Consider the following 144179-nt stretch of genomic DNA (forward strand, 5'->3'; position numbering starts at 1 on the left):
CCCTTCCTCCCTTTAATTTTTTGATAATTTATGATTTAATTGGTTTCCTCTCCTTGTTGTCTCCATAAAAATGCATATGCAAAAAGAGATATATATTATAGGTAAACATTAAAAAAATTATTGACACATTTTACCTTGTTTTTTCAGTAAAATTTAATTTAAGATGTTTGTCTATGACATTCCAGCCCATATATTAAAATGTAGTGATGATATCTGACTACTGGAGGGAGCTTGTAAACAAATGGATAGAAAGGATAATTAAGCAGCAGCACACTGACCCCTTCTTGTTCTGAAGAAGCTTGTAGTGATTAGTGGGGGAAACACGTCAATGTAATGACATCATTGCGCCTGTACCCAGTGTCCCCATGCCATCTTGCATAGCATGAAGTATCTGGCGGATTTCACAGACCTTACAACATCACCTATGGACTCTACCCAGTGGCATGACTGTTTCCATATTCAAGAGGTGCTTGAATGAGCAATCAGAAGGGATCCATATTAAGGAATTAAAGTGACTGTAAAGTCTTGTTTAAAAAAAAAACAAATGTGTTATACTTACCTACTCTATGCAGTTGGTTTTGCACAGAGAGCAGCCTGGAACCTCCTCTTCTCGGGTTCCTCTTTGCTGCTCCTGGCCCCTCCCTCCTATCGAGTGCCCCCACAGTTAGCTTCCTATGGGGGCACTGGAGCAGAGTCACAGCTCCGTGCGTCCATTCAGACACGGAGCCCTTACCTGGCCCCATCCCCTCTCTCCCTTGATTGGCTGACTGACTTTGAAGGACAGCTGCTGGAGCCAATGGCACTGCTGCTGTGTCTCAGCCATCAGAAGTAGTGTCCTGAATAGCTTAGACATTTGTGGACATTACTGAAGAGAGATGGGGGGGGGGGGGGGGTGCATAGAGGATGCATAGAATACATTAAGATAAAAAAACTTCTGCCTTTACAACTTCTTTAACCACTTGCTTACTGGGCCCTTAAACCCCCCTCAGTCCCAGACCAATTTTCAGCTTTCAGCGCTGATGCACTTTGAATGACAATTGCGCGGGCATACAACACTGTACCCAAATGAAATTTTTATCATTTTTTCCCCACAAATAGAGCTTTCTTTTGGTGGTATTTAATTACAGCTGGGAGTTTTATTTTTTGCTAAACAAACAAAAAAAATGCAAAAAAAAAATCAAAAAAAAATCATGTTTAATAGTTTGTTATAAAATTTTGCAAACAGGTCATTTTTCTCCTTCATTGAAGTGCGCTGATGAGCTGGCACTGATAGGCTGCACTGGTGGGCACTGATAGGCTGCATTGGTGGGCACTGATAGGCTGCATTGGTGGGCACTGATAGGCTGCACTGGTTGGCACTGATAGGCATAGTTAAGGCGGCACTAATAGGCACAGATAAGGCGGCACCGATGGGGACAGATAAGGCGGCACTGATGGGCAAAGATGGGCACAGATAAGATGGCACGGAGGGGTGGCACGGATGGGTGGCACTAAGGGGCACTGATAGGTACCACTGATAGATGGGACTGATGGGCACTGATAGGTGGTACTGATAGGTGGCTCTGATAGGTGGCACTGCTGGGCACTGATGGGCGGCACTGCTGGGCACTGATGGGCACTGGTAGATGACACTGATGGGCACGGATATGTGGCACTGGGGTGCAGCACCTTTGTTGAGGCAGATTGTGGGCACTGCTGGGTGGCACTGTGGGCACTGCTGGGTGGCACTGCTGGGTGGCACTGTGGGCACTGCTGGGTGGCACTGTGGGCACTGCTGGGTGGCACTATGGGCACTGCTGGGTGGCACTGACGGGGGGCACTTATTTTTTAATCATCTTTATTGATGAGGGGGCAGGTGGGCACTGGCAGGAGGGAGGTGGGCACTGGCAGGGCCGGCCATGATCGGGACTGATGTCCCGATCACGGCCGCCGGTGATAATAGCCGATTGCCGGCTCCGTTATATCACATGATCAGCTGTCATTGGCTGACAGCTGATCACGTGATAAGGGGTCGGGATCAACCCCTTGCTCTGATCGGTGATCAGGCGAGTCTCATAGACTCGCCGATCACAGAGCGCGCCGCGCACGCCCCTCAGGGGGCGCGCAGGCCGCTCGTGCACGGGACTACGTCAATAGACGTAGTCCCTGAAAAGGAGATCCGTGCTGTAGCCGTCATTCGGCTATAGCGCGGGTCTCAAGTGGTTAAGATACCAGAAAGCAGCCCACAGTGATTTTGACAGATCCATGAGAGACTGAAGACCTTCCTGAGCGGAAGAGCGAGCAGTAACATACATATTAGTCCTTATATTCTTTTTGAAGCTTATGTGACTTCTGCTACCAGTGTCTCTCTTTCTGCCTGCTGAAACTAGCTACCTAACATAGTGACACTGAACTACTCTGATGAACAGTGGCGACTGGTGCTCCATTTTTTTGGGGGGCGCAAACAAAGACCCAAATATGATCACTGATTGATTGCATTGCATTCAAAAAACATGCACCTGGGAATGGGTGGGTGGATGATGCAGGGTGTGTGCTAATGAGGTCGGCTGCTCAACTCCTTCCTGTGTCATGACCTAAAGTCTGATCAGGAAGAAAGACATTACAAATGGAAACGTCTGGAAAAATGGATTAAGTCAAGAAAAGTAAGTGATTGTAAATTTAATGGAAAGCTTTGATTTTTTTGCAAAAAGGGTACATGAATGCTATATTGGTGAATGGGGGAGCTGGAATTTAAAAAAAAAAAAAGTGTACAAAGGTGAACTTATTCTTTTACCACTTCAGCCCCAGAAGGATTTACTCCTTTAACCACTTCCCACCCGGCCAATGCACATATACGGCCGGGTGGGAGCCGTCTACTCCTGATAGGACGTTCAGGAACGTCCATCAGGAGGAGCGGGATCGCGCGCGCGCGTGCCCGTGCAGCGGCGCGATCCCGATGCGCCCGTGTCACCGGGACACGGCGCATCTCAGATCGGCAGGAGGGCTCTGTGATTGGCCCTCCTGATCACATGATGGCTGTGTCCAATCACGGCCGTCATGTGATGTAAACAAACAGCCGGTTGCTAGGCAATCGGCTCCTCCTCTCCTCACACAGAAGTCATCGCTGAGGAGAGGAGAGGAGAGCAGATTGCTGCAGCCGGCTGATGATCAGTGAGTATGAGCTGTTTTTTACAGCTTTTTACTCACTGATCTTCAGTCTAGTGTAAACACACAACACACCACACAGTGTAAACACAGTCCCCACATATGTCCCCATAACACACATGTCCCCAAAACATACATGTCCCCAAAAAATAAAAACACATGTCCCTAATAATAAAAACATGTCCCCCACATATGTCCCACTAAAATCACTTGTCCCAATGATTATGTGCACACATATGTACGTGATCACCTGCACACATATGTACATGATCATTTGCGTACATATGTCCGTGATCACACAAACCAATTATTATACACTTAACGGAATTTTTTTTACCAAAAACATGTAGCAGAATACATTTTGGCTTAAATTTATGACAAAATTTGATTTTATTGGATTTCTTTTAAAATAGAAAAAAGAAAATATTGTTTTTTTTCCAAATTTCCGCTTTTTTGCGCTTATATCGCAAAAAATAAAAAACGGAGTCGTGAATAAATACCACCAAAATAAAGCTCTATTTGTGCGAACAAAATGATAAAAATTTCATTTGGGTACAGTGTAGCATGACCGCGCAATTGTCACTGAAAGCGCTAGAACGATGAAAGCTGAAAATTGGGCTGGGAAGGAAGGGGGCGAAAGTGCCCTGTATTGTAGTGGTTAATGACCAGGCACCGTGTCGCTTTAACTGACAACATTTATGTATTTTTTTCCCACAAATAGAGCTTTCTTTTGGTGGTATTTGATCACAATTTTGAAAAAAAAACAATATGTTTGACTTTTTGCTATAATAAATATCCCCCAAAAAAATGTAAAAAAACAAATTTCTTCATGAGTTTAGGGCCAGACCAGGGGTCTCCAAACTTTCTAAACAGGGCCAGTTTACTGTCCCTCTGACCTTAGGGGGTCCAGACTGTGGCCATTGGGAGTAGAAAAGGTCCAGTCTTCAGTGGAAATAAACAATGTGCCATCTTTGTGTCAGTGGGAGGGATTGTGCCTTATCGTTGGTATGATAGGAAGGAATTGTGTCCCATCATTGATGTCTTTGGGCCCAATTGTTGGTGTCTTTGTGAAGAATTGTGCCCCATCATTGGTGTCACCGGGCCAAATTGTTGGTGTCATTGAGCAGAATTGTGCCCCATCATTGATGTGATTGGAAGGAATTGTGCACCATCGTTGGTGTCAGAGGGAGGGATTGTGCATTATTGTTTGTGTCATTTGGAGGAATTGTGTTCTATCATTGGTGTCATTGGGTCCAATTGTTGATGTCATTGGGAGGAATTGTGCCCTATCATTGATGTCATTGGGAGGAACTGTGCTCCTTCATTGATGTTGGTGGGTGGAGTTTTGCCCTATCATTGGTGTCATTGGGAGGAATTGTGTCCCATTGCTGCTGTAATTGGGAGAAGTTGTGCCCCTTCACTGGTCTCAGTGGGAGGGACTTATGCCCCATTGTTGGTATCAGTGGATGAAATAGTGCCTCAAGGGCCTGATTAAAGCAAGCAAAGGACCACATCTGGTCCCTGGGCCTCAGTTTGGAGACCATTGGTTTGGGCCAATCTGTATTTTTCTACATATTTCAAGGAAAAAAAAATCTCAATAAGTGTTTATTGATTTGTTTGCTCAAAAATTATAGCATCTACAAAATAGGGGATAGATTTATGGCATTTTAAATATTTATTTAATTTATTACCAGGCAGTAATGGCAGCGATCTGTGATTTTTAGTGGGATTGCGACATTGTGGTGGACAGATCGGACACTTTTGACACTTTTTTGGAACCACTGACATTTATACAGCGATCAGTGCCATAAATAGCCACTGATTACTGTTTAAATGTCACTGGCAGGGAAGGGGTTAACACTATTGGGGTGATCAAGGGGTTAAGTGTGTCCTAGAGAGATGTTTCTAACTGTATGGGGATGGGCTGCCTGGAAGAAGAGAGAGAATGCTGAACCTAATCACTAGGAGCACCAGATCTCTCTCCAACCCTGACAGGACGGGGATCTGTCCATTTATACTGACAGTTCCCACGTTCTGGCTCTCTGTGGAGCGATTTCGGTTGGCCGGCAGTAATCGCGCCCGCCAGCCACGCGCATTGTGAAAATTCAATAGAGAAGCTCTGATCTGCACGATATCAGTTAAAAAAAAGTAATAAACTCTCCTGACATACTTTTCCACACCTAAACCATAATGCATTAACTTTCATAAAGCTGAGTTTTCTATTCCCCAAGCCTTCACTGTTTTTAAGAAATCCACTAAGAAATGGCGCAGTGACGTAATTTGCACATGTACCTTTCTGCCCCAATTTACGGCATGCTCAGTGTGCCCTTCACAAAGGTGCCATGCCTATGTCTTTGGCACTCAGTGGCATCCATTTAAATCCCGCAAAAGCTCTAACTGCAGCTGGTATAAACATTGGGTCTTGTCGGAATTACCTCGCATGCATGAGATTACTGCCATACTTTTGCAGAAATACACATTGCACTGGGTCAGGATACCATGAGCTGACATGACGCAGGCTGCAGCCAGGGGACAGAAAATCAAACTAAGGAAAATTTACATTAAAAATGACATGAACAGGAGAATGGACATTGCGGTGTGTTTACATATGTCGATTGCAATTCTAAAAGCTGAGTTTACTTCCACTTTAAAGCAACCTGACAAATAGGAAAAAATATGAATAAAATGTCTTTTTGTGTTCCTTATTAACTATAAGTTCACCCTAGTCAGCCCTAATGAACTCTTCCTTCCCCTTCTCCCCTTAAATAAAGTAATAGGAAAAAAGCATGACAGGACCTCTTACATATGAGATCTGGGGTCAAAAAGACCTCATATCTCATATTTACACTAAAATGCAATAAAAAAAAGTCCCTTTAAATCCCCATACTCAAATTTTCTGCTGATTTTTTCCTTCAGATTTAGCAAAACCATGTAGTGCAAGGGCCTGCCTGATTGCATACAAATTGAAACTCCTAAGGTTTGACCTCATATTATATGGTTTTGGTAAATCTGAAGGAAAAAATCAGCAGAAAATCTGATAGTTTGTATGGGGCTTTAGAGCTATGGGTGACGTTTTGATGTCGCTTTCGCCCTGCAAACGTATGGAGCCAGGTGGGGGCCATCTTTCCCTCACTCAGCTCCATGCCACAGAGGGGACAGGATCTGATCACCCTCCACCGCTGCCGACGGCTCCTGTGAGCAGCGGAGGGTGCCAGAGCGCAGCGGGAGGGGGGCCCTCTTCCGCCACCGATAAAAGTGATGTTGCGCCGAATCTGCTGCTGAGACCACTTTTATCCGAAAGCCGCCCGTCCGCTGAAGAAGTGGATACTGGGATATTCAACAAAGATACAACTAAGGCTATTGCTAAAACGCGTCAGTTTATTGTTTTATTGTCACTCTGATGTACCAATAAATGACACTTCAAGGATTACAGTGTTGCTGGCTCTTCTTACTACTGTATCCAACTATATCCCACTTCAAACAGCCAAGGTATAACGATGGCGGGCGGTCGGCAAGTGGTTAAAGTGTTACTAAACCCACACTAGTAAAACCAGTCTGTACAGCATATGCAGTAAAACATGCTTGCTATTCTCACTGTGGAACTTAAAGGGTTAATCCTTTGCATTGTGTAAAAAGGCTGTTTGATCATCTCTTCTCTGATCCTCCCCTTCTTACACTGTCCCCAATCTATCTCCTGATAGTACAGAGCCTTGAGGGCATTCTGCACATGCTTAGTTTGGTGTGTATTGCTAGAGAGATTTTTTTTTCTGGTAGGGTTTCATGCAATCATCACAGGGCCAATCAGCACTCTCCAGACAGGGTCAGGAGACATGCCTTATAGGACAGTCTGGGGAGAATGAAAACTCCTCCTACAAGCTTTAACCAGTGCTCTGCTTGACACTAATAGAAGACTGCTAGATACTGCTGATGAGAAAAGGTATTTAGCCATTTATATTTACTAAAATAATTGCATTCCCATGTTCTGTGTACTGTGGGAGACCAGATATAGCGAATGCATGGTCCTGGGTTTAGTGACACTTTAACCGATTCAGCCCCGGAAGATTTTACCCCTTTTCTGACCAGAGCACTTTTTACGATTCGGCACTGCATCGCTTTAACTGAGAATTGCGTGGTCGTGCGAAGCTGCACCCAAACAAAATTGACGTCCTTTTTTCCCACAAATAGAGCTTTCTTTTGGTGGTATTTGATCACCTCTGCATTTTTTATTTTTTGCGATATAAACAAAAAAGAGCAACAATTCTGAAAAAAAACACATTCTTTTTTACTTTTTGCTATAATAAATATCCCCCCAAATTATCTAAAAAGTTTATTTTCCTCAGTTAAGGCCAATATGTATTCTTCTACATATTTTTGTTAAAAAAAAATCGCAATAAGCGTATAATGATTGGTTTGCACAAAAGTTATAATGTCTACAAAATAGGGATATATTTATAGCATATTTATTTATTTTACTAGTAATGCGATTTTTATTGTGACTGCGACATTATGGCGGACACATCGAACAATTTTGACACATTTTTGGGACCATTGGCATTAATACAGCGATCAATGCTATAAAAATGCATTGATCCCTGTAAAAATGTCACTGGCAGTGTAGGGGTTAACACTAGGGGTCGATCAAGGGGTTAATTGTGTTCCCTAGTGTGTGTTGTAACTGAAGGGGGGAGGGGTCTGACTGTTTACACACAAAGATCCCGGTTCTTGCTGTGTTACGGACAATCGCGGGAGCCCGGAGGTCATCAAGACCACTGGCCACACGCATTGGCTCCAGGGGTGAGCTGCGGGCACAAGCGCACCCCTCGTGGCCACCAGAGGGAGCGATGTAACATAACAGCAATTGGCGCAGCCGAACCATGTTGCCGCAGTACAACTGCGGCAGCTGGTCGGCAAGTGGTTAAATAATGACAACGTTATGCCAAATAAATAGACTCATGCCACAAATGCAAACAGAAGTGTGTACAGGCACAAGAGCTGAATTGGTTAAAATACAAAATGAAGTAGTTTACACATTGGACAAGCATTACAGACACAATGTATGAACAGAACAAAACAATTATAGATAATTTTCAATTGAAAAAAAAGGAGCGAATTTAGCTCCGGTCGCACCGATAGTCAGCTTTGAAGTCATGCTGAAATAGCCTGGGTTCAAAGCCGCACTGGTGTGAGCCAGGGCTTAATGTTTAATACATTGTTTCCACTAAAAGTTTCAAAATATATACTGTAACTCTGTACAGTTAACACAACTGTTTATATTTATCAGTTGAATTAATTTTTTTTGGTATTGGAGCAAAATGGATTATTCTACTATGTCAAATTCTCAATACAATAAACTATGTTATATTAGACAAACATAATGATGTACATTTAAACACATTTAATAACTATTATAGAGCTCCAGAAGGAAATTGTCTCCAGTACTGTTACCTATGCCATACATCACCTGTACACATATATCACATGTACACCATGCTTTTCCATTCTGTGCAAAACAAATCTTGTACCTGTGGCAGTGCGTCCATTAAGGGCGCACGGGTGCCGCTGCCTCTCTCCAGCCACCCCCTCTATGTATCAAGGATAGATTCATGCCTTGCAGCTGCCACCCACCATTCAGGCATCTGGCCCCTTTTCGGACGCCGGGCACCTGAATTCCAGTGGCAGGAGTGTGTTTTTGAAGCACTTGATTAGAGCCATAGGCTCTAATAGGCTTAAAAAAAGTTGGACTTGTGGTGCAGAGCATTGCGCTCAGGTCCACCCAGATCAATATTTGCTTTTCTAACACTGAATCGCCTTTCAGCCAATCAAGAGGAGTGGATCTAATACCCATCACCTGATTGGCTGAAGGCACAAGCGATCCCATTGGCCGCCTAGCAGAAAGCAAGAAGAGATGCATGAAGGACACAAGAGTCGCTGCCTGACCCATGCTACCTGTCCCACAGCTCGTCTCCGTGACTTGCTGCCTGACCCGCCATCACGATGGGGTAAGTGCTGGGCAGACAGCGAGCGGGTGTTGCAGTTGGCTGTATATGATGGGCACAGTTGGCTGTACATGATGGGCACAGTTGGCTGTATATGATGGACACAGTGGCTGTATATGATGGTTACAGTGGCTGTATATGATGGTTACAGTGGCTGCATATGATGGGACACAGTTGGCTGCATATGATGGGGCACAGTTGGCTGCATACAGGGCCAGACTGGCCTACCGGGATACAGAGGAAATATCCCGGTAGGCCACCTGCTCTGGGGCCGCTTTGAGTGGCGGCTGTGCTCCCCTTCCTCCATCTGTCCTCCGGCTCCTCCTCTTGAATGGCATGGAGCTGGGTCTGTGTGTCTAAGCCCTTGTACACAAGGTCGGACATTCCGACGGAAAATGTCCGATCGGACCGTGTTGTTGGATAATCCGACCATGTGTGGGCTCCATCAGACTGTTTCCGTCGGAATATCCGACCGACAAAGTTTTAGAGCTGGGCTATAAAATTTTCTGACAACATGATCCGATCAGACTTTGTCCGATCGTTTGTAAAGAATTCCGATCAGACAAAGTGCCACGCATGCTCAGATCAAATTCCTAGACCAAAGCTATTGGCTACTAGCCTGAATGTAGTCCCGTCGTATTGAAAAAACGTCATCACATTCAGAACGATCGGATTTTCCGACACCTTTGTCCGACCGTGTGTATGCAACACCGGTTTTGGACAAAATCCGTCGGACAAAATCCGATGGATTTTGTTGTCGGAATGTCCGACCGTGTATACAAGGGCTAAGGCAGCACTGTAACAAGGTCCTAAACCGACTTGTGTGATAGTCTTCTAGATGGAAAACTGATTGAATCAGTGTTTAGCCTATCACATGAGCTGGTCTAGGGGGGCGGGACTTTGTTACAGCGCTGCCTTACACACACAGACCCAGCTCCGTCCGTGCCATACATTGGTCATTGTGTGTGATCCAGGAAATGGCGAGGCTGCAATTGGTAGGCAGTAGGCACAGAGGCAGCAATGGCTGGCACACAGAGGCTGCAATGGTGGGCACACAGAGGCTGCAATGGCTGGCACACAGGGGCTGCAATAGCGGGCACACAGAGGCTGCAGTGGTGGGCAAACAGAGGCTGCAATTTTGGGCACACAGAGGCTGCAATGGCTGGCACACAGAGGCTACAATGGTAGACACACAGATGCTGCAATGGTGGGCACACAGAGGCTGCATTGGTGGGCATGGTAAAGCTGCATTGGTGGGCACAGTGATGCCACATTGATGGGCACAGCAAGGCTCCATTGATGGGCACAGCGGGGCTGCAATGATTGGCAAAGTGAGGCTGCATTGATGGACACCATAAAGCTGTATTTGATGGGCACCATAAAGCTGCATTTGATGGGTACAGTGAGGCTGAAATGATGGGCACAGTGAGGCTGCATTGATCTCTTGTACCATGTCTGCAGTCTCTGGCCATCTCTTGTACTATGTCTACAGTCTCTGACCATCTTTATTATGATGTCCTCAGTCTCTAAACATTTCCTGTTCCATGCCCGCTGCCTCTGACATCCACTGTATAATGTCTGCAGCCTCTGACATCTACTGTATCATGCTTGCAGCCTCTGACCATCTCTTCTATCATGTCCACAACGTCTGACCATCTCTTGTATCTTGTGCACAACCTCTGACCATCTCTTCTATCATGTCCACAACGTCTGACCATCTCTTGTATCTTGTGCACAACCTCTGACCATCTCTTGTATCCTGTCCTCAGTCTCTAGCCATCTCTTGTATCCTGTCCTCAGTCTCTGACCATCTCTTGTATCCTGTCCTCAGTCTCTAGCCATCTCTTGTATCATGTCCTCAGTCTCTAGCCATCTCTTCTATCATGTCCACAGTCTCTAGCCATCTCTTGTATCATGTCATCAGTCTCTAAGCATCTCTTGTACCATGTTCGCAAACTCTGACTGTCTGGAAAGGAGTCAAGAGTCAAGGGGGCACTGATATAAAAGGTTTCCCCCTTATCAGTAACCCCCCATGGAAACCAGGGTCCCTCCCACGTTCCTGGGGTGCCTCTGGATGATGGACCAATTTTACCACTTTTACTTGGAATTTTCTTATATATATATACACACACACACACACACACACACACACACACACACACACACACACACACACACACACACACACACACACACATATATATATATATATATATATATATATATATATATATATATTTTTTTTTTTTACACTCTTTAAATGAGCTTTAAAATGCATGGTTTTCCCTTTCACAAACAAGAAAATAATGACGTTATGATGGTTTTGATGGGCTGGTATAATAATGCTATGGGGCTGATATGACATTTTTTCCAGGGCTGGTTTTTATTCCCAGTCCAGCCCTGGCTGCAAATGATAGCCACAGTTGTTGTATATGATGAGCACAGTTGGCTGCATATGATGGGTACTGTGGCTGTATATGATGGGCAAAATGGCTGCATTTGCTGGGCACAGTTGGATGCATATCATAGGCACAGATGTCTGCATATGATGGGGCATAGTGGCTGCATATGATGGGGCACAATGGCTGCATATGATTTGGCACAATGGCTGCATAGGATGAGCACAGTGGCTGCATATGATGGGCACAGTGGCTGCATATGATGGGCACGGTGGCTGCATTTGCTTGGCAAATTTGGATGCATATCATAGGCACAGTTGGCTGCATATGATGCGGCACAGTGTCTGCATATGATGGGCACAGTTGGCTGTATATGATGAGCATAGTTGGCTACATATGAAGGGCACAGTGGCTGTATATGATGGGCACAGTTGGCTGCATATGATGGGCACAGTGAGGCTGCATTTTTTTTTCAGAATTTTTTCAGTTTGTTTGCGCCACCCCAAAAAATTTTGAGCACCAGCCGCCACTGGCATGTAAAGTAGATAATGCACCATTTTGCCAAAGATCTTAAAACAACACATCATTAGCAAATATGTCTTTCTTAGTGTATTATGATGTTTACGCTTTATCAGAACATGTTAACAAATGTTATTTGCTATACAGTGATGTACTAAACCATTTTTCCAGGTTGGGTATGATTCTATATGATGGAGCATCTTTTAATGCCTTACACATTTTGCAGTAGAATGTATTCCAGCCATCAGTTATTTTAGGGTTAAAAACATTCCTCCATCGGAAATAAGTTTGATATTTTTCATCGTCTTTGTCAAGTTCTAAAATGTAAGCAGCTAACTGTTGGGCACTGGAGAAGTCATCCACGTGAATGAAGGAATCTTGAGGAATGAAACGTTCATAGTTTTCACGAGAAGGCCCCATTACAATTGGCACTGCTCCTGAAAGAAAAGCATTGTTCCAAAGCTTTTCAGTAATATAATCAGTGCCTCTAGAGTTTTCAAAAGACAAGTAGAACTTGTATTTGGACAGAATTAAGGACTGGTTGGCTTTTGGTAATTTCATATGATATCTTCCATAAAGGTCAATTTCTATATGATGTTTAAGTTCTTCATAGTATTTAGACCTTTCATAATTTGGGTCCCAGTTGCTCACTACCCAAGCTACAAGCTTAGATTTTGCTGGTATACTGAAGAGTTCAGTCCCATCATGTCTCTCAATCCATCCATAAGGTGTAAAGATGTCGGAGTCTGCCCGGTAAGTCATTGTGAGGTTAATTATATTGTCCATCATGCTTAAATTTGGGCTATTGTTTGGGGACTCCAGATTAAACCAAACCCAGTACTGTTTTTCAGGTCTTGGACTTGGTGGCAACAATAACTCGGAGGCGCTCACTTCTCTGTGATGTATAACCACTGCATCTGCCAAATGATAAAAACTTTTATTGTCAGTAAATATGCATGGATCACCATGGAAAGCTAATGGACATTGGTTGAGCGTAAACCATTCCCCAAAAGGTCGGGACCACAGAAGAATGAGATGTTCCTTTTGTTTTTCTGTTTTGTATGAAGGTTGATTCGTTCTGAACTGTGGCTGAATATTATATCTGCAGTTCATGTTAAGCAGCACAACACAGACAAAAAACACAACAGCCTGTGTTGCAAATAAAAAACCCCATTGAAGAAAGCCTGATCGGGTCATTGTGAAATATACATCCAGGAAGAAACTAGGAAAAAAAGAAGAATACATTATTTAATAAAGCAATATTTTCTGTAGTGTTGCTGAAAATTAGGATAATTAGGAACATCTAAAGCACCAAAGGAGAGGGCTTACTTGTTTTGAACTTTAATTCTAATGAATAAATCTGTTGTATTTTACCTTTGTGAAGAGCCTATGAATGGGTACCAGACCCTTAGTATGCATCCTGGCAGGCTGGGAAAAGGGTGAGATGAGCAAGCCCCCCCCCCATCCTGAGAACCATACCAGACCACAAGCCCTCAACATGGGAGGGTTCCCTGCCCCAAAGCACCTTATCCTCATGTTGATGGGGACAAGAGCAAGGGTCTCTTCCCCACAACCCTGAGCAGTGGTTGTGGGGGCCTGCCTTATCAGAATCTGGAGGCCAACTTAAACAAGGGGCCCCCAGACCCCCCCCCCCATGTAAATGAGTATAGGTTACTACTCATTCACCAACAATAGTGTCAAAATAATTTAAACACAGAGAAAGTTTCTAACATTTCCTTTTAAAACAAACTGACAAACATGTACTCACCTGCTCTGTGCAGTGGTTTTGCACAGAGCAGCCCTGATCCTCCTCTTCTTGGGTCCCACACCGATGCTCCTGCCCCCTCACTACAGCCAAGTGCCCCCAGATCAAACAGCATAGATTGCATGAAGGCCTTTTGCCTTTAGAACCACTTTAAACACACAGTCTTATAGCAAGATTTTTGCTGAAGTAATGTATATGGTCTGGTAACAGGGTTTCTTTAAAACAAAACTTCAAGCAAACATCAAAACAAATTCAAAAATATTTTGGGGGATGTTTATCAATAAAATTGTTCCAATTGCATCTATTAACTGGAGTGAAACAGATTTGTCATGATGTAACTTTTCATGTAATAATTGTGCTGTATTGATTTGTGCTTGTTTTTCACATCCTCCAACCTGTTGCAATTTGTCTAAAGGATAAAAAAAAACGTGCGCACAGCATCATCAGGGAAACAGGAGCAAAAAAGTTTACAGTTTCTTTTTAGATTTGCACATCACTGATTTTTTGGCTTGATGTTTGTAGACTTTTATGTATGTGCATGCTCACTTTAGTGGGTGTTGTTATGTGTACACTTTTTCACACTAAGTACAAAATAATATTTTTGCAAAACTAGCATAGAACATGCAAGCATTCAGCCACAAAAGGTAGAATATGGACTGCGATTAAATTACACATATTTGCATGATGTGATAGAAAGCTCATCTGTGTTTATAAATATCCCCCTATGTGTAATTACTGTTTATCTGTCAAAAGATTATTTAATTCTGGTGAGTCAGCTTTGTGAATTACACATTGTGACATGAGGGACCATTAGCTCTAGTGGTAGATGCGTTTTCTAGTGATTCACTGTAGTCAGGAACTATATTTTAAGGGCCTGGTAGCACATTTTTATTAAAAGGCAGAATAAAAAGTCAGTAACATAATGGTTTCCCACACAGGGGTTCTTCTCCAGTAAATTCACAAACAAAAAAAATGCTAGTCCACCTGGCTCTCACTTTAGCAGACGCTCTTTATGCTGGTCACACAGACCACGGGATTCTTCAGTGTGGACGGCTTGACTCTAGTGCCCACAGCTCCGCTCTGGCCTTAGTTCTCAGGCCATTTACTGCCTCTTGCAGACACACACGTGCTCTGGCTGCCACCTGCAGCCTCTGACTCCTCGAGCCCTCCTGTCTCTCTTGGGTGGAGATGTTTCCACCTGGGAGCTATGAAGCATACCTTCATTATAAGGGCTGTGCTCATCTGAGCACACACCCTGCTGGTCATCTACAAAACCTGGACACAGGGTTGGCGATTCCGTCCACCCAAGAAACTATGGCATCTCCCAACTACAGAGCCCTATCCAGGTATACCAAAATCTGCAGAAAGCTGCAAAAGAAGTTTTCTCCACTCCACAGCTACACACAATAGCCCTGTACTGAGCCAAAGTGCATACCATGTGTCCTTTAAATCTCCAATTTCACAGTGACAGCATCTCATCCTGTCACAACAGGCAGACAGGTCATACACATAATTACAGATTAGGCAATTCATCTTTCTGGTTTAGAAACTCGGCTTTCCGTCATTGCTCTACTGCCACTCTCCAGGACAGAGGATCACCATCGCAAATTGATAGGGAGAAGGGTCTGGTGGGTTTGGGTGGTCTGCGGGGGGAGGCAATACTGAAATCTGGAAGGGGGCCCCATATAGCTGACCTCCCTACATAAATGAGTAAGGGTGTATAGTACTCTTGGTTGATCATTAACAAAAAAAAACTAAGGCCGCGTACACACGCGCGGACTGTTCGCCCAACTTTGTCCGTCCAACAGTTTCGGCAAACAGTCCGCTCAAACTTAGCATGGACGGACATGGCCACACACGACGGACGAACAGTTTGCTGAAACCGTGCGCGATGACGTGAACGGCACGTACGACGGGACGAAAAATACGACGTCCTATACACTGCATTATAGCTTTCGGCGTGAAAATCCTTTCTGAGCATGCGCGCAACTTTGTTTGACGAACAAGCCTACACACGGGCGGACTGTTCGCTCAAACAAGGTTTCAGCGGACAGTTTTTCGGAATTTCCGAAAAACCTTGTCCGTCCAACTGTCCGCTGAAACTGTCCGCTGAAAGCCCACACACGAGCGGACTGTCCGCCCAAACACTGTTCAGCGGACAAAGTTGGGCGAACAGTCCGCCCGTGTGTACGCGGCCTAAATGTAAGATAAACACATGTAGAGCCGGCTCCTGAAGAGCATGCGCTATATGTTTTGAAAGTCAATGTTACACCTGAACTTCAGTTTGGTTTGGGTATAATTGTTCCAAATTTGGACCTCAGCATCAGTCTGACTGGACAATAGGGTGTTCGGCCTGGCCATAGGGGGGCACTGTCTCTTCTGGCAGGCATGGAACCACAGTCTGGTTGGGTGCTTTAAGGTTACTTTCTCTCAAAGCCCACCCAGTGGGAGTGTCACTCTTGCTGTGCTTTCTGGGAGAGGGTACTTAAGATATGGATGTCACGTGGTTCAAGGTTCTGGTCCAGAAGTATGTTCTGACTCCATGGTCCTGGTCCTCCTGACCCGCCCCCAAGAAGGCTATGGCCTGGGGTGCGGATCCATCCAACGTTATGTCTCGGGGCTGGCTAGCCCGAGGCAAGGAAACTAAAGAAAGGATTCCAAGGTGGTCCGGTGCCGTCTCCGGTCGTGGAGAGGCCCAGCAACTTTGTAGCTATCCAGGGGAGGACGCTTCAGAAGAAGGCCACGTACGGGTTGGCTTCTTAGCAAGAGCCTGGTGAGGCTGAGGGACCTAAGTGAATCCAATCTCATGGGTATCGCCGAACCGGCTGAAAGATACTGGTACCAAACAAATGTTCTACAAATTCTAGTTTCCTACATGTTCTACAACAACGTCTGTGGTAGAGACTTGTTCCTGAGTTAAGCACCTTGTTGGCTGCTAGGCCTTGTGAGAGAGGGACTATCCAACTCGAGTGAACATCCAGTTGTGAATGGCTATTCTTTGAATATAGTCAAAGTAAGCAAGTCCTTCATTATTGACTTTGACACTAAGAGTACCTGAACTTTCCTCCTAACCCTCTGATCCTATTTTAAGAGACTGTTTGTTAACTACGTTTTTTCCAAATAAAAATCCCTTTATGCGGATCTGTCGTCAGTCTCTAAAGTCACTGGGTCATCTACCACGGAAAACCCCTAGACGTAAATCGAGGAGAAGAAGGTAACGGTAAGCCCAATCAAACCAGCAGCTCCTTCAGGGTTAGTGCTACACACATATCACACAGTTGACCCAGTCCTTTATTAAAAAACAAAACAAAACTAAAAACAAAAAGCACATGTCCCTCCGTGTAGATCCATAGTCAATGTCCCATGGTTTAAACAAAAGATACCAATGACTAAATGTGACCATGGCCATATTTGGTCAATGGCGTCACCTGTTGTTGGCAGAAAAAATTTGAAAAAAAAATCTGATAATTTTAATCACCCCTGCCAGTGATAAGTGTTTTGTCTCATCCATGTAAACTGATACGTTCTGCTGGAGAGCTGGAGAGCTTGTGCTCTTGAAAAATAACATTATATTTTAATCTAGTGATCCAACCAGAAATACTAGTACTGCAATATAATAAATATTTGCTTTTGGTTTTAACCACTTGCCGCCCGCCCTATTACAAATTGACGGCGGCAAAGTGGTTTCATAATCCTAACCGGACGTCATATGACGTGATTAGGATTATGAGCCGCTGCGCTCCCCCGGGGGCGCGCATCGCGGCGATCGTTGTTGCGGGGTGTCAGTCTGACACCCGGCAACTACGATCTCGGTAAAGAGTCTCCGACGGAGACTCTTTACCATGTGATCAGCCGTGTCCAATCACGGCTGATCACAGTGTAAATGGGAAGAGCCGGTGATCGGCTTTCCCTCACTCGCGTCTGTCAGACGCGAGTAGAGGAGAGCCGATCGGCTGCTCCTCTGACAGGGGGGGTCTGTGCTGATCGATTATCAGCACAGCCCCCCCGAGGATGCCCACACTGGACCACCAGGGACACCACTAGACCACCAGGGAAAAGGTAATAAAAATCCATAATCCTCCCTAGACCACCAGGGTGCCAGTCAGCACAATGGGTGCCAATCAGTGCCCATAATGGATGCCAATCAGTGGCCACAATGGGCATCACTGATTGGCATGCATTATTGTTTGGCACTGATTGGCATCCATTACTATAACACCGATGCCGCCTATGAGTGCCCACCTGTGCCGCCTATGAGTGCCCACCTGTGCCGCCTGAGTGCCCACCTGTGCAGCCTATGAGTGCCCACCTGTTCTGCCTATCCATGCCCACCTGTGCCGCCTATCTATGCCCACCTGTGCCGCCTATCCATGCCCACCTGTGCCGCCTATCCATGCCCATCTGTGCCGCCTATCCATGCCCATCTGTGCCGCCCATCCGTGCCGCCCATCTGTGGCAGCTATCAGTGCCAATTTGTGCCACCTATCAGTGTCCGTCCGTGTCGCCCATCCGTGTCGCCCATCCGTGTCGCCCATCAGTGCCGCCTATCAGTGCCACTTCATTGGTGCCACATTGGTGCCCATCAGTGCCACCTTATCAGTGCCCATCAGTGTAGCCCCATCAGTGCCCATCAGTGAAGGAGAAAACGTACTTATATACAAAGTTTTGAAACTGAAACAAAAAAAAACATTTTTTTTTTCAAAATTTTCGGTATTTTTTTATTTGTAGCGCAAAAAATAAAAACCGTAGAGGTGATCAAATACCACCAAAAGAAAGCTCTATTTGTGGGAAAAAAATGATAAAAATTTCATTTGGGTACAGTGTAGCATGACCGCGCAATTGTCATTCAAAGTGCGACAGCGCTGAAAGCTCAAAATTGGTCTGGGCAGGAAGGTGTTTAAGTGCCCTGTATTGAAGTGGTTAATACTACTTTAAAGTAAATGTACATTTTTATTGTTTCACTTTAAGTTTTTTTTGGATTGCTACATGGGCCCCCTATCAGTGCCCAGCTCCCTTTGCCCTTCGATTTACAATTGCTTGTCTATTAGCCTTCAATACGGAGAGAACTTTTTTTTTTTATTCACCTCCTATTGACTTCAGTGGGGTTTGCAATTAAGCTTGCAATTTGCAGATTCTTGGATGTTTTGGCCTGAAATTGAACCCAAGCTGATTCACTCATCACTACTTGAGAGAATGTGTGCTAACTCCTCATTGGCCAATCTCCAAAGTATGCATCCTAACCCCTCACTGATCTGAAAAGTTTGTAAATTAACTCCTTACTGTCTGGTTCCATAATTTGTACACAAACTCTTCACTGGACAGTGTCCAGAGTACATACGCTAACGCATCACTAGCCAGTCTATAGAGTTTGTACACTAATTCCTCACTGGCTAGTCTCCAGTGTATTTAAGCTAAAGTCTCACTAGCCAGTCTTCAGAATGTATACGCTAACTTCTCACTGGCCATTTTTCAAAGTTTGTCTCCAGTAGTGTATGGTAACTCCACAATACCCAACCTCTGGAGCACATACAGTTTGTACATTGACTTCTCACTAGCCTTTACAGTATATATGCTAATTCTTCACTGGCCACTCTCTGTAATATGGATTCTAAATGCTCACTGGCCAGTCCCCAAAGTTTGTTGTCTAACTCCTCTCTAACCAGTCTCCAGAATTCGTGCACTAACTTCTCACAGTCTCTAGATCAGTGTTTCTCAACATTTAGGCTGCAGTCCAGCAAGAGGTCATCTTGATGATGACCATCTTGATGAGGCGGGCATATTTCTTTGGATGCCTAAATCCTGGGAGATATGAGCTGCCATTTAGACACAGAAGTGCATAAATAGCACTTTCAGCATCATTTGGCAGTGTGGGTGTAAGACATAGACACAGCTCCACTTGAGAGAGAGAAAGTAAGAGTAGTGTTAGGGTAAAGTACTCTTGGTTAGTAAAGAGAGCACAGGTTTCCCTAACAGGACCTTCCTGTCTGCCAACTTAATAAGTTGCCTCATACTGCTATTTTGGCCATCTGCTGTCACCCCTGAGGACTCTGAGTTCGCTACAGCATTGATACCCTCACTATGGAAGTGCTCCTTGTGCATGCAGCAGCCTGAGAGTCTACATTGCATGGCTTGCATGAAGAAGTGCTTAATTGATAACACTACCTCTCTGTTTGAACAAGTGAAGTAAGTTAGTGTCAGGACTGGGCTCAGCCCTTCCTTCTCTGAGCTGGCTGCTCAGATAACAGCTAATTGCCAGCTTGTATCTCTCTCCACAGTTGGTAAGCTTTTGATGATATCCTACTCGTCAGTCCTGCCTACTTAAGCCGTCCAAGTACAGAGGAGCTCTGCCTTCGTCTTGGGCAACATCACAGAAACTATCTCCTGCGATGCTGTTCAAGACTTGCTTTGCTGACATCCCTTCTGGCTCCAGATTCCGCTTACTGTTCGACTACATTGATCCCTGACCCCTGGCTTGGCTTACTATCCGTTCTGGTTACTGAACTTTGGCTATGTTTTGACTAAGTTTGTTCATTTTACTTTTATTATTAAACAAGTGTGATTTAACTGTACTTCTGTCTCGGCCTGATTTCATGGTTTCTGACAGTTAGAAATCCACCTGTGTCATTGTGTAACCTGCTGTATTACAATAAATAATCTTTACTCACTCCAAGCATTTGTTAGGTATCGTAAACAATATTTTGACTCATAAGACTTTTGTATATATTGCATTCATAAACACAAAAACAATCAAGGATTTTAATTGCAATTTAATTCTAGTAGTCCAGACGTTTTTGGGTAGAAGTCACAAGTGGAACTTTGGAGTGGAGGTGGAGAGTGTTAATTTAGTCGACTAAAACGACTAAAACATTTTAGTCGACTAAATGAATACTATTTTAGTCGACTAAAATACGACTGAAACTAAAACAATTGAGAACTAAAATACAGCAAAGCCATTTTAGTCAAAAGACTAAAATGGGACTAAAACTAAAATGGCATTTTAGTCAAAAGACTAAGTAGGACTAAAACTAAGTTGAAATTTGACTGCAAAATTAACATTGGTCTGTAGTGCATGTTCATACATCTAACCCAAAAATACCATATGAGATATTTCACTCCAACAGTATATGAGTTTGTAAATTGTAGACAAATGTTAACTAATGCATTACAATTTAATTACACCCATTCGATTTTAGACGACTAAAATGTACTGGAGATTTTAGTAGACTAAAACGTAGGACATTTAGTCAACTAAAATGTACTGGAGATTTAGTCGACTAAATAGGACTAAAACTAATACAATTGCAGAAGACAAAAATGGGACAAAAACCAGAATGCCATTTTAGTCCTAAAACTTATGTCCTGTACACATGGTCAGACTTTCCGAAGGAAAATGTGCGATTGGATCATGTTATCGGAATATCGGATCATGCGTGGGCTCCATCTGACTTTTTCTGTCGGAACTTCCGACACACAAAGTTTGAGAACTAGATCTCAAATTTTCCGACAACAAAATCCAATCGCGTAAATTACGATCGTGTGTAGACAAGTCCGACGCACGTGCTCAGAATAAATTATGAGACGGAAGCGCTCGGTCTGGTAAAACTAGCGTTCGTAATGGATATAGCACATTTGTCACGCTGCAATGTTAAAATTTGTTTAATGCAGTGCATTCTCTTTTTCTTTATAATGCTAGAAGAATGAAGTTGTTTTGCTGCTCGTATCCACACAGACTTCTCACAAACTTCTTTATTATTTTTCATGATTTCATGAATAGAATATTTTTCTTCGTCAGATCTCCCGAATAATTATTTTAGTTTTATGTTTTAATATTTGTAAGTATTTTGTGTTTTTTTTTTTATTCAAGATCTCCATTTTTTGGGGTTATCTCCATAATTGTTTTGTGGGTTTTGTGTGTCAAGGTTCCACAACACCATTATTATCTTGTATTTTGAAACCTCAAGGAGGTTGGTTGGTTTTCCTTGTTAATTTCACATTGTATTTAGGAAATGTACAGTGGTGTGAAAAAGTGTTTGCCCCCTTCCTCATTTCCTGTTCCTTTGCATGTTTGTCACACTTAAGTGTTTCGGAACATCAAACCAATTTAAACAATAGTCAGGGACAACACAAGTAAACACAAAATGCAATTTGTAAATGAAGGTGTTTATTATTAAAGGTGAAAAAAAATCCAAACCATCATGGCCCTGTGTGAAAAAGTGATTGCCCCCTAAACCTAATAACTGGTTGGGCCACCCTTAGCAGCAACAACTGCAACCAAGCGTTTGCGATAACGTGCAATGAGGCTTTTACAGCGTCCTGGAGGAATTTTGGCCCACTCATCTTTGCAGAATTGTCCTAATTCAGTTACATTAGAGGGTTTTCGAGCATGAACGGCCTTTTTAAGGTCATGCCACAACATCTCAATAGGATTCAGGTCAGGACTTTGGCTAGGCCACTCCAAAGTCTTCATTTTGTTTTTCTTCAGCCATTCGGTGGTGGACTTGCTGGTGTGTTTAGGATCATTGTCCTGCTGCAGAACCCAAGTTCGTTTCAGCTTGAGTACACGAACAGATGGTCGGACATTCTCCTTCAGGATCTCTTGGTAGACAGCAGAATTCATAGTTCCTTTTATCACGGCAAGTCTTCCAGGTCCTGAAGCAGCAAAACAGCCCCAGACCATCACACTACCACCACCATATTTTACTGTTGGTATAATGTTCTATTTATGAAATGCAGTGTTCCTTCTACGCCAGATATACTTGGACACACACCTTCCAAAGAGTTCCACTTTTGTCTCATCGGTCCACAGAATGTTGTCCCAAAAGTCTTGGGGATCATCAAGATGTGTTGTGGAGAAATTGAGACGAGCTTTGATGTTCTTTTTGCTCAGCAGTGGTTTTCTCCTTGGAACTCTGCCATGCAGGCCATTTTTGCCCAGTCTTTTCCTGATGGTGGAGGCATGAACGCTGACCTTAACTGAGGCAAGTGAGGCCATCAGTTCCTTGGACGTTGTTGTGGGGTCTTTTGTGACCTCTTGGATGAGTCGTCGCTGCGCTCTTGGGGTAATTTTGGGCGGCCGGCCACTCCTGGCAAGGTTCACCACTGTTCCATGTCTTCGCCATTTGTGGATAATGGCTCTCACTGTGGTTCGCTGGATTCCCAAAGCTTTGGAAATGGCTTTATAACCCTTTCCAGACTGATAGATCTCAATTACTTTCTTTCTCAATTGTTCCTGAATTTCTTTGGGTCTCGGCATGATGTGTAGCTTTTAAGGATCTTCTGGTGGACCTTACTGTGTCAAGCAGCTCCTATTTAAGTGATGCCTTGATTGTGAACAGGTGTGGCAATAATCAGGCCTGGGTGTGGCTAGAGAAATTGAACTCAGGTGTGGACAACCACAGTTATAGTATGTTTTAACAAGGGGGGCAATCACTTTTTCACACAGGGCCATGATGGTTTGGATTTTTTTTCACCTTTAATAATAAACACCTTAATTTACAAATTACATTTTGTGTTTACTTGTGTTGTCCTTGACTATTGTTTAAATTGGTTTGATGTTCCGAAAACACTTAAGTATGACAAACATGCAAAGGAACAGGAAATGAGGAAGGGGGAAAACACTTTTTCACACCACTGTACCTGCCTACTCACAAATAAACTGTGCTTTTTGAAGTAAAACACATAGGCAAGTATATATAAATACACCTTTATTAGGGGGTCATAAGAAAATAAAGAGGAAGGCAACACTGGAGAAACTGCTGAAATTGGCAAAGCATTTGTACCCCAGGGCACACATCAACTATTTAAAGGCAAAATTGGTGGACTGAGGAGTCCATATATAAGGGAGTACAGTCTGGTCCAGAAGTCCAAGAGATCAGGAACAGCAACAGATGACATCTATGTCCCCAGGCTGTGGTCATATAACAGCCTGCATCTTTTGTCAGACCAGACTGAACCCAGGCCATCACACTCTTGTCTTCCTTAGACATTTCTTTCCAGGCTGTGGCTCTGCTGTAGTTGTGGCAGGAGGGTGATGGTCGACCTCCTACCACAGCCTCCTACTGGATGAAGTCTTCCTGTGTATGAAATGGGACATAGTTTTAGTTTTTTGTTCATCAATCACACAATTTTAAGCTCATGACTGTTGCAAATTGAATGTTAATAACTAATAACAGACTATCATTCTGAGCCCAGCATTTTTCATTCTTGTCCCAATCATTTTTGGTCACTACTGTCTATTGATATTTAAACCACTTAGTTAAATCAGAACTTACTGATCAATAATAACATCTAGTTAACATCATTAAATTTACGACAATAAATATGTTGAACAATGCTCTACCTGACTCAAGCTGGGCTCCTCCACATGTAGCTGGCTGGAAGGCCCAGGTTGGACATCGGAAGCCTCAGCTGGGGGGGAAGGAATCCTTGAAGGAAGACTGGAGAGTGCTGGCCTGGGTTCCCTCTGGTCTGCCAGAAAATGCAGTCTGTCTTATGCCGCGTACACACGATCGAATTGTCTGGCGTACTTAGTCCGACATACAATCCGGCGGATAATCCGGCGGACTTTCTACCGAACGGACTTGGCCACACACAGACACACAGAAAGTCCGACGTTCGCTTGCGCGATGACGTACGACCAACTGGGCCGGTCTGACATATTCCGATCATGTGTAGAGAATTTTGATCGGACCAAGTGCCACGCATGCTCAGATCAAATTCCTACATCAATGCTATTGGCTACTAGCCTGAATGTAGTCCCATCGTAACGAAATTACGTCATCACGTTCTGAAAGATCGGATTTTTCGGCAACTTTGTCCGACTGTGTGTATGCAACAGTTTCAGACAAGATCCGACGGACAAAATCCGATGGGCAAAATCCGACGGATTTGGTTGTGGAAATCTCTGACCGTGTGTACAGGGGCTAAATCCGCCGTACTAGCATACTGACGAACGTATTGTCCGCTGAAACCCAAGTCCGACGGGAAGATTGGAGTGCAAAAATACTTTCTTAGTCCGCCGGACTTCACGCTGGAAAAGCCCGCTGAAGCCCACACACGATCTAATTGTCCGCTGAAATGCGTTTCGGCGGACTAAGTATGCCGGACAATCTGATGGTGTGTACGCGGCATTAGTACCACAGCCTGGGAACATAAACGTCATCTGCAGCTCCTGATCTCAGGGAATTCTGGACCTTCTTGCGCTCCCTCAGATATGTACTCCTCAAGACACCAATTTTGGCCTTCAAATAGGTGATGTCTGCCGCGGGGATCATCGGTAGTGATGGACGAACTTCCGACGGGACGTTTTGCGAACGCGAACCGCGAACGCGGCCAAAAGTTTGCGAACCGCAAAGTTTGCGGCGGATCCCATTGACTTTAATGGCAGGCAAATCTTAAAAACCTCCAGGTCATATTTTCAGCCACAAAATACTTACTAGCTGTGCACACATAGTCCCACAACATGGACACTGACATAACAAAAGTATTAAGTGAATCTGGGATCGACAACGACAAGCATTTGTTTTTTTTATCTGTGAAATTTTGACAATTCAGGAGCGCATGAAGGCCATGGAGGAGAGGCAAGGTCAGGGCAGGCTATGAAGGGGGTGCAGGAGATGTTCAGTGCCACAGTCAGGGCAGCGCAGTCCTGTGCCAGTGTCCCAGTGTGCCAACCTGTGCTTGAGCCCCTCCCTCTGCCCTTACCCCCACCTATGCAGGGCTCCACTGCGGTGGTCTGGAGGTGCCAGTCCTGTACTGATCCTCAGCCATGGTGCTGGAACTGCCTGCTGATTGGCTTCTCTGCTGCTATCTCCCTCACTGTCTGAAACCAGCACCGTGATAGAGACTGAGCACTGACACCAGCACTGTGATAGAGACTAAACACTGACACCAGCACCATGATAGAGAGCACTGACACCAGCACAGAGAGAGCGAGGACTGACACCAGCACCATGATAGAGAGCACTGACACCAGCACCGAGATAGAGAGCACTGACACCAGCACCGTGATAGAGAGCACTGACACCAGCACCGAGATAGAGAGCACTGACACCACACCAGCACCACGACAGAGAGCATTGACACCAGCACCATGATAGAGAGCACTCAGACCACACCAGCATCGAGATAGAGAGCACTGAGACCACACCAGCACTGAGATAGAGAGCACTGAGACCACACCAGCACCCAGATAGAGAGAGAGCACTGACACCAGCAGTGAGATAGAGAGCACTGACACCACACCAGCACTGTGATAGAGAGCACTGACACCAGCACCGTGAAAGAGCACTGAGACCACACCAGCACCGAGATAGAGAGCACTGAGATCACACCAGCACCGAGATAGGAAGCACTGAGACCACACCAGCATCGAGATAGAGAGCACTGAGAACACACCAGCACCGAGATAGAGAGAGCACTGACACAAGCACCGAGATAGAGAGCACTGACAGCAGCACTGATACCAGCAACTCGCTGCGGGACCCAAAAATATGACACCGCTCAACCTCTTCAAACAGGAGGGTATGGGCATATAGTACAGTGTGCTTTTTTTGTACAAGGAAGTGAGCCAAAGGTAGAAAAAAGGTCCGTGTGCTCGATTAAATAAATTGTTTATAGAGTTATGCATATACATGGTTTACTGGTCACATGTGTTGAATTCCTCCGAGATCCATGCATTTTTATAAATGTGAGGTAGTCAACACTGTCGTGAAATAAGGCGAGTGTGCTTATCGGTCACGATCCCCCCTGCTTCGCTGAACATCCTTTCGGACAGGACACTTGACGAGGGGCAAGCCAACAGTATCATTGCAAATTGGGCAGGCTCTGGCCAGAGGTCAAGCCTGCCCACCCAGTAGTCCAGGGGTTCATCACTCCTCAGAGCGTCCACATCGGCCGTTAACCCGATGTAGTCGGACACCTGTTGGTCTAGGCATTCCCTGATGCTGGATCCGGATGAGACCTGTCGATGGGTCGGCTGAAAGAATCAGAAGTCACCAACACATCTTCAAACCGCCCTCTTCTTGCAGGCGCTGTTGGATTGGTACCCGCAACTCTTTCTCTGGGAGTGGGAATTCCTCCTCTGCCAGCGCACGCAAAAGCAGAATGCAGCATTTCTGGAAGCAAGGCCTGGAAGTGCTCCATTCTGACAGCCCTCTGTGACGGTGGTAACATTTCCGCCATTTTGTGTTTGTACCGGGGGTCTAAGTACGTTGCCACCCAGTACTGGTCCTTGACCCTTATGCTTTTTATACGGGGGTCCCTATTAAAACACTGGAGCATGAAGGCCCCCATTTGCACTAAACTGGAAGCAGTGTGGTGGCCTGGCCCCTGCTCATCATCCAGGATAATGTCGTCCTCCTCGTTCTCCTCTCCCCATCCACGCACAACAACAGGGATCCCAGAAAGGTTTAAAGCATGCTCTTCTTGCTCCTCCTCATCCGCCCTGGCACCATCCTCCCCTGACTCCTCTTCAGACATCTGTTATTGACTTGTCTCAGATAGAGTAGCCCCCCCTGGGAATTCATCCAGCATTGCGACTTCCTCATCTTCCTGCTCCTCCATGGCTTGATCAATGACACAATGCAATGCATGCTCCATAAAGAAGGCATAAGGTATGATGTCACTGATGGCGCCATGGCTGCGACTGACCAGTTTGGTGATCTTATCAAATGGCCGCAGAAGTCTGCATGCGTCTCGCATGAGCAGCCACTGGCGCGGTGAAAAAAAACAAGTTCCCCAGAACCTGTTCTGCCGCAGAGTTCATACAGGTAGTCGTTAACTGCACGTTTCTGCTGGAGCAGCCTATCAAGCATATAGAAGGTTGAGTTCCATCGCATCGGGCAATCGCAAATAAGATGTCTGACCGGCAGATTGTGTTGCTGCTGAATGTCAGCAAGGCGAGCCATGGCCGTGTAAGATCTTCTGAAATGGGCCGAGATTTTCCTTGCCTGCCGCAAGATGTCCTGGACCCCAGGGTATTTGACAACGAATCGCTGCACGACCAAGTTTAAGATGTGTGCCATGCATGGCACGTGCGTAATTTTGGCCTGTTTCAATGCGCTAAGAGGATTGGCACCATTGTCACACACCACTTTATCAACTGTCAAATTGAGCGGTGTTAGCCACTGATCTGCCTGTGAGCGCAAAGCTGAAAGGAGTGTCGGGCCAGTGTGGCTCTTGGCTTCCAGGCACAACAGAAGCAGCACGGCATGGCAACGTCTCACCTGGCATGATGAATAGGTTCTGGGGATCTTGGGCGGCGCAGCGGAAGAGACGCTAGCAGCGGAAAAGGATGAGTCAGCCCAGGAGGAGAGGGAGGAGGATGGAGTAGGAGGAGGAGAAGAAGAGGCAGGCCTACATGCAATCCGTGGTGGTAAAACCAAATCTACACTGGTGCCACGGGTTACATGCTTGACGGCCGTCAGAAGGTTCACCCAGTGGGCAGTAAAAGTGATATACCTTCCCTGCCTGTGTTTGCTAGACCACGTGTCTGTGGTCAGATGCATCTTGGCACCGACACTGTGTGCCAGAGATACATTCACTTGCCGCTGAACATGGCCATATAGCTCTGGGATGCCCTTCTGTGAGAAATACTTCCTTCCTGGGACCTTCCATTGTGATGTTCCAATGGCCACAAATTTTCAAAAGGCCTCCAAGTCCACCAGTTTATATGGCAGTAGTTGGCGGGCTATCAGTTATGACAAGCCAGCCGTTAAACGTTGGGCAAGAGGGTTATCCGGCGACATCATTTTTTTAAGCTTGAACATTTGGCCCACGGAAGCCTGCCTTTTTGCAGAAAAACGTGAGGATGGCATGATGGAAGGTGGAGTGGAGGACAATTCTGAGGAGAGAGGAGAAGGAGAAGTAGAAGACGAGGCTGGATGGTGAGAGCCTGGAGTGTGGCTTTGTGGGTTCTGTTGCTCCCACTGGGCTCGGTGATGGCAGCTCATGTGCCTTCTTAAGGCGGTCCTCCCTAGTGTTGGGCTTACTGCTACTTATAAATAAATAAATGGGGGGTGGGTTGCGCTATGGAACCTTAAGAGTGAATAAAAGTGTAAAGGTAAGAGCAGCCTCTATTGATTTCCACCCGGGGGTGGAAAGGTGCAGAAACAAAGGGAAATAATAGATGTGGCGCTATACCTATATGTGGGGGTTACCATTAGGTTGGTATATAAAATATGTGAAAAAAAGTGTGCTAAATGTGTTAGTCAATTTTCACATGTGTGAGAGTAATTCCTAACGTGCTGGTTAGTTTTGGGCAGAGATAATATATATTTACCAGCGTGCTGGTTCAAAAACCAAAATTATGAAAAAACAAAAAACAAAAATACAAAAAATATATAAAAAATATCCAAAAAATAATAAACACACAATGCACAACAGTTGCAATAGATCACGGTATGGCAAATCCTGTGACTTTCTTATGCTATACTTATCTCTATAGCAATATGCAATGCTAAAGTGCAGGTGCGAATAAATTCATATGAAACAGAAAGTTGGGACTAGGTGTGGTACCTGGTAAAATGACCGTGAGAAAAATATAATAAAGTGCCACAAAATAATAAAATATCACAGTGGTAGTATAAACTGGTATTAAGTCTGCTAGTGATGCTATATAAAAATTAATAAAATTAATATGAAACCTAAATACCATACACATAAAGCATAAATGTAATAAAATAATAAAATAATATAATGCAAAGGATTAGAAAAATAGAGATAGAAATATGCAAAAAACGTGCAAAAAATAGTGCAAAAGATGTGCAAAAAATGCAGGCAAATTGTAAACATTAGACGTGATGAAGCAAGTCTCTATTAGGTGGCGGAAAAATCCGCAGGTGCAAAAAGGAGGGGAGTGATGTTTTCCAATCGTGTTCTTCACATTCGGTGGCTTAAAAGGGTATTAAATTATTATGCTCTCACCGGAAGGAGGACCCCATCCGGGGTGGATCAACTTTCACAATATTAGCTATTGTGCGGCTCTCTGGCTTCCTTCAGCTGTAAAGGTTAGGGATCCCTCGTTCCTCCGTGAGTGCAATATGCCACGTTTATATAGAGTAGAGAAGAGGCACATCCATAGTGTGATACCGTTTTAAAAATTTGTTTATTGCAGCAAATAGGTGAAAAATACTCACAAACAAGTAGTTTAAAAGTGCGGTAGTGTGTACAGCTTTAAAATTCCCCGAGCGGGAATTTTAAAGCTGTACACACTACCGCACTTTTAAACTACTTGTTTGTGAGTATTTTTCACCTATTTGCTGCAATAAACAAATTTTTAAAACGGTATCACACTATGGATGTGCCTCTTCTCTACTCTATATAAACGTGGCATATTGCACTCACGGAGGAACGAGGGATCCCTAACCTTTACAGCTGAAGGAAGCCAGAGAGCCGCACAATAGCTAATATTGTGAAAGTTGATCCACCCCGGATGGGGTCCTCCTTCCGGTGAGAGCATAATAATTTAATACCCTTTTAAGCCACCGAATGTGAAGAACACGATTGGAAAACATCACTCCCCTCCTTTTTGCACCTGCGGATTTTTCCGCCACCTAATAGAGACTTGCTTCATCACGTCTAATGTTTACAATTTGCCTGCATTTTTTGCACATCTTTTGCACTATTTTTTGCACGTTTTTTGCATATTTCTATCTCTATTTTTCTAATCCTTTGCATTATATTATTTTATTATTTTATTACATTTATGCTTTATGTGTATGGTATTTAGGTTTCATATTAATTTTATTAATTTTTATATAGCATCACTAGCAGACTTAATACCAGTTTATACTACCACTGTGATATTTTATTATTTTGTGGCACTTTATTATATTTTTCTCACGGTCATTTTACCAGGTACCACACCTAGTCCCAACTTTCTGTTTCATATGAATTTATTCGCACCTGCACTTTAGCATTGCATATTGCTATAGAGATAAGTATAGCATAAGAAAGTCACAGGATTTGCCATACCGTGATCTATTGCAACTGTTGTGCATTGTGTGTTTATTATTTTTTGGATATTTTTTATATATTTTTTGTATTTTTGTTTTTTGTTTTTTCATAATTTTGGTTTTTGAACCAGCACGCTGGTAAATATATATTATCTCTGCCCAAAACTAACCAGCACGTTAGGAATTACTCTCACACATGTGAAAATTGACTAACACATTTAGCACACTTTTTTTCACATATTTTATATACCAACCTAATGGTAACCCCCACATATAGGTATAGAGCCACATCTATTATTTCCCTTTGTTACTGCTACTTATGCGTTGACTGCAAAGATTGCAGATGGCATCACTTTTGTTAAAAAAAGCCCACACTGCGGAGCCATGTGTCGGCATCCTGGGAGCGCCAGATGTGACCGTACATGGTTGATGCCTTGCTCCTGATACATTAGCGGTCTGCTTTGTCCCTCCTGTGCAATCTAAGTTCCGCCTGCTTCTCCTCCCTCTCTGCTGGTCCATATCTCCCTCTGAACTCCCCTCCTCTTCCTCTCTCGTGGGCACCCACGTGACATCACTAGACGCGTCATCATCTACGTCACCTTCCCCACTACTATAATTAGAGATCTCAGAGTAGGCAGCAACAGCGGGGACCAACCTCCTTGGGCTGATCTGGGTACTGTTGTCAGACTGCTGAGTGGTGGTTGTTGCTACCTCCTCTTCCTGATCCAATGCCAAGAATGGGTGCACATCGGAAATGTCTTGTGATGGATCGGAAAATAATTCCTGTGACTCAAGCGGAAGGTATATGGTGGTGGTGTTGGTGGTAGTGTCTTTGGGGGTGCACACAGCAGAGAGTGAAGAAGGTGCAGATCGAGAGGACGAGAAGGGTGCAGAAGAGTAAGGCTGAGTGAGCCACTCAACCAAGTCTGGTGCGTCCTTTGACGTAATCGCATGCACCTTCTGCAATTTGCCACTTTGGCTCAAGTCAGTTGCTCCTGCCCTACCCCTACCACCCCTGCGGAAAGGGCCTGCCTCTTCCTTTGCCTGTCATTTTTTAAATGACCCTGTGACAAAAGTCTCTAGAGAAGTGCAGTATGTATGTGGAAGAAGGTATATAACACCCCGCTTCAATCTGTCATTTTTGGGGGCCACTGGTCTATCACACCAGTTGTAATACTTTTTTTTAAATTGCGTTTTTCACTTTTTGTAGTATCGCTGCAGAACCGCTCAGCAGTCACAATGCTGCACAGTGGAAATGCACTATGCTATGCTTTCTATATGTGCAAGTATTTTATACGTGTATTACACCCCTATATACTGCACACCAAATATTACACCTATACCAGTCCTTAAAAGGACCTTTGTGGACCTAGTAGCTAGTGATTCGCAGACTGTCCCTCAGTCCCTACACTGAAAAAAGACAGCTACAGAATCGGTCAGTACTCAGCTCAGCAGTTAAGTATAATAGGCTTTCTATATTTGAAAGAAAGTAGATTATACGTGTACAACCCTATATACTGTACACCTATACCAGTCCTTAAAAGGACCTTTGTGGACCTAGTAGCTAGTGATTTGCAGACTGTCCCTCAGTCCCTACACTGATAAAAGACAGCTGCAGAATCTGTCAGCACTCAGCTCAGCAGTCAAGTAAAATAGGCTTTCTATATTTCAAAGAAAGTATATTCTATATAACCCTATATACTGTACACCTATACCAGTCCTTAAAAGGACTTTTGTGGACCTAATAGCTAGTGGTTTGTGTCACTACAGTCTGTCCCTGCTCCACACAGCAACCTCTCCATACACTGACAAAAGACAGAATGTAAAATGGCCACTAGATCAGGTCTATTTATAAGGTAGGGGGAATGTCCAATTGTCCATGTGCTGAAATGTCTCGATTGGCTGTCCTGTACCCCATGATGGATGTGTCATCATGGGTCAAAGTTCTTTCACAATGTAAACGTATATGTCCGCCGCGCGAACAGCGCCAGAAGTCCACCGGTTTGGCGAATCGCGAACACGCAAAATTCGCCACGAACCAACCACCGGGCGAACCGCAAGGCCATCCCTAATCATCGGCTTCACAAATGCAAGCAGTTTCTCCAGCGCTGCCTGCCTCTTTCTTAGCTTCTTATAAAATGGGTGGTTCACCTGCCACAGACAGGGCAGTTCCCTAAACAAATCAATGAATATGGGGATAAATTCCCTATCTTTGAATGGATCCATATTCTCTGCAAGACACAACACAAGACAAAGTCTATGTCAGGCTAAACTCTTCTAATCTTGTCCCAATATAAGCCTCAATCTAGAAGCAGTATAGGCCAGTGATGTACCAAGTTAAAATTGTACCTTCGTTAGAACGATCAGCGCTTCTGCTACTCCTTCCTCCGCTCATAGATCATACACACATTGCACGCGTGTTACGTTTTATATACACTGCACATGCGTGAAACCGTGCCCGCCTCGATGTTCTTTCTAGTCTATTCTCCGCCCCTTCTCTTTAGGCGCAGTGGGGAGAGCACATGGCAGAGACACAGCAGGATCATGCTAATTACAGCAACGAGGAGGACGAGGAAAGCCGGGAGCCAGAAACGTCCCGATCCCAGAGGAGATTTAAGGCCTCAAATATGTCCTTTGCAGAGATGTTGGAGATGGTGGACATATTGAAGAAGAACGACTATGATGGGAAATATGGACCTTACCCAGACCCAAATATGAGAAATCATGACTAAAGTGGTGAAGAGTCTGCAGAAGAATTTTGGGGTAGGATGATCCTAGAATCAACTGAGGAAGCACTGGTCAGACCTGAAACTGAGGGAGCACGATCAGTACAGAAAGATCAAGCGAGTTCTTCAAAAAAGTAAGTATTTGTCGTGTGTTCATATTATTATTATTACTTGCATACTGCTCCATGTGCTTTTCTTTGGTGTTGTACAGTTTAAAATGGCCACTTTCATGTTCATGGGTCCAATCAGTCGTAGGAAACATCATTCGTTCAGCCACTAAAATACGATGTTTTGTGAAGTTGCAGTTAACTACATTTGTTCAGGCCTATTTCTAGTCAAAGAAGTTTGTTGTCTAGATGGGTTTGTAACTAGAATGAAATGCAAACTTGATTCAGTGTAAAGGAGAGGACACTCTGCAGCTGTTTACACATCTGGACTCAGGAGCACTAGTGTGGGACACCATAACACCCTTTTTATTAGGGTGCCCCACAGATGTGCTCCAGCGGATACTATAGGGGTGTCTCCATCTGTGAAACTTGCACAAAACAAGTATTCCAGCTTTAGAAAGTGTAAAAAATAATGTTTTCAGCTTTGAACTCTGCCAAAAAATACAATTGTATGACACTTCCAAGCAATGTTTCATATTCCTATTTCTGCACTCAAATATCGCTGTGCTAAGTATTCTTTTTTTACATTCTCATAGGGGAGAGAAGACTCGGGACGTCTGAGGACACCAGGGACCCCACACCTCCCAAAGAAGGGGAAATACGAACACCAGAAGCAGAGGAGGAGGAAGGAGAGGTTGTTGAAACTGGCGAAATTGTCACCACAACAGGTGAATGTCTGAGACCACAGCTTCAGGTAATAGATGTATGCCTGCATTTTTATAATACATGGTGTGTTTTTTTGTTTATTTTTAGGTGATGTGGATGTTGTTGAAGAAGAATGTAATTTTACCAGTGAAAGTGCCCAGATCCTCATCGAGGAGATAATGGGGTGCAATGGCGATTTAGAGAATCTCAAGAAAAACATCAATGATGTTCAACAAAAAAGAACATCATTGAAGTTTTAGGGAGAATCTAAAACACACAAAACTAGCTAGCATCGATTTGAGATTTTAAAATCCAGTTTTAATTTTTTTGAAAAGCCAAATTTGGAAGATGCACACAGTGTGTCAACATGTGCTATCTCCCATCATGGGGGATCAATGTATGCGTTTTGTGGGTGCAACCCCTTCTTCGATACTAAAGTGGCTGAGATGAAGGGGTTGCACCCCCAAAATACGTACATTGACCCCGTATGATGGGAGATAGCACATGTTGACATTAGGCATGTGATCAGGAGGAAAACTCCCAGTTTGAATAACAATTTGTGTGCATCTTCCAAATTTGGCTTTTACAGGGTTGACAACCCATCTGATGAAGGCAATATCAACACAGTTTTGACATACTCATGTCTGATATTGCCTTCACTTTTCAAAGTTGAACTTTGTTAGTTCCTGAGTTGTATATGTTTTATTATGCTTTGAAACATGCCTGTTTTAACAAAAATGGCTAGTTATATTAATGTTACCAAAAATAATGTTATATACACCAAATATGTTAGTTTGTTGAAAAACCCTTTTATAAACGCACACGTGAATGTGCTTTGAGTAAAAAGTTTTATTATCATCAACAATGTGTGGCTTCTTCTTTCAATGCTCAAAAGCAGTTTTTGTAGTAAAGCTGGTGTTTTCTGGGACAATGGGGGTTATTTACTAAAGGCAACTCCACTTTGAGCTACAAGTGCACTGCAAAAGTGCGGTTGATACTGCATTTGTAGTGCAAAGTGGATTTGCCTTTAGTAAATAACACCCACGGTGCTTTTTAATTTGCCCCAATCACACCATTTTCATGATTCCACGCATTTCTGTCATGGTGCTGAAAATGTTGAATATTTTTATCAGTAATGCACTACATACATTAACAACAAAAACAAGGTGTGTGTGTGTTGCAGACCCACAACATAATAATAATTTTATCTGAAGAAGAGACTGTCACCTCATGTCTCAAAGAAATTTGGTTTGCACTGTTAAAGAAAAAGGCACAAAAAAACAAAAAAAAACCTAGGCGACAGCTAAAAGAAACCCAATCAGTAAATGAAAACAAATATTATTCCAGTTTCAAATATACATTTATTTAAAAAATGTCTTTCAGACATTGTCTGGCATATCAATGCCCCCCCTACCAGCAAAGTACTCCATGTATCTGCTTCTGACCTCATGGGCGCTTTGGGGGGGCAAGCCAGGACGACCAACTTCAAGTGCCGTCAGGTTTGACAGTTCTGGAAAGTCAGCCTCAGGCCCAACTGAGGCCACATAGTTTGGTGAATTTTTTCTTAGAAAATTGTGCAGAATGCAGCAGGCAAGCACAATATGGTTCAGTTTATATTCCGCCATGTGGATCGGTGTCAAAAATAGGTGGAACCGGCTGGCCATTATCCCAAAAGTGTTCTCCACCACTCTTCTGGCTCTGGCCAGCCAGTAATTGAAAACCATCTGGTCCGGGGTGAGGGTCCTCATAGGGAATGGCCTCATAACATGGTCCCCCAGCGCAAAGGCTTCATCCTTGACGAAAACGAAGGGGAGTCCTTCCACATTGTCTTCTGGAGGTGGCAAGCCCAAGCTGTCATTCTGGAGATGCCAGTAGAACTCCGTCTGGGTGATCACTCTACCATCCGACATCTGGCCATTTTTCCCCACGTCCACATAGAGGAACTCATAAGTAGCTGACACCACCGCCAACATCACTATACTATTATACCCCTTGTAAGTATAATAGTATGACCCCAAGTTTGGGGGTGGGACGATGTGGAACTGTTTCCCATCAATTGCACCTCCCCAATTGGGAAAGTCCCAACGGGTGGCAAAGTGGGAGGCCACAGTCTGCCATTCCTGTGGCGTTGAAAGAAACCGTGGAGTCAAATAAGAAAAAAAAATAGTCATTTTGTACATAAACATTGCAAGCAGATTAGACACAAACATTTTTGGCCAATATACGTATAACATTTATTGAAATTAGTATTTAAAGACAAAAGTGTAAGGTCCTCTTATCAGAGTCCTCACCCCATCTGATGGCCTATTGCATAAATTTCGAGGGGGGGGGGGGGGTAGATGTTTTGGACAGGTAACCTTCTCCACTTCAATGAGAGCTGAATGCATAAATAATGTGTGTTAACTTTGGCCAACCCCTCCTTACTTACACTATTGGCAGCCCACTAGACAGGTAAGAAGTGTCATAATAAAATAAAATAAAAATAATAGGAGAAACAAACTTTAAATAGTACCATTTGAAAGTATTCAGGCAGGCCCTTGCATTACAGGCTTTGGGAGCAGGTAGGTATAGTGTGTATGGGTTGCCAAAGTCAGAAGATTGCTATCAGCTGACTTAGCGTTTGGGGTGAGGAAGGGTTCCAAATGAGTCTGGGCCACCAAAAAAAAAGCCTCTGGCACTCTGCGTGTATTTAAGGACACGCATAACATTTGTGCACATTTTAGGGGGTGTTTAGGGGAAAGCACTACTATGGAGCTGACAAAATACATTGCTAAGAGACTAGGCTATAGGTGTATATGGGCTCAGGTGAACATGCTGGGGAGGTTAGTGAAGGCAAATATGCATGAAGGACAAACATGGAACTTTAAAAGCTTCCAGCATGCATGAGGACAAAGGGGAACAAACTTATTATAGCATATTACAATACATTAGCAAACATTAAATACATAGAATGTGTTGTTAAAGGAGAAAACTTACCTTAATATAGTCCTTCTGCAGGACCTGAATAATGGCAAAACAGGTCTCTAGAATAATGATCCTCAGAGCCTGGGGGGAGATGCCTGTGGAGAACTTGAGGTCTGTAGGCTTCTCCCAGTCGCCAAGTACCGCAACGTGACGATTAGCCTCTGCTCCGGAGTGATGGCTTGCCACATGCAGGTATCCTGCCTGCTGATATAAGGGGACAGCAAAGCTAACAGATGGTGAAAAACGGTTTCTGCCATCTGGAGATAATTCCTGAAATCATCAGGATTATTCTCCCAGATCTCACAAAGCAAAGGCATGTGGGAGAATTGGTCACGCTGGAGCAACCAATTTTTCATTCATGAACTCCTCCCCACCCTGTTCATGGACTGGGCTTGTGTCAAAGCTAGAAGCCCAACACCAAGCCCCTGCACGGCACAAACTCTATGATGAGTACATCCACGCAACATGGCTTAAAAACGGTCGGCTGGTCAGAACGGACTAACAGAAAGCACTGAAAAACAGCGAGGCCTGAAAGAACGAACAGAAAATCAGCAATGAGCAGACAAGAATGCACTGAATATCAAATACGGTACAATAAATAGCACGCACTGACAAACAAATGCAAACTGACTACACGTACTGAAAAGCAGATACGAACCCACAAGCCCAAACTGAAGAGCAGTAACTATCTGAAGCACAAGTCTGAAAAGCAAACCAAACTTCTACTAACACGTGATAAACACGAGATCAGCAGAAGGAGCCCAAAGGGTGGCGCACGTGGTGCTGAACTTCCCTTTTATAGTCCCGTCGTACGTGTTGTACGTCACCGCGTTCTTGGCGATCGGAAATTCAACTTTGTGTGACCGTATGTATGCAAGACAAGTTTGAGCCAACATCCGTCGGATAAAATCCAAGGGATTTTGTTGTCGGAATGTCCGATCGTGTGTACAGGGCATTAGACTAAAACAAAATCGTAATTTGCTGCCAGAATTAACACTGTATACCACTAACAAAAACTTTCTAAGAACTTTGAGTCAATAAAAGTGGAATAGTGACAAAGGCGAAATTAGTCATTCTTTCACCTGGGACAAAGATGATTATATATATATATATATATATATATATATATATATTTGTCCTTTCCAAATTTTGGTAATAGTGACTCACTGCACATGTAGTGTGAAGGTCTACACAATCACAGTGTAGAAGAGGTTTGAATGAGGTGATTTCAAGCCTCACTTACATAGCAAATTAGGAGAGGCATTGGCGGAAATAGAGATATAAAATATCTGGAAACTTTGAAGCTTTGACGGACCCAACTGGGATGGGGGCTTTTGGAGGGGACTGCAGGGTAGCTTCTTGCCTACTGACAATGAGCCCTGGCTTTTGAGGGGCTCTATTCTTCGTGAATTGTGTGCCTGGTGGTTTTGCTTTGAATTTGGGTCTCCCCAAAATGCACAGACTCTGGGAACCAAGGATACAGATTTGGGGTCTCTCTGCCCAAACCAGCAATGATTGCTTCCTCCCTCCCAGACTCAGAGACTCAGAATAGATGTTAATATAATCAGCTCAAAACAACCTGATGCTGTGGTCTCCTGCTATAATCTGTTTATTGTATTTCTTTCATCGTATAATTCCACATTGTGTGCCTTCTAGGTGTGAATTCCCATTGTTAATGGAGTCACCTATTGTTTATGTCAGTTTGCTTATCCTCTTGGAGATGTGACTAGTATTGTGTCCACTTTACCTCGTTACCGTTCTATTATGGGATGTTTATGTGTTTTTTTTTATGTTAGCTGTACTGATGATTAGATTGCTGTTTAAAGTTTCAATTGTTTAGAATAATGTGATCAAGCTCTTATGATTTTGTGTGTTATAAATTCTGTTTGAGTTTACAATAAAGTGAGTTTCAGTTTGCACCTAAGCTAGTGTAGTGTAAAAGGCGGCTCTCTAATTAGGAAAATTAGACAGTTGCCTAAGGCCTCTTGTCTGTCTAATTTGCCTGACAATGGGAGAGACGTCAGAATCGGAAAGGATTGCGCTGCCAACGGATGGGCGGGATTGATCTCGAACACTGGGACTCTGCAGTCTGCTAACACCCTCCCCCGCCATCTTCTTATCTCTTTTACGGGCTCGGGCTGTACGGGGTGAGTCACTGGCCCCCATGCCACTATAACTCCTGTAAAAAAAAGCCTCACCAGTGACACAGACAAGGGAGGTGAACAGGGTCAGCCTGTCCTGTACAGGTCCGAGGATGCTGGAATCGGCACACACATCGCCCACGGAAAATGCTCTGTCTTCTATACATCCTGCAGATAGGTGTGCTGGAGCACTGACAGGTGAGCGTGGCCAGCAGAGGCAAAATCCTCTCACTGCTCGCTTCGGAGATCAATGAGCTGTAGAGTTGACTGCTCGGTGAAGCCCCGCCCCCGCATGTGTTGGGGATTCACCCCAGCAATGCAGAGGCTGCTGCGAGTGCCAGTAGGCTGATGAGTTCGGGGATTGGGGTGAGTCCAATGACATGGACGATCTGTTTTTCTGCACACTGATACATGACCCCTCTGTTCATCACCCAGCAAACCACTCCTCTTCCATGTGACCCGCTCCTCTCCCGCCTCTCTCCCACTCCCCCTCTTCATCCCCATCCCTCTCTCTCTCTCCCCCTTCCACTCCTCTCTGTCTCCCCCCCTTCCACCCCTCCCCCCACTCCGCCCCTCTCCCTCCTCCCCTCTCTCCCCCCTTCCGATCCTCTCCCTCCTCCCCTCTCTCCCCCTCTTCATCCCCCTCCCCCTTTCTCTCCCCCCTATACCCCTCTCCCTCCTCCCCTCTCTCCTCCCTTCTGCCCCTCTCCCTCCTCCCCTCTCTCCCCCTTCCGCCCCTCTCCCTCCTCCCCTCTCTCCCTCTCTTCATCCCCCTCCCTCTCTATCTCCCCCTTCCACCCCTCTCTCCCCCCTTCCACCCCTCTCCCCCCTCCCCTCCCCTCTTCATCCCCGCCCTCTCTCTTTCTCTTTCTCTCCCCCTTCCACCCCTCTCCCTCCTCCCCTCTCTCCCCCTTCCCACCCCTCTCCCTCCTCCACTTTCTCCCCCTCTTTATCACCCTCCCTCTCATTCTCTCTCTCTCCCCCATTCCACCCCTCTCCCTCCTCCCCTCTCTCCCCCTTCCACCCCTCTCCCTCCTCCCCTCTCTCCCTCTCTTCACCCCCCTCTCTCCCCCCTCCCCCCTCTTCCGTCCCTCTCTCCCTCCTCCCCTCTCTCCCCCCTTCCGCCCCTCTCCCTCCTAACCTCTCTCCCCCTCTTCATCCCCCTCCCTCTCTATCTCCCCCTTCCACCCCTCTCCCCTCTCCCCCCCCCTTCCACCCCTCCCCCCTCCCCTCCCCTCTTCATCCCCCTCCCTCTCTCTTTCTCTCTCTCTCCCCCTTCCACCCCTCTCCCCCCTGCCCTCTCTCCCCCTTCCACCCCTCTCCTCCTCCACTTTCTCCCCCTCTTTATCACCCTCCCTCTCATTCTCTCTCTCTCCCCCATTCCACCCCTCTCCCTCCTCCCCTCTCTCCCCCTTCCACCCCTCTCCCTCCTCCCCTCTCTCCCCCTCCCCCCTCTTCCGTCCCTCTCTCCCTCCTCCCCTCCTCTCCTCTCTCTACCCCCTCTCAACTCCTCTCTCCCAGCTCTCTCTCCTCTTCCCCCTTCTCTTTCTCTCTCCTCTCTCTCCCCCTTCCACCTCTCTCCCTCCTCCCATCTCTCCCCCCTTCCGCCCCTCTCCCTCCTCCCCTCTTTCCTCCTTTCTCTCTCCCCCACCCTCTGTCCCTCCTCTCTTCTCTCTCCTTCCTCTCCTCTCTCCTTCCTCTCCTCTCTCCCTCCTCTCCTCTCTCCCCTCTCCTCTCCCTCTCTTCTCTCTCTCTTCTCTCTCCTCTCTCTCTCCTCTCCCTCCTCTCTCCCCCCTCTCTCTCCCCCTCTCTCTCCCCATCTCTCTTCCCCCTCTTCATCCTCATCCCTCTCACCCCTCTCCCCCTCTCCTCTCTTTCTCCCCCTCCTTCCCCCCTCTTCTCTTTCCCCCTCATCCCTCCCCCCTCCCTTTGTCCCCATCTTTCTCCCTCTCTATCTTCTCTCTTCCCCCTTTCTCTCCTTTCTTCCCCCTCTCTTCTCCCTTTCTCCCCCTTTCTTCTCCCTTTCTCCCCCTTTCTTTCTCTCTCTCTCTCTCCAATCTTTCCCCCTCTGTCCCCATCTCTCTTCCCCCTCTCTCCCCATCTCTCTTCCCCCCTCTCTTCACCCTCCTCCTCTCTCACCCTCATCCCTCTCTCCCACTCTCCTATCTCCCCCTCTCCTCTCTACCCCTTCTCCTCTCTTTCTCCATCTCTTCCCCCTTCTCTCTTCCCCCCTCTCTCTCCCCCCCCTCTCTCCCCCCTCTCTCTTCCCCTCTCTCTCTTCCCCCCTCTCTCTTCCCCCTCTTCATCCTCATTCCTCTCACTCCCGCCCACTCTTCTCTTCCCCCCTCCTCTCTTTCCTTCCTATTTTCCCTCCTCCTCTCTGTCCCCCCTCTTTCCCTCCTCCTCTCTGGCCCCCCTTCCCCCTCCTCTCTGTCCCCATCTCTCACCCCCTCCTCTCTCTCCCCATCTCTCTCCCTCTCTATTTTCTCTCCCCTCTCTTCTCCCTCTTCATCCTCATCCCTCTCTCTCCCCTCCCACCCCTCTCTGTCCCCTCTCTCTCATCTCTCTCCTCTCTCCCCCTCCTCTCTTCCCCCCTTCTCCTCTCTTCGCCACTCCTCCTCTCTCCCCCCTCCTCTCTCTCTCTCTCTCTCTCTCCAATCTTTCCCTCTCTGCCCCCTCTCTCTTCCCCCTCCTCCTCTCTCCCCCTCATCCCTCTCTCCCTCTCTCCTCTCTTTCCCCATCTCTCTCCCCCTCTCTCTTCCCCCTATCTCTCTCCCCCTCTCTCTTCCCCCTATCTCTCTTCCCCTTTCTCTCTCTCTCACTCCCCTCCCACTCCCCCCTTTCCCCCTCCTCTCTGTCCCCCCTCTTCCCCCCTCCTCTCTGTCCCCATCTCTCTCCCCCTCCTCTCTCTCCCCTCTCTCCTTGCCTCTGTCCCCCTCTCCCTCCTCTCTGTCCCCCCTCCCTCTCCTCTCTCTTCCCCCTCTCCCCCTCCTCTCTACCCCCTCCTCTCTTTCCCCCCTCCTCCTCTCTTTTTCCCCTCCTCCTCTCTTCCCCCCCTCCTCCTCTCTTTTGCCTTGTCCTGCTCTCTTCCCCCCCATCCTCTCTTTCCCCCCTCCTCCTCTCTTTCCCCCCTCTCTCAGCCTCTATCTTCTCTCCTATGCCCTTTCTCTCCCATCTCCCCCTCTCTTCTCTCTCTCCCCCCCTCTCTTCTCTCTCTCTCCCCCCTCTCTTCTCTCTTCTCCCCCCTCTCTTCCCTTTCTCTCCACTCCTCCCTCTCTTTGTCTTTTGCTCCCCTTTTCTCTCTCTTTCTTTCTCTGTCTCTCTCTGTCTGTCTCTGTCTCTCTCTCTTGGTCTCTCTCTGTCTCTGTGTGTGTGTCTCTCTCTCTCTCTCTGTCTCTCTCCGTGTGTCTCTCTCTCTGTCTCTTTCACTGTCTTTCTCTCGCTCTCTGTCTCTCTCACTGTCTCTCTCTGTCTCTCTCTCTCTCTCTCTCTCTCTCTCTGTCTCAATTCAAATTCAAATTCAAATAAGCCTTATTGGCAGGACCAAATGCATGTTAGCATTGCCAAAGCAGTTGAGTTTGTATAGGAAAAAGGGAGAAGGGTAATGGGTAATATAAAGGGGAATGAGCATAAGTCTCTGTAAAGGATTTTTAAGTCCTCAGTCTTTCATGTCCCTCTCAGTCTGTAACATGCTGTCACATATTGGGCAGCTATCGTCACCGTCCGTTTGCTCCTCTTCTCCCAGTAGAAATTGGAGTTTCCTCTTCTCTTCTATAGAAGTGAAGTCCGGGATGAATGTTGAAAATCTCTGGAAGTGAGTGTCCCTCACTGATGAGTACTTTGGGCAATGTAGCAGGAAGTGGTCCTCATCCTCTAGGACCCTCTGGTCACATTGCTGGCACAGTCTACTCTGCCTGGGCTTGTAGGTCTGTCTGTGCCATCCTAATTGGATTTCCAGGCTGTGGGCGCTCAGTCTGTACAGGCTCAGGGTCTGTCTGTCTTTGGGGTCTTGTAGCACCTCCAGGTACGGGGCCAGTGTGTAGTCTCTCTGCAATGACTGGCAAACAGTTCGATTTTTGGAGTTTGTTATTTAGTTTCTCCATTCTCCAACATATTTTTCTTTGGAGTCATTTGTTATGTTTTTTATTTGAGATTTTGTCAGGCCGCATTTTTGAGAGTTTGGGATAGACAAAGTGATGAGTTGTTGCAGGCCACATGGTTTGGACTGGTCCTTACTGTTTAGTAAGGCTTTATGGTGGTATGAGTTGGGACTACTGTTTTGTAGGTGGTCCCAATATGATAGCACCCTATTCTGTACTGCAAGAAGTAAGGGAAATCTGCCCAACTCCCACTGGCAAGCACTGTTGGAGGTGCTCCGATGGACTTGAAGGAGGTGTTTGCAGAATTCCAGATGGAATATTTCTGTTGGGCTGGGGTCCCATTTAGATTGGTCTGGGTAGGAGACAGGACTAGGGATGGGCGAACGGTTCGCCCGGCGGTCGTTTCACGGCGAATTTCGGCTGTTCGCCGTCCGCGCGATCGGCGGACTATTGCCGCCGTTCACCCGGCGGACTTCCGTGTTTACTGTGTAAAAGAACTTTGACCTATGATGACACATCCATCATGGGGTACAGGACAGCCAATTGAGACATTACAGCACATGGACACTTGGACATTCCCCCTAACTTATAAATAGACCCGATCCGGCGGCCATTTTACATTCTTTCTTCTGTCACTATAGGGAGAGGTTGCTGTGTGGAGCAGGGAGAGACTTCAGTGACTCAAATCGCTAGCTATTAGGTCCACAAAAGTTATTTTAAGGACTGGTATCATGGTATAGGTGTTAGGTGTAGTTCAGGATATAGGTTTGAGGCACTGCTGTGCTAGTGATTGTTGCAGCAGCCTGTCTTTTTTGTCAGTGTAGAGAGAGGGACACACAGATCCCAGAGGCAGCGGGGACCGTCCTTATTGCACAGCGCGACTCGCGCATGCGCAGTAGGGAACCGGGAAATGAAGCCGAAAGGCTCCATTTCCTGATTCCCATACCCAAGATGGCGGCGGCAGGACCCCAGAGACGATCTAGAGATCGGCTTCGGGTGCCGACATCGCGGGCGCGCTGGACAGGTAAGTGTCACTATTTTAAAAGTCAGCAGCTGCAGTATTTGTAGCTGCTGGCTTTTAAAAAAAAAAAAACGCGGAGTCCATGCGGACTCCCGCTTTAAGGACTGGTATAGGTCCACAATATATAGGGTTGAGGTGCACTACTGCTGACTGCTGCCCTTCTGCTGCAGTAGTCCTTTATCAGTATAGGGACTGAGGTACAGTCTGCTAATCATTCACAACCTACTAGTTCCAGAAAGGTCCTTATAAGGACTGGTAAGGTATAGGGTACTACAGTACATAGGGTTGAGTGAGGTACAGTCTGCTATTCCTTAAGGACTGGTATAGGTCCACAATATATAGGGTTGAGGTGCACTACTGCTGACTGCTGCCCTTCTGCTGCAGTAGTCCTTTATCAGTATAGGGACTGAGGTACAGTCTGCTAATCATTCACAACCTACTAGTTCCACAAAGGTCCTTATAAGGACTGGTAAGGTATAGCGTACTACAGTACATAGGGTTGAGTGAGGTACAGTCTGCTATTCCTTAAGGACTGGTATAGGTCCACAATATATAGGGTTGAGGTGCACTACTGCGGACTGCTGCCCTTCTGCTGCAGTAGTCCTTTATCAGTATAGGGACTGAGGTACAGTCTGCTAATCATTCACAACTAGGGATGAGCCGAACACCTCCCGGTTTGGTTCGCACCAGAACTTTCGAACGGACCCCAAATTCGTACGAACTTTAGAACCCCATTGAAGTCTATGGGACTCGAACGTTCGAAACGAAAAGTGCTAATTTTAACGGCTAATATGCAAGATACTGTCCTAAAAAGGGTTTGGGGACCTGGCTCCTTCCCCAGGGGACATGGGTCAATGCCTAAAATGTTTTTAAAAATTGACGTTTTGGCGGGAGCAGTGAAAAAAAAAAGTGAAATATTCCTTTAAATGTGGTGCCTGGGGGGTGTCTGTAGTATGCCTGTGAAGTGCCATGTGTTTCCCATGTTTAGAACAGTCCCTGCACAAAATGACATTAAATGGAAATAACATAATTTAAAACTGCTTGTGGTTTTAATGTTATATCTGGTTCCTGCAATATGGTTGAAAATCATTGAGAAAAATGGCATGGGTAGCCCTCCCTGCCCATTACCAGCCCCTTTGGGTCTTGTACGCATATTAAGGGGAACCCAGTACCCATATTAAAAAAAGGAAATGCGTGTGGCCCCCAGGCCCTATATACTCAGAACAGCAGTATACAGGCGGTGCAAACAAGACAGGGACTGTGTAGGTTTGTTGTGTTAAGTTGAATCTGTTTGTAATTTTCAACTGGTACATTTTTAAAGTGTAGCTCCAGTCAAAAAAACTATTTTTAAGCTTTTTGGAAAACATAGGGAAGGGTTATCACCCCTGTATAATTTGTTTTGTCGTACATCTTTTTTCATCTCACTTGCTGTTGTCTCCTTCCATTTGCAAGTAGGAGATGTTTGTAAGTTGGATGTTTGAAAGTAGGGGCCTGCCCTATATGCTCTGCAGAAATGGCGGAACAAGGTGTTGGTTTTGCCACAACATTGTAAGCCCTGAAAGTGACTCTTGGTGGGCGCTGGAGCGCCCTGCTGTGAATGATTATATCAAGAATTGTAATTACATGCCATTGTTGAACAGTGGTAGAAAAATTAACCTTTGGTTGTGGTGCTGGTGCCACAACACTGTAAGTCCTCACAGTTATTCTGGGTGGGCACAGGAACGGGCCCTCCTGTGAAATATTATATCAAGAATTGTAATTACATGTCCCTGTTAAACAGGGGCAGAAAAATTGGGCCTTAGGCACTGGTGCTGGTGCCACCACACTGCAACCTCTCCCATATACTCTTGTTTTATTGCAGGAATTAGCCCTGCTGCAAAGCATTGCATCAAACATTGTAATTAAACGCCCCTGTTAAACAGGGGCAGAAAAATTGGGCCTTAGGCACTGGTGCTGGTGCCACGACACTGAAACCTCTCCCATATACTCTTGTTTTATTGCAGGAATTAGCCCTGCTGCAAAGCATTGCATCAAAAATTGTAATTAAACGCCCCTGTTAAACAGGGGCAGAAAAATTGGGCTGATGGCATCACCCAGAACCAGAAATGTTCTTCCAACATATCAGCGGAGGAGGAAGAGGATAGACAATCAACATAACAGGACAGTCACTCAGCATCAGCATAGGCAGTCTTGAAGGGATGTGATATTTCAAAAAAAATTATTCGGTTACATCAGCTTTAGGTGCTTGGTAGCTGTGGGTGATCCAAGACTGATTCATCTTGATGAAGGTCAGTCGATCAACTGATTCGGTGGACAGGCGCACCCTGTGATCGGTAACAAAGCCACCAGCAGCACTGAAGGTGCGTTCCGAAAGAACGCTGGATGCAGGACAGGCCAGTAGCTCAATTGCATACTGTGCAAGCTCTGGCCAGTGATCCATCCTCAAGACCCAGTAAGCCAGAGGATTTTCGGTGGGAAAGGTGTCCAAGTCTGACCTTGCCCCTAGGTATTCCTGCACCATGTAAATCAGACGCTGGCGATGGTTGCTGGAACCGATCATACCTTGGGGCTGCGGACTAAAAAATTGTCTGAAAGCATCAGTCAGACGGCCACCTTCTCCACCGCTCCTTCTGACTGATGCCTCAGCAACACGTTGTCTAGGACTAGGAGTTTGTAACCTCCCAGTCTCTGGGAACGCGTTGCACAGACCTTTCTGCAAGGCCTCCCAGAGATGTGTCATCCTCTGCTCCCTCTGCAATGGCAAGATAAGGCCGGCAACCTTACCCTTGTACCGTGTATCAAGGAGAGTGGCCAGCCAGTAATGGTCCCTCTCCTTGATCCGAAGAATACGAGGATCCTTCCGCAGGCTTTGCAGGATCAGGGAGGCCATGCAGCGTAGGTTAGCTGAGGCATTCGGTCCGGAGTCCTCTGGGTCACTAAGGGCAACATGATCCACAGCTACCTCCTCCCAGCCACGTACAAGTCCATGGGTTTCTTGGGACTGTAAATCATCCCTACAAGACTGCTGCTGCTGATGCTGAGTGCCAGCCTCCACCTCCATGCTGACACAATCATCCTCCTCCTCCTCTTCCTCCTCCTCATCCTCTTCCTGTGTGATGGGTGGCACAGCAGGAACACTGTCTGGATAAAGGGGGCCTTGAGAAGCAAGGAAGTCCTCCTCTTCCTGCCTCTGTTCTGCCTCAAGTGCCCTGTCCATTATTCCACGCAGCGTATGCTCCAAGAGGTGGACAAGAGGTACAGTATCACTGATGCATGCACTGTCACTGCTCACCATCCTTGTGGCCTCCTCAAACGGTGACAGGACAGTGCATGTATCCCTGATCATGCCCCACTGGCATGGAGAGAAAAAAACGAGCTCCCCTGACCCTGTCCTGGTGCCGTAGTCGCACAGGTACTCATTGAGGAGGAAGTGGCTGAGCGAGGAGGAAGTGGCTGAGAAGGAGGAAGTGGCTGAGCATGGAGGAAGAGGGAGCGTGCTAGACGTGCTCCGAGCTCTGGCAGTGACTTGGGCTGGACTTTTTTGAAATAGCTGCTGCTGCTGCTACCGCCACTGCTGCTATCATCGATACCACCGCTGCCGCTACCGCTACCGCTATCAACACTGGCGCTATCGCTACCAACACTACCGCTGCTGTAGTATAGTGGTACCATCACCGTACCATCACCGTACCATCACCGTACCATCACTATACCATCACCGTACCAGTATCATCATTACTACCACCACCGCCATTGCCGCTACCGCTGCTGCCGCTGCCGCTGTTCCGTCGCTGCTGGCCGGCTCCCGCCGGTTCCCGCCGGCTCCCGCCGCCCCCTGACGGCTTCCGTTGGCCCTCGTCAGTGTTGGTGTTGATGTTTCTCGGATGCGGTGGCAGAGGTGTCTGAGGGATCCTTTGGAGGTCCTGTGGGGATTCGGCAGAGAGCACATGGAGTGAGGACGCTGGACTTCGGGCGGGCGGTGAGTGAAGGCTGCCTGATCTGTCGGGCTTGTTAACTATGCTGGTGTGGATGGCCTCGATGTACTTTAGATGTGGATAAGGACTTGAGCAACTGGTGAGACAGGCTCCTGCTGCTGATTTAGATGCCTCCAGATAGCACTTTCAACTCAGTAAATCTATCAGAGAACTATTTGCTATTTGGTGAAGTTGACTTCTTCATGTGGCCGACAAAGTTATGACAAAGTTATGAATACTATATTGACTGTTATCTTAGATATCACAGGCATCGCAGGCATCGCAGGCATCACAGATTTAATGCCATCAGTAACATCTATAAACTAATTCTGCAATTGACATCAGTATCCAGGAGAATACTAATATTGCTAATACTATTATTTTAGTTTAGTTTCTATTGTGAACAGAGAAATGCTGGCATTGTTGAACCGATGCGATTTGAACTACTGATACTAAATGTAGACTCACCAGCAATGCAAAACTGCAAATATTATGCAATCATTGCTATTTTGACTATTAACTATTGATATCGCTTAATGGTTAACAACGTTTAATCGCAGATATCGCCTAAATGTTAGTATCACTTGACTGTTGATATCGCTTAATTGTTAAACTGCAGACATCGCTCAACTATTACAGCTACTGCTTAATTATTATCATTAACCAGCTGTTGACATTTTGTAACTGAAGATCTGGTTGACGTGATGAAATCCACTAATATGGTTCAACTGTTGACAGGGTTCAAAAGCTGGCATTGTTCAAAATCGCTCAGTTACTGAAAACGCTCAAATCCTGAAATCGCTTAATTGCTGAAATCATCCATTTGCTGAAATCGCTCATTTGCTGAAATCGCTCATTTGCTGAAATCGCTCATTTGCTAAAATCGCTCATTTGCTAAAATCGCTCATTTGCTGAAACTGCTCAATTGCTGAAAGTGCTCAATTGCTGAAAGTGCTCAGTTGCTGAAACTGCACAATTGCTGAAAATGCTCAATTGCTGAAACTGCTCAATTGGTGAAACTGCTCAATTGCTGAAACTGCTCAATCGCTGAAACTGCTCAATCGCTGAAACTGCTCAATCGCTGAAACTGCTCAATTGCTGGAATTGCTCAAGTGTTGAGATCGCTCAACTGCCGAAATTGCATAATTGCGGAAATCGCTCAGTTGCTGAAATTGATTGATTGCTGAAACTGCTCTATTGCTGAAAATGCTCTATTGCTGAAAATGCATTAATGCTGAAATCGCTCTATTGCTGAACTCGCCTAATTGCTGAATTCGCCCAATTGCTGAACTTGCCCAATTGCTGAAACTCGCCCAACTGTTGAATTTGCCCAATTGTTGAACTCGTTCAATTGTTGAACCCGCTAACTTGTTGAACCCGCTCACTTGTTGAACTCGCTCAATGTTGAACTCGTTCATTTGTTGAACTCGCTCACCTGTTGAATTCGCTCAATTGCTGAAATCGCTCAATTGCTGAAATTGTTCAGCCGATGAAATCATTCAACTGATGGAACAGTTCAACTGATGAAATCGCTCTATTGTGGGAGTCGCTTAATTGTTAAAACTGCTTAAACTTTTGAAATCGCATGACTATAGACACTGTTTAACTGCCGAAATTTCTCAAATCTTGTCACTGTTCAAATGTTGAAATTGTTTAATTACTGATATCGTTCAATTATTGAAACTGTCTGGCTATTGACAGTGTTTGACTGTCGACGGTGTTCATCTACTGACTGGGTCCAGCTGTTGACAGTTTTCTATATTAGATAATATCTGCTGCTGGTGTCCAACTGCTGTTGGTGCTTAACTGTTGATAGTATTCAACTGCTATCATTGCTAAACTGCAGATATTATTCGATTGCTGGCGGTGCTTGACCACTGACGGTGTTTGTCCACTGGCGGTGGTCGGCCGCTGACAGTGTTTGACTGCTGACAGTGTTTGCTGAGAGGGTCTAACTGCTGACAGTGTCGACCTGCTGTTGGTGCTCAATTGCTGTCGGTGTCCAACTGCTGAAAGTGTTCAACTATTGGCAACGCACAATCATTGATAGTGCCTAATTGATGACAGCGTTTAACTGCCGATAATGTTCTATTGCTGACGGTGCACAATTACTGACGGTATTCAGCGGGTGACGGTGCTCAACTGCTGATGGTGACCAATTGCTGATATATTTCTGAAATTTAGACACTACTAATTTTTCATTGGTGCTAAATTGCTAATGTCGCTAAAATTGCTGATATTATTAATATCTTAGAAAATAAGAATGTCATAGATTCAGCTGTTATTGCTGAAACTATTGACTTTCATGTTTTGACAATAGAAGTGATCATAAGTTATTAACATTGGGAGGATTGCACTCAATAACAATAGCTATACCAGAAGGTAGACTGCGTGGATAAGCTGTCTTTGAAAAGGACTCTAAAGTAGTGACCACTGGGAATACCTAATGGGACGGAGGAAGAGGAGAGGAGAGTATAACACAGTATGTAAACCGGCGAGTCCGGTTGTGTGCAATAAGGGTACAATAGGTAATATTTCTAAACACCCACTAATAGTCTCCTCTAACGCTCAGCAAGGGATAGCAGAGTTTTTTCCAGTAGGTGGCCGGACACGATCACGTACATCGAAGACAACAATAGATAGTAGCAGGGGAACATTGGCCTCTGCTGCTATGCAGGATACACATATACAATCATTACAAGCAGAAAAAACTATATTAACACCAGTAGTATCAATAATAAAACCATCAGTGTCATCTGTAATACCGTTGGGCTCCTTAGGCATTGGGGCAGTAAAAAACGCACAGATAGCAAAAATGGATAGTGCAGAGGCCATAAAAAACATGAGGGAATCGGCTTTGGAGTTACAAGAACCGATTGGATCTGTAGAATCCGTAGATATTAACGAAGTGTCTAATACCTCAGATATAGGCGTATTAGATATGCATATGAATGTGGGAGGACCCGAGGGTGGCCCTCAATATTCAACCCCATCCCCCCCGTTGTTAGGGGGATATAACCCAGTGAATATAATGGATAGTGAGAATATAGATGGGAATCCAAAAGGTGATACGATGAGTGAAGAGTTGGGATCAGAAGTAGGGGATGTACGGACTTATTTAAGAGCATTGCCCACTCGCCATGAAATGGAAGCTTTTATTCAGCGTCTAGAACATGGTTTCCACAAGGAGATTCAATCTGTGCATAAAGAATTACAGGCAACTGGGAAGAAAATAACAGAAGTTGAACGTTCTGTAGATATATTGGTGGATCGTGTACAATCACAGGAACAGCGCATAGATGCCCAAGAGCCCCATATTCATACACTATTCCAATTATGGGAGGACCAAGACAACCGTAATAGAAGAAATAATATTAGGATCAGGGGTTTGCCAGAATCAGTTAGAAATGAGGAGCTTGGTATAACAGTTAACCAAATTTTTACCTCATTGTTGGGAAAACCCGAGGAATCAAATTTGGAACTGGATAGAGTACATCGGACAGTGGGACCACGTAAATTAGACCCAGATAAACCAAGAGATATAATATGTCGAATACATTTCTATAAGGATAAGGAGGAGATTATGAGAAGGGCAAGAGAGAGGGGACGAATTAATGTTAATGGAGCAAATATACAATTGTTACAAGATCTTTGCCAATTTACTCTGGAGAAGAGGAAAGCGTTAAGGCCTTTACTAAAAATGTTGCAAGATCGTAACATTGTATATAGATGGAATTTCCCTTTTCAGCTACAAATCAAGAAAGATGGCAGGTGGCTAAATCTACGTGATCCCTCAGATATTCCTGCAATACAATCTACCCTAGGTTTACACGATCTTCCATTAATAACGTGGCCCAAGACTTATACACAGTTTAGAAGATCGCAACCTCGGGAGGACAATAGAAACATTCATTCTGAAAATCTATAATTCAATCAGGCAGAGTAAACCAGCTGATGATCCCAAATGTAATTGGAGTAGTAGGCATTGAATTTAATAATGAATTAAGAATTGTTATTTTTTTTTTTTTTTTTCGGACTATTATTATTATGTTGGTTGTGGATGCCCATTGTCACTGCATAGAGCCATCCTCAATGCTCATTAACTTTTTTCCCTCATAGGAATCACCGTCCCTCGGGTAGGGTTTGGTGTTTTTTTTGGGATAGATTCCTTACTGGGTGGGTTTTTTTTTTTTTTTCTATAAGTTCTCTTTTTCTTTTTTTTTTTTTTTTTTTTTTTTTTTTCGGGGTAAATAGTTAACGTTTCCCTAGGTAACTTGGGAATCGGGGAGAAGGAGCTTCTCCAATTTTAGAGAGCACAACTCGGTAATTACTGCGCCGGGGTGTGTTTTTTTTTTTTTTTTTTTCCTCGTTCCCTCTCTCCCCTCTTTCTTTTTCCCCTTTTTCTTTCGTGTTCTTTGAGTCCCCTGATAATTTGTTATGGCAGCGATTTTCTCCTCACCAGTGACATTGAAATTATGTACCTACAATATTAAAGGTCTTAATAATAAATCAAAAAGAGGTCAGATTCTATATAGTTTATATAAAGCTAAGGTAGATATTATACTTTTTCAAGAGACCCATTTCCGAAGTGATAATATTCCAGTGTGTTCTCGTAAACAATACTCGCAGTGGTTCCATAGCACTATGTCGAGCTCAAAATCAAGAGGGGTCTCTATTGCTTTGCATAAGCACCTACCAGTTCAGAATTTGGAATATAGAGCTGATTTAGATGGAAGATATCTGTTTCTTAAAATTAGATTGTGGGATAAAATCTTCACAATTGCAAACTTTTATATTCCAAATTATGATCAAACTAAGACAATTGTGAATTATCTTGGCCTCTTAGCAGACTTTGCAGAAGGTACGGTTATTGTGGGAGGAGATTTTAACCTAGCTTTGGACCCTTCACTAGACACGTCAGCTCAACGATCAAATATTTCACATGCTCGTCTGAGGGCACTTAAAAACAAACTATACGAACATAGGTTGATGGATCTCTGGCGGACCCTTAACCCTAAAGATCGTAACTACACATATTTTTCTTTAGCACATAAAACATATAGCAGAATAGATTTTTTCTTAACTGGTCCTAAAATATTGGAATGGAACCCGTCTATAGATATCGGTTCATTCATTTGGTCCGACCATTCACCAGTATTTCTAACAATAGCACCCCCCCAGATTCAGGGTACTAATTGGTCGTGGCGTTTGAATGATACACTTATGCAAGATCAAAACTGTTATAAAGCAATTGCAGAGGCGATTGATAATTTTATCTCCGACCATGAACAGGATGAAACTGCTCTACCCTTGAAATGGGAGGCCTTAAAGGCAGTAATACGAGGGGTATTTATTCAACATGGTTCCCGTCTTAAAAAAGAAAAATCTAAAATTATCGAAAATACGTTATTAAAACTTCATTCTTTAGAAACTCGACATAAAGCCCATCATTCTCCAGATATATCAGCCGATATCTTCTCCACAAGGATTTCTTTGTTACAACTATTCAAATCATCTCAGAACTCATACCGACAAAGACGGGTAGTGGGTAGATATAGATTTGAGAATAAGTGTGGGAAAATGTTGGCTGATATGTTACACCCACGTCAATCACAGACTTTTATACCAAGTATAAAAAAATCATCAGGAGAACTGACATCGGATCCACGTGAGCTCCAACAAACCTTTAGGGAATATTTCTCAGGCCTCTATAATCTAACTCCATCATCATTTGTGGAGGATAAGGGAGCTGGAGACGATATTATTGGGGAATATGTGCGGGAAAACGCTATTCCGACAATAGATAATGTTACTAGGGAATCTTTGGATTCTCCATTTTCGCTCGAGGAACTATTAGAAGTAATTGCTAATACTCCAACAAATAAGAGCCCAGGTCCCGACGGGTTTACATCAAAATTCTATAAGACGTTTAAAGAGCATATAGCCCCGTTTATGCTTCAAGTGTTTAATTCTATTTCTTCTATGAACCAATTTCCAATACAGACCTTGGAATCTCATATTACTTTGATCCCCAAACCAGAAAAGGATTTAACAGTTTGCTCTAGTTATCGACCTATATCATTGATTGGGATAGATTTGAAGATATATGCTAAACTGATTGCACTCCGTCTTCAACCACTCCTCCCAAGCTTAATACATACGGACCAGGTAGGATTCGTTCAGAATAGAGAAGCACGCGATAACACGATCAAAACTTTTCTGTTGATGAACTATGCACAAAGGGCTAAAATTCCAGTATGCCTTCTTTCAGTTGATGCAGAAAAGGCATTTGATCGGGTGGGATGGCCTTTTCTTAAACACTCTTTAATGCAAATAGGATTGGGGTCGAATATATTGCATAAGATTATGGCACTTTATACTAAACCGGCAGCCAGAATAAAAATTAATGGTTCATTGACAACAAGTTTTAATATACAAAATGGTACCCGCCAGGGATGCCCGTTATCCCCTTTACTTTATGTTATAGTAATGGAATATTTAGCGACGGCTATTAGACAGAACCCCTCTATTTCTGGTGTACAGATAAAACAGAGGGAAATAAAAATGGCTTTGTTTGCTGATGATTTACTACTTTATATCACTAATCCACACATTGCAATTCCCTCTGTGTTAGCTGAATTCCAGCGGTTTGGAAAATTGAGCAATTTTAAAGTAAATGTATCAAAATCAGAAATTCTCAACGTGTCGCTCATACCCGAACAGGTTGCAAGGTTGAGAGCCAATTTTATGTTTAGGATTTGCCCTGTAGCTGTAAAATATTTAGGTGTTAAAATCACCCCGGACTCAAAGTATTTATACTCAATGAACTATGTTCCTCTTCTGCAACGTACCCTACAAGATCTAAAAAAATATGATGTTAAGCAATATTCATGGTTTGGGAGGATTAATATATTGAAAATGGATATAATACCGCGGTTTCTGTATTTTTTTCAAACTATCCCAATTAGTGTCCCTCGATCATTTTTCTCCACTCTGCAATCGGCTTTTACAAAATTTATTTGGGGACATAAAAAACCAAGATTACAAAAGAAATTATTATCATTACCTAAAACAAAAGGAGGTGCGGGTGCACCTGATTTATATTATTATTATGTTTCGGCTGTTTTGACTAGACTGGTGGACTGGTTTTATTGCTCGGAAACCAAACAATGGGTAAAAATAGAACAAGGGTTAAATCAACTGGATTTAAAGGTGTTACCATGGTTAGATCTGTCTGATAGCAATTTAAATCAGGAGTTGAAAGAGTCTATGCCCTCCCTCACATCCCATGTGCTGAATATATGGGGAAAAACAGCTATAAAATTGGAACTTTCCTCCTATGAAGGACCTATGACACCTCTATTTGGCAACCCTTTCTTTCCACCGGCATTAAATAGGACAAGTTTTCTTATATGGAATAGGGAATCCCATTATAGATTGAGCAATATTCTAAGCCAGGGGACAATTCCGTCTTTATTAAATCTATTCTCTACACAGCGACCATCACCTATGCAAATGTTGGAGTTTTGGCAGTTGCGGTCATTTTGGTATACAATTCATTCAAATAAGTCTCTGGGTAGAGATTTAACAGAACTTGAAACCCTCTTGACACAAGATCAGAAACCAAAGCATGTTATATCAATACTGTATAAGATGTTTATCATTAAAAATCACCCGGAGCCCCCAGAATATATAAACAAATGGGTTAATGAGATCAGCGCTCAGATTACGGTTGGGGAATGGGAGAAGGCATTTAGTTTCACTCACTGTTTATCACCGTCGATTAAAGCACAAGAGACGAATTATAAATTGCTCTCAAGATGGTATTGGAGCCCAGTGACACTCCATCGTATATACCCAGAAAAATCAGATATATGTTGGCGGTGCCATAGAGACAAGGGTACATTGCTCCACATCTGGTGGGAATGCCCCCTAATTTTCAGATTTTGGGAAAAGCTTATGCAATTATATAACAATCACTGGGGAGGTAATTCCAAATACACCACAAGTCACCCTTCTCTCTATGTTACCAAGAACATATAAAAACGTTAAAAAGAATCTTCTGGGATACTGGTTGACGGCGGCAAGAACTGTGATACCGCGGCACTGGCGATCATCCCAATCCCCTACGATAAACGAATGGGCTTTAGAAATGGATAACATAGAGAGAATAGAGATACTCTTAGCTCAAGAATTAGATACATATGAAAGGTGTCTCTCGGTCTGGACTCCTTGGAGTCAGCATAGGAAATTGGTAAAGGACTGAGGAATTAGGAGGGAAGAGGGGGGAGGGAGGGACTTGTGGAGGAGAGAGGAGTGAGAAGTGGAGGAGGGGGAGAAACCAGATATATATTCTTCCCCTTTTCCTCCTTATTGTTTTTTTTTTTTTTTTTTTTTTTTTTTTTTCTCTTTGGAGGGAGGGAGGGAGGGAGGGAGGGAAGAGGAAATAAAATAATAAATGTGATTATTATATATGCAAGCAATATATATTCATATGTATGAAATTGCTTAATTATGTATAATGCTTTATAATAATTGAAAATAAAAACAGAATTGGAAACAGGTACTCATTGATGACCCTTTGCTGCGTGTGCAGCCGCTGCAGCATGGCCAACGTTGAGTTCCACCTGGTGGGCATGTCACATATAAGGCGGTTCTTGGGCAGGTTCAACTCCTTTTGGAGCTCAGCCAGCCGAGCACAGGCATTAAATGATCGGCGGAAATGCACACAGACTTTCCTGGCCTGCTTCAGGACATCCTGTAAGCCGGGGTACCTGCACAAGAACCGCTGCACCACCAGGTTAAGGACGTGAGCTACACAGGGCACCTGGGTCAGTTGTCCTTGTCGGAGAGTGGAGAGGAGGTTGATGCCATTGTCGCAAACCACCATTCCTGGCTTAAGCTGGCGTGGCGTCAACCACCTCTCGGCCTGCCCCTGCAGAGCTGCCAAAACATCCGCCCCAGTGTGGCTCCTGTCCCCCAAACAAACCAGCGCAAGCATGGCATGGCATCGTTTTGCCTGCGTACTTGCGTAGCCCCTGGAACGCCTACGGAGCACCGCTGGTTCTAAGGACAGAGCACTGGAAGAGGCCATGGAGGAAGAAGAAGAGAAGGGGGTGGAGGAGAGAGGTGTGTCACAACCAATAGTAGCATTTTGGAGGCGTGGTGGCGGAACAACCTCCAACACTACTGCACCTTGTCCTGCATCCTTCCCAGCTGCCAGAAGAGTGACCCAATGGGCCGTGAAAGACAGGTAACGTCCCTGTCCATGCCTGCTGGACCATGAGTCAGCGGTAATATGCACCTTACCACTGACCGCCCTGTCCAGCGAGGCAAGGACATTGCCTTCCACATGTCGGTAGAGAGCCGGAATCGCCTTCCGTGAGAAAAAGTGGCGTTTGGGGACCTGCCACTGAGGAACCGCACATTGTACAAACTCACGGAAGGGGGCCGAGTCTACCAACTGAAAAGGCAGCAGTTGAAGTGCTAGCAATTTAGCCAAGCTAGCATTCAACCGCTGGGCATGTGGATGGCTGGGAGTGAACTTCTTTCGCCGGTCCAGCAGCTGGGGCAGGGACATTTGCCTGCTATAATCGGACGTGGGTGTACTGCTAGCAGAGTGCCCGGAAGCACTTGGCTGTGACACACCTAATTCTACACCTTCATTCCTCTCAGAGCAGGTTTCAGAGAGGACTGAAGGTCTAGTGGGGTTGGAGATGCCAGCTGATGAGGAGCAAGGAGAGGTCCGCTTTTTTCTTTGGTGTGGGTCTTTGAGGTACGCTTGCCAACGAGCTGCATGGCAGGTCAACATATGTCTGGTCAAGCATGTGGTGCCCAAGCGGGTGATGTTTTGGCCACGCGAGATACGCTTGAGACATATGTTGCAAATAGCAGAGGTGCGATCTGATGCACTCGTCTGAAAAAAGGCCCACACCAAAGAACTTTTAGAATAACGCGCAGAGGCAGCGCCCTGCACAGGCGGAGCTCTGCGGTGTGATTCAGTCGGTGTGCTGCCCCTAAGCTGGCCCCCGGAGGGCATCCTACCTCGTTGGACATGTGCCTCCTCCTCCTCCTCTCTCTTACCAGGCACCCACGTGGAGTCAGTGCCCTCATCATCCCCTCCCTCTTCATCGCTGTAGCAAACCTGGCAATATGCTGCAGCTTGTGGAACATGAGTGCCAGATTGCTGTCCTTCTTGAGCATCCCCTCTCTCTGCATTCACGCTACTGCCTTCCTCTAGCTGAGTGTCATTATCAGAGGCTACAAAACACTGGGCATCCTCCTGGAGCATGTACCCAACACTGTGCTCAAAGAGTTCAGGAGACTCCTCAGGAGGAGGTGGTGGGTCTAGGGAAGGAGTCACTGATGATGACATTGAGACGAGGGAAGACAATGCTTTGGCAGCTGCTTTGCTAGTACCCTGAGACTGGGTGAGAGAGGATGAGGAGGATGAAGAGGGCTTGGTCATCCACTCTACCAAGTCATTGGCATGTTGCGGTTCAACATGTCCAGCTGCCGAAAAGAAGGACAAGCGTGTCCCATGTCCACGTGCTGATGACAATGCACCGCATCCACGACCAGCACTGTTGTCTCTAGACACAGAGCCTGCTTGCCCTCTTTTATCGGCTTGCGCCTGTCTGCCTCTCCTTGCTGGCCTTCCAGACATGGTAACAGCAATTGGGTAGTGTATATTGTGCTGGAGGCACACACAACTTCCAATAACTCCTGCAGATGGCTCAAATAGAGAAGAGCTATGTAGGTGGATATAGCAGTGTATACTGGGTTCAGAGCATGCTGTAAAATGAGGTAATTTCAAGCCTCACCTCCTCAGCCAGCTTCTCGGCTCATTTCTTCTTTCTGGCATAGAGATGGATAGGCCTTGAAAAGAAACTGAAAAATTGGAGCGAAAAAATTGGCCTTTTGCCATTTTTTTTAAAAGCCATTTTTTGTTTTTTCACAGAAAAGTTGGGGAAAAAAACAAAGAATTGTGGAATATGTTTTTTTTAAATGATAAATAATAAAGCTATGAAATGATATTCAAACTATATGACATGAAGACCTTAATGAAAGATTTATGATTAGGGATGAGCTTCGTGTTCGAGTCGAACATATGTTCGACTCGAACATCGGCTGTTCGCCCGTTCGCCGAATTCCGAACGTTATGGGACGTTCGCGCCAAATTCGTGTGGCGCTCACGGGCCACAATGCACTGCGATGGCGCAGTGCATTGCTGGCTCATGATTGGCCAAGCATGCACTGTGACCCCGCATGCTTGGCCAATCACAGTGCCGGCAGCGAGGAGAGCCATGATCGGCCACAGGCAGGATGCCTGTGGCCAATCATAGCTCAGGGTGTGTAGTACACGCCCCACACTATATAAGGCCCCCAGCGCGGCGGCCTTGTGTAGTGTGTTGGCGTCTGAAGCAGTTAGTGGGTGTTCTGTGTACCTTCAACACAGTATACACCGATCGTTATTGGCCGATTTTTCGTTCTTGCTCTTCTGTAGTGGTTGTTGTCTGCGTGCCCTGACCGCAGTATACACCGCTATATTCACCTATATAGCTAGCGATATATCTATCTTTTATAATAGAGCTTGCAGTCAGTGTTAGGAGCTTGTGCATGCTGTCTGCGTGGTCTGAACCCAGTACACACCGCTATATCCACCTATATAGCAAACTATCTTGCTCGTTTTAAATAGAGCTTGCAGTCAGCGGTAGGAGCTTGTGCGTGCTGTCTGCGTGATCTGAACCCAGTACACACCGCTATATCCACCTATATAGCAAACTATCTTGCTCGTTTTAAATAGAGCTTGCAGTCAGCGGTAGGAGCTTGTTACAGTCATGGTTGCCTTAATAAAGGCCCGCCTAACTGGGCTGTTTCTTTTCCTTGTGACGTCTCCCCTTCTAATCTGCCATGGAGGTAAGGATTGAATAAAGCAATTATAGTCTGGTGCGGATAAGGAGGGGCACCTCTGGGAAAGAAGTGAATTATTAAAGGCCTGCATTTGGGGTCTCTTTTGTAGCGGTGGTGCCACTCCTAATTTGGTACAGAGGTGAGGCTTGGAATCTCCTCTCAAAGCACTGCATCTAGGGTTCCCACCTTTTCTTCTAACCAAATCAAACCGAACACTTTAGCATTCATTTTTTGTAGAATACAATATAGGATTCTAAAAGACCCGGGACACCTTTGGCTGCCACAAGGGGAATAGTAATGCTGCACATGTAGTGTGCTATGGTGAACAGTGGGTGTGGCCTAATTGAATTAACAATTAGAGGCTTAAAGGGGGATGGTTAAATAAAACAAAAGCATTCTTGTACCCATTAAAAAATGCTTCAATTAATAAAACACATTCAGATCCCACTCAGATGTATCATAATGAATTGCAAAGTCTGGTGAAAATGGGATGGGACAAAAATGTCTTGAACAAAAAAGAAAATAATTATCTGGTACCTAGTTTTAATAGAGTTCCTGTTATTTATACGCTCCCGAAAGTACATAAAGATAGTAAAAATCCACCTCCACGTCCTATCGTGAACAGTATAGGTTCTGTTACATCAAGATTGGGCCAGTATTTGGACACCTTTTTAGAAGCAAGTGTTGCAACTACTAAGCACTTGTACACACGGTCAGATATTCTGACAACCAAATCCGTTGGATTTTGTCCGACGGATTTTGTCCGAAACTGTTGCATACACACGGTCGGACAAAGTCGTCAGAAAATCTGATCGTTCAGAACGTGATGATGTTATTTCGTTACGATGGGACTACGTTCAGGCTAGTAGCCAATAGCTTTGGTCTAGGAATTTGATCTGAGCCTGCGTGGCACTTTGTCCGATCGGAATTCTCTACACACAATCGGACAAAGTCCAATCGGATCATGTTGTCAGAAAATTTTATAGCCCAGCTGGAAAACTTGGTCCGTTGGATATTCCAACGGAAACAGTCCGATGGAGCCCACACACAGTCGGATTATCTGACAACATGGTCCTATCGGACATTGTCCATCGGAATATCCGACCGTGTGTACAAGGGCTAAGGCCTATTTAAAGGACACTAAGAATGCATTGCAGATAATCAATGCAATTAAATTAGTAGACAAATCTGATTTTTTTTGGTGACATCATGATCATGATGATGATGCTCTGCTAGCAATAAATTGGGCTTTGAGTAAGCAAGAAGATTTACCTTATGAACAGAAAGTTTTTTTGGGACAGGCCTTAAAGATCTGCCTGTCCCATAATTACTACTGGTATAACGAACAATTTTATTCCCAATGGGTGCTAAATTTGTCCTAGCTTGGAGAATATTTTTATGGGAGAATGGGAGGACAAATCAGTTCTTGCTATTAAGAGAGAGAGGCTGTTATTTTACAAACAATATATTGATGGCCTATTCTTTATATGGGAAGGAAGTGAAGACTCATTGCATGAATTTATGGGAGAATTAATACCAACCGGAATAACATCAAACTAGAGTATGAGTTTAGGAAAGAATAGATTCACTCTCTGGATGTAAACTTCAAAAGGCAAGGTGATGTCCTAACCACTATGGTTTACTTCAAGCCCACAGATAGGAACAGCTATCTTCCTATAAATAGTGGATGTCATCCACAGTGGTTAACCACTTTCAGACCGGACCATTTTGCTGGCTTAAGACCAGAGCACTTTTTGCGATTCGGCACTGCGTTGTCTTAACTGACAATTGCGCGGTCGTGCAACATGGCTCCCAAACAAAATTGATGTCCTTTTTTTCCCACAAATAGAGCTTTCTTTTGGTGGTATTTGATCACCTCTGCGGTTTTTATTTTTTGTGCTATAAACAAAAAAAGAGTGACAATTTTGAAAAAAACACAATATTTTTTACTTTTTGCTATAATAAATATCCCCCAAACATATAAAAAAAATGTTTTCCTCAGTTTAGGCCAATACCTATTCTTCTACATATTTTTGGTTAAAAAAAAATGCAATAAGCGATTATTGATTAGTTTGCGCAAAAGTTATAGCGTTTACAATATAGGGGATAGTTTTATGGCATTTTTATCAATATTTTTTTTTTATTGTGACTGGGACATTATGGCGGACACATCGGACATTTTTGACACATTTTTGGGACCATTGTCATTTATACAGCAATCAGTGCTATACAAGTGCACTGATTCCTGTGTAAATGACACCGGCAGTGAAGGGGTTAACCAGGAGGTGGCAGTTTAGGGGTTAAGTGTGTCCTAGGGGCGTGTTTCTAACTGTGGGGGGCGTGGCTGTGTTTTACAGATCACTGATCTCTGCTCCAATCACAGGGAGCAGAGATCAGTGTCACTTGTTGCTAGGAGATGCTGTTTACATTGGCATCTCCCCGTTCTTCCTCCCTGTGAGTCGATCATGGGTATCCCCGCGGCGATTGAGTCCACGGGACCCTCGATCAGACTCACGGAGGCCCCAACTGTCGCGTTTGCACACCGCCGCCGGCGCGATGGCACGATGGCAAATTCAAAGGGAAGTACCTGTACGCCCATTTGCCAGTCCGTGCCATTCTGCTGACGTATATCATCGTGCGCCGGTCGGGAAGCGGTTAAAGAAGCGGTTAAAGAATATACCGAAAGGCCAAATTTTACGTGCTAGGCGAAATTGTACTACGGACTCCGATTTTTACGAACAATCTGAGATTATAAAAAATAGGTTTCTACAAAAAGGTTATACCACACATCGATTGGATGAAATAATACAGGAGGTGGGAAGGGCCCCAAGACAGTCTTGACTTATGGATAAGGAACATCAGGATAACTCAAGACAGGACTGGGGGTTCATTTCCAACATTCATGGCCAGTATAAAGAGATCAAGAGTATTTTCAGGCGTCATTGGCATGTCCTGTGTATAGATAAAGTATTAACTAATTCACTTCCACCAAAACCTTCGTTTATATACAGGAAAGCACCTAATTTTGGGGACAAAATAATTAAAAGAGTGCTTGATACACCCAGTAGACCAACCATGTTTTGGGATCAAGCAGGTTTTTATTCCTGCAGGAGGTGTAACACTTGTTTACAGGTGAATAATCCAGTTAGAGGACTTAGCGAGTTTACCTCTACTGGAAATAATCAATCATTTAAAATCTCTGAGTTTATAACATGTAACACTACACGTGTAGTTTACGTATTACTATGTCCATGCAATCTGATGTACGTGGGGCATACTAAAAACTCTAAAAAAGCTTAGATCAGAACATTTGTATAATATATCAATAGGTTTCAAATATCACAGTGTCTCTCTACATTTTAAAAAATACCATAATCAAGACCCTACAGGTCACAAATTCTGGAGTGCAGAATGTATTCAATCCAATTGCAGGGGATCCAATTTAGTTAGTGAAATATCCAAACATGAAACTTGGATATTTCTTATGAACAGATTGACCCTGAATGGTATGAACGTCAAATTAGACGTGAATTGCTTTATAAGCGATTATTAAGATAGATGGAGAAGGGTTAATCAGATGAGGTGTATTTTGTTTATATTATCCCTATTGGATGATTTGGTTATCATTCTACCCATCTGATTACTTCTAATAATTTATCATGCTCCCTATTTTTATTAAGCAATTTGCTATCAACTCGTAGTGTCTATTATCCACTACTGTAGTTATCTGATATGTGTTATGATTTGCATTGGGTCTATTACATTATGTGTCTTGGGAATATTTTTTACATTTGATTATTTTATTCAGATATATTTTTAGGTTTATTACCTCCATATAGTGATTATTTTATTTTATATATATATATATATATATATATATATTTTTTTTTTTTTTTTATTGCTAGATTATTTGCCAGATTAGTATCATTCTGTCCTTATAGAGTGCTAATATTGCAGTCTTAATATTTGATAATTATATTTTTCTATTTTTAAAATATATTTTTTATACATGCTGTAATGTCATATTATTTTAAAATTTTAATAGGATGAAGATGTTAATAAAAATGTGGCACTGATATGGGAACACATTAATTAGTAATTCTCTGCATGTAATAATGCTGATGGAACAATAGTCCCATTTCTATGTCAGTCTGCGTGGCCGACGCTTAGCTTGCCTCGGAGTGCACGCTGTGCTGGTGTGTGTGTAGTGGCACTGGGTGTCAGATCGCAGTCTGTTTGTGTCTACATTCTTTCTTTCTGGAGAGCAATGTCCGGATTGAATTTACAATGCCGCGTGACACCACAGGTTATATAAATTGGCCAGTTATGTAGTGAAGCCACAGCCTCAGATGATGTCTCTTGATGACGAAACGCATCAGTAGTGGCTTAACGACATTCAGGAAGCAACCACAGCACGCCGCTCAGAGACACAGAGCCTGCTACCACTGGAAAGACATCAGATTGTGGTAGGAGACACAGTGCCATCCTTGCTGTGGGTTGCAAGCGGAATCTTGTTTGGTGCCATGTGTGTTTATATGTGATACCTTGTAAGTGCAAGTCCTAAAGGGGGGTGTATTATGAATTATAATAAATCGTTTTTACTGGATTACACTATGGACGTTGTTTTTCTCTTTTCCATGTGATTTGAAATGAGCCTGCCATAGTGAGACCTACACCCTATGATGCGGTTCAAACTGGGGACATTGGATATCAAGATATAAATATATAAGAGGGCCAGTATGGTGGCCCGTAATTATGGGAGGAGCCCGGAGAGTATTTAACCAGACCTCCCACATCGCTCAGTGTCGGTTCCAACAGCCGCACCGAACCCTATCACATCACCAACCCAAACGGGTCGAATCTTTCACCGACCATTCTACCAGGGCTCGTATCCAGCCCGGTTTCTACTAGTCACTTCACAAAGTTTCAGCAGTACTTTCTTTCACTTTTTCTAATCTATTTTACGCATGCTCATTTACAAATTCCTCCACCAAAATCACTCAGTCACACACGGTCAATCCTACATAGTCATTTTCTTACCTTTCTTTCTCCATCTAATCCGCATTCTTGCAATCGCTGCAAGTCTTTCTGCATTTGGCTCATAAAACGGCTATCGTCTCAAGTAGCAACACGGCTACTCATACGTTTTCTCTATCCCTTTTCCCCCTTTTTTAAGTCAGTAAGGTTGCCAACTGGTCCATCCTGCAACAGGCTGGGACCATCCTTTTCAGGTAAAAAAACGAAAAAAAAAAACGAAAGAGGAACTTGTCTAGGGTTTGCATTTCTTCACCAGGGGGTCAGCTATGGCCCCGAAACAGCTCTTGCAATCCTCCTTTATTATTACTTCCATGTCACCCCACTATAGGTTCTTGGTCAAACCCAGTCCTCGACCCCAACAGAGACTTCAGCACTAGGGCTTTGAGGCAGGTTTCCCCATTGTTTCCTTTCTCTCACACACACTTTCATGACATATTTAACTTAACATACATAATTTGATTGGTTCCGAGGCGTTAGCAACTGTCACATACTTCTATGCATCTCACTCTGTCTTCGGAGCACAAGCCTTCACCACGCAGACAAGGTCGCCTAATCCCCTTTCTTGCTGGCAGTGCAAGCATTTAGCAGACCGAACACACGTCAATTTGCTACAGATCGCAACATTCCTACTTAGCACACCAGACTTTGGCTAGTCTGTGCCGAGCACAGATGGACACCCGAGCTATCGGTTACCTAGCCAGTCACCTCCTGGCTTACCTCGGTTGTCACGCATTCTTTTGAGTTTTCTAAAATAACACTCAACAGCGCTCGATCGCAAACCAACTGTCACTATGACTGTCACTCCTTGTCCTTTCCTGTTCTTCCTACTACCTGCTATCTATCTTCTCAAAATATTTCTGTCCCCTTCTGTATCCCCAATCTTTCCTTAAAACATATGCATTTCCCCTCTTATTTTTAGCGGACACCATGTCACTGGCCAGCAGCGATGTCCCTACCCCTGTTCCGTCATCACCCGGGGCGGGCTCAGTAAACGACAACATGCAGTCCTACAGAGCCTGGACCATCCCAAAACTCACAGCAGAGCTGCGACGTAAGGATGTTCCCTACCCGGCCACAGCGAGGAAAGCTGAACTTTTTAAGCTACTATTCCCATTGTCTCCGCCAGCCTCACCAGACACTCAGGCGTCCCTACAGTCAATTGCTTCAGCAGTTATTCAGCTGCACTCCTTAGTGTCTTCACTCTCAACAACAGTCTCCGATGTTCAGACAAGAGTGGAGTCTCTGGAGGTACGACAAGTGGTCCCCTTACCACCTACACCCGCCACTGCCACCCCCATGCCGATGCTTTCAGGTATGCCCCAGTGCAGCACCACCGTCTTCCCTGCACATCTCATCCCAGCTGGCATAAGGAAGGACATCCTAGATGGCTGGGATGTCAATTTGGCATCCCTCCTTATTTCAGTACATGACGCAGTGGAAAACAAAGCCTAATCATGGGGAGACATCTCCGTCGTCCTGAAAGTAAAAGACCTGAGGCTCGCACGCAAACTCACAGTCACTGAGTTCGTGCTCGCCTTCGGCATGTTCAGAGACATAATATGCTCCCTCAACCCCAACAGGAGGGAAGAACTAGATCTGTATTTACACACGGTGACGGATCTAGGCTATAGGTATGGCGGCAGTGCGTTTTACGACTACCACTGCTCCTTTTCAGCCAAAGCAGCTGCTAGGCTCAGCCAGTTCCAGGTGGCTATCGACTGGAGCACAGTCGATACAGAACTATTCTGTCGCCATTTCACTGGTCTACGCTCCCCACTATGCACTAACTGCCAATCGGCCACCCACACAGCTAGCTGGTGTTCGGAAAACGAGGGCAGATGCCCCCCGTACTTCTCCCCCTTCTCAAATATAGCTCAGAGTTCAGGAGCAACTACACAGCGCTCCCAAGAGGACAAGTTAGGACGACCCATTAAAGCACTAGGAGGGGCACAAATTTGCAACAACTTCAACTTCGGGGGTTGCAATTTCCCTCAATGCAGACTCCTTCATATCTGCCTCGCTTGCCACCGAGCTCACCCCAGACACACCTGCGGGATCAAAAAACCCAACCCCACATGACTGAGCCGCATACACATCAGATGGCTGCATTTCTACCTTCTTTCACACCCGTCACCCTCACTGGCAGCCTTCCTAGTGCAAGGGTTTACCATAGGCTTTCACACAGGGTTTATTACACTTCCAGACTAGGGATGAGCCGAACACCCCCCTGTTCGGTTCGCACCAGAACCTGCGAACAGACCTAAACTTCGTGTGAACTTTAGAACCCTATTAAAGTCTATGGGACTCGAACGTTCACAATCTAAAGTGCTCATTTTAAAGGGTAATATGCAGGTTACTGTCCTAAAAAGTGTTTGGGGACCCGGGTCCTGCCCCAGGGGACATGGATCAATGCAAAAAAAAGTTTTAAAAACGGCCGTTTTTTCAGGAGCAGTGATTTTAATAATGATTAAAGTGAAACAATAAAAGTGTAATATTCCTTTAAATTTCGTAGCTGGGGGGTATCTATAGTATGCCTGTGAAGGGGCGCATGTTTCTGGTGCTTAGAACTGTCGCTGCACAAAGTGTCATTTGTGCAGGAAAAAAAGTCTTTTAAAATCACTTGCGGCTAAATTGTTGGGTCTCCGTAATACAGAGAACACTCAATGAGTGTTCTCTGTATTAGCCGACAATTCATTCATTCATTGATTAAAAAAAAAAAAAAAAAAAAGCGTGGGGGTTCCCCTAAATTCAAATACCAGGCCCTTCAGGTCTGACATGGATATTAAGGGGAACCCCGTGTCAAATTAAAAAAAAAAATTGACGTGGGGGTCCCCCCAAATATCCATACCAGACCCTTCAGGTCTGATATGGATATTAAGGGGAACCCCGCATCAAATTTTTTAAAAAAATTGACGTGGGGGTCCCCCTAAATATCCATACCAGACCCTTTATCCGAGCACGCAACCTGGCAGGCCGCAGGAAAAGAGGGGGGGACGAGAGAGCGGCCCCCCCTCCCTCCTGAACCGTACCAGGCCACATACCCTCAACATTGGGAGGATGCTTTGGGGGTCTGTGACCCCTCAAAGCACCTTGTCCCCATGTTGATAAGGACAAGGGCCTCATCCTCACAACCCTGGCCGTTGGTTGTGAGGGTCTGCGGGCGGGGGGCTTATCAGAATCTGGAAGCCCCCTTTAACAAGGGGACCCCCAGATCCCGCCCCCCCCCTGTTTGAAATGGTAAGGGGGTACAAAAGTACCCCTACCATTTTACAAAGAAAGTGTCAAAATGGTTAAATAAGACAAACACACTTTTGAAAAATTCCTTTATTAAAAATAAAAAAAATTAAAAAAAAATTCCAGCGGTGCTAATCCACTCTTGCTATCCAGCGACGGGTCTCCGGGGTCCAGCGATGGATGATCATATCCAGCGACGGGGATCTCTCAGTCCAGCGCTGTCCATACATCCGTCTTCTGTCTCCTCTCTGGAGACACTGCAGAGAGCCGAGCGCTGACATTTCTTATAATGGGAGGGCGGGGCCACCCGTCACCTGACCCCGCCCCTCTGACGCAGGAGAGGGAAGCCAGGGGTTCCCCAGTGACGTGTGGGTGACCCCGCCCCCTCTGATGTAACGGAAACCTGCGTTACATGGGAGGGGGCGGGGTCACCCACACATCACTGGGGAACCCCTGGCTTCCCTCTCCTGCGTCAGAGGGGCGGGGTCAGGTGACGGGTGGCCCCGCCCTCCCAATATAAGAAATGTCAGCGCTCGGCTCTCTGCAGTGTCTCCGGAGAGGAGACAGAAGACGGATGTATGGACAGCGCTGGACTGAGAGATTCCCCCGTCGCTGGATATGATCATCCATCGCTGGACCCCGGAGACCCGTCGCTGGATAGCAAGAGTGGATTAGCACCGCTGGAATTTTTTTTTTATTTTTTTTTTTTTTAATAAAGGAATTTTTCAAAAGTGTGTTTGTGTTATTTAACCATTTTGACACTTTCTTTGTGAAATGGTAGGGGTACTTTTGTACCCCCTTACCATTTCAAACAGGGGGGGGGGGCAGGATCTGGGGGTCCCCTTGTTAAAGGGGGCTTCCAGATTCTGATAAGCCCCCCGCCCGCAGACCCTCACAACCAACGGCCAGGGTTGTGAGGATGAGGCCCTTGTCCTTATCAACATGGGGACAAGGTGCTTTGAGGGGTCACAGACCCCCAAAGCATCCTCCCAATGTTGAGGGTATGTGGCCTGGTACGGTTCAGGAGGGAGGGGGGGCCGCTCTCTCGTCCCCCCCTCTTTTCCTGTGGCCTGCCAGGTTGCGTGCTCGGATAAAGGGTCTGGTATGGATATTTAGGGGGACCCCCACATCAATTTTTTTTTAAATTTGATGCGGGGTTCCCCTTAATATCCATATCAGACCTGAAGGGTCTGGTATGGATATTTGGGGGGACCCCCACGTCAATTTTTTTTTTTAATTTGACACGGGGTTCCCCTTAATATCCATGTCAGACCTGACGGGCCTGGTATTTGAATTTAGGGGAACCCCCACGCTATTTATTTTTTTTTTTTTTTAATCAATGAATGAATGAATTGTCGGCTAATACAGAGAACACTCATTGAGTGTTCTCTGTATTACGGAGACCCGACAATTTAGCCGCAAGTGATTTTAAAAGACTTTTTTCCTGCACAAATGACACTTTGTGCAGAGACAGTTCTAAGCACCAGAAACATGCGCCCCTTCACAGGCATACTATAGATACCCCCCAGCTACGAAATTTAAAGGAATATTACACTTTTATTGTTTCACTTTAATCATTATTAAAATCACTGCTCCTGAAAAAACGGCCGTTTTTAAAACTTTTTTTTGCATTGATCCATGTCCCCTGGGGCAGGACCCGGGTCCCCAAACACTTTTTAGGACAGTAACCTGCATATTATCCTTTAAAATGAGCACTTTAGATTTCTCCCATAGACTTGTATAGGGTGTTCCGGCTTTTCGAATTTGCTGCGAACACCCCAAATTGTTCACTGTTCGCTGAACAGGCGAACAGGCAATGTTCGAGTAGAACATGAGTTCGACTCGAACTCGAAGCTCATCCCTATTCCAGACACTACCCATGAATGCAGAAATCTACTGTCAGCAGCCACAGACGAGGAAGCGATCAGCACCTTGCTGCAAAATGAACTTGACCGAGGGTACATGATCGGCCTCTTCTTACACACACCTTTCTCTGTTTGGAGAGTCAGCCCTGTCGGCCTCGTTAAGGGCAAGTTTTCTAATAAACGTAGTTTAGTCTATGATTTGTCCGCGCCTCATTTTTCTCACATACCCAGTTTAAATTCCCTCATACCCTCAGAGGAATTCTCCCTTAAGTATTCTTCAGTAGACCTTGCCATCCAAACCATCCTCAGCATAGGAGCTGGCGCCTGGCTATCCAAGGCAGACATCACGGACGATTTTAAGTTACTACCGATTCAACCATGCCTATGGCGATGGCACGGAGTCAAATGGAAGGGTCAGTACTATTTCGCCACAAAGTTAACTTTCGGCTCCAAAAGCAGTCCGTGGCTCTTCGACACATTCGCCCAGTGCCTGTCCTGGATTCTTTCACACCACGCATCCTGTCAGAAAGTGATCCACTACTTGGATGACTTTCTGTTTATTGAGAAACCTGGCGAAACCCCAGTAGATCTAAATAGCCTTAGGGAGGTTTTTTCCAAACTCAATATACCCATAGCAGAGAAGAAGGTGGAAGGCCCCGCACAACGCATCACCTTCTTGGGTATCATTCTCGACACTCAAGCCCTGCAGGCTAGCTTACCTCTCGACAAATTAACCCGCATCAGGGTGGTCATTCATACATTTACAGTTACCCAAGGGTGCACTAAAAGGCAACTTCAGTTGTTGCTCGGGATGCTTAACTTTGCGGTAAGGATCATCCCCCAGGGTCGATCTTTCGTCTCCCGTCTCTTGGTTTTTCTTTCTCAAGTCCAAGACCCCGACCATATCTTCAGTTTAGACCGAGCAGCGATAGCCGATCTCAACATGTGGGATGATTTCCTAGCAAATTGGAACGGCATCTCGATGTTTATCCCATCAGCATCTCCCTCTTCACCCCAGATAATCACAGATGCCTGCCTCCACAGGCTTTGTGGCAATTTTTGGCCATCACTGGTTCGCAGGCCCATGGCCGCCAGAACTTCTTTCAATCCCTGGTTTCAGTCTATCCTCCTCGTTATTCGAGCTATATCCTATAGTGGCTGCAGCGCAAATCTGGGGCAGTAGCTGGGCAGGACAAACAGTTACTGTCGCTACAGACAATCAAGCTCCAGCCAGCATCATAAACAAAGGCCGCTCCAAGTCATTGGCCATAATGTCCTTCCTACGCAGGCTGGTACAATTGTCCCTTCAGCTCCAGTTTAATCTCCTCTGCATCCACATGCCAGGCAAATGTAATACCTCAGCCGACGCTCTGTCCCGCCTTAATTTTGCATCCTTCTTTTCACAGGAACCTGGAGCTGACCCGACCATGTCCACTATCCCACACTGGTCTCAGCTAACACTGCATTGAATCCATACCTGCACAACGCTACCAAGCTCATTAATCTTTCATTGTCTCATAATACGCTGAAGGCCTATCGTGCTGCCTGGAAAATGTATGACAGATTTCTAGCGGCTTTCCCCAGGGCAGTCCCAGGAAATCTCCACCATATCCTCGCTTTCATTTCATACTGCCACATGCAGATGGCTTTGTCTCACAATACTATCAGACTCTATCTGGCTGGCATCCAACACTTCATTTCTTTGCAAGATCCCACCAAACCATCCTTATTCACCACTCACGCGGTCAAGACAATCCTGCGCGGTATTCTCAAACAACAGCCACAATTCAGCAGCAAACGCCTTCCTGTGACCGGCGCCACTTTCCGTGAAATATCGCTCATCCTCTCTCACTCCCCTTTTGGCCTCTTTCCCAGCCTTGTCATTCGAGCAGCCATTTACCTAGCTTTCTACGGCTTTTTATGCCCCAGCGAATTTACAGTCACCTGCTTCCGCTGTAAGACGTTATGCAGACGGCACCTCATTCTCCACCAAACCTTCTTCATCCTACATCTAGAGGTGTCTAAAACACAACAGGTGGGCGCAGGGATGGACATTGAGCTTTTTAAAACCTTCAATACCTGGTGCCCCGTGGCCGTCTTGGACCAACTACTAGCGCACTTACCTGATCCTTCACCTGACAGCCCGTTATTACCATTTCCAGTTAGACCCCTAAGCAGCAATCAGTTTATCAGTCACGTCAAGGTCCACGGCACGGCGGATGTGTGACGAGAGGGCATAGCGTCCGCCTGGGGGGAGGGGCCGCTAGCGCTAAGCACACCGCTCCGACGAACAGGAAGCAGGACATGGCGTGGAGCGGGGAGGTGAGAGATCCCAGCCCAGCCATGCGAGAACCCACGGGGTGGTAGTTCGGAGCGGTGTTGCAGTATTCCATGGTCCCCGGAACAGAGCTCTTTCTGGCCCTTACAGCTCTTCGATCGACCCCCCCCCCCCCGTTCCCCCGTACAGCTGATCTCTCCGCTCAAGCATCAGAACCTCGGAGACATACGGAGGTGTTTCTATGCCCAGAATCAGTAGGAACCAGCAGGAGACACAGCAATGAAAAGGACGGTAACTGTATTCATACCATAATGACTTGGCTGTGCAATATATATGTATAAAGAGGAAAGAATCAACGTGAATATGGAGATAGTATATGCTGGTGAAAGCAGTCTTGCATATATATATGGTTGAAGTTTCTGATGTTAGGTGTGTACTCATGTGGCTGGATGTCCCCGCTGAGTAGATTTGAACTTGAAGTGTCCTAGAGGGAAGTTTTTGTATGCACGATAAACCATAAACAGGACTGTAGTCTTATCACATAGGCCGATGTCGAACGCTGTTGGGTATATTTGAGTCGGGAACTCAGAAAGCACCTTCCTAAAACAGTGGTAGATCCGGTGGGTAGCTACATTATTATCCACGTAAAATAAACTGAACAATATATTACAGGCTATCTCAACTGCTTACGACAACTGTATATGTGAAACAATATGCTGGAAAAGTCGCATAGCACTAAAAATCATGGGGATAAACACATATTGATATGCCTCTGAGGGCTCATTTTTATTCGGTTGACATTGTACCTCCTAAGAGAAGTGTCTCCACCTGTAAGCAGCATTGATTTATACAGATTAGAACACGGATATAATGGAGTGAGATAGAAAATGCATTTCTCCCTGCTTTCTTTCTTTCCCTGGCATGCATGGAATTGATCAGACAAGTCAATCTGATTTAAAGAAGCCTAGAAGAAGAAGATATGATAAGGATGAATAAATTATAACGGGATGGTATTCGTTACTATACATCCTTAGGCCTAAACGCATAGCTGGATATATCTGGAGTAGGAAATTTAAAGGGACAGCCATAGGATACTGATAGATCGGTGGGATAGATATGTATTGTATCCGCAGCGGACAAACTGAACAATACAAGACAGACTATCTCAATAGTTATGACACTGTGCATAATCAACAGTACGGGGAAAAGTCGCATGAGCTGATTTCGTGAGTGGTCCTCAGATCAATGCATATTGTCCCCCGGACTTTGTGTACATTATCTTTTTTGTCCTTTTTTTGCTAGTTTTCTCGTTTTTTTTTGCTTTATATTTTTTTCCTTCCTCTCCTTTGTGTGGTGAATGTTTGAATTGGCCTGGAGGCCAATTTCTACAGCCGATCCATTAGTTTTCCTCGTTCTAGGCCTGGTACATTAAGATGGTATGGTGTTAACGACACACGATAACATATTAGCGTGAGACTGCGCTCCCCAGAGTTACACAGGTCTCCGCCTAGGGGAGGGGTGGCATACCCAGAGGCTGTCCACTGTCTGAGCAAAACATCCCCCCAGGATATGTATTTTCACCAATAAGAGGGGGCAACAACTTGGGGAAGTTGGCAGTGTAAAATAACGGGGTGCAGTATTAACCTACCGAGAGAGAAAGCCAGCTGCGAGGGATCCCCGAGCAGCTAGCCAGGGGAACATAGGTATATAGTGGGAGGAAGGCGGATAACCCCTAAGCAAAATTGGGAAGCAAAGAGAGAAGCAGGATTAATTAGCCACACAAGGCGAATCGCAGGAGGAAACGACCTTAATGAGGATACAGGATCAAAGGGAAAGAGTTATTGGGGTGCTCGGTTCCATATAAGTTTGAAATAGATCGAAAATGAGTAAATCAGCGAATAAAATGGCGAAAAGTGGAGCTTCACGAAATTTAAAAGATAAGAGTCACGATACGACCATTCAACAATATATGACACAAGGAGCAAGTCCCAAAGAATCGGGATCGGATAAAAGGCAATCTGCCATTTTAGACCACAAGAAGGGATCTGGCAAACACAAGGGTGGAGGCGTACAGCTAGACAGCGAGGACACAACAACACATAGTGAGTGGGAGAGTAGCAAAATGGAAGAATTAAGGACAGAAGATCTTCCCCCCTCGAAAGGAGAAATGGCAGAGATGCTTCTAAAATTAGAGAATGCAATTAAAACAGATATTAGGGGACTTCGAGAAGATTTAGGTGGACTATTGGAGAGAGTAGAAGCTACAGAAAATCGTATTGACCTCCAAGCCTTAGAGTTAAACAAAGTCTCAGATCAACTAAAAATATTACAACAAACACAAAGGAATATGCTCTATAAACTGGAAGACCAGGAGAACAGAAGCAGAAGGCAAAACTTGAAGTTTCGCTTGATACCGGAAACAAAAGGTGAAGATTTAAGATCAATACTAAATAGCATTTTATCCCCCTGCTGGGGAAATGAGACCGGAGCCCCCCTAAGGATCGATAGAATCCACAGAATCGGTAAAGCAAGACCGGCAGATATGGACAGACCGAGAGATATAATAGTGCGGTTCACATTTTTTGAGGATAGGGAGGCAATATGGAAAAAGTTAAGGGGAAAAACCCCACTTGTATATGAAGGTAGAGAAATACAGATATTTCCGGACATTGCACCCGAGACGCTTCTAAGGAAAAAACTTCTGAAACCTCTGTTAGTTGAACTGCATGCCCAGAATATTAAATACAGATGGGGTTTTCCTGCTTGCTTAATAGGAAATAAGGATGGTAAATCGGCAAAGTTAAGTTTCCCGGAAGATCTGGAAGATTTCTGCGAGAAAATGGGAGTACGTCCGCCAGCACTTCCGGGCTGGCAAGACAAAATAATTGGCTCATTGTAAGGGGGGGGGGGGGGGGTGGGGGAGGGGGAGGGTTGGGGCGGGCAGTCAGGGTGGGGGGGTGGGAGGTGAGGGTGGGGGGAGGTGGGAAGGTGTAAGGCTGGGGAAGGGAAGCAAAGTGGAAAGAGGGGTTAGGGAGGAAAGAGAAAGAAAGATAGTGTGGACCACCCAAGTAAATATGATAAAAATTGCTCGTGTAGGGCTGGGGAGATTTAGGACAAACAGATGGGCAACAGTAAAACAGAAGGTTTGAAATTCATGTCCTATAATGTTAAGGGCATGAATACCCCAACAAAACGTCATAAGATTTTAGCTGAGCTGAAACGGTACGAGGCCGACGTTGTATCTCTCCAGGAGACTCATATCTCCCTCGCATCAAACATAAGGTTGTACTCCAGTAACTACCCGGTCTGGTACTATAGTGATACCATATCGGCTAGAAGTAGAGGGGTAGCGATAGGGTTTTCTAAAAACACAAGATTTCAATTAAGTGAAAAAATGTGTGATGCAGAGGGAAGATATTTGTTTCTAAAGGGTACATTAGAGGAACTGGAATGCACTTTAGTAAATTTATATGCCCCCAATAGCAACCCAATCAGTTTTTTAAATAAGACATTAAATAAACTTATGAATTTTAAAACAGGATATGTAATTATGATGGGAGATATCAACTTCGGCCTCAATCCGGAAGTAGATAGTTCATCGGAGGTAAAGAAGGGGAGAAGCTCTGCACATAAAAACATACTACAAAAGCTGTACAACAATCAATTAGTAGATATATGGCGAGCAAAGAATCCTCTGGTACGCGACTATTCCTTTTATTCCACAGCCCATGGGACGTATTCACGGATCGACTATATTTTTATAGACCATGGGCTGTTGGAATATGTGACGGACACGGGGATAGAAGTTATGACCCTCTCGGATCACGCTCCGGTAAAACTATGCCTGAATATTTCAAGGATAGGGAGGAAAACCTCTACATGGCGGTTGAACGAAGAGTTGCTGCTTGGGGAGGAGGATAGAATAAAAATAGCGAGCGAGATCGAACAATATTTTATACACAACGATACAGAGGGAATTAAAAGCTGTACGCTGTGGGATGCACATAAGGCCTACATAAGGGGAATACTGATATACATGGGATCTAAAAAGAAAAAAATGAGAGCTGAAAAAATTAACAACTTAATGAGAGAGATACACCAATTGGAACAAGACCATAAAAAAAGTAGAGCACAAAAAGATCTGGTATTTAAAAAGTTATTAACGGCAAGGATGGAGCTGAAGGATCTTTTAGACCAAGAAGCTAGGATGGTGTTTAAAGGGTTGGCCAAGGAACAGTATTTATGGGGGGACAAATCAAGTAAGTTCCTAGCGAGAATGTTAAAAAAGAGAAAAGGGAGAAATTTCATTGGGGCAATTAAGAATAAAAAAGGAAAAATGTTTTATACCACCAAAGATATAGCAGAAATCTTCAGATCATACTTTGAGGGGATATTTTCAGATAGTAAGATAGGTGCAAAAAACGGAGAGAAAGAGAAGAAGATTAGGGAATTTCTGGGGAAAACTATATTAACTAAAATCACCCCTATTGAAAGGGAGATGCTCGAAAGGCCAGTCTCGGAAGAAGAAATAGTTAAAGCACTATTAAAATCAGCTGCAGGAAAATCCCCGGGACCAGATGGTTTTACAACATTTTATTACAAAACATTTAGAGAGGCCCTTGCCCCCCAAATGTGCCGGTATATGAATGGTTTGGGAGAAGAGTATGAAATGAGTAGGGAAGATCTAACGGCAACAATTACACTAATTCAGAAAGAAGGCAAAGATCCCATACAGTGTACTAGCTATAGGCCGATCTCGTTGTTAAACGCAGATACAAAACTTTATGCTAAAGTACTTGCTGAGCGAATGAAGGACTTAATGACAACACTGGTTCACCCAGATCAGACAGGATTTATAGGTGGTCGGGAGGGAAAGGATAACGGAATAAAGACACTCCTCCTGCTCCAGAAGATGAGACGGGGTGGAACCCCCAGTCTGCTTCTGTCGCTGGACGCACAGAAAGCCTTCGATAGAGTAGACTGGGGGTTTATGTTTAAGACAATGGAGAAGATGGGAGTAGGACCAAAGATGATACAGAGGGTGAAGGTATTGTACGACCATCCAAAGACACGTATAAAAGTTAACGGGTGTGAATCGGAGCCTTTTGAGATGGAGAGGGGTACAAGGCAGGGTTGCCCGCTTTCACCCCTCCTATTTGTGCTCTCATTAGAACCACTTTTAGCAGCAATAAGGGGAGACCCTGGAATAGAGGGGGTGAAAGTGGGAAAAGTTGAATACAAATATTCCGCTTTTGGGGACGATATATTATTGTATTTACACAATCCTAACACATCTATGCCAGCATTATTAAATTTACTAGACCAATATGGGGAGGTGTCAAATTTTAAAATAAATAGGTTAAAAACGGAGATAATGAATATCAATATCAACAAGCGAGAGGCACAAAGTATGCAACAGAAGTGGAAATTCCCGTGGAGGAGTGAACTTAAATACTTAGGGATAAAACTAGCAAAAACAGAGAGAAAAATGTACCGCTGTAACTACATCCCGTTATTAGATGAGATACAGGCAGAATGTAAAAGGTGTAGTTATAGACCACTATCGTGGATGGGGAGAATAAACTCATTAAAGATGATAATATTCCCTAAGATCTTATATAGGTTTCAGATGCTCCCAATACCCTTGCCCAATGTTTACTTGTCAAAATTAAAAACCATCCTAATGAAATTTGTGTGGAAAAACAAAAAAGCTAGGGTGGCCTGGACGACACTTCGACAACCAAAGAACAGGGGTGGAGTGGCAATGCCAGACGTACAGATTTACTATGAAGCAGTTGTAGTGTCTAGAGTGAGTGAATGGAATATAAGGGATAACACGGAGAAAAGGTGGGTGAGACTGGAACACGAATTATGTAGAACAAAATTGGATAAGCAAATTTGGAATCCCCCACAGGAGAGAAGTATATTTTTGGAAGGGAATAACATTACACGAAACACGTTGAGGATCTGGGATAAGATATATAGGAAATTTAATGGGAAATACAATTCACCACTGATAGCATTAAAGCACGATAATTTCTTTTTACCAGGGTGTCAGGAGATAGGAGGAAATTGGGTTAAGGAAGAGGTAAAATTAAAGGATGTAATGAAAGGGGAGGGGATAGCACCATATCACGAGTTGGCACAAAAAAAAGAGATGATGATAATTGATGAGTGGAGGTACGCACAGCTTTCGAGCTTTATTAAAAAGCTCCCCTCACAGATTAGAACAGCGGAAGATTTAACTCCTTTGGAACAGCTATGTACTTTAAAGATGTCAAAGAAAATAGTTTCGAGATGGTATAGAACGCTGTTGGAGGGAGTAGAGCTGGGGGTACCTGCGTAGATCAAAAAATGGGAGAGGGAACTAGGAACACAACCAGATAACACAATATTAAGGAAAATATATAAACTAGTGCATAGCTCAGCGGTAGATGCTAGAACGGCGGAAATTAGTTTTAAATGTATGACGAGATGGTACTACACCCCAGAGAGGAAAAGCAAATTTCAGCGGGATGGTGCCAGGGAATGTTGGCGGGGTTGTAGAGAGCTGAGCACGATGACACATTTGTGGTGGAGTTGCCCAAAAATAAAATCGTACTGGAACCAAATCCTAGCTTTCATTAAAGAGATTACAAACAAAGAGGTGGAAGTGGATCCATGGGTAGTGTTATTCCATGGGACAAGAACTGGACTTAGACAATACAAGGAATCGGTGATTCCCCATCTGTTGAATGCAGGTAAAAAATTAATACCGAAAAAATGGCAAGAGAAGGAGGCACCGTCAATGTGGGAATGGGTGGATTTGGTAGAAAAGACCTATAAGATGGAGTGTTTGAGAGGCAGCCTGGAAGAGCGGAGCAGTACACCAATTATAGAGAAATGGAAGTGTTGGGTAGATTTTAGGAAGAAATGGCTCATATCAGAGGGGTTGAAGAAGCCCTAAAATAGGTGCAGACAAGATACAACAAGGTACAAACTAGATAAAAATTAAAAGCCCCCACAGGAAAAATAGGATAAGGTGGTCCACAGATAGGAAGGAAGGGGGGGGGGTTCGAGGCAAGAAGGGGGATAAAAATGGGAGTGTGATACCGAGAGGGATGATATGGTTATTATGTAGAGTTGTAGCCTGGTATTAATACTCTCAAAAAAAATGATGTGACTGCATGGGAGGGACGCTGAGCTGCAAGCTGAGGTGGTCCCATGGTTATTAAATTGATTTCACTGAGTGGAAAAAAAAAAAAGAAAAGATCCTCCTACGCAATTTAGGCCTTGACCCCACTCGTTTTTCAGGAAATTCTTTCCGCATCGGAGCAGCATCAGCAGCCGCACGCAACGGAGTTCCGGAACACGTTATCAGAAAGTTGGGCAGGTGGAAATCCGCCTGCTTCGCTCGGTACATTCCCGATCCACAGTCCGAAATGTCTCGAGCCTTCTGCAGCCTTGCCCTCTAATGTCTTGTCTTGCCATAATAAACTATTTCCTCCCTAAAGCAAGTCTTTTGCACCCTTCTCTTAGCATACCGCCCAGCAGGACAGGACTCACCGTCCAGCTCACCTGGGCTTACCTTACAGCAGACCAGGGCACACTTCAGGTCTATTTCATGTTGTTAGTCATGTGGCGTGTTTATGTTTTCTTCCATATCTTTTGAGGACGGAGGGCTTTGACCATAAATAAAAGGGCCAGTATGGTGGCCCGTAATTATGGAAGGAGCCCGGAGGGTATTTAACCAGACCTCCCACATTGCTCAGTGTCGGTTCCAGTGCGCGGTACCCTCCCACCCATTCCCCTTCTCACAGTACTTCTCAAAACACGTTTCTCTACAGAAACATCCATTACTTTCTCTAGGTATGCGCCCTTCTCTTAGCATACCGCCCAGCAGGACAGGACTCACCGCCCAGCTCACCTGGGCTTACCTTACAGCAGACCAGGGCACACTTCAGGTCTATTTCATGTTGTTAGTCATGTGGCGTGTTTATGTTTTCTTCCATATCTTTTGAGGACGGAGGGCTTTGACCATAAATTATCTTTTCTGCACATATCTAGCTTAGATCTGATAAGAGTTTAATACATAGGGGGATGTGAGTACCCCCCTGCTTCGTCACGTTTGGTTGTGTTGGTGACAGCTTATCATCCCGCAAGCAGGATCTGATCTTATCCCGGATATTTTCACGGATATTTGACTGCAATAGATTATGGACTTTTCTTTGCACTACCTTTATCTCTGCTTATTATTAGTTTTATTCTGATATTTTTATATCAAACATAGCGCTGCCAATATTTGTATATATTGACTCTTTGTATGACCTGTTTTAGGTTCTATCCTAGCAGCTTGAGCCATCACTAGGCTATAGGATACCCTTATTAAGGTATTTTTTTAAATTTTGCCTAATCCACAAGCGCTTGCATAAGAGGAATTAGGCGTTTTTTCCTACTTATTTTTTCTATAATTAATAAAACAAATCTCACTGTAAAAATATGAGCTTGGCCTACCTTAAAACTGGACAGTGTCAGTCAGTAAAGCAATGGACAGTGTCGGTAGTGCAGTGGATGGTATGTGGACAGTGTCAGTAGGGCAGAGGATGGTGTCAATAGGGCAGAGGTTGGTGTCAGTGGGGCAATGGAAGGTATCAGTACAGCAGTGGATGTTGTCATTAGGGCAATGGACAGTGTCAGTAAAGCAGTGGACATGTCAGTAAGGCAAAGGTTGGTGTCAGTAGGGCAGTGGATGGTGTCAGTCAGTAAGGCAGGTGACGGTGTCAGTAGAGCAGAGGTTGTTGTCAGTAGGACAGTGGATGGTGTCCGTAGTTTTTTTATTTATCTCTTTTTTTACAAATTTAGATTTTACAATAATTTTTTACAATTTTACAAGATTGTTTTTAACATCATTATTTATATTACTTTTTTTAGGAGGCCCTTTGGGGAGCTTTGGTGAAATATCAGTGGTCTAAACAGACCCCTGATGTCTCAATTTTGAGATAAGGGGAATGAGTACAGAGATTACCCAGTCCCTTTCTCTGCAGTCTCAGCTGTACTGGACAGTGAAAGAATGGAAAGTACTGAGTGGCTTCCTGTTCATTCACAAACTGAAGTATAGTAAACACAGTTTACGAAATGGACACAGGAGTAATAGGTACCATTCACTGTGTTCATTAAGAGAAAGAAGGGGCCAGTAAATGATATGTTTACCAGCCCTTTTTCCCAATCTCCACCCTGAAACATTCCCTCACAGCAGCTAGCAGGAGAGGAGGGTGGTGGGGGTGACATTTACTAGAGCCGTGCTGCTGTATTTTCCTCCTGCAGCTGCTGAATGATGGCGGGATGGAGAGTACAAGAAGTTTCAGCTACTGCAGGAGGAAAATACAGGCGTTCAATTGTAGTATGGAATGACAGGGAGGTCGAATGAGCCCCCCTGGAGCATGGAGCGGTGGCGCTCATCTCAATGCAGCACATACACCCCGCTATCAGGGAATTCCTGTAAGACGTTTGACTAATAAGTATGCGCATGCCCACACTAATCCTCTCAGAAGGGAACACGGGAGTGCGCATGGGCGCAGGAATGTGCGCCCACGCATAGCCCGCACAAGGTATCTTGGCGCTAGATGGACTATTTAAGGAAGACTCTGTGTTTTAATGCTGACTGGTCTTCAGCTGCTCCCTGAGTCCTGTGTACTTCCAATGTGTTTCCCTGGTTGCTGAACCGGTTTACTTGGATTCTGTTATCTTGCTCTTCCTCCTTACCCGGCTTGTTCCTGACTTTGGCTCTTTTCCTAATTCTGTACCTCGCTGCCCGCATGTTGAGGACCCTAGCTTTCCTGCAACCATGCTCCTGCCTGCATGCTCCTGCCTGCTGTTCCTGGTTTCCCGGCTCATCCAAGTGCCTGCCCAGCTGTCTGCGATTACAGTCCTGCGACCTGCTGTGAGTTCCTGCTGCAAGCCTGCCGGAAGCTCAACCCTGTCAAATGTCCCAGTTCTGCAGTACAAGCAGAGTGCTTCCTTAAGCGCAGCTGAACTATGGTGCACGGCTACTGCTCCTGATCTGATAGTTCTTCTGTCTTCCTGGGCATCACATCTCCTGCTGCAAGTTCCTGGGCCTACATCTACAGGCACTCATGTTCCTCCTGTGCCTCAGCTCCCTCTGTTTTACTCTCAGCGGGACCTGGGTTGGAAATACAAAAGAGGCCGACCTCGTAATTTCAGTCTCCCTTCAGGTACATAACACCCACCTGCCCCACGCCTAGATTTGGCCCTGCATAATAATATGCTAATTTTATGCAAATGTAATATTTTTTTGGCAATATGTAGTATGTTTTCTATAAGCTGCCTACGGTATTTGACATTCTGATGTCAGTCTCAAAGAGCAGCTTTTATGCCCCACACAAAGGGCACAAGTGGCTAGGGAGCATATTCTTAAGAAAAGGGTAATAAAAAAAGTAATAAAGTCAGGTTGTGTGCCTCTAGCTTCAGAGGCAATCTGTCACTACTGCTGTCACGGTTCTTGGATGTTACATTATTTAGTGTTTGCTTGGTAAACTGAGCTATTGTCAAATAAGTCCCCTATTTGCAGTACATCAAACGTGGTAAAAGTGTGTGCAAAAAACAAACAGGAATGAGTCTGTACTGAGAATGCTTCACTGATAAATGTATTACTTTATATTTTTAAATTTTTTCAAATTAATGTAACTTTAGTAATAAGTTAAAGTTTCATTCCACTAAAAACAAAAAAAATTTCCCTACTGAGTGGGTTGAATAAACCACTTCAGCCCCAAAGGATTTTACCCCCTTCCTGATCCGAGCAGTTTTTGTGATTCGGCACTGTGCCTTTTTAACTGACAATTGCGCGGTCGTGCAAAGTTGTACTCAAACACTCCCACAAATAGAGCTTTCTTTTGGTGGTATTTGATTGCCTCTGCGGTTTTTATTTGTTGTGCTATAAACAAAAAAAAAGCGTCAATTTTGAAAAAAACACAATATCCCCCAAAAATATATATAAAAAACGATTTTTTTCCTCAGTTTAGGCCAATATGTATTCTTCTACATATTTAAGCATATATTGTATGGTTTGCACAAAATTTATAGCGTCTACAAAATAAGGGATAGTTTTATGGCATTTTTATTTTTATTTAATTTATCATTAGTAATGGAGGTGATCTGCGATTTTTATCGGGACTGTGACATTATGGCAGGCACATCGGACATTTTTTACACTATTTTGGGACCATTGTCATTTATACAGCTATGAAAATGCATCGATTACTGTGTAAATGACACTGGCAGTGAAGGGATTAACCACTAGGGGGCAGTGAAGGGGTTAAGTGTGTCCTAGGAAGTGATTCTAACTGTTAGGGGGCTGGGCTTTAATACACAGAACAGTGATCACTGCTCTTGATGACAGAAAGCTGTGATCTCTGTCCTGTCACTAGGCATAATGGGGAAAATGCTTTTGTTTACAAAAGCATCTCCCCGTCCTTCCTCTCCGTGACATGATCACGGGCACCCGGTGGACATTGAGTCCGCGGGACTGGCGGTCACGGAGACTGCGGCGCGCGCACCTGCGCCACCGCTTCTTAAAGGGGATGTACCTGTGCGCGCTTTTGCCTACCAGCGCCATTCTGCTGACGTACATCGGTGTGCGCTGGTCAGCAAGTGGTTAACCCCTAACTTCTTATGTCTTGGATACTAGAACAATGAGATCTCCCTACTATAATTATCCATTCTGATCCTGCCCACATGAGTATTTTTGAGTGTTCCTGACCATCTTTGCACATACCAGTATTGTATGCAGCATTCTACACGCTAGAAAATAAGTAAAAAATACAGCATGGAGAGTGGAAACCCATCATAATCTCCAAAGCAGGTTGTTCCTGCTGGGTCATTCAGTGAACATGGCTTCTGTACAGTAATGGCTTGTGCTGTCTCTTTATTTATATCACATAAAACATGGTGTCAGAAATATGTGAATCCATGCTCTTTCTACACATTTGTTGTGGAGAGCCTGCTAGCCTTGGTGTGAGAGTTCTTAGAACTGATTGAGTATTTTCAGCAAGGAAAAGTGCATCATGGCAGCTAACAGCATTCCACTGCCTGAGGCAATGAGGGTGAAAGAGAGGACCGGAGCGGGACGGACCGCAGGGATGGATAGAGGAGGGCCGGGCATGACCGTGTGTCTAGTGACACACGAAGGGGTGGGATTTAGAAGGGAGAGGCGGGGCCGAAAGAAGGGGAGCGGCCAGTTAAAAGAAGGGGGCGGAGCCGGGAACGGGCAGTGCGGAAGGAGGAAGACACGAGGAGGCAGTTTTTTCACTGCTCCTCGTTTTTCATCCCGAACATGGCCGACGTGGAGGCGCTGCTGGAGAGGCTGCGGGCGGCGGCATCATCGCGGGGACCGGACTGGCTGCACCAGCAGGTGGCGGCGGCGCTGGACGGGTCCGTGGAGCGGGAGGAACGGCCAGGAGGCGCGGACGGCGGCGGAATGGCGGCACGTGGGCGGATTTCCCGGCCGCCGACAAGGTACTCGCCTGGGACTGTGGGGGGGCCTGCTAGACTATTCAGGAGTCCGCGGGGGGAGCACTCCCTCCCGCCTGCTAAGAGGAGCCAGCCACTACATCCGGAGGGGTCTGGGCGGCCTGCAGGCCGCGGACATGCGGGAGGGGGCGGGGCCACGGAGTTTCATGGCGGGCCTTTGCCAGGCCCGAGCGGGACCTTATCACCGGGGGTTTTGGATGCTGCAGCCCTGCAGGGGCCGGGGGGGGCTTCCAGAAGGAGGGTCAGGCGCCCTACGGATGCCGGAAGGGTGGCCGTCAGCAAGGGGACGTCCGCGGGGGTGTCTCCCCCGGCCGCTCTGCACGTAGCGGGGGGGGCGGACGGCAGGACCCCCCGCACGGCTCGTGTACATGGACGCACGGCTGCGGATATCCGAAGCGGGACCGGAGTTACCCCGCCAGCAGCCCTGCGGGAGACGAGGGGGGCGGGCAAACGGGCTCCTCATGGCGCGGCCAGGAAGGGTGCTTTTGCGGCCAGGGGTCCACCATTGACGATCCCCCCGGCAGCCCTGCACGGGTCGCGGGGGGTTGACGGAAGGAGCAGCGTTGGGCCAGCCGCTGGGGGCCGAGCGGGCGGGGGTAGGGCCAGTCCGGAGGGGGGGCAGAGACTGTCAGGTGAACAGGGGCGGGCATCACGGAGCAGGAGCGGTGCCCGGAACGGCCCGCCTGCCAGCAGAGCCGAGAGACGGCCGGTCCCGCTGGACAGCGGGGGGGCAGCCGCCAGTCAACGAGGGGCGTGGAGCAGCCCGCCTTCCAGGGGCCCCTCGCCAGGGGGGTCGCCGTGTGCGGAGGACTTGGCCGGTGCGAGCAGATCGGAGGGGGAGCTGTCGGAGGAGGAGGAGGTGCCCAGTCGACCGATCACGTCCAGGGAGGTCCGAACAGCGGCTGTGGGGAGTCCGCCCAGTCAGCCCGGTAAGTCGACCGACAATGTTGTTTTCACTGCTGCTTTACGGGGTTTGTTGGATTCTGTGTCGGTGGGGGGGGGAATGACGGGGTCTCCCGCGCCGCCGCTGGCGACCTCTGCCCAGCCGCGGGGCGGGAGTGTGCCCGACGAGGTGGCGCGGGGCCAGCTGCAGGACCTGTTGGAGGGTTTGCGGGTTCTGGTGGGCCGTTTTGCTGGTAACCCGGTTCTGGATCCCGTGGTGGGGCGGGGTGTCGACTGCGGGGAACAGGCCGGCGGTGCGACTCCTGGGGTCGCCGACGGGGTGCTCAGTGGGGGGTCGGGGGCGATACCCGTGGGCGGTCAAGTGCCGGAGGTTTCGGATAAGGTGAGTACGGCGGATTCGCCGAGCACGGAGAAGACGGCGAGGTCGGACATTGTGAGGATCGCAGATGCGGCTCGGTGCGAGGTATATGTATGCTTCGAGGGACCATTGGGGGCGCATTTAAAACAGGAGGTGAGGGAAAAAATCTGGAAGGGGGAGTATGTGGAGATTTTCTCCCTTTTGCCCCTGGAGAAGTTCAACCTGGATAGGGTTAAGCCTGATGATACGAAGAAGGAGGATGAAGAGAAGCGTCGGTACCGTTTAATCCCGCGCACGTTTGCCAACTGGCTACAAGCGTTCGCCATTTTGGCAAGTGTCATCGGGGAAAAGAGCCCCGAACACTGTTCGGCCCTATTTTGTTACATGGACGCGGTTGGGGAGGCCCATAGGGTTTATGGTGGCACGGCGTGGCTTCGCTACGACGAGCAGTTCCGTCAACGCAGGGCGGTGCGACCTGCCTTGCGTTGGGACCACAAGGACATTAGCCTCTGGATGAGGCTCATGGCGTCGGCAAGGACCCCTGATCGGCCATTTCAAGGGGGGGCCGGGAGTAGCCACTCTTCGGGACTGTCGGCCGGAAAAAAATGGGGAGTGTGTTGGCAGTTCAACGAGGGCTCCTGCAAGTTTGGTGGTGCCTGCAAGTTCAAACACGAGTGTTCGGGCTGCGGGGGAGGACATGCACTCGCGCGGTGTTTTAAGAAGGGAAAACGTGCCGGAGAGCCTTCGCACAAGAGGGCTGACGCCGGTGATGTGGGAAAGGATGGTTCCTTTCCTAAATAGGTACCCGGATAGGGCGGCAGCGGGGTTGCTCTACGCCGGTTTTCGGCATGGGTTTAAGATCCCGTGTGCGTTATCGGTGGTGCCCCCGCTGGCGAGGAATTTGAAGTCGGCTTTGGAACACCCGGCGGTGGTTTCTGAGAAGCTGGCGAAGGAGGTGGCCTTGGGTCGGATGGCGGGGCCTTTTACGACGAGGCCGTTAGCCGAGTTGGTGGTGTCGCCGTTGGGGGTGGTTCCCAAAAAGGAGCCTCACAAATTTCGGTTGATTCACCACTTGTCATTCCCGAAGGGGGGGTCGGTGAATGACTTCATTGACCCGGAGGCTTGTACAGTGTCGTATACGTCGTTTGATGCGGCGGTCCGCTGGGTGAGGCGATACGGTCGTGGGGCGTTGATGGCGAAGTCCGACGTGGAATCTGCGTTTCGACTGTTGCCGGTTCACCCGGATAGTTTTTATTTGCTGGGTTGTTGTTGGCAGGAACGGTTTTATGTAGATAGATGTTTGCCGATGGGTTGTTCCATTTCCTGCGCGATGTTTGAGGCGTTTAGCTCCTTTTTAGAGTGGGTGGTTCGGGACGTGGCTGGTGTTGACTCCGTCATCCACTACTTGGATGATTTTCTCTGTGTGGGCCCTCCTTCTTCCAATGTGTGTGCGATTCTGCTGTCCACGTTGCAGCACATTGCGGAGAGATTTCGGGTGCCTTTGGCTGCTGACAAGACGGAGGGCCCGCGTACAGAGCTGAGCTTCTTGGGCATAGTGATCGACTCCGTGGCGATGGAGTGCCGATTGCCGGAGGGGAAGCTCAGGGACTTGCAGAGGGAAATTCGGGAGATTCACGGTTGTAAGAAGGTTCGGTTGCGTGCGTTGCAATCATTGTTGGGGAAATTGAATTTTGCGTGTAGGATCATTCCCATGGGGAGGATATTTTGTCGCAGGCTGTCGGCGGCCACGGCCGGGGTGCGGTCGCCTACACACTTTATCAGATTGACTAGGGAGCACAGGGAAGACTTTTTGGTGTGGTATCGATTCCTGACCGAGTACAATGGCAGGTCCGTGTGGATGTCGGGCCCGGTGAGTAACTTCGACGTGGAGTTGGTTACTGACGCCGCGGGATCCACAGGCTACGGAGCGTTCTTTCAAGGTCACTGGAGCGCGGAGCCGTGGCCGCGATCTTGGGTGGAGGCGGGTTTCCTTAGGAATTTGGTGCTGCTGGAACTTTTTCCGGTGGTGCTGGCCTTGGAACTGTGGGGGCAGGCTTGCAGGAACTTGAAATTGCGGCTCAATTGCGATAATATGGGGGTTGTGCAGGTGATCAACAGCATGTCGGCGTCTTCACAACCCGTCATACGGCTGATGCGGCAGTTGGTGTTGCGCTGCTTGCAGTTGAACATTTTGCTTTATGCTGTGCATATCCTGGGGGTTGATAATGCCCTGGCTGATTCTTTGTCTCGGTTCCAGTGGGACAGGTTCAGGACTCTGGCGCCGGACGCGATGGAGGAGGGAGTTCCCTGCCCGGGCTGGATTTGGGAGTTGGCATTGGAATCGCCGCAGGATGGATCCGGCGGTCCTTAAGTGCGGCCACATGGTCGGCTTATACTAAGGTATGGTTGGAATGGCTGGCTTTGGTCCGGGAGGCGGAGGTCGGGGCTGGGGAGCGTGAGATGAGGCTTTTGGTGTTGTATTGGGTGACCAGGAACATGGAGGAGGGGAAGTCGGTTTCCTCCATAAAAAGGAAATTGACAGGGTTGGCGTTTTGGTTCAAGCTGCGGGGGATGGCGCACAATTGGGATCGGTGTGTTCATCGCGCTTTGAAGGGTTGTTGTTTTTGGCGGCTTTTTCGCTGGCGTTCTTTGGGGCTTTCAGGATCGGGGAATTGGTGAGCCCTTCCAAGGCGGTCGGGGGTGGTTTGTTGGCGCAGGATGTAGCAGTGCTCGACGATACCGTATCGGTGCTGTTGAGGAGGTCAAAAACGGACCAACGAGGTGTGGGGGTTCGTCTGTCATTGCATGCGTTGCCGGGCTGTGTGGCATGCCCTGTTCGGGCGGTGGGTAGCTTTGTTCGGGAAAGGCCGGCAGGGGGTGGTCCTTTATTGGTTCATGCGGATGGGTCTTTCTTGTCCAAATACCAGTTTGTGGCGGTACTGCGAAAATGCTTGCAAGGGTTGGGTTTGGATAGTGCAGCGTACGCTTCCCACTCCTTCCGTATCGGGGCGGCCACGGAGGCCGCCAGACGCGGGTTGGATGAAGCGGACGTGCGGAGGCTGGGGAGGTGGGAATCCAGACGATTCCGTGCTTATGTTAGACCGCAGTATGTTTGTGAATAAATTAAAAAAAAAAAAAAAAAAAAAAAAAAAAAAAACAAAGGGGGGTTTTTTGTACAGTGGGTGGTGAGTGATTGCTATGTTCTGTTCTGTTGTTTCAGATGGAGGGCCTCCGCGCCTCGTCTGGATCCTGGGGCATTCCTATGTGTGCTGGGGGGCCAGGAGAGGGGATGCCAGACCAGGTGGGAGACAGTTGGGGATCTCTGGGCGGGAGGCGACCATCCGGTGGCTGGGTAGGCCGGGTATGATGTGGGGCGGGGTGGTCCCAGAAGTGGAAAGATATGTTGGTTTGGATGGGCCGCCGGATGTGTTGGTCGTGCATGCAGGAGGTAACGACCTGGGTGTTCGTACGGTCAGGGACCTGATCGCGGATATCAAGGCGGACCTGGTATACCTGCGCACAGCTTTCCCGGACACGTTGCTGCTGTGGTCAGACATGGTGGCGCGGACAACTTGGCGCATGGCCCGGTCTGTGTACAGACTCAACAAGGCTTGGATTAGAATCAATAAGGTGGTCGGGAGGTTTTTGGCAAAAGAAGGGGGGATGGTGATTCGCCATAGGGACTTAGAGGTCAATGTTGGCCTTTATTTAAGGAAGGATGGGGTCCATCTTACGGATGTGGGCATTGATCTTTGGTCGTTGGGGCTTCAGGAGGGCATTCAGGCGGCCCTGCGGGTGTGGAGGTGCCATCAAGGATGAGGTTTCACCCTTTCAGGCTGTGGCGGTAGTTATTTATTGGTCAGTGACGGTAGCAGTTATAGAGGTGGAAAAAGTGGGTGGGGGGCTCGTCGGTAGATGGCCCCTCCGGTGTGTACATCAAACGTTTTGATGAATACTGGTGTTGTTGCACTGCGGGAACGGTGGTTGTCTCCGAGCGGGACAGCTGGAGGCCTATGAGGTTATGGAGAAAGTCCCGCAGTGCCCCCCCTGGGTGTATATATAGATATATACGAATATATATTTATAGGTATATGGGAAGAAGGAGTTTAGCTCCATCACTGACCAATCAATCTGGTAAAACATGTTGTTTCTTGGTTATATGTGTTTATAGGTTATTTAAGGGTATTTATTATTAAAGTAATTTGGAGTTTTATTTTGGTTGTTTTTAATAAAGGCTGTTGTGGCCAGTTTACTCCACGAGAACTGTGTGGTCTATTATTAAGGGAAAAGGGGTAGGAGTAAAGGGGCTATTTCAGCTGAGTGTATATCTGGGCTACACGGGTCATGGAGATGTCAGCAGTAACTTGGACAATTTTAGGGCTGAGTTTGAGGACTACTCCCTAGCCACAGGGTTAAATGAGAAGCCTGCAGCAGTGTAAGCAGCCACACTGAGGAGGGTGATGAGCAATGAATGCCTTCATGTTTACAACCATAATCTGAACCTCACAAAGGAGCAAAAGAGTGACACCAAATCAATTCTGGATGTATTAGAAACTTTCTTCAGGCCCTCTAAAAATGTCAAATATGAAAGATATATATTTGGCTGCTGTAAGCAAGAAGCTTGTTTATCCATAGTTGCCAACAGTCCAGATTTTCCCGGGACAATCCCGATTTTGGGACCCTCGTCCCGCTCAGAGGCTGTCCCGATTCGGGATTTTGCCTTTTGTCCACGGAAATCGGGAATGTTTTGGCTCTGCAGCAGTTGACCTGGTTCCTGGCTCCAACAAAATGGCTGCTGGCGCCGCCACGAGAGCTCTTTCCCCTTGTGTTGAGTGGAGAGGGGAGGGGGCTCAATTCATGCAGCCAATGAATCAGCTTCTCTCTTCACAATTCTCCAGCCGGGGTTAGCTGCAGGGATCGGCTCCTCCCCTCTCCACTGAACATCAGGAACGAGAGGAGACATTCAGTGATCCCAGCGGCTCCATCTCCAACGTCGCCACCAACTCAGACACCAAGCAGCCCCTAGAGCTGTCAGTGCCAATGACAGCAGGGGACCTGAGGCACAAGGATCGGCACCAGACTGGGACCCCCACTGGATGACAGCAGCAGCTCAGGGACTGGCAACCTCGCAGGGGGGAGCTCTGCAACCCGACAAGAGCAGGCAAAGTCTGAACGGTCTGCTTCTACTACTGCAGAACGGAGGAGGCAGTGCCAACGTCACTGGGGACAGCAAGAAGCAGCAGCACAAGCCCAGCAATAGCCAGCAGGTGCACCAGCAACAGCAACATCCTCTGCAGAAGGGATGGGACAAACTATGACTAGAGGAGAAGGAGGCCAAGAAAATGAGCAAGAACATAGATCAGGTACTGGAGGAGCAGAAGAGGGAGTACAAGCAGACCCATAGACTGCTCAGTGTTCCTGCTAAGTAAGTGCCTCTCCTTCCATTTCTATACTTACACTGCCTGCCTGCTTTATGTTGTCCTTTTATGGTTGGTCTGCATCCTGGGCATGCCTCCGGTGCCAACTGCAAGAGGATCCCCCCACCCATAGTGGGCAGCCGGGGCAAGGAGTGCATGAAGAAGCAGGTACCACCCTCACCAATGTCTACATGTATTATATATATATATATATATATATATATATATATATATATATATATATATTCTGGGCTTCTCTCCTGCCAAGGACACTAGCTGTATGTGCACAGAGGACCCTACACATATCTATGTATACTTCCATTCAGTCCTGTCCAGCTTTTGGCAGATTTTGGGCCGGCGCTCATCTTGGATCATTTATCATTTTTCAGACATGGGGGTTGGCATGCAGAATGTGATCGCCCATGTATATTGCCACTTCACACAGACAGGGGGTCATCACCTACCAACATGGCTTTGGAGTGTGCCAGGAAACTGTAAGAGCTGGAGGATGCCCACCCCAAGACAACATGCCAACTCCATGCAGCTTCTTTGCCCAGATTCAAACCAAGTGAGGGAAGTGCCAACCACTAACCTACTGTTCTCCCTATATGACTGTATATACTGACAGTATTATCTGAAAGTTGGGTTTCAAATGTTTTGACAGGGGCGGTGCTTGCTATAGGTGCCATTTTCACTAGATACGCCTCTGGAGACAGTACACATGCAGCTGCAGCCAACCCTCCCTTTCACCCGTGGGGACACTCCGCTGGGGACACTGATGTAAGAGGTACTCCACTGGGGACACTGATATAAGAGGCAATCCGCTGGGGTCACTGATGTAAGAAATGTATACATTTTTTTTACTATGTGGGCAACTATGTGAAGCAATAGATGTCACACGGCTAAGAGAAAAAGCTGCAAGCTGTGAGTATGGCTCTCTGAGAGATGAACTTATTTGTGATAAATTAGTTTTGGGTATCACCAGTGAAAGCACACGCCGCCACCTATTGAGAAAACATGATTTAGATCTACAAACAGCAATTGAGATATGTCGCACTGCAGAACTTACTGATAAACATGTGAAAGCTATGGAGCAGAATAAACTGATTGACAATATCAATGCAGCCGCTAAACAGCAGCAAAGCTTCAAAAACCACCAGCATAAGTTTCAGCACAAGGGTCACCTACACAACTCACCTGGGAGGAAGCCTGCATCATGCAAGAATTGTGACAATGTGCATGTACGAGAGAAAGAAAAGTGTCCTACATATGGGAAAATCTGTACTGCATGTGGACACTGATTTAAGAGGCACTCCGCTGGGGACACTGATTTAAGAGGCACTCCGCTGGGGACACTGATTTAAGAGGCACTGCACTGGGGACATTGATTTAAGAGGCACTCCTCTGGGGACACTGATTTAAGAGGCACTCCACTGGGACACTGATGTAAGAGGCACTCCGCTGGGGACACCTGATGTAAGAGGCACTCCGCTGGGGACACCTGATGTAAGAGGCACTCCGCTGGGAATGCCTGATGTAAGGAGAGCCTCCGCTGGGGCACCTGATGTAAGGAGGGACTCCACTGGGGACACCTGATGGCATCTGGTGACAGAGGATACACTCAGGGCTCCCGCTGATTCTACATTATGATGACTTGAACTATTTAATTTTATATTACAATGTAATAATAATAATAATAATAATGAGCTTCAATCATCCACACACCATAACAACTATGATGCCAGGATAATTGAAGTGCTAACACCAGGTGTTTGGAGTATCTTTATCTGCTGATTGTTAAACTTTCTGGAATACAATTATTTCTATTGTTGTGTAGGATCTGGGCCTGCTGTTCCTCCATCCCTTTTTCTTTCCTTCCTTCTCTCTACTTCCTTGCCTCTCTTTTTCTTTCTTTCTCCCATCCCTCATTCATCTCAGACTCGGATCACACTCCCTTTGGGACACACCTATTTAAGCCACGCCCACTATTCTAGTGAAACCACGCCGCATTTTTCTTCCCCCTCTACACCACACCTTAAAATACATGCCCCGCCCCCTAATTATAATAAGACTCCGTTCACAGACAAAAAAGTGTCCCTATACATTTTTTTACAATGTTGGCAACTATGTGAATTAATAGACAGGTTTTTCACACATCTAAGGCCGCGTACACACGGGCGGACTGTTCGCCCAACTTTGTCCGCTGAACAGTGTTTGGGCGGACAGTCCGCTCGTGTGTGGGCTTTCAGCGGACAGTTTGACGAACAAGGTTTTTCGGAAATTCCGTAAAACTGTCCGCTGAAACCTTGTTTGAGCGAACAGTCCGCCCGTGTGTAGGCTTGTTCGTCAAACTAAGTTCCGCGCATGCAGTGTATAGGACGTCGTATTTTTCGTCCCGTCGTACGTGCCGTTCACGTCATCGCGCACGGTTTCAGCAAACTGTTCGTTCGTCGTGTGTGGGCATGTCCGTCCATGCTAATTTTGAGCGGACTGTTTGCCGAAACTGTTTGACGGACAAAGTTGGGCGAACAGTCCGCGCGTGTGTACGCGGCCTAAGAGAAAAAGCTGCAAGCTGCGAGAATGGCTCTCTGAGAGATGAACTTATTTATGATATATTAGTTTTGGGTATCACCAGTGAAAGCACACGCTGCCACCTATTGAGGAAACATGATTTAGATCTACAAACAGCATTTGAGATATGTCGTAGTGCAGATCTTACTGACAAACATATGAAAGCTATGGAGCAGAATAAACTCATTGACAATATCAATGCAGCCGCTAAACAGCAGCAAAGCTTCAAAAACCACCAGCATAAGTTTCGGCACAAGGGTCACCTACACAACTCACCTGGGAGGAAGCCTGCATCATGCAAGTATTGTGGCAATGTGCATGTACGAGAGAAAGAAAAGTGTCCTACATATAGGAATATCTGTACTGCATGTGGTAAACCAAATAAATCACTTTGCAAGAGTGTCTCCCCAGTAAAATGGAAGCAAGGAAGATGCACACAATTGAGCAAATGTCAGATCCAGAGGACGCACATCTATTTAGCACTGACATGGTTTACTTCTCAGAATGCATTGGTGCTGTAAATACAAAGAGCAAAAAATGGTTTGTAAGCCTCAGACTAAACAATATAATCCAACCCTGCCAGCTGGACTGAAACTGGCCAGAGCATCCCTTCAGCCCAAACTAAAGTTGTATTCAGGGGAACTAATGGAATCATTGGAGTTATTCCAAACAGAATGCAGCATACTTGATTGTATACACAAACTGAACTTTGAAATTGTTGATAAGAAACTGCTATTACCAGGTTCAACATGTAAGTGCCTTGGACTGATGCAGTTCACCATTCCTGTTAAGCTAAATAATGTTGATAATCAGCCTGCAAAATCTGACTAGGCCACTGACAAAACATCAAATTCTTTACGCTTACAGTGATGTGTTTGAGGGCCCGATAGTTTTTGCTCCAGGCGAGGTTTGTTTTGAACTTGATCCTACCATTCAACCTGTACAATCTGACCCATGCAAAGTGCCTATCGCCATTAAGCAACAGGTTAAAGCTCATCTAGATAAATATGAAGCTGAAGGACATCTAACTTCAGTATTAGAGCCTACAGATTGGATAAGTAACATGGTTGTTATCAGAAAGCCTGAGAGGATCACAATATGCATTGATCCTAAGTTTCTGAATATGGCCCTCAAACGGTCACATTACTTAATGTCAACACTTGATGATATTTTGCACAAACTACCTAAAGCACATGTCTTCACACTTGATACTAGAGATGCCTTTTTACAGTGCAAACTGGATGAAAAGAGTATCTACAAGACCACATTCTGGACTCCTTGGGGCAGAAAGAGATGGTTCAAACTACCATTTGGAGTCTCTGTAGCACCTGAGGTATACCAGCGAAAGCAGCATGAACTATTAGGTGGTCTTCATGGAATTGAGCCAATAGCTGATGACATTCTTATAGTTGGCTGTGGTAATACAGATGAGGAGGCTGAGCATGACCATGATGAAAAGCTAATATCGCTACTGGATTGTTGTAGCTGAGGTTTAGTGTAAAGAAATTGCAATTCAAGGTGGAAGGAGTCCGTTTCCATGGACATATCCTGTATTTACAAAGCTTAAAAGCTGACCTGGATAAGATTAAAGCTATTGTGGACATGCCAAAGCCTTGGAAACTCACATCAAACACAGGTGTTGTACAGACCCAGGAACTCAAGTACAAGGACCTTCCAACAGAGTCAATGACAAATAATAAATTGTCAGGTGGTTTAACACTCTGACATCTACTAAACACAGAGTGATCTGTTTTGGGAGCACTGGACCTTTAACCAGTTGCCGCCTGCCCACAGTCAAATGACATTTGCATGGTGTGGCTTTCGTTCTGGGATGATGTAATATAATCTCGCCTTGACTACTGCAACTCCCTCCTCATTGGCTCATCTTTAAATAGACTATCCCCCCTTCAGTCCATCATGAATGCTGCTGCCAGACTCATTCACTTTACAAACCGCACAGTGTCTGCTACCCCTCTCTGCCAATCCCTCCGTTGTCTGCCACTTGCCCAACAAATTAAATTCAAAATACTAACACTTACTTACAAAGCCATCCACAACTCTGCCCCCAGCTACATCACTAGCCTAGTCTCAAAACACCAACCTAATCGCCCACTTCGTTCCTCCCATGACCTCCTGCTCTCTAGCTACCTCATAACCTCCTCCCAAATCCGCCTCCAGGACTTCTCCCGAGCCTCGCCCATCCTCTGGAACTCACTACCCCAATCTGTCAGAATGTCTCCAAATTTATCCACTTTTAGGCGATCCCGGAAAACTTTCCTCTTCAGAGAAACCTATCCTGCCTCCATCTAACAACTGCACTATTTTCTCCATTAGCTCATCCCCCACAGCTATTACCCTTTTGTACAACTTGACCCTCCCTCCTAGATTGTAAGCTCTAATGAGCAGGGCCCTCTGATTCCCCCTGTCTTGAATTGTATTGTATTGTAATGTCTACCCTAATGTTGTAAAGCGCTGCGTAAACTGTCAGCGCTATATAAATCCTGTATAATAATAATAATATGACGGCGTCCCAGAGTGGTCGCCCCCACGTGCCTGCGGGGGCGCGCAGATCTGCGATCGTGGGCACGCAGTGTAGCTAGGATCAGCTGTGTCCAATCACAGCCGGTCACATATAAACAGGGATATGCCGGTAATCAGTGCTCCTCACCTCACACTGACAGAGTGTGTGGCGAGGAAAGCCGATCAGCGGCATCTCCTCACAGGGGGCAACAAAACATAGTGCCAACAGTGTCACCAATCAGTGCCCACCATTGCCCACCAGTGTCAGCAATCAGTGCCCACCACTGTCCACAAGTGCCCATTAGTGATGCCAGTCAGTGCTGGCTATCAGTGCTGCCTATGAGTACTACCCATCAATGCCCATTACTAGCCTCCATCAATGCCCATCAGTGCCACCCATCAATGCCCATCAGTACCGCCTATCCATGCTGCCTATCAGTGCCCATCAGTGCCGCCTCATCAGCACACATCAGTGAAGGAGAAAAATTACTTAGTAAAAAAATTTACTGACAGAAACTAAGTAAAATAATTTTTTTTTCAAAATATTTGGTCTTTATTTTTTTGTAAAAAATAAAAAAGCCAGCAGTGATTAAATATCACCAAAAGAAAGCTCTATTTGTGTGAAGAAAATTATAAAAATGTCATTTGGATACAGTGTAGCATGACCACGCAATTGTCATTCAAAGTGCGACGGCGATGAAAGCTGAAAAATGGCCTGGGCAGGATGGGGTTGTAAGTGCACTGTAGGCAAGTGGTTAAATATGGCAAATGATATTGAGCTCTGAATTTTCCAGAAGAATCTAAAATTCAGATGTCAGGCAAACAACACCTTATGGGATTGTTATACTAAAGGTGACACTGTTAAATTAAGGTGAATTTTCACATTGCTATTAATCAAAACTGTGTTCCCTTTGAAAAACAAACCATGCTTGAGAGATATAAAAATATAATTTGTGCTAGTACATGTCTGCACATTCAAAAAGAACAACGTTTTACCTTAATTACTAATGTAAACTTTGCAAAAAGAATATTCACTTTACTAAGGAGACAACCTCTATGCCTTTTCTAAATCAACTGATTTTTCTCAGGCAGACATGCTTTTAAATGATTCACAATATATAAATAAATGATTAATGTTCTTTTAATATTTAAAAAATATAGTTTAAAAAATATACACCAAATAATGTATAAATAACATAGCTAAACATTAGTTTAAAAGGATAACATTCTTGCAATATATTTTGATCCATTTATATTTTCTGAGAATTTCCAAGATTCTGAATCAGATTATGACTGTTGTACGAATTCTTATGGAAGCAAAAATTTGTTTCAAGTGTATGTCTTGGAAAGTGTTTGAGTAATAGAGAATGAAAATATATCACGCACCTTGTAAAAGAAAAAGATTTCATCCAGGTTATTTCTTCATGTGAGTTAAAGGCTCCATATACACCAATGAATATATTTTTCCCAAACAGAAATTAAGTCAGCTACTTTTCACAACCCAAGACCAAATAACAAGAAAAATCTGATTTAGAATGTTATCTTTATTTGTTCTCCCACTCCCTTTCTTAAACTATTTATATTTTAGCTTAGCTCTAATCTTGCGCTCCATTTATATATATAGACCACCCCAGGTGTGGCAGAGGATTGGCAACAGTGGGTTAAAGGATAACTTCACCTTTAAAGGGCAGAAGATTACCCGCTTTCAAGGAGGATGGGGGGGGCAGGGGGAGGTTGGGAGCAGGTGCTCTTTAATAACATGTTACATGTTATACCCTGATTACGGGATTACAGCCTGACTGAAAGATGAAAGAAAGGATAGGAGGAGAAAGGTAGCAGCAGAGGAAGGGTTGTAATTCAGGGTGAGGGATTATTGTGGGATCGCTTTTCAGGGTGGGGAGGGGAGTTAAAGTGGCACTTACCACCAGTGATGTAAGTAACTCAGTTAAAATAAACTGAGTTACTTAACGCAGTTACTTTAGAGGGTAACGAGTAATCTAATGGATTACTCTTCCCCTCATGGTAACTCCGTTCCCATTACTTGGGCGGCGTTACCACAATTACATCTACCGCCCAGGAGGCCCGCCGTGGCCACACTGCCTGGCCGTTCATTTCACCGCGGGGAAGGGGGCTTTCGCCTGCTGAGCTGAGAAGAGGCTGAGACTCAGAGAGACTGTCTGGACCGCCCCATCCCACCCCGCCTATCCAGAGAGAGAGAATGTAGGGAGGCGGGGCATACACTGAAAAATGAAGTGAGCTGACACCAATCGAGTGAAGGGGAGGGTCTCTCTCTCTCTCCCCATGAGGAAAAGCATCCCTGGAGGCATTCAAGTAAGTGACTGTCTGACGATTCGAATTGCAGTGCAATCGATCCATCCCAAGTCCTCCACCACCTCTGCTTCTTGCTGATCCCATCCCTACCCACCTACCATCACGTCTACAGCAGAGGTGATGGGGGGGATACGGTAGGGATGAGATCAGTGGTGGTGGGGGATGAGATCAGTAAGAGGCAGAGGTGGTGGTGGGAGAGGATGGCACCGCTACCGCTGCCACCCCCCCCCAGTACCACCGCTGCCTTCCCCCCCCCAAGTACTGTACACCACCACTACTGCCACCCCCCCAAGTACACCACCACCACCCCCCCAAGTACCACCGCTGCCACCCCCTCAAGTACCACCGCTGCCACCCCTGTCACAGTTACTTTGCTGAGAAATTAATTACTTGTACAATGTAGTAACCGAGTTACTAACACAATTACTTTTTGGGAGAAGTAATTTGTAACTTAACTAATTACTTTTTTAAAGTAAGATGACCAACACTGCTTACCACCAATGATTGTGGAATAGTTTTTCAAATTGTAGCAAAGCATGAGATCTCCTTGCGGCGCCTGCTTTCCAAAAAGAGGTCATTTTGGGAGTGTGTATACTGTCCTCGCACTGGCAGGCTCTTGAACTACATAGTAGTTGGCAGATCTATAGGAGATTGCACAGACTGTATTATGTATGGTCTGCTGAACAAGGGGATTGGACAGAGTATAGTCAGTTTTAGGACAATACCAAGAAATAAACTGTTTTAATTTAGAAATGTGGAGATATAGCCAGGATACACACAACCAGCAGGAAGGGTGTGCAGGGATAGATGGATAGGTGGGTGGATGGATGGATGGATGGATTTATGAATGGATGGATAGGTGGATGGATGGATGGATGGATGACCAAATGAGTCGCTACCTCATGGACAACAACCTTCTCGACCCCCTACAGTCTGGCTACCGTCCACAATTTTCTACTGAAACTGCCCTACTAAAACTCACCAATGAGCTACTAACTGCTAAAATCAACGACCACTACCCCATACTCATACTTTTAGACCTCTCTGCTGCCTTTGACATAGTTGACCACCTGCTCCTCCTCAGCAAATTACGGTCCCTTGGCCTCCGCAATTCTGCTTTATCCTTGTTTTCCTCCTACTTATCTCAGCGCACTTTCAGTGTCACTTACAACTCCATCTCCTCCGCTCCCCTTCCTCTTTTTGTTGGGGTACCCCAGGGTTCTGTCCTTGGGCTCCTCCTATTCTCGCTCTATACCTCTTCCCTGGGCCAGTTGATAACCTCCCATGGTTTCCAATACCACCTCTATGCCGATGACACCCAGATCTATCTCTCCACTCCTCAACTCACCCCCTCAATCTCCTCACAGATCTCCAACTTACTGAGTGACATATCAGTATGGATGTCACACCACTTCCTCAAACTCAATCTTTCTAAAACTGAGCTTGTTATATTTCCTCCTTCACAATCCCCCCCCACCGTGACTTCACCATTAATATCAACAACACAACCATTGGTCCCTCCACACCTGCCAGGGTCCTGGGTGTAATCCTCGAATCTCTGACCTCTCCTTCAGCCACCATATCCATCCACTAGCTAAATCCTGCCGCCTTCACCTCCGCAACATCTCCAGAATTCGACCTTTCCAGGCTAATGACACCACAAAGCAACTTGTTCACTCCTTGATTATTTCCCGCCTTGACTACTGCAACTCTCTCCTTAATGGCCTACCCTTAAGCAGGCTATCCCCCCTTCAGTCTATTATGAATGCTGCTGCTAGACTAATACACCTCGCTAATCGTTCCGTGACTGCTGCCTTCTCTGACAATCCCTTCACTGGCTTCCCCTACCCCACGGTGTAAAATTCAAAATGTTAACTATGACATACAAAGCCATTCACAACATTGCCCCATCTACATCACCAACCTCATCTGCAGATATCGCCCCAAATCATCCCCTCCGCTCCTCTCAGGACCTCCTGCTTTCTAGCTCCCTTTGTAACTTCATCTCATGCTCGCCTTCAAGACTTCTCCAGAGCCTCTCCCATCCTCTGGAACTCCCTTCCCCAGTCTGTCCGATCAACCCCTACCCTGTCCACCTTTAAGAGTTCCCTGAAAACTCATTTATTCAGGGAAGCCTATCCCACACCCACCTAACTGTCCCCGAGCCACCCCCATCAAATAATTCTCTGCAGCTATTACCTTTTGTACCACCACCTCCTCCCTTTAGAATGTAAGCGCTACGAGCAAGGCCCTCCTGTACCTTTTGTATTGTACTGTAATTGTGTTGTCCCCCCTATACATTATAAAGCGCTGCGTAAACTGTTGGCGCTATATAAATCGTGTATAAAAATAATAATAATAGGTGGGTGGATGGATGGATAGATGGGTGGATGGATAGGTGGGTGGATGGATGAATTGATTTATGACCATATATACCCCATGTGCGGCTCTAAAAAAATCTATACTAAACACTCTAAAAATGAAAAAATAAAAAATAATGAAAAATAAACAAATTATAAACAAATAATATGGTATTATATAAAAAATCCCCAATTACAGTGCAAGTGCTCAGTAATAGTAATAACTAGATGAATAAAGTGCAATGTACACTCTCCCCCTTCAGGTAAAAAAAAAGTCTGTGGTAAATGGTAACAGCATAGCATATAATGGCTGGTTAATGGTAAGCACAGATCCCATATTCACTCCACCTCGTGGTAAGAATGCTCATAAATAAAGCCACAACTTCCATCTGGTGTTTTCAAAGATCACCTCATATGCATACAAGGACTAATAGAGGTGCGCAATAGTGTAATTCAGTTTATAAAAATTTAATGGCAACTAAAAACTCATCACATTACATTCACATTGAATAAATGTAAAAAATGCATATAAGATGTGCTGGTATGAAGGATATCTTCCAGAGGAAGTCACGAGGTGTGACGAAACCAGTAGGTGGAGTCTGGCTGGATGCACAAGGAACTAGGAAGTGCTGTGGAGAGAATAGGACAGGGAAAACGCTGTACGCTGGGACTGCAGACCAGAATACAGGTGATCATTTCACTCCTTCACATCAGCACATCTCATATGCGGTTTTTACATTTATTCAATGTGAGTGTAATGTGATGAGTTTTTAGTTGCCATAAGATTTTTATAAACTGAATTACACTATTGCACGCCTCTATTATTCCCTGTATGCATATGAGGTGATCTTTGAAAATACCAGATGAAAGTTGTAGCTTTATTGATCAGCGTTCTTACCACAAGGTGGAGTGAATATGGAATCTGTGCTTACCATTAACCAGCAATTATATGGCTGATGACCATCTAAGCTGTTACCATTTACCACAGACTTGTTTTTAAAGCCCTTAAGGTGAGGGCTTTAAAAATATGATTGATATGTTTATGGACTTTTTCTTGCTTGTCATTGTTGAGGACTGTGTATATACACACTGAGCACTTGCGCTTTATTCATCTAGTTATTACTATTACTGAGCACTTGCACTGTAATTGGGGATATTTTATATACTATCATATATAGCACCCTGCTTCTGATGGGCAGACGCTATTGTTTTTTTTTCAAATGTAATTGTCTGAAGCTGTAGTTTGGCTCAGACTAATTTCTCTAAAAGTTCTGATTTCTGTACCAGTCCAGTTGGGTTGCACTGATTCCCACTTGACTGTAGGTGTCGCTGTCACCATCGATGGGTGTGGAACAGCAGCAGGCTGGATGCATTGAATGCAACCTTTTGCTCAGAAATAGTTTAGTGGGTGTGGTTTCCCTGTGCTGTCTCGCCTGTGGGGAGAAGTCAAGAAAACTGCAGGATCCAGGGGAGGACTTCTCAGGTGGAGGACCGAGTGCAAGGCTGGTGTCTCTGGAGGAGCCTGGAAATTCAGTTGAAGGAGGCAACCCGGATCAATATCCTTACAGTATCGCCGGGTCGGTTGAAAGAATCTGGTACTGTATGGTAGTTCTTCCTAAAACTCTCAAAATTTCTAAGTTCAATTGACAAGTCTGTGGCAGAGACTTTGTTGAGCATCTCATCGGCTGCTAGGTCAAGTGAGAGGGGCCTATCCGGTGACTGCTGGATCCAGTCGGTGGAGCTGTTTGTCCTCTGGATCTGACTAATAGTGATGGCCGAACGGTTCGCCCGGCGGTCGTTTCGCGGCGAATTTCCGACATTCGCGGTCCGCACGTTCGAACGCCTTTTTCCGTCGTTCGCCGCGGCGGACTTACGTGTTTAATGTATACAAGAACTTTAACCTTTGGTGACACGTTTATCATGTGATACAGGACAGCCAATTGAGACATGACAGCACATGGACACTTGTACATTCCCCCTAACCTATAAATACACCCGATCCGGTGGCCATTTTACATTCTTTCTTCTGTTACGATAGGGACAGGTTCCTGTGTGGAGTAGGGAGAGATAAACCACTAGCTATTTGGTACACAAAAGTTCTTTTCAGGACTGGTATAGGTGTTAGGTGTTGATAGGTTTGCTGTGCTGCTGATTCTTGCAGCAGCCTGAGTGTCTTTTGTTAGTTTAGAGAAAGGGAAAGGACGGTGTATGCTACAGGGACAGCCAGATTAGTCTTTCATCATCATCATCATCATCATCATCATTAGCTGTTACTATCAAGGTCCACAAAAGAGCTGTTCCAGTAACCACTAATCGTTCTCTTTTTTTGCCAATTTGTATAGGGACAGGAAGGAAGCAGTGTTGTCAGGCAGTGAGGGTAATTTTAAAGACTTGCTGTTATTATTAGTTCCACAAAGGTTCTTTTCAGGACTGGTATCAGTGGTACAGTAATAGGCTTGTACATGTATAATATTCTTTCTTCCAAATATAGAAAGGATATTATACTTGACTGCTGCCCTTCTGCTGCAGTCTGCTAAACATTCACAACTCACTTGTTCCACAAAAGTTCTTATAAGGACTGGTAACTTGGTATAGGGTGCTACGGTACATAGGCTTGAGTGCGGTACAGTCTGCTGTTCTGTAAGGACCGCTATCGGTCCACAATAGATAGGGTTGACGTGCACCACTGCTGACCGCTGCCCTATACTGCAGCAGTCCTTCAGCGGTATAGGGACTGACGTACAGTCTGCTAATCACTAACACACAACCTGCTTGTTCCACAAAAGTTCTTATAAGGACTGGTAACTTGGTATAGGGTGCTACGGTACATAGGCTTGAGTGCGGTACAGTCTGCTGTTCTGTAAGGACCGCTATCGGTCCACAATAGATAGGGTTGACGTGCACCACTGCTGACCGCTGCCCTATACTGCAGCAGTCCTTCAGCGGTATAGGGACTGACGTACAGTCTGCTAAACACTAATACACAACCTGCTTGGTCCACAAAAGTTCTTATAAGGACTGGTAACTTGGTATAGGGTGCTACGGTACATAGGCTTGAGTGCGGTACAGTCTGCTGTTCTGTAAGGACCGCTATCGGTCCACAATAGATAGGGTTGACGTGCACCACTGCTGACCGCTGCCCTATACTGCAGCAGTCCTTCAGCGGTATAGGGACTGACGTACAGTCTGCTAAACACTAATACACAACCTGCTTGGTCCACAAAAGTTCTTATAAGGACTGGTAACTTGGTATAGGGTGCTACGGTACATAGGCTTGAGTGCGGTACAGTCTGCTGTTCTGTAAGGACCGCTATCGGTCCACAATAGATAGGGTTGACGTGCACCACTGCTGACCGCTCACCTATACTGCAGCAGTCCTTCAGCGGTATAGGGACTGACGTACAGTCTGCTAATCACTAACACACAACCTGCTTGTTCCACAAAAGTTCTTATAAGGACTGGTAACTTGGTATAGGGTGCTACGGTACATAGGCTTGAGTGCGGTACAGTCTGCTGTTCTGTAAGGACCGCTATCGGTCCACAATAGATAGGGTTGACGTGCACCACTGCTGACCGCTGCCCTATACTGCAGCAGTCCTTCAGCGGTATAGGGACTGACGTACAGTCTGCTAATCACTAACACACAACCTGCTTGTTCCACAAAAGTTCTTATAAGGACTGGTAACTTGGTATAGGGTGCTACGGTACATAGGCTTGAGTGCGGTACAGTCTGCTGTTCTGTAAGGACCGCTATCGGTCCACAATAGATAGGGTTGACGTGCACCACTGCTGACCGCTGCCCTATACTGCAGCAGTCCTTCAGCGGTATAGGGACTGACGTACAGTCTGCTAAACACTAATACACAACCTGCTTGGTCCACAAAAGTTCTTATAAGGACTGGTAACTTGGTATAGGGTGCTACGGTACATAGGCTTGAGTGCGGTACAGTCTGCTGTTCTGTAAGGACCGCTATCGGTCCACAATAGATAGGGTTGACGTGCACCACTGCTGACCGCTCACCTATACTGCAGCAGTCCTTCAGCGGTATAGGGACTGACGTACAGTCTGCTAATCACTAACACACAACCTGCTTGTTCCACAAAAGTTCTTATAAGGACTGGTAACTTGGTATAGGGTGCTACGGTACATAGGCTTGAGTGCGGTACAGTCTGCTGTTCTGTAAGGACCGCTATCGGTCCACAATAGATAGGGTTGACGTGCACCACTGCTGACCGCTCACCTATACTGCAGCAGTCCTTCAGCGGTATAGGGACTGACGTACAGTCTGCTAATCACTAACACACAACCTGCTTGTTCCACAAAAGTTCTTATAAGGACTGGTAACTTGGTATAGGGTGCTACGGTACATAGGCTTGAGTGCGGTACAGTCTGCTGTTCTGTAAGGACCGCTATCGGTCCACAATAGATAGGGTTGACGTGCACCACTGCTGACCGCTGCCCTATACTGCAGCAGTCCTTCAGCGGTATAGGGACTGACGTACAGTCTGCTAATCACTAACACACAACCTGCTTGTTCCACAAAAGTTCTTATAAGGACTGGTAACTTGGTATAGGGTGCTACGGTACATAGGCTTGAGTGCGGTACAGTCTGCTGTTCTGTAAGGACCGCTATCGGTCCACAATAGATAGGGTTGACGTGCACCACTGCTGACCGCTGCCCTATACTGCAGCAGTCCTTCAGCGGTATAGGGACTGACGTACAGTCTGCTAAACACTAATACACAACCTGCTTGGTCCACAAAAGTTCTTATAAGGACTGGTAACTTGGTATAGGGTGCTACGGTACATAGGCTTGAGTGCGGTACAGTCTGCTGTTCTGTAAGGACCGCTATCGGTCCACAATAGATAGGGTTGACGTGCACCACTGCTGACCGCTGCCCTATACTGCAGCAGTCCTTCAGCGGTATAGGGACTGACGTACAGTCTGCTAAACACTAATACACAACCTGCTTGGTCCACAAAAGTTCTTATAAGGACTGGTAACTTGGTATAGGGTGCTACGGTACATAGGCTTGAGTGCGGTACAGTCTGCTGTTCTGTAAGGACCGCTATCGGTCCACAATAGATAGGGTTGACGTGCACCACTGCTGACCGCTCACCTATACTGCAGCAGTCCTTCAGCGGTATAGGGACTGACGTACAGTCTGCTAATCACTAACACACAACCTGCTTGTTCCACAAAAGTTCTTATAAGGACTGGTAACTTGGTATAGGGTGCTACGGTACATAGGCTTGAGTGCGGTACAGTCTGCTGTTCTGTAAGGACCGCTATAGGTCCACAATAGATAGGGTTGACGTGCACCACTGCTGACCGCTGCCCTATACTGCAGCAGTCCTTCAGCGGTATAGGGACTGACGTACAGTCTGCTAAACACTAATACACAACCTGCTTGGTCCACAAAAGTTCTTATAAGGACTGGTAACTTGGTATAGGGTGCTACGGTACATAGGCTTGAGTGCGATACAGTCTGCTGTTCTGTAAGGACCGCTATCGGTCCACAATAGATAGGGTTGACGTGCACCACTGCTGACCGCTGCCCTATACTGCAGCAGTCCTTCAGCGGTATAGGGACTGACGTACAGTCTGCTAAACACTAATACACAACCTGCTTGGTCCACAAAAGTTCTTATAAGGACTGGTAACTTGGTATAGGGTGCTACGGTACATAGGCTTGAGTGCGGTACAGTCTGCTGTTCTGTAAGGACCGCTATCGGTCCACAATAGATAGGGTTGACGTGCACCACTGCTGACCGCTGCCCTATACTGCAGCAGTCCTTCAGCGGTATAGGGACTGACGTACAGTCTGCTAAACACTAATACACAACCTGCTTGGTCCACAAAAGTTCTTATAAGGACTGGTAACTTGGTATAGGGTGCTACGGTACATAGGCTTGAGTGCGGTACAGTCTGCTGTTCTGTAAGGACCGCTATAGGTCCACAATAGATAGGGTTGACGTGCACCACTGCTGACCGCTCACCTATACTGCAGCAGTCCTTCAGCGGTATAGGGACTAAGAGTTTTGTCACAGGGTCATTTAAAAAATGACATGCAGAGGAAGAGGCAGGCCCTTCCGCAGGGGTGGTAGGGGTAGGGCAGGAGCAACAGGCTTGAGCCAAAGTGGGAAGTTGCAGAAGGTGCGTTCAATTACTTTAAAGGATGCACCAGACTTGGTTGAGTGGCTCGCTCAGCCTTACTCTTCTGCACCCTCCTCATCCTCTCGATCTGCACCCTCTTCTTCACTCTCTGCTATGTGCACCCCCAAAGACACTACCACCAACAACACGACCACCACCACCACCACCACATACCTTCCGCTTGAGTCACTGGAATTATTTTCCGATCCATATCAAGAGGACATTTCTGATGCGCAGCCACTCTTGGTATTGGATCAGGAAGAGGAGGTAGCAACAAGCGCTACTCAGCAGTCTGACGCCAGTACCCAGATCAGCCCAAGGAGGAGGTTGGTCCCCGGTGTTGCTGCCTACTCTACTTATAGCGGTGGGGAAGGTGACGTTGATGATGACGTGTCTAGTGATGTCACGTGGGTGCCCACAAGAGAGGAAGAGGAGGGGAGTTCAGAGGGAGATATGGACCAGCAGATAGGGAGGAGAAGCAGCAATGACTTACATTGCACAGCAGGGACAAAGCAGACTGCAAATGTATCAGGAGCGAGTCATCGACCATGTACGGTCACATCTGGCGCTCCCAGGACACCGGCACATGGCTCCGCAGTGTGGGCTTTTTTTAACGTGTCCGCTGCTGACAATAGCGTTGCCATCTGCAATCTTTGCAGTCAACGCGTTAGTCGCGGTAAGCCCAATACTCACCTAGGGACGACCGCCTTAAGAAGGCACATGAGCAGCCATCACCGAGCCCAGTGGGAGCAACGGAACACACAAAGCCACACTGCAGGCTCTCACCGTCCAGCCTCGTCTTCTACTTCTCCTTCTCCTCTCTCCTCACAATTGTCCTCCACTCCACCTTCCATCACGCCAAGCTCACATTTTTCTGCAAAAAGGCAGGCTTCCGTGGGCCTAATGTTTGAGCGTAAAAAAATGATGACGCCGGATAACCCTCTTGCCCAACGGTTGGCGGCTGGCTTGTCAGAACTCATAGCCCGCCAACTACTGCCATATAAACTGGTGGACTCGGAGGCCTTTCGCAAATTTGTGGCCATTGGAACACCACAATGGAAGGTCCCAGGAAGGAAGTATTTCTCAGAGAAGGGCATCCCAGAGCTATATGGCCATGTTCAGCGGCAAGTGAATGTATCTCTGGCACACAGTGTCGGTGCCAAGATACATCTGACCACAGACACGTGGTCTAGCAAACACGGGCAGGGAAGGTATATCAGTTTTACTGCCCACTGGGTGAACCTTCTGACGGCCGTCAAGCATGTAACCCGTGGCACCCGTGTAGATTTGGTTTTACCGCCACGGATTGCATGCAGGCCTGACTCTTCTTCTCCTCCTCCTACTCCATCCTCCTCCCTCTCCTCCTCAGCTGCCTCCTCCTTTTCCGCTGCTAGCGTCTCTTCCACTGCACCGCCCAAGCTCCCCAGAACCTATTCCACATGCCAGGTGAGACGTTGCCATGCCGTGCTGCGTCTGTTGTGCCTGGAAGCAAAGAGCCACACTGGCCCGGCACTCCTTTCAGCTTTGCGTTCACAGGCAGATGAGTGGCTAACACCGCTCAATTTGACAGTTGGTAAAGTGGTGTGTGACAACGGTGCCAATCTGCTTAGCGCATTGAAACAGGGCAAAATCACGCACGTGCCGTGCATGGCACACGTCTTAAACTTGGTCGTGCAGCGATTCCTTGTCAAATACCCTGGGGTCCAGGACATCTTGCGGCAGGCAAGGAAAATCTCGGCCCATTTCAGAAGATCTTACACGGCCATGGCTCGCCTTGCTGACATTCAGCGGCGACACCATCTGCCGGTCAGACGTCTTATTTGCGATTGCCCGACGCGATGGAACTCAACCTTCTATATGCTTGATAGGCTGCTCCAGCAGAAACGTGCAGTTAACGTCTACCTGTATGAACTCTGCGAAAGAAACGGTTCTGGGGAGCTGGGTTTTTTTTCACCGCGCCAGTGGCTGCTCATGCGCGACACATGCAGACTTCTGCGGCCATTTGAGGAGATCACCAAACTGGTCAGTCGCAGCCATGGCGCCATCAGTGACATGGTACCTTATGCCTTCTTTCTGGAGCGTGCATTGCGTCGTGTCATTGATCAGGCTGTGGAGGAGCAGGAGCGGGAAGATGAGGAAGTCGCAATGCTGGATGAATTCCCAGGGGGGGCTACTCTATCTGAGACAAGTCAACAACAGGAGTCTGATGAGGAGTCAGAGGAGGATGGTGCCGGGGCGGATGAGCAGGAGCAAGAAGAGCATGCTTTAAACCTTTCTGGGATCCCTGTTGTGCGAGGATGGGGAGAGGAGAATGAAGAGGACGACATTATCCTGGATGATGAGCAGGAGCCAGGCCACCACACCGCTTCCACTTTAGTGCAAATGGGGGCCTTCATGCTCCAGTGTTTTAATAGGGACCCCCGTATAAAAAGCATGAGGGTCAAGGACCAGTACTGGGTGGCAACGTACTTAGACCCCCGGTACAAACACAAAATGGCGGAAATGTTACCGCCGTCGCAGAGGGCTGTCAGAATGCAGCACTTCCAGGCCTTGCTTCGAGAAATGCTGCATTCTGCTTTTGCGTGCGCTGGCAGAGGAGCAATTCCCACTCCCAGAGAAGGATTTGCGGGTACCAATCCAACAGCGCCTGCAAGAAGAGGCCGGTTTGAAGATGTGTTGGTGACTTCGGATATGAGGTCATTCTTTCAGCCGACCCATCGACAGGTGTCATCCGGATCCAGCATCAGGGAACGCCTAGACCGTCAGGTGTCCGACTACATTGGGTTAACGGCCGATGTGGACGCTCTGAGGAGTGATGAACCCCTAGACTACTGGGTGGGCAGGCTTGACCTCTGGCCAGAGCTTGCCCAATTTGCAATCGAACTGTTGGCTTGCCCCTCATCCAGTGTCCTGTCCGAAAGGACGTTCAGCGCAGCAGGGGGGATTGTGACTAGTGATGGCCGAACGGTTCGCCCGGCGGTCGTTTCGCGGCGAATTTCCGACTTTCGCCGTCCGCGGGTTCGAACGCCTTTTTCCGTCGTTCGCCCCGGCGGACTTACGTGTTTAATGTATACAAGAACTTTAACCTTTCGTGACACGTTTATCATGTGTTACAGGACAACCAATTGAGACATGACAGCTCATGGACACTTGGACATTCCCCCTAACCTATAAATACACCCGATCCGGTGGCCATTTTACATTCTTTCTTCTGTCACTGTAGGGAAAGGATCCTGTGTGGAGTAGGGACAGAGAAAACGCTAGCTATTTGGTACACAAAAGTTCTTTTCAGGACTGGTATAGGTGTTAGGTCAGCAGCCTGAGTTTCTTTTGTCAGTTTAGATAAAGGGACAGAGCGCTGTATGCTGCTATTTTAGGGACAGCTCAGCCAGATTAGTCTTTCTTCATCATCATCATCATCATCATCATTAGCTGTTACTATCAGGTCCACAAAAGAGCTGTTCCAGCTAATCGTTCCAGCCTACTCTTTTTTGCCAATTTGTATAGGGACAGGCAGGAAGCAGTGTGTCAGGCAGTGAGGATAATTTTAAAGACTTGCTGTTACTATTAGTTCCACAAAGGTTCTTTTCAGGACTGGTATCAGTGGTACGGTAATAGGCTTGTACACGTATAATATTCTTTCTTCCAAATATAGAAAGAATATTATACTTGACTGCTGCCCTTCTGCTGCAGTCTGCTAATCATTCACAACTCACTTGTTCCACAAAGCTCTTTATCAGGACTGGTAACTTGGTCTGTCTAGGGTGCTACGGTACATAGGCTTGGGTGCGGTACAGTCTGCTGTTCTGTAAGGACCGCTATCGGTCCACAATACATAGGGTTGCCGTGCACTACTGCTGACCGCTGCCCTATACTGCAGCAGTCCTTCATTGGTATAGGGACTGACGTACAGTCTGCTAATCACTAACACACAACCTGCTTGGTCCACAAAAGTTCTTATAAGGACTGGTAACTTGGTATAGGGTGCTACGGTACATAGGCCTGAGTGCGTTACAGTCTGCTGTTCTGTAAGGACCGCTATCGGTCCACAATACATAGGGTTGCCGTGCACTACTGCTGACCGCTGCCCTATACTGCAGCAGTCCTTCAGCGGTATAGGGACTGACGCACAGTCTGCTAAACACTAACACACAACCTGCTTGGTCCACAAAAGTTTTTATAAGGACTGGTAACTTGGTATAGGGTGCTACGGTACATAGGCCTGAGTGCAGTACAGTCTGCTGTTCTGTAAGGACCGCTATCGGTCCACAATACATAGGGTTGCCGTGCACTACTGCTGACCGCTGCCCTATACTGCAGCAGTCCTTCATTGGTATAGGGACTGACGTACAGTCTGCTAATCACTAACACACAACCTGCTTGGTCCACAAAAGTTCTTATAAGGACTGGTAACTTGGTATAGGGTGCTACGGTACATAGGCCTGAGTGCGTTACAGTCTGCTGTTCTGTAAGGACCGCTATCGGTCCACAATACATAGGGTTGCCGTGCACTACTGCTGACCGCTGCCCTATACTGCAGCAGTCCTTCATTGGTATAGGGACTGACGTACAGTCTGCTAATCACTAACACACAACCTGCTTGTTCCACAAAAGTTCTTATAAGGACTGGTAACTTGGTATAGGGTGCTACGGTACATAGGCCTGAGTGCGTTACAGTCTGCTGTTCTGTAAGGACCGCTATCGGTCCACAATACATAGGGTTGCCGTGCACTACTGCTGACCGCTGCCCTATACTGCAGCAGTCCTTCATTGGTATAGGGACTGACGTACAGTCTGCTAATCACTAACACACAACCTGCTTGGTCCACAAAAGTTCTTATAAGGACTGGTAACTTGGTATAGGGTGCTACGGTACATAGGCCTGAGTGCGTTACAGTCTGCTGTTCTGTAAGGACCGCTATCGGTCCACAATACATAGGGTTGCCGTGCACTACTGCTGACCGCTGCCCTATACTGCAGCAGTCCTTCAGCGGTATAGGGACTGACGCACAGTCTGCTAAACACTAACACACAACCTGCTTGGTCCACAAAAGTTTTTATAAGGACTGGTAACTTGGTATAGGGTGCTACGGTACATAGGCCTGAGTGCGTTACAGTCTGCTGTTCTGTAAGGACCGCTATCGGTCCACAATACATAGGGTTGCCGTGCACTACTGCTGACCGCTGCCCTATACTGCAGCAGTCCTTCATTGGTATAGGGACTGACGTACAGTCTGCTAATCACTAACACACAACCTGCTTGTTCCACAAAAGTTCTTATAAGGACTGGTAACTTGGTATAGGGTGCTACGGTACATAGGCCTGAGTGCGTTACAGTCTGCTGTTCTGTAAGGACCGCTATCGGTCCACAATACATAGGGTTGCCGTGCACTACTGCTGACCGCTGCCCTATACTGCAGCAGTCCTTCATTGGTATAGGGACTGACGTACAGTCTGCTAATCACTAACACACAACCTGCTTGTTCCACAAAAGTTCTTATAAGGACTGGTAACTTGGTATAGGGTGCTACGGTACATAGGCTTGAGTGCGGTACAGTCTGCTGTTCTGTAAGGACCGCTATCGGTCCACAATAGATAGGGTTGACGTGCACCACTGCTGACCGCTGCCCTATACTGCAGCAGTCCTTCAGCGGTATAGGGACTGACGTACAGTCTGCTAAACACTAATACACAACCTGCTTGGTCCACAAAAGTTCTTATAAGGACTGGTAACTTGGTATAGGGTGCTACGGTACATAGGCTTGAGTGCGGTACAGTCTGCTGTTCTGTAAGGACCGCTATCGGTCCACAATAGATAGGGTTGACGTGCACCACTGCTGACCGCTGCCCTATACTGCAGCAGTCCTTCAGCGGTATAGGGACTGACGCACAGTCTGCTAAACACTAACACACAACCTGCTTGGTCCACAAAAGTTTTTATAAGGACTGGTAACTTGGTATAGGGTGCTACGGTACATAGGCCTGAGTGCGTTACAGTCTGCTGTTCTGTAAGGACCGCTATCGGTCCACAATACATAGGGTTGCCGTGCACTACTGCTGACCGCTGCCCTATACTGCAGCAGTCCTTCATTGGTATAGGGACTGACGTACAGTCTGCTAATCACTAACACACAACCTGCTTGGTCCACAAAAGTTCTTATAAGGACTGGTAACTTGGTATAGGGTGCTACGGTACATAGGCCTGAGTGCGTTACAGTCTGCTGTTCTGTAAGGACCGCTATCGGTCCACAATACATAGGGTTGCCGTGCACTACTGCTGACCGCTGCCCTATACTGCAGCAGTCCTTCAGCGGTATAGGGACTGACGCACAGTCTGCTAAACACTAACACACAACCTGCTTGGTCCACAAAAGTTTTTATAAGGACTGGTAACTTGGTATAGGGTGCTACGGTACATAGGCCTGAGTGCAGTACAGTCTGCTGTTCTGTAAGGACCGCTATCGGTCCACAATACATAGGGTTGCCGTGCACTACTGCTGACCGCTGCCCTATACTGCAGCAGTCCTTCATTGGTATAGGGACTGACGTACAGTCTGCTAATCACTAACACACAACCTGCTTGTTCCACAAAAGTTCTTATAAGGACTGGTAACTTGGTATAGGGTGCTACGGTACATAGGCTTGAGTGCGGTACAGTCTGCTGTTCTGTAAGGACCGCTATCGGTCCACAATAGATAGGGTTGACGTGCACCACTGCTGACCGCTGCCCTATACTGCAGCAGTCCTTCAGCGGTATAGGGACTGACGTACAGTCTGCTAAACACTAATACACAACCTGCTTGGTCCACAAAAGTTCTTATAAGGACTGGTAACTTGGTATAGGGTGCTACGGTACATAGGCTTGAGTGCGGTACAGTCTGCTGTTCTGTAAGGACCGCTATCGGTCCACAATAGATAGGGTTGACGTGCACCACTGCTGACCGCTGCCCTATACTGCAGCAGTCCTTCAGCGGTATAGGGACTGACGCACAGTCTGCTAAACACTAACACACAACCTGCTTGGTCCACAAAAGTTTTTATAAGGACTGGTAACTTGGTATAGGGTGCTACGGTACATAGGCCTGAGTGCGTTACAGTCTGCTGTTCTGTAAGGACCGCTATCGGTCCACAATACATAGGGTTGCCGTGCACTACTGCTGACCGCTGCCCTATACTGCAGCAGTCCTTCATTGGTATAGGGACTGACGTACAGTCTGCTAATCACTAACACACAACCTGCTTGGTCCACAAAAGTTCTTATAAGGACTGGTAACTTGGTATAGGGTGCTACGGTACATAGGCCTGAGTGCGTTACAGTCTGCTGTTCTGTAAGGACCGCTATCGGTCCACAATACATAGGGTTGCCGTGCACTACTGCTGACCGCTGCCCTATACTGCAGCAGTCCTTCAGCGGTATAGGGACTGACGCACAGTCTGCTAAACACTAACACACAACCTGCTTGGTCCACAAAAGTTCTTATAAGGACTGGTAACTTGGTATAGGGTGCTACGGTACATAGGCTTGAGTGCGGTACAGTCTGCTGTTCTGTAAGGACCGCTATCGGTCCACAATAGATAGGGTTGACGTGCACCACTGCTGACCGCTGCCCTATACTGCAGCAGTCCTTCAGCGGTATAGGGACTGACGTACAGTCTGCTAAACACTAATACACAACCTGCTTGGTCCACAAAAGTTCTTATAAGGACTGGTAACTTGGTATAGGGTGCTACGGTACATAGGCTTGAGTGCGGTACAGTCTGCTGTTCTGTAAGGACCGCTATAGGTCCACAATAGATAGGGTTGACGTGCACCACTGCTGACCGCTCACCTATACTGCAGCAGTCCTTCAGCGGTATAGGGACTAAGAGTTTTGTCACAGGGTCATTTAAAAAATGACATGCAGAGGAAGAGGCAGGCCCTTCCGCAGGGGTGGTAGGGGTAGGGCAGGAGCAACAGGCTTGAGCCAAAGTGGGAAGTTGCAGAAGGTGCGTTCAATTACTTTAAAGGATGCACCAGACTTGGTTGAGTGGCTCGCTCAGCCTTACTCTTCTGCACCCTCCTCATCCTCTCGATCTGCACCCTCTTCTTCACTCTCTGCTATGTGCACCCCCAAAGACACTACCACCAACAACACGACCACCACCACCACCACCACATACCTTCCGCTTGAGTCACTGGAATTATTTTCCGATCCATATCAAGAGGACATTTCTGATGCGCAGCCACTCTTGGTATTGGATCAGGAAGAGGAGGTAGCAACAAGCGCTACTCAGCAGTCTGACGCCAGTACCCAGATCAGCCCAAGGAGGAGGTTGGTCCCCGGTGTTGCTGCCTACTCTACTTATAGCGGTGGGGAAGGTGACGTTGATGATGACGTGTCTAGTGATGTCACGTGGGTGCCCACAAGAGAGGAAGAGGAGGGGAGTTCAGAGGGAGATATGGACCAGCAGATAGGGAGGAGAAGCAGCAATGACTTACATTGCACAGCAGGGACAAAGCAGACTGCAAATGTATCAGGAGCGAGTCATCGACCATGTACGGTCACATCTGGCGCTCCCAGGACACCGGCACATGGCTCCGCAGTGTGGGCTTTTTTTAACGTGTCCGCTGCTGACAATAGCGTTGCCATCTGCAATCTTTGCAGTCAACGCGTTAGTCGCGGTAAGCCCAATACTCACCTAGGGACGACCGCCTTAAGAAGGCACATGAGCAGCCATCACCGAGCCCAGTGGGAGCAACGGAACACACAAAGCCACACTGCAGGCTCTCACCGTCCAGCCTCGTCTTCTACTTCTCCTTCTCCTCTCTCCTCACAATTGTCCTCCACTCCACCTTCCATCACGCCAAGCTCACATTTTTCTGCAAAAAGGCAGGCTTCCGTGGGCCTAATGTTTGAGCGTAAAAAAATGATGACGCCGGATAACCCTCTTGCCCAACGGTTGGCGGCTGGCTTGTCAGAACTCATAGCCCGCCAACTACTGCCATATAAACTGGTGGACTCGGAGGCCTTTCGCAAATTTGTGGCCATTGGAACACCACAATGGAAGGTCCCAGGAAGGAAGTATTTCTCAGAGAAGGGCATCCCAGAGCTATATGGCCATGTTCAGCGGCAAGTGAATGTATCTCTGGCACACAGTGTCGGTGCCAAGATACATCTGACCACAGACACGTGGTCTAGCAAACACGGGCAGGGAAGGTATATCAGTTTTACTGCCCACTGGGTGAACCTTCTGACGGCCGTCAAGCATGTAACCCGTGGCACCCGTGTAGATTTGGTTTTACCGCCACGGATTGCATGCAGGCCTGACTCTTCTTCTCCTCCTCCTACTCCATCCTCCTCCCTCTCCTCCTCAGCTGCCTCCTCCTTTTCCGCTGCTAGCGTCTCTTCCACTGCACCGCCCAAGCTCCCCAGAACCTATTCCACATGCCAGGTGAGACGTTGCCATGCCGTGCTGCGTCTGTTGTGCCTGGAAGCAAAGAGCCACACTGGCCCGGCACTCCTTTCAGCTTTGCGTTCACAGGCAGATGAGTGGCTAACACCGCTCAATTTGACAGTTGGTAAAGTGGTGTGTGACAACGGTGCCAATCTGCTTAGCGCATTGAAACAGGGCAAAATCACGCACGTGCCGTGCATGGCACACGTCTTAAACTTGGTCGTGCAGCGATTCCTTGTCAAATACCCTGGGGTCCAGGACATCTTGCGGCAGGCAAGGAAAATCTCGGCCCATTTCAGAAGATCTTACACGGCCATGGCTCGCCTTGCTGACATTCAGCGGCGACACCATCTGCCGGTCAGACGTCTTATTTGCGATTGCCCGACGCGATGGAACTCAACCTTCTATATGCTTGATAGGCTGCTCCAGCAGAAACGTGCAGTTAACGTCTACCTGTATGAACTCTGCGAAAGAAACGGTTCTGGGGAGCTGGGTTTTTTTTCACCGCGCCAGTGGCTGCTCATGCGCGACACATGCAGACTTCTGCGGCCATTTGAGGAGATCACCAAACTGGTCAGTCGCAGCCATGGCGCCATCAGTGACATGGTACCTTATGCCTTCTTTCTGGAGCGTGCATTGCGTCGTGTCATTGATCAGGCTGTGGAGGAGCAGGAGCGGGAAGATGAGGAAGTCGCAATGCTGGATGAATTCCCAGGGGGGGCTACTCTATCTGAGACAAGTCAACAACAGGAGTCTGATGAGGAGTCAGAGGAGGATGGTGCCGGGGCGGATGAGCAGGAGCAAGAAGAGCATGCTTTAAACCTTTCTGGGATCCCTGTTGTGCGAGGATGGGGAGAGGAGAATGAAGAGGACGACATTATCCTGGATGATGAGCAGGAGCCAGGCCACCACACCGCTTCCACTTTAGTGCAAATGGGGGCCTTCATGCTCCAGTGTTTTAATAGGGACCCCCGTATAAAAAGCATGAGGGTCAAGGACCAGTACTGGGTGGCAACGTACTTAGACCCCCGGTACAAACACAAAATGGCGGAAATGTTACCGCCGTCGCAGAGGGCTGTCAGAATGCAGCACTTCCAGGCCTTGCTTCGAGAAATGCTGCATTCTGCTTTTGCGTGCGCTGGCAGAGGAGCAATTCCCACTCCCAGAGAAGGATTTGCGGGTACCAATCCAACAGCGCCTGCAAGAAGAGGCCGGTTTGAAGATGTGTTGGTGACTTCGGATATGAGGTCATTCTTTCAGCCGACCCATCGACAGGTGTCATCCGGATCCAGCATCAGGGAACGCCTAGACCGTCAGGTGTCCGACTACATTGGGTTAACGGCCGATGTGGACGCTCTGAGGAGTGATGAACCCCTAGACTACTGGGTGGGCAGGCTTGACCTCTGGCCAGAGCTTGCCCAATTTGCAATCGAACTGTTGGCTTGCCCCTCATCCAGTGTCCTGTCCGAAAGGACGTTCAGCGCAGCAGGGGGGATTGTGACCGATAAGCGTACTCGCCTAGCTCACCACAGTGTTAACTACCTCACATTTCTAAAAATGAATGAGGCATGGATCTCGGAGGAATTCAACACATGTGATCAGTAGACCATGTATATGTCTATAAACAATTTTTGGAATCAAGCACACAGACCTTCTTAATTCATTTGGCTCACTTCCCTGACCCAAAAAAGCACACCGTACTATATGCCCCTACCCTCCTCTTTGAAGAGGTTGAGCGGTGTCATATTTCTACTGGGGCTGCTTATTATGAGGGGTTCCCACCATCCCTGTGCTGTGCTGACTTCCTCCTGGGTGTTCTTATTATGAGGGGCTCCCACCATCCCTGTGCTGTGCTGACTTCCTCCTGGGGGTTCTTATTATGAGGGGATCACACCATCCCTGTGCTGTGCTGACTTCCTCCTGGGGCTGCTTACGGTGCTGCTGTCAGCGCTGTATGTCACGGAGCTGCTGTCAGCGCTGTATGTCACGGAGCTGCTGTCAGCGCTGTATGTCACGGAGCTGCTGTCAGCGCTGTATGTCACGGAGCTGCTGTCAGCGCTGTATGTCACGGAGCTGCTGTCAGCGCTGTATGTCACGGAGCTGCTGTCAGCGCTGTATGTCACGGAGCTGCTGTCAGCGCTGTATGTCACGGAGCTGCTGTCAGCGCTGTATGTCACGGAGCTGCTGTCAGCGCTGTATGTCACGGAGCTGCTGTCAGCGCTGTATGTCACGGTGCTGCTGTCAGCGCTGTATGTCACGGAGCTGCTGTCAGCGCTGTATGTCACGGAGCTGCTGTCAGTGCTGTATGTCACGGAGCTGCTGTCAGCGCTGTATGTCACGGAGCTGCTGTCAGCGCTGTATGTCACGGAGCTGCTGTCAGCGCTGTATGTCACGGTGCTGCTGTCAGCGCTGTATGTCACGGAGCTGCTGTCAGCGCTGTATGTCACGGAGCTGCTGTCAGCGCTGTATGTCACGGAGCTGCTGTCAGCGCTGTATGTCACGGAGCTGCTGTCAGCGCTGTATGTCACGGAGCTGCTGTCAGCGCTGTATGTCACGGTGCTGATGTCAGTGCTCTGTATTACGGTGCTGCTGTCAGTGCTCTGTATCTCCTGCACCCTCTTGTTTGCCTACCCTGGTCCCTGACCTTCCCTCTCCTCCATTGCCTTCATTAGCTCCATAGTCCTGAATTGTCAGAACAATTTCCCAAATAAAAAAAAAATGCTTGTAGTTATCGATCCCAAATTCACCTCATACATGTATTATGCTATTGTCCAGGTGGTGGGACTACGTGCTACCCCCTAATAATTACCCCGTGGCCGCAAATTCGACCTAAAGGTTTGCGAAATTCGCCTCCCATTGAAGTCAATGGAGCCCGCGGCGAACGGTCGTTTTCGCGAACGTTTGTGTCCGTTCGCGTTTCGCGTTCGCGAAACGTCCCGTCGGAAGTTCGTCCATCACTAATTGTGACCGATAAGCGTACTCGCCTAGCTCACCACAGTGTTAACTACCTCACATTTCTAAAAATGAATGAGGCATGGATCTCGGAGGAATTCAACACATGTGATCAGTAGACCATGTATATGTCTATAAACAATTTTTGGAATCAAGCACACAGACCTTCTTAATTCATTTGGCTCACTTCCCTGACCCAAAAAAGCACACCGTACTATATGCCCCTACCCTCCTCTTTGAAGAGGTTGAGCGGTGTCATATTTCTACTGGGGCTGCTTATTATGAGGGGTTCCCACCATCCCTGTGCTGTGCTGACTTCCTCCTGGGTGTTCTTATTATGAGGGGCTCCCACCATCCCTGTGCTGTGCTGACTTCCTCCTGGGGGTTCTTATTATGAGGGGATCACACCATCCCTGTGCTGTGCTGACTTCCTCCTGGGGCTGCTTACGGTGCTGCTGTCAGCGCTGTATGTCACGGAGCTGCTGTCAGCGCTGTATGTCACGGAGCTGCTGTCAGCGCTGTATGTCACGGAGCTGCTGTCAGCGCTGTATGTCACGGAGCTGCTGTCAGCGCTGTATGTCACGGAGCTGCTGTCAGCGCTGTATGTCACGGAGCTGCTGTCAGCGCTGTATGTCACGGAGCTGCTGTCAGCGCTGTATGTCACGGAGCTGCTGTCAGCGCTGTATGTCACGGAGCTGCTGTCAGCGCTGTATGTCACGGTGCTGCTGTCAGCGCTGTATGTCACGGAGCTGCTGTCAGCGCTGTATGTCACGGAGCTGCTGTCAGCGCTGTATGTCACGGAGCTGCTGTCAGCGCTGTATGTCACGGAGCTGCTGTCAGCGCTGTATGTCACGGAGCTGCTGTCAGCGCTGTATGTCACGGTGCTGCTGTCAGCGCTGTATGTCACGGAGCTGCTGTCAGCGCTGTATGTCACGGAGCTGCTGTCAGCGCTGTATGTCACGGAGCTGCTGTCAGCGCTGTATGTCACGGAGCTGCTGTCAGCGCTGTATGTCACGGAGCTGCTGTCAGCGCTGTATGTCACGGTGCTGATGTCAGTGCTCTGTATTACGGTGCTGCTGTCAGTGCTCTGTATCTCCTGCACCCTCTTGTTTGCCTACCCTGGTCCCTGACCTTCCCTCTCCTCCATTGCCTTCATTAGCTCCATAGTCCTGAATTGTCAGAACAATTTCCCAAATAAAAAAAAAATGCTTGTAGTTATCGATCCCAAATTCACCTCATACATGTATTATGCTATTGTCCAGGTGGTGGGACTACGTGCTACCCCCTAATAATTACCCCGTGGCCGCAAATTCGACCTAAAGGTTTGCGAAATTCGCCTCCCATTGAAGTCAATGGAGCCCGCGGCGAACGGTCGTTTTCGCGAACGTTTGTGTCCGTTCGCGTTTCGCGTTCGCGAAACGTCCCGTCGGAAGTTCGTCCATCACTACTGACTAATACCACAATTACTAGGTGCCTGAACTTCCCTTTATCCTCTGACCCTCTATTGAAGGATTGTATCTTTTGTCTTTCTTTGGTGTTATCCTTTAAATAAATCTTCAAAAAGGACTAAGTGTCAGATTTATCATTATTTGGGCTACTTTCAAACGGGACCCCCCTAAGACGAAGAGGTGAGCAGGTGAGGTAACGGTAAGTCCGGAAAAAAAACAGCAGCTCCTTCGAGGGGTTAGTGCTACACATATTATTTGTTTATTAGTTATTTATTTTATTTATTTTTCATTATTTTTTTCTTTTTTCTTTTTTAGTATATATTTTTTTTGTGCCGCACATTGGGTATATATGGTCATATTGTCATAGGTTTATACATATATATGGATTGATTTATGAATGGATGGATAGGTGGGTGGATGGATGGATGGGTATATGGATGGATGGATGGGTATATGGGTGGATGGATGGGTATATGGGTGGATGGATGGGTATATGGGTGGATGGATGGGTCTGATCCACACTGAGGAGTCTGCAGAGTCCTCCATCCTATTCCCATGCAGAATGGAGCACACATCATGGTAAAGTGGAAGGAGGACCTCCCTGGCAGGGCTCAGCTATCCCCTCCACACAAAGGCTACAATCCCAGCACCTGATATGGAAGGAAGGCGGAAATGTCACTTCCTCCTACACCAGCTGCAGAGAGTGCACCTCACTGACTATTACTAGGAATTCAACCCTGCTAGGGGCATTATTCTCTGCTTACCTAGACACAGCTCACACACATAAGCGTAAAACGATCAAAGCATGACCAGGGAAATAACTACAGGCACCCATGCTAGGAATCGCTGGCAGCACATCTACTCTGGCCTTCCTGATAGGCATTCGATTTACTCGGAAATGTGGCGCATGTGACTCTTATTCGAGTTTAAATGTAGCGACATCTGATTTGTAACTGGGGGGCAAATATTCCTGAAAACTACGAGTAATGGCGCTTACACACGACTGTTTTTTCCATCAAAATAAACTCTGATGGTTTGTACGACGAAGTTCAGATGGAGTTCCACTGAAGCGGACTTACACATGATCACACCAAATTTTGATCGTTTACAACGCGGTGACGGACAACACGTACGACGGGACTAGAAAAAGGAAGCTCAATAGCCAGTAGCCAATAGATGCCCTTGCGTCGTTTTTGGTCCGTCGGAACAGCGGTTTGCAATTGATTCTGTTTGAAAGATTTAAAACATGTTCTTTGTCTAGATCCATCAGAATTTTCGGAAAAAAAAAAGTCTGCAGAAGCCCACACCGATGAAATTATTCCGCCTGACTTTTTCTGCCGGAAAGTCCAACCGTGTGTACACGCATAAGTCCATAATTAGTTACCAACAGCGGCGATCCACTCCAGGGTAGGGCTCCTAGAAGAGACTGCTGCTACTCCTCTTCCCAGCTAAAAAGGAGGCGGGTCCCGAGACCCATCCTAAGACTCCCGGCCAATCGGGTCTCAGGAGCTGCTTCCTGATTTTGCCAGGAGGAGAAGCAGGAAGACATTAGTGAATATTAATTTGCTAATGTCACAAAAGTGGGTGAGCTCTGCACCCCAAGCCCACACATGTGCTCCGGCTCTAATCACGTACTTAAAAAAAAAAAAACACTGTGAAATCCATGCGTCCCGCTGCCGTGTATGGAGATTAGGGGCTGGGCACATGGATTAAGGGGGCGGCGCCCCTGCGCCCCTAATGAGCTGGCCATCGCTGTTTATAATTCTACAATTTTTCCCAAATTTTTGGTCTTTCTCTGTTATATAGTAAAAAATTATTGATCCAGTGGTTATGCAATACCACCAAATGAGATGCCCTGATGAAGTCATGACCTTTGACGTAATGCATAGGGAAGTTACTGGATTAAGGAACAACCGGAAGTGACGCATAGAGAAGTTTGTAACACCTCACATTTTATTGCACTTTATATATGAAGTAGAATACATATCAAACATGGATTTTCTATCTTTGTAGTAATATTTGGCATATAGTTTGCGCTGATCACCTTTTTTTATTTATTGTTGTTCAAGTGCATGGTATACACTTTAGGTCTAGCAGCAATCTAACCGACATACCACATTCAGATATTTTTCACTTTGATAGCGCGAGGGAACCCCATTTTTCTATATCCACCAAAAGAAAGGTCTACCTTCTGAGTTTTTAAGATTTAAAATTAAAATTACATAAAACTAATTTAGGTACAGTGTTGGATGACTGAGTAACTGTCAGACAAACAGTAGTGAAAACTGAAAAATGGTCTGGAAAAAAAGTGAACATACAGGCAAGCAGATACAGACGCCTGTACACCCTAGACTGAGTGGTGGTTTGTTCTCCACCTCAGAATTTAGTGCTAGCAATAAAGAAGGCAATCATACACCAATCTCAAAGCTGAGGTTAAAGGGATTGCAAAGTCTTGTTAAAAAAAAATAAGTTAAACTTACCTCCTCTGTGTAGTGGTTTTGCACAGGGCAGCCTGGATCTTCCTCTTCTTGGGTCCCTCTTCCCTGCTAGTGGTTCCTCCCTCCTGTCGAGTACCTACACAGTAAGCCTCTTGCTATTGGGGCACCCGAGCTGAGCTGCAGCTCCATGTGTCAATTCTCCTCTCTCTCCTGATTGGCTAACTGACTTTGACTGACGGCAGTGGGTGCCAATGGCGCAGCTGCTGTGTCTCAGCCAATCAAGAGGGAGAGTCCCGGACGGCAAGGGATTTATGAACATCGCTGGATAGAGATGGGGCTCAGGTAAGAGATAGGGGGTGCTGGGGTGGCTGCTACACACAGAAGGCTTTTTATCTTAATCCAGAGAATGCATTAAGATAAAAAAACTCTGGCTTTACAACACCTTTAAAGATTAAACCCTTGTTCACACCGAACGCGGATTTGAAATTGTGCGAGTTCAGCTAAACTCGCACAATTTCAAATCTGCATTTAAGTGTGAGTTTGGGGGGGTGGGCGATTTGAAAGACATCTGTGTGGATTCATGCACAGATGTCTATTGAAATTGCCCCTGAAGTCGACAAAGTTGGTGTAGGAACTACTTTTGGAAATCGGTGCATCGCTGCAAAGTCGATTGGGACAGTGCAGTTACCGGCAATAGGCTGCAATTTGGCATGCAATTTTACATGTCAAAGCACATGGCAAATCGCACCGATGTGAACGATGTGAACGGAGGCATAATAAAAGATCAAGTTAGGCCACCACACTGATGTGTTTCACTTGTACTGTGCTAATTATAGAGAAAAATATTATTAAGCATGAGCTGTTATATGTTGTCTTGTTATAAGAATCTCATAGTTGCCAACGGTCCCAAATTAATTTTGTCCTGGGAAATGTCCCGGGAAATTAGGTTTGTCCCGGGAAATTCAAATTCCCCGTTTTTCGCCGCCGGACGCTAGAGGTCACCATTTTAAAGAAGACCAGAAGCTGATCTTCAATAGAGATGCTGCGGCGCCGCCCACCCCCGCTGCCAGTGAGTGTGAAGTTCAGTTCAAAGTCTCTGCACGGCAACGACGACGTGCCGTGTCTCAGGGCTAGAGTCTGGATGTCGGGGGCCAGTCTGTGGATGTCAGGGGCCAGTCTGTGGATGTCGGGGGCCAGTCTGTGTATGTCTGGGGCCAGTCTGGATGTCGGGGGCCAGTCTGGATGTCGGGGGCCAGTCTGTGTATGTCGGGGGCCAGTCTGGATGTCGGGGGCCAGTCTGTGTATGTCGGGGGCCAGTCTAAATGTCGGGGGCCAGTCTGTGGATGTCGGGGGCCAGTCTGTGTATGTCGGGGCCAGTCTGTGTATGTCGGGGACCAGTCTGGATTTTGGGGGCCAGTCTGTGTATGTCGGGGGCCAGTCTGTGGATGTCCGGGGCCAGTCTGTGTATGTTTTGGGCCAGTCTGTGTATGTCAGGGGCCAGTCTGCTTATGTCGGGGGCCAGTCTGTGTGAATGTCGGGTGCCAGTGATTCTGGATGTCGGGCGCCAGTGAGTCTGGATGTCGGGGGCCAGTGAGTCTGGATGTCGGGGGCGCCAGTGAGTCTGGATGTTGAGGGTGCCAGAGTCTGGATGTCAGAGGGGCCAGTCAGAGTCTGGATGTCAGAGGGCGCAGTCTGGATGTCAGAGGGGCCAGTCATTGTCTGGATGTCAGAGGGCGCAGTCTGGATGTCAGAGGGCCACCAGATGTTAGGAGGACTGATGGGGACACCAGATGTAAGGAGGGGCTCCACTGATGGACACAGATGTGAGGAAGGTACCTCTGATGGGGCACCTGATGAAAGGAGGGACTCTGGTGGGGGCACCTGGTGGCAGGCATCGTGGCTAATGACTCGCTCATGGCTCCCACTGATTCTGCATTATGGTGAGTTGAATGATTTCATTTGATATTACAATGTAATAATAGAAATAATGCGCTTCAATCATCCTGACACCATAACAATCATGGCGCCGGGATGATTGAAGTGCTAACACCAGGTATTTGGAGTATCTTTATCTGCTGATTGTCAAACTCTGGAAAACACATATTGCTATTGTGGTGTAGGATCGGGGGGCTCCTGTCCCTCCATCCCTCCACCCCCCCCCCTTCCCTTTCCCTCTCCATCCCGCATTCACCTCAGACACTAACCACACCCCTTTGAGCCACGCCCCATGTAAGCCATGCCCCCTATTTTATGTAAACCATGCCCATATTGTGCTGCGCGTGCCGCATTTTCACCTTTTCCTATGCCACACCTATAACCACATGCCCCACCCCCTAATTATAACATAACTCCGTCTACTGCCAAAAAAGTGTTCCGATTTTTTTTTTTACAATGTTGGCAACTATGGAATCTGGTTGTGATATATACTGTATGTGGAAAATATATTTAAATCAAAAGGTGGGGCCTTGTGAAAAATAAATTAATAAAAAGGGGCAGTGTCTGAATTATAAATAGAATTAATAGACAGTGCCACCAGCTGTTTAAGGCAAATATTAACTTAATAAGCAATATGAATTTAGTTCAGACACTCGATTAAATATACCACAACACACAACTTTTCTGAATTCTTTTATCACTTAAAGTGGTTGTAAACCCTTACAAACCACTTTTACCTACAGGTAAGCCTAGATTAAGTCTTACCTGTAGGTGCAAGAAATATCTCCTAAACCTACACCGTTTAGGAGATATTTGCAAAAGACAGGCACCAATGTCTACGGCGTTTGAGCGCGCCATTTCTAACAGCGATCGTGCCATTAGTGCTGGCTCCATGCAGAGGAGTGATGCAGGGGAGTGACATCATCGTGGCTCCGGCCAATCACATCACCGGGGCTGCGATACCCGGAAGGAAGATGGATGCTTCGTGGAAGAGGGGACAGCAGTTACATCGCAGGCTTCTGTGTTAGGTAAGTGACACATAATGGGCTACTATGCAATGTATAGTAGCCTATTATGCTTTACCTTTGCAGGGAAACAAAGAGGAAGTAAAACCCATGAGGGTTTACTTCCTTTTTAAGGACTGGCAGAATTTTGCCCCTTAATGATCAGGCCATTTTTTGCGATACAGCACTGTGCCGATTTAACTGACAATTGTGCGGTCGTGCGACGCTGTACCCAAACAAAATTGACATAATTTTTTTCCCACAAATAGAGCTTTCTTTTGGTGGTATTTGATAACCTCTGTGGTTTTTATTTTTGGACCCTGCACCCTTCTGATGGCACAAGATGTCAAAAGGGGTGGGGTCACTCAGTTACGTCACTGGATGGCCCCACCCTTGCCTATATAACAGCTGTCACAGCGAAAAAGGCAGCAGTCGCCAGGACACCTCCCATGGAGGCGAGATTTTTTGGAGGGTTTTTAAACAATTTTTTGAGTCTGTCTGGAGGCGTGATTGAAGATGGGTGGACATCGTGGAACACTTTTTTTTCTTTTTTAATAAAGGAATTGTCAAAAACTCTCTTTAGTGGTTTTTGGTTAGTGGGGACGGGCCCTTGTCCCTATCAACATTGAGAAAACGTGTTTTGGGGCCGGGGGACTAGACCCCTGTCCCCAAAGCACCCACACCCCATGTAGAGGGCATGTGGTTTGGTATGGTTCAGGGGGGCGCTCGCTCGCCCCCTCTTTCCTGACCTGCTGGCTCCATGCTCGGTAAGAGTCTATTATAGATTTTGTGGGGTACCCCACGCCTTTTTAAAAAAAAAAATTGGCGTAAGGTTCCCCTTAAGGCCAATATCAGACACGAAAGGCCTGGTATTAAACTGGATAACCAGCTATTCTTCACGCAGAAATAAAATCGGCTGATCATTCTTCGACCGTTTCGAATTGGAATCTTTCTGAAAAGTTGGAATTCATTTGAAAATGATTAAACAAAATGAATTCTAATGGATTTAAACTAAATTTGTTACTATTCGTTACTATTTCATTTGGAGATTCGGTTACTCTGGAATCTCAGAATAACCAAAAATGAGTCCGAATTTGTATTTGGACCGAAACGAATTGCATGTATAGTTAGCAACACTCATTTAGTTTCTAGTATGAAGCTGTAATATTCCTCAGCTTTGGGTCTTCCTTAAAGAGTTAAATAGCTGTAAACTTAGCAATATTTAGACTTGGTCAATACAGTTGTTTGCGGAACCAGTTTCCCAAGGTTACTTCATGGGCTTTTGTTTATTCATTATCGGTGTTGCACTACGCTCTTTTGGTTAATGAATTATCCGTGAGGGCCCAGACTTCTGTCCCCGGTCTTGTAAAAGTTTAATTCAGTTATTTTAAATTCATAGTTCATCAGTTTAATAATTTTATATAGTAATTCCCTGACAGAGCCCAATAAAAGTGAAAAGTGTCAAGGAGTGAAGTACAGGTGTTATTACTTGCATGAGCCACTCATTAATCCTAAACTATGACTTTGTTTGTAGTGTGGCTATCTTTTCTTTTACTTTTCACACTGAGGCGCTTTACAAGCAATATAGCTCTAAAAATAGCGCCTGAAGTGCGCCTGTAAAGTGTCTCTCCTGTCACTCCAGTGTGAAAGCCCAACTGCTTTCACACTGGAGCGGGGCGCTGGCAGGACCCTAAAAAAAAGTCCTGCAAGCAGCATCGTTGAGGCGCTTTGGGAGCAATGTATACACCACTTCTAGAGCGCCCTGACCATTGAAATCAATAGGCAGCGCTGTCTAAGCTTTGTGGGCACTTTTAACCCTTTATTGGCCATTAGCGGAGGTTAAAAGTGCCCCGCTAGCATCTGAAAAGCGCTGCAAAAAACTACACTAAAGTGCCACTAAAAATAGTTTCAATACATATATAATTTGTGGTGTCCTGCTCGACAGGCTGGATCCTAATATATAAATAGGATTAAAGTGATTGTAAAGCTTTGATATTATTTATTTTTTAAATAAACATTTTACACTTACCGTCTCTGTGCAAGGGCTTTGCACAGAGTGCCCTTGATCCTCCTTTTCTGGGGTCCCCCCGTGTCGCTATTGGTTTCTCCTCTTCTCGAGTGTCCCCACAGAGAACCACTTTCCATGGGTGCACTTGTACAGGCACGCTCCCGAGTCCTGCTGCTGCATCCATTGACACAGACAGCAAGACTTGGCCCTGCCCCCAGCTCCCGTGCCACTGGATTTGATTGAAAGCAGCAGGAGCCAGACCCGGGACAGCGGCTGAAGCTGTTGTGCTTGTACACCTCTGCTGGAACGATCTGGCTCAGGTATAGAAAAAGGGGGGGTCTGGGGGGGGGGGTGCTGCAGCATAAAAGGTTTTTCACCTTTATGCATAGAATGCATAATGCTGAAAAACTGAGGGTTTACAACCCCTTTAAGTTTATTTAACTACAGAATTTCTTCTGTTGAACCTCTGTATTATTTTGTTCCTTGGATATAGAACATTGTCAGGTTATGTTTAGATGACAGGCAGATATTTTACTAATTTCCTAAAAGAGCGTGAAATTTTCTATCTATATATGTAGATCTACAAGCTTCCCAGTTGGTCCAATGTTCTGATTTTGCTTTTGGTGTTTCTTCCAAATAGAAAAATAAAAATAAAAAAGTAAAAACACTGTATATGTCCACCCCAGGTGCACCAGAATCCCCTACCATATCCCCATATACCCAATTTTTCTAAAATGACTTGCGGTTCTCTCAGAGCCAGCAGGATCATTTGCTTACTGCCTCCATCCCTGGGAGGTAGAGGCAGCGAGACATAGAAGAGAGATACAATGGTGCTGTCAGTGAAAAGAAAATGGGGCAGGCTTACAGGATGAAATTTTATTTCTCCAAAACCCCAGGAGTTGTGGAAGGGTGAGATAGCTGAATCATACATGGGGAAGAACTGGTGTAAACAGCCCCTTCCAATAGCTGCTTCCCTTGAACTCCCCAGAGTAATGTATTCATAGACTAATTTAAATCCTCCTTCAGTCCTCGTTGGCCTTTTTCCTGTGACTTTTTCCTCGGTACAAAGGGTAAAAAAGAATCCTTCTGAAACCTCAAGTGAGTCTTCCCTACTCTAGAGACTGCATATATTGTTGCCAAAGCAGCTGGAGAATGCTGGGGGGATGCAGAATGTGAGGAACAAGGAAGAGAAGTGTGGACCCTGCCAACTTGTCCCATTGAGTTATAACTCCCACTGAACTCTGTGGTGCAAAGTAATGAGTCTTCTCAAATGGCTGGCACTTTTACCACAGCTGATAAGCTGCGGGCATAGGCTGCAGACAGATAGACTGCAGATAGGTTATAAAGGACCCACACTGCAGAGTTCTGTTGACCAACCCTCGAGATAGCAGTAGTCTGTACATGTCAGGCAAAGCAACCATGTGATATAGGAAAGCTGCCCCTCCAGTCCTTTATAAGCTGCCCATACGGTTGGAAAAAACCTCCCTTGTTGCTATTCTTCTCTTTATTCAGTGACACCCATAGATGGTCTGTCATCTCATTATTAATTTCCTTCTCATTGCTAGAGCTATCTTTCCAGTACATTTTCGATGCTGGAACATCACTGCCTCTTCCTCCCCCCTTCCTTTTTGGTCAAGGTGCAATATTTTCTTCATCCTCAAAATCTTAAATGAGAAATGCTTGCGCAAGACCAAGATCATCCTCTGGCAGCAAGTTAGTGATCATGTGATAAAATGCTGGTTTTCAGAGTTATAATGAAGTTAGCAGAAAAGGAGCGTAGAACCCTTGTCCTAAACAGGGCTGCTAGTAAATTTAATTATGCTAGGTGGTAACTAGCCTGGCTAATTTGTAGTCTTTGATCAAATGGGTTTCTCCTAAACTTGGATTTAACTGTGATTTCTCTATTTTGCCAATAGATGGCACTGTTACCTTTAGTAGGCATTAGTATGATATCAGCAGGAGTTTCTTTGGCCGCTGAGGCTGCTGGGATAGTCTATTTATTCTGAAAAAATCAGGTGATCAGGGTTTTTCCATCCGGGCTGTGGCCTGGGCGGGTGTGTGTGGAGCATCAGCAGGCGGTGTAGGCATGAAGCCTGGGGCCTAGACAAGAGTAAAAGGGGGTTGGCCTGAGGAGAGCCTGATCGCTGCCAGGAGGCAAGAGAGAAGAAGTTGCCAGAGGGACAACCACTCTTGTTGCCAGAGGCAGGTGTAAACAGATGGAGTTTTGAAGGAGTACCAGAGAAGATTCTTTATCAGCCAGGGACTGTGAAGTAGCTGGTAAACTTCAGGAGAGAACTCATCCAAGAAGTACAGTGGGTAGCTGTAAGTAAAGCTGGAAGAGAAGTACAGCGGGTAGCTGTGAGATAAGCTTGAGGGTAGCTGTGAGTCCGAGGAACCCAGCAGTTAGCTGTGGATGAAGCTTTAAGAATACAGCCGGTAGCTGTGAGCGAAGCTTGAGAAGTCCAGCAGGTAGCTGTGAGCTGAGCTTAAGGGATCTACAGTGGGATACTGTGAGTACTGTGAATGTTACTGTGAGTTGTTGCTATAGGAGAAAGTAGTTGCTACGAAATACAAATTGCTGCATTCAGCTAAAAGGCCCTTTTTCTGTATTGCTGTCTGCCTAGTTTTAATTTTGCCCAAGGAGTCTGCCAATTTGCTGTTGCATTTGCCTAAGGGTGTCCTGTGCCCTACCTGTTCCTGTCCTGTTAATTTTTAAAAGTGACTGGTGCCCACCTTTCCACCTTGCACTACAGCCACCATGCCTAGTAACCTGCACCCTGAGGAGGAATGTCAGCCCTTCTGGCCTCCGGAGGTCACCCCCAGGCCCTTGAAGGTTGGGGGTGCTACAGGAGGAAGAAGAGATGCAACTGTCTGCTCTGCTCCTGGGGGAGGAAGAAAGGGAAGACTTTGTCAGCAACTTAAATACCTCGTGTACATACTATGGCTATATGGCGCAGACAATCTGAGAAAGAGAAGGCAGGCATGGCCTTAATCTACATAGTACAGTCCAACCACTGCGTTGTCTTGCAAATCCTGCTCTCCCTCTGCATGTATCTTTAAAACAACCCGACATTTTTAACCACTTGCTTACTGGGCACTTAAACCCCCCTCCTGCCCAGACCAATTTTCAGCTTTCAGCGCTGATGCACTTTGAATGACAATTGCGCGGTCATACAACACTGTACCCAAATGAAATTTTTATCATTTTTTTCCCACAAATAGAGCTTTCTTTTGGTGGTATTTAATTACAGCTGGGAGTTTTTTTTTTGCTAAACAAACAAAAAAAGATGCAAAAAAAAAAAAATCATGTTTAATAGTTTGTTATAACATTTTGCAAACAGGTCATTTTTATCCTTCGTTGAAGTGCGCGGATGAAGCGCACTGATAGGCTGCACTGGTGGGCACTGATAGGCTGCACTGGTGGGCAATGATAGGCATAGTTAAGGCGGCACTAATAGGCACAGATAAGGTGGCACCGATAGGCACAGATAAGGCGGCACTGATGGGCAAAGATGGGCACAGATAAGATGGCACGGATGGGTGGCACGGATGGGTGGCACTAAGGGGCACTGATACAATAAAAATAAATAAATTGCGGCGCTAACATCAAAAAACAACTAAATAAAAATGATTCTTATCTCAAAAAATGTGTAAAGAAAATATATAAAGTGTAATCACCTCACAAAGTGATAATAGTGCAATATAGGGCAATACAATATAATAACTACTACAATAATAAATGTGCTTGCATAACGCAATCATGCAAAAAAACATATAATCCAAAAAATTGCTGAAAAAAATGTGCAAAAAATGCAAAAAACAATAAATAATAAATAAATAAATAATGCTCCTTAATTCCAGTTCATGCAATTGCTTCGTGAGCACAAATCAAAGTCCATGCACAAAAGTGACTTCCAAAATGTGTGCTAATCCAGTGACTGAATTCAGTGCCAAGCCAGTGCACCACCAGTTTCCCCCAGCCTCTCACCTCAATTGCTTGGTATAAAGACACAATATAAAAGCCAAAGCTAATCCATCCTCATTCGTCCAGCAGCTAGTATCCACCTGTATATTTCTTTCCCAGGTTCTTCATATCTCACTCGTTAAGGTGTGCAGTACATACAATGTGGAACAAAAGGACAGGGGGGCTCTCATGTGTAGTATGAAAGTAAAGCGTTTTAATAGCGTAAATAGTAACTTACATTAAAGCAAAAAACAGCGAGTACATGCAGTACAATCCGAACTTCCGGTCTCGGCCGCGACCGGAAGTGACGAGTGCAACACCACAGCTCCTTCCCTGACGCGTTGCGTCACGATCACATGACTTTTTCAAAGGGGCACTGATAGTTATCACTGATAGATGGGACTGATGGACACTGATAGGTGGCACTGATAGGTGGCTCTGATAGGTGGCACTGCTGGGCACTGATGGGCACTGGTAGATGACACTGATGGGCACGTATATGTGGCACTGGGGTGCAGCACCATTGTTGAGGCAGATTGTGGGTGGCACTGTGGGTACTGATGTGTGGCACTGTGGGCACTGATGTGTGGCACTGTGGGCACAGCTGGGTGGCACTGTGGGCACTGCTAGGTGGCACTTACGGGGGGCACTTATTTATTCCTGAGGGGGGGCAGGTGGGCACTGGTAAGCTGGCTGTGATTGGGACTGATGTCCCGATCACGGCCGCCGGTGATCGGCTCTTTTTTTTTCTCCTCGCGCTGAAAGCGCGAGGAGGAAAAAATAGCCGATTACCGGCTCCGTTGTATCACATGATCAGCTGTCATTGGCTGACAGCTGATCACGTGGTAAGGGGTCGGAATCGACCCCTTGCTCGGATCCGTGATCAGGCGAGTCTCATAGACTCGCCGATCACAGAGTGCGCCGCGCGCCCCTCCGGGGGCGCGCAGGCCGCTCGTGCACGGGACGACGTCAATAGACATAGACCCGGAAAAGGAGGTCCGCGCTGTAGCCGTCATTTGGCTATAGCGCGGGTCTCAAGTGGTTAATAAAGGGAAATGCTTACATTTAATGACAGTTTTGACAATGGGGGAATAAATCTATGATGCATTAGTGCAAACTGTTTTTACTGCACAAGAATGAAGTGCTGTAAACAAAGGGTAGATAAAATTTATTTTACCAAGCGAAAAATGAAAAAAATATTAACATGAAATAAAAGATAAAAATATAAACAATGTAAAAGACTGCAAAGCAGCTACACAAAAATAACAGTTGTTGCTCACACACAAAGGGTAGCACTAAAAAGTACCATTGGGTCCCTGAATTTTTGTGCCACTGCCCAATTTGTATAAAGGTCTCTTACTGAATTTTATTGATAAAAGTGGGGGTAAAAGTGGTACATAAATTAAACGGAAATATGAAGTACTTACCTTGTACAAATATTGCTCCCCAGAAGTAAAGTAAGAACGGCAATGGTCTGAAAGTGTGAAATGACATACAATGCCTCGCAAAAGTATTCACCCCCTTGGCTTTTTACCTATTTTGTTTAATTTCAGCCTTTAGTTGTTTTTTTATTTAATCTGAATTATATGTGATGGATCAGAACACAATAGTCTAAGTTGGTGAAGTAAAATTAGAAAAATATATACATAAAACAATTTTTCAGAAATAAAAAACTGATAATTGGCATGTGCGTATGTATTCACTCCCTTTGCTATGAAGCCCATAAAAAGGTCTGGTGCAACTGATTACCTTCAGAAGTCACATGATTACTGAAATGATGTCCACTTGTGTGCGCAATCTAAGTGTCACATGATCTGTCAATACATATACACACCTTTTTGAAAAGCCCCAGAGACTGCAACACCTAAGCAAGAGGCACCACTAACCAAACACTGTGTGAATACCAAGGAACTTTCCAAACAAGTAAGGGACAATGTTGTTGAGAAGTACAAGTCAGGGTTAGGTTATAAAAAAAATATCCAAATCTTTGATGATCCCTAGGAGCACCATCAAATCTACCATAACAAAATGAAAATAATATGGCACAACAGCAAACCTGCCAAGAGACAGCTGCACACAAAAACTCACAGATAAGGCAAGGAGGACATTAATCAGAGAGGCAGCACAGAGACCTAAGGTAACCCTGGAGGAGCCTCCAGAGTTCCACAGCAGAGACTGGAATATCTGTACATAGGATGACAATAAGCCATACTCCTCATAGAGTTGGGCTTTATGGCAGAGTGGCCAGAAGAAAGGCATAACTTTCAGCAAAAAGCAAAATGGCACGTTTTGAGCTTGCGAAAAGGCATGTGATAGACGTATGGAGGAAGGTGCTCTGGTCTGATGAGACTAAAAATGAACTTTTTGGCCATTAAACGCTATGTCTGGCTCAAACCCAACACATCACATCACCCAAAGAACACCAGCAGTCGGGACTGGGAAACTGGTCAGAGTTGAGGGAATGATGGATAGTGCTAAATACAGGGATATTCTTGAGCAAAACCTGTACCACTCTGTGTGTGATTTGAGGCTAGGAGAGAGGTTCACCCTCTAGCAGAACAATGACTCCAAGCACACTGCCAAAGCAACACTTGGGTGGTTTAAGAGGCCTCAATCCAATAGAAAATCTGTGGTCAGACTTAAAGATTGTTGTTCACAAGTGCAAACCATCCAACTTGACGGAGCTGGAGCAGTTTTGCAAGGAGGAATGGGCAAAAATCCCAGTGGTAAGATGTGGCAGGCTCATAAAGACTTATCTAAAGCGACTTGGAGCTGTGTTAGCTGCAAAAGGTGGCTCTACAAAGTATTGACTTTAGGGGGTGAATAGTTCTGCACATTGACTTTTTCTGTTATTTTGTCCTATTTGTTGTTTGCTTCATAATAAAAAAAAATCTTTAGAGTTGTGGGCATGTTCTCTAAATTAAATGATACAAATCCATGTTAATTCCAGGTTGTGTGGCAACAAAACACAAAAAATGCCAAGGGGGTGAATACTTTTGCAAGGCCCTGTAATTTAATTTATCAGTGACGTGTCACATTCTCCTTCTAATGTTTCCAATTGTAGCCAAGGGTTTGTTACTATAGACATTATAGTTGAAAAGTTTGTTGTTGTTTGCAAATGAGTTTGGCTCCCTCTAGTGGCTGCTGGACTCTGTTCTTTCTTTACTACTTTAGAAGGATTGCAGCAAAGTATTGTGGCAAATATAGCTTTGGGGAGGAAGTGGCTCTGTTAGCTGAATCAGCTCTGACCTACAGGACAGACAATGCAAAGCGCGCAGAACCGCCTGCTTGGAGGAGTGATAAAAGGACAGGTGCAGCCTGCTTTCAGCCTCTCTGAATGCCATTCAACACCTGCCAGCAGGAGCTCTGTGTGTGACCAGGAGGGAGAGACTGCGGCCTATACAGCAGAGAACTGGATCGCCCGCCTCTGAGGGATCTTAGAAGACAGCCCTGCTATCCAAGCAAATGGACTGACCTGTGCTTCAGAGCAACTTGAAGCCACCTGAATTTCAGTCCACCGGGAGTTGCAGCGTGGCAGTGCCATTTTCACCAGATGGAGATACAAGGAGGGGATTCTGGACAGAGCATCACAGCTTTGGAGTCGGTTGTGGTGAGAGGGCACCTGCCCATTTCAGTAGAGGTTACAGTATTGGTGAATCTACTTTTTCACGGGCATCCTACAGCTGGACTTTTGGGCCTTGCGATGTAAAGAGGAATCTATATGTTCTGTATAACTGCATAAAGTGTTAACTATTGTCAAGCATAGCTGTGTTTATTCATGCTCTTTATTGTGTTCCATTACTTATCTCAGTAAACTTTTTTGAGTGGTTCCATAATATTGTGTGAGTTTCTTATTGCTAACGCCACATTGCATAATGGAACCCAAGAGAGGATCTGCAGAGTTGGGGTAGCCAGTGGGGTATAGAGTCAATTAGCAGCCCTTACGGGGTTAATGCTACACACCTAATAATGCATTGGGCTTAATATGTGCCCAACACATTTCATGAAAACATTGACAATAGTTGCAACATTTTAACAATATACGTGTATTTTTAATCTATATAGATAATTTTTTTTAATTAAATCCTTCTTTAATATTCATTCTCCACCTCAACAAGTCTCTCGGACTCGCTGAATATGGAATGCATATATAGCAGTATGCTATGCGCAAAAGCGGTGGCGAAGGTTTGGTCGGCGGTTTGATCCCCTTTTTCACTTGAAGCAACATAGCAGATTTATGCAAGTGGATATGTACCTCTGTGTATTGTGCTAAACAATACTTTGCATAGGAGGAATCACTCAAATAGTAACTTGCCCTTGTCCAAATCCAATCATCTCAAAGCACCACACACAGATGAGTACCCTACTCTGTCCCTCCCACCTGCCCACTTTAGCAACACTCTCTGTCTTGGCAGGATCATAGGACATATATTAACTACCCAACAATCCATTTGCATTCAGAAAAAACAACAACTTATACTCTAAGTTGGCGTTCCGAGACAAGACAAAAATTCACATGCACATAAAATTAAGCATTTCTCTCTGAGCAGGTGGAAGAGAGTTCCCTATACTAACAACAACTTTCCCTGAACTAATAACCAGTAATTCCCTTTCTAATCATTTAACACTAACACTACTAATGAATATTGGATGCCTGGCTCTTAGGAAGCGGTAGCACAGAAGAGACACGAGGATGGACATCCCTACCACCATGGCTGCTCTGGTGGACTCAGGACTCAGGACTGGTGGTAAGTGCCGGACCACCTGCGGTGGGGGGGTGCTGTCAGAGAGCTGTGAGCGGGGGGGTGTCAGAGCCACGAGTGGGGGGGCTGTCAGAACCACGAGGGTCACAGAGGCTACATATGATGGGCACAAGTGGCTGCATATACTAGGCAAAAGTGGCTGCATTTGATGGGCACTGTGGCTGCATATGATTGACACAAGTGGCTGCATATGATGGGCACAAGTGGCTGCATATGATGGGCACAAGTGCCTGCATTTGACGGGCACAAGTGGCTGCACATAATGGGCACAAGTGGCTGCATATGATGGGCACAAGTGGCTGCATATGATGGGCACAAGTGGCTACATTTGACGGGCACAATTGGCTGCATATCATGGGCACAAGTGGCTGCATATCATGGGCACAGCAGGGAGAAGAGGCGCCATCCTGAGTGTAGTATTAAAATGATGACTTTAATACGATAAGATTAAAAACAGTTACAAGATGATAGAAGATGCATGCTCGTCAAAGTGTTTCTCCAGGAGCAAAGGAACCAGGAAACTCCACACTGACCAGCATGGACCGTGGAACAGGAAGTGATGTCACTGGCGTCTGACTGGACCCAGGCAGGGCTGGAATCTTGTCAATCAGGGCTGCAGTGGTGAAAGGTTGGCCCTCTGCACTTCTTTCCGTAAAGTACAATGCATCTCCTCCGCTAACCAACAATGGTGGGACTGCTTCTTTCTGGAAAAATACCCCCTCCTCCCAGAGGGCTCCGAATTCTGAAACAATATTCATTCTTAGAACTTGATTTAACAAAAAAGTGGGAATACATATCAGATTTCTGTACTGCTAAATGGATTAAGGTCATCATCTAACAAAGAAAAAGGAAATGTGTAGGGATGAGCTGAACACCCTCCAGTTCGGTTTACAGCAGAACATGCGAACAGGCAAAAAATCTGGCAGAACACACGAACACCGTTAAAGTCTATGGGACACGAACATGAATAATTTTTTTTTTTTTTTTTTAAACTTAAATTTTTTCAGGAGCAGTGCTTTTTTTTTTAATGCTTAATGGGAAACAATAAAAATGAAATATTCCTTTAAATATCGTGCCTAGGGGTGTCTATAATATGCCTGTAAAGGGGCGTGGCTTGGACTCCGACGGGAATGGACGCTGTTTAACTGAGCTCCGCCGGACCGTGACACGAGCTTCCCCTTCCAGCCACACCGAATATGCGATGGGCAGACGAGACAGACTACCTGATTGTCCCGGTTCACAGAGCTCCTACTCTACCCCCGGGGCTCGCCGTATAGCGGATATTTTCGACCTCCAGGCACAGAGGACCAGGGGCCGCTCTGCTAGCAAGATGGCGCTGAGAAGCCACGAGGCAGAGCATAGCGAGGATTCCATGTCGGCCTCAGAGGACAGGGTAAGGGAGCAAGACTGCTCAGATCACCCCCTCAAGCTCTCGGAAATGACAAAAATAGCGGCAGACATTAAAAGCACTTTGTTTTCTGCAATCACTGATTTGAAAGCTGATTTCATGGCTCTGTCGGATCGGCTGTCACACACAGAAAGAGCAGAGGCTAAAAGGGATAGAGCGGTGGAGAGGCTGTCTTCCACTGTCTCATCCCACACCACCCATCTTATTCAGATGAATAGGCACCTCGAGGACCTCGATAATTGGGGCCGCAGACAGAACATTAGAGTGAGGGGGATACCCGAGAAGATTGAACCTGCTCAGATTAAACAAGCTTTGCAGGCAGTGTTTAATGGAGTGCTGGAGAGACATAAGGATACTGACATTGAGTTTATAAGAGCGCACAGAGCGTTGGCACCAAAACCAAGTGATACAGCTCCTCCAAGGGATATCATATGTTGCCTGCAAAGCTTCCCATTGAAGGAAGAGATATTGGGGAAAGCAAGGAAGAATGACCAGATCCTTTTTAATGAGCATGCTGTGGCACTGTATCAGGATCTTTCCCATATCACATTACAGAACAGGCGAGCTCTGCGACCCATGACTAACGCTCTGAGAGAAAGGGGTATCCCTTATCGCTGGCGCTTTCCCTTTGCGCTAAACGCCACGTTTATGGGAAAACAATATCACCTGCGCATGCCTGAGGACATACCAAGCTTTTGTGCACAGCTACAAATCCCATTGATCGATGTGCCGGAATGGTATAGGGAATTCCGTTGTCCCCCGCTGGGGACCTCCCCGCCACATACCCCACAGTCGTCCCCATTGAAGCCATCGGCCAACAAGAAATCTCGCCCGGATAGACTCCAGAGCTTAGACAGGGGCAGATCCCCACATCCTGTGACTGAGTACTGGCCACAGTCGCACGCTTGAGTCTAGTGTGGGAATCTGTCTTCCTCGGTTCCATTTTCTTTTGGGCCGGATAGCAACCGGCTTCACTTATTTCACACCTGGACACGGATAGGCTGGACAGCCACTTTTCCAACTGATGATACCTGCTCGGGGTCTGCCGAGCTGTTTCTAGAGTCCCCCCCTAAGAAAGCAATTCTGGTGGAAAGACACCCCCCTTTTTTTTTTTCTTTTTTTTTTTTCTCATACTGACCTCATTGCAACTGAACATGTTTCTACCATGGGAATACCTTGGCGGCACAAGGACACACTGTTTTCTGCACATGCAATGATGGGGGGTGGGGGCCGGGGGGTATCATTACTCTTATTTTTCTTATTATTGTTGATATTGTTGTGTTTACACACTGGAGGGGGAGCGGGTACCTGGCCCTTTGTTGTGTGGGTTGGCGGGCGGGGGGTGGATGGGCCGGCCTCCCGTGTGGCCTAGACAGATGGGTCATGCGGGGGGTCGGTCCAGAGGGGGTCCCGGCCTCGTGCCAAATGGTGCGGGGTCGGGACGTAGCTGTGATCCGATTGTTCACTCTTAGAGACTGCCACCCAGGGAGCGGTTCGCAGACCGCCATAAGGGGATTGCGTGGGTGTCAAGTGTGGCAGCTGGGGGCATGTTGAGCTCCTGGACCTGCCAGAGTTACCCTGGGTGGTATGGCAGTTGCTGACTACAGCGGTTTTCATTTTAGTTGTTGTTTATTAGATGCGCCCATCGCGCAGTAGTAAAACAATTTTCATGTTCATATTTTTGTTCACGATCTCATCCTTCTGGCTGGAAGGGTATATATGTGGCTTTAATATGTGTTTGATTTCTGAGTCACGGAAGGCTTGGAGCAGTCTTCTTTATATTCATTTAAATCGTAAAAGATAACCAACTGTTTTTGTACTTTGGGCTTTTTTTCTCCTTTTGCTGAAGGAAAGTCCTCCCATTGCTCCCACCTGTGCATCGCTGTCTGGCTTTAACCAGACAGGGATTCACAACGTTTTTTTTTCTCCTCTCCTATAGTTGATAGGAGGAGACATTTTACCTATTCACTCCATTTGGGTGTCTATCCACCTGTGACTGATCTTTTCCTCCTGTTCTCTTCTAGTCTTTCTTTACCCCCCCCCCTTTTCCCTTAGTCTGACAGCTCAGGTGCTCGTAATCAAGGTGCGAGGGTGGTGGCGAATAGTAGCTATTGTACTTACTATGGCGTACTCTATGCTAGATGAACATGCTTTCGTGATCTCCCATAATGTTAGGGGTCTAAATACGCCGGAGAAGCGAACGGCGTTGCTTAGTGAACTCCGCAAGCAGAAACCGGCAGTGGTGTTTCTTCAGGAGACCCACTTCCGGACTGGCAGGATTCCTAAATTACATGATAAACATTACCCACATGCTTTCCACGCAACAAATCCCGAGGCTAAATCTAAGGGGGTGACCATCTTGTTACATAAAAATGCTGACTTCACTTTACAACAGCAGTTGGCGGACATTGACGGAAGGTATTTATTTTTGAAAGGGCTCTGGGCGGGAACCCCGGTTACCTTGGCTAACGTATACTTCCCCAACACTGCACAGGTCACTTTTTGTCAACATGTGGTAGATGAATTGAAGGGCTTTGCATCTGGCTGTGTGGTGCTGGGGGGTGATTTCAATTTAGCGCTAAATCCTCTGCAGGATACATCGGATGGCAGGTCCAGCATCCCCTATAAAAAGCTGCGTAAAATCAAGACACTTTTAGTTTCCCTCACTTTAGTAGATACTTGGCGTTTGACAAACCCTTCAGGTAGGGACTACACTTACTTTTCTTCCTTGCATAACAAATTTACACGCATAGATTACATTTTTGTCACTCAAAGGGATATATCCCGTATAAAATCTGCCAAAATAGGTGTACAGACCCTCTCCGATCACGCCCCTATATCGCTGCAATTCCACAGAACGAACACACACCGTCGCCCCCACTCGTGGAGACTGAATCCCTCCCTACTTACGGACAAGGACAACATTGACAAAATAGCGGACGCAATTAAACTGTATTTCACAGAAAATGTCACCGAGGAATTGTCGCCTCTTACAATTTGGGCGGCCCATAAATGCGTGGTTCGGGGGGAGCTCATACGGTTGGGGGCGGCGAGAAAAAGGGTTGCGGAGAGGGAGACCAACGACCTTATACAGACCATTAGAGACCTAGAGGGGAAGCACAAACAATCCTTAGCAACTGATACAGCAGCAGTTTTATTAGATTTGAGGAAAAAACTACAAGCTCACCTGAACCTTAAAGCACAGAAGATCCTTTTCTTTCGGAAGGGGTTCTTCTACGAACACAGTGATAAAACAGGCAAATTTTTAGCGAAGGCCCTTAAAGAAACACTTTTATCAACGAACATTGCTGCAATTAAAACCAGTACTGGTCAGACGACACAGGATGCCACAAAGATCGCACAAAGATTTCAGGAATACTACTCCAACTTGTATAATTTACCACAGATACATAAACCTAGCGACTTAAGGGGGACAACGGCAGAGATTACTTACAAATTTCTCGCTGATAGCGGACTCCCCAAACTTACTGAGGAGGATGCGCTGTCGCTGGAAGGACCGATAACTGAAGGGGAACTCACCGCAGCTATTAAGGAACTAAAAAAGGGGAAAAGCCCCGGACCGGACGGTTTGACAGCCCACTACTACAAGACATTCGCGGAATTACTGGTATCACACATGACGAAGACGTTTAACCACTTTCGAGACCCGCAAGCGTTACCAGAAGATTTTCTGAGAGCGCATGTGACAGTACTGCCTAAACCCAACAAGGATCCTCTAGACTGTGCCAGCTATAGGCCGATTTCTTTATTGAATGTGGACCTAAAACTTTATACGAAAATACTAGCGAACAGATTGCGCCCACTATTGCACAAACTTATAGGCTCCGAACAGGTAGGTTTTATGCCTGGCAGGGAGGCGAAAGATAATGTGATTAAGGCTCTTAATCTTATACACAAAGCCCAAACAGAACAATTTGAAGGCATGCTTTTATCCACAGATGCAGAGAAGGCCTTCCACCAGCGTGTCGTAGGACTTCCTGTATGCGACCTGTTCCCACATAGGCCTGAGAGCACATATGTTATCCTGGATTAAAACCATTTATTATAACCCGACGGCACAAATTAAGGTGAATGGGACACTGTCAGACAAGGTGCGGATAAGGAATGGGACTAGGCAAGGGTGCCCTCTTTCACCCTTGCTGTTTATACTCACCTTGGAACCGTTAATCCGCACAGTTAACTTATCATCCTCTATACATGGCTTTCATGTAGGTGATAAGGAATACAAGTGTGCTGCTTATGCGGACGATTTATTGTTTTTTATAACTCATCCGCACGTTACTATGCCCAACTTGTGCACTATATTTACGCATTATAGCTATATAGCGAATTTCAAAATTAATTACAAAAAATCTGAAGCCCTCAATCTAACGCTACACGAGACCACGCGGGAGGCCATTCTACGCAATTGCAAATTTAAGTGGGAATCCCACTCCCTTAAATATTTAGGAGTTCTTTTGACCCCTAGTTTGAACGAGATATATAGCCAAAATTTCTTGCCACTGTTACAAAACGTAAAAAAAGATCTGGAGAGATGGACACTTAAACACTTCTCCTGGTTCGGCAGGGCAGCTATTATTAAGATGACAATTCTGCCCAGATTTCTGTATTATTTCCAGACTTTGCCCATATGGTTACCTGCAAATTTCTTTCGGTCACTGAATGCCATTCTTAGACACTTTCTTTGGGCGTCCAAAAAGCCGCGCATAAGCCTTGCAATACTCACCAGAGATAAAGGCAGCGTGGGAATGGGATTCCCCAATTTCAAAAATTATTATAAGGCTACACACCTTACTAGAATGATTGACTGGACCTGC

The 144179-nt window shown here is 46.2% G+C and overlaps 1 protein-coding gene across 1 annotated transcript; it reads right to left on the reverse strand.

Annotated features, from left to right (window-relative positions):
• Nucleotides 1–12135: 12135 nt before the first annotated feature.
• On the reverse strand, nt 12136–98649 carry LOC143935325 (3-galactosyl-N-acetylglucosaminide 4-alpha-L-fucosyltransferase FUT3-like). The gene is made up of 2 exons (XM_077459125.1): nt 98524–98649; nt 12136–13280 (listed from the first exon to the last, which is right to left on the reverse strand). The coding sequence occupies exons 1-2, from the start codon at nt 98544–98546 to the stop codon at nt 12191–12193; spliced, it is 1113 nt and encodes a 370-aa protein (XP_077315251.1). The 5' UTR covers nt 98547–98649; the 3' UTR covers nt 12136–12190.
• Between the last annotated feature and the right edge of the window lie 45530 nt (nt 98650–144179).

This window comes from Lithobates pipiens, unplaced genomic scaffold (genome assembly GCF_037356315.1).
Source record: "Lithobates pipiens isolate NorthernLeopardFrog02 unplaced genomic scaffold, aLitPip1_a1.2 Scaffold_10, whole genome shotgun sequence".
Classification (NCBI taxonomy): Eukaryota; Metazoa; Chordata; class Amphibia; order Anura; family Ranidae; genus Lithobates; species Lithobates pipiens.

What these genes read in the sequence shown, in the direction of transcription:
- LOC143935325 (XM_077459125.1), bottom strand. Translation starts at nt 98,546, where the DNA reads ATGAAATCTTTTTCTTTTACAAG. An exon ending in AAATCTTTTTCTTTTACAAG is followed by an intron (nt 13,281 to 98,523) that starts GTGCGTGATATA and finishes TTTTTTTCCTAG; the next exon opens with TTTCTTCCTGGATGTATATT.